Here is a 144179-nt window from a genome sequence, read left to right on the forward strand (position 1 = left end):
AGTGAAGGGCAGAAAAGTTGTGTTGGTGAAGAGAGAGGGGGACGAAGTGGTGCCATATAGCTACTAGCAACCAGCTTGGCATGCTTCTGAGGCGCATGAAAGAGGTAAACACACTCAAAGGTGCAGGGTCCGCACTGTCTCCTGCCTGGAGCCTTCACGTCACTGGAGCACCTCCTGTCCATGTTGATTGTGAGGGGGGTGATGGAGAGAGGCCTCCAAAGATCCCCCAAATGGGCAAGAACACTGCAGATGGTGGGGGAGAGAGGAACACAAGAGACGTTTGAGCTGAGAATACAAATGGGACTTGTCAATCATATGGAGATCTGAATATGTCAGTGAAAAAAGCAAATCAGCATGTTGGGTCAGGGTTGGGCCTGAATTGGGCCTGGGAAGGAAATGATTATCATTTACAGTCATGTACAGTATAACTTTATAGCTGCCATTACTGTTCTTCCTCTTGCAGATCCTGACTGCTCTTCACCTCACATGCTCCAGCTGGTAGGGTCCCTGTAGGAGGTATGCTCTTTTCTGCCCTCTCCTCTGAAAAAGGGACGCCTTTCCTAGGCGCGTGGGGCTGCCATGTGTGACACGTCTGCCCCCACCGACCACATCTCACTCATGTCTGTCACTGTCTGTCTGTCAATCAGCAGCCTTCACACACGGCAACCCGGCGGTCGGTCGCTGTCAAATATCAGATCTGGACGAGCTGCTGGAGCAGCAGTTGCTTACAGATAAGTCGGAATCACAACACAGTAATCACATTTCTTTTTAAACACATTTAGTCACGTAGGTTCTTTCCTGCTGTGAGGACAAAAGAGGATAGCTTTTTCTGTGAAGTTTATAGATACATGGGTGATTCCTGTTATCTATAAGAGTCTTACACTGCAAGAATTAGTTTTAATCACAGCTGGTGAATTTTGTTTGTTTTGATAAGAATTTAAATTTCCCACTGATTGCCTCAAACTAAATTGGAATTTAGAGGAAATTTGTAGTTAAATTTAGCAGCGGTGCTTGCACCACTCAAACAGAGAACACACTTTGAGGAGAGGCAGAGCACTTTTGTGGACACATCACCCCCCCACCCCCACTCAGTGTTTTAAGTCGCATCTGTATTCATGAGGTGTGTCTAATTTCAGCGGAATATCACAACATAGCCAGAGTTTCTGCCACAAATGAAATTTTACGCTCGTATTGAATTCTCAATTCCATCTAAGCAAACAGAGAATGCCTGATGCATGCCGTAAGTCCTCAGTCAGAGGCACGCCATGAGGGACAAAACAGGATTTTCCACATGGAAACCAAATGAGATTATTTTACTATCTAAATTATTCAGTGAACTCACAAAAAAAAAGTTGCTTAACCCTTGCAAGTATTTCTAAGATGACTTCTGAGCTATAACAGAGAGTTTTCTTGATCCTGTTCCTTATCTGTGACAGAGTGCATCACTGACAGTTTGAGACTGTCATGTGTGTATGATGTATATGACAGCCTGGACTTGGAGAGCTGTGCTGGGATGTTAGCCTGGGAATACCCAGAAGAACCTTTGGCATATTTGGGATTTGCTCTGCAAGTCCGTCTGGCCAAAAGGCCATTGAAGCCCATTTCCAATGTCCCTAAAATACGGGCACAGAAATACAATCGCTAATCAGGCATGGACGTGTATTTGGAATTGAGTAAACAACTGCATTTAAAATCTTTGTTTATGAGATTGCTACACTTCTGAAACGATTTGGTAAGAGTTAAATGCACCAATTTAAGTTTAATTTCACTGCTAGTTACGCCCTGGAAGTAGTAAGTCAATGAACCTTTTCCAGACCCACTCTCGATTACAATTGAGAAGGTCTGCTAACTAGGCTACTGGGATTTAGGAAGTCATAAAAAAAAATGTTGTTTCTCTAGATTTTTTGGATGAATTCTGAGGATGAAAAATGTAGCACAACCTCTTTTTTGTTTTTCCATTACATTCTGGTTCCCAATAAAATGTAATGTTCACTAAAACTCAAAATTCACTCAGTGTGTGCATTGTGATATGAAGTGATAACATACCATCAAGTCAACTCAGGCAGGCTCTGCATGCAGTGTCTAATGGGACATACTCCTCTTCTTTCTCCACCATCTTTCAGGCCAAGCCAACCTGGCTCCAAACCCTCCTGCTGGATGCTCCCAGGAACTTGAGATACAAGTGTGCCTCAGACAAAACAACAATACCCAGCCAGCCAAAGCAGTTCACACTGATATCAAACCCTCTTTGATGTGTAATGCATTACTGTGAAAAGGTTTTGTCTGAATGCAAGCTGCCACAAGGGCAATTTTTGTGGCTGATGTCTATCATATTAGAATAGCGATTGAATGCTTTTGTTGTAAGTTTTATCATAGGCTGTTAACTTAGTCCTATTAGCGAAGCCATAAAAAGTTCTCTACATGACTAAAAAATGCAAAAGAGCAAAGACCTGTTTTAGTCAGCCTCTTGGCCAGTAGCCTCTTCCTTAAATAACATCCTTGTGTTTTTATATATTATGATAATAATACAATAACATATTAAATAGGAAACTGAGGTTAGTAAAACTATTATGCTTTGTGTTTACTTCTATATTACTTCAATAAACCAAGAATGTCTATTCAGAGAGAGAGAGAAATGGAGTGAAAGAAATGGAGATGTGTGCAACACTGGATGAATGTATGCCACTGGAACCTGTAGCCAACTGTGCAAAAGGCAAAATTACAAAGAAGATGAAACAGCGATAACATTATTCATGAGTGAATTTCCCTCATTGCTCCAGTTCCCCGAAGCCTCACCCTCTAAATAAATTTGAGAGATAAGATCTTAATCTTCTCACAGCTGGTTTGTCATTTAGGCTTCTAACAACAACACAGAGGGGAGAATGCAGAGAAGTGCTTGGAATCTCACTCAAATTCTTTTCACCTTCAAGTTGAGTGTGCCACCTACTGGTTATTTACAGGACCAGCCACTATCAGCCATGGAGTCGTGACATCACGCGGAGGGACATTATACTGGTGCAATTCTGGGAGGTTTAATTAAATGTTTGTTGCATTTTATGGTATTTTAAAGAGGGTGGAGGCTAAAATTGATGAACCTGAGGGGAATCAATTCTCAATTAAGCACTGACTCAACTCTAGGAGTCACTGAAATACAAAAGCCTCAAGACATCAATAGCAGGAGATTAATTAAAGGAGGAGATGTAAGATTATTTATCTTGAGCAGAGGGTAATGATGTCCTTTTTGGATCAATTGTAAATACAGAGGACAAGAGCAATACAACAATACCATTCAACAAGGTCTTCCTAATGCTCTTCTCCAGCAGCGGCCATGACCCTGATGTCTTAATCACAATTGACCACAAGATGGTGAGATTGCCAAGAAGATATCACATGGTCAGCAGATTTGGAGTACCCACTGATAAGGTCCAGTCTCTGTGCTGACTAAGTGAAGTTGGTGAGGCTGGGTCGTGATGGTTTATAATTGACACAGACATGCAGATTATTCAAACTGATTACACAAACAGCAGTTTGGCTGAGTTTACAGTAATGAAGACGTTAGTCATTCATCAACAACAAAAAAGCAAATGTCAACACAATTTTCAGAAGATTAATTCAAATATTTGAATTGCACCAATATGTTTAGGTATTAAATGTGTATAAAAATGGCCATATTTCATCACATATTTTTGCATACACACTACCATTTAGAAGTCTAAATAATTTAGGTGTTAGGATTAAGCTTGACCAGCAGATGGCGCAATCTGTGCTTTGCTCTTGTAAAGATGTTCAAACTTCAGTGTGCCTCCCACAGATCTGTCTCAGACCTAGTCTGCCATACACTTACCCAGACCAGATTTAACATATGCAGCTTTTCACAATGTATATGTATATATTAAAAATATTTGTAGCCTAGACCTTTAACAACAGGGTCACAAAGTAAGCCAAGCAAGGCCTCATTGTGCAGTAAAGTGAAACACACCATGCATTTGAAATATGATGTGGTGAAGTAAGAATGAAATAGAATAGAAAACCAAGGGAAAGAAAGGAAAGGAAATAAGATACTACGTAACATACATAACATTGAGAACACTGTATGGCCTAATAACCTCTTCATCTACCTCTTCATCTAGGAAGAATGGATATTTCTGTAACAGATTAAACAGTCAAGGAAAAACCCCTTACTGTCTGGCAGCTCGTTCCATGTGCAATTCAATTTCTATGAGAGCCATTTTGTTAAATGGATCCTCTGCCAACAACTGAATTAAGATCAAAAGGCAAACTGGATTAAAGGAAAATACATTCAGACTCAGCAGCCCTCTAGACAACACAAGTGCAAGGTATGATCTTCAAGAGCGTTTGTCCATCCTGTGGTAGTACGTGTTCAATCACTGGAAGAGTATAACAATTGCTAATGAAAGACATTTGACTTCTTTGCTATTGCAATGTTAAACCCATTTTGCAAGTGGTCATAAGAAGTGTGAAACGGAATGGAATTTATTGATCTGTAATGGATTTGTAGCATGGGCACAAAACCCAGAGGTTTTATTTTATCCATCAATTCAGTTTAGAGTGTTAACAGTTCTATCTGTGATATGCATTAACCATACAAATGGGTCTTGTGCAAAATGAGAACATGCATCTTTGTGTCACGTGTCTCTTGGAACTCTGCTGTGCGACTGGATCAGTATATTAAGTAGATTCATCATCCTGGTCAATTTGTGCTTGTCCTGTGACCACATATGCACACACACGGATGAACCTCTGGCTATTCCTGCTGGCCAGGTTCCGTTGTCCATCTCGCACCCTTACAGCAGGCCAAGCATATTCACCATTTTTCAGAGAGGGACAAATCAATATGTCAATATGTCAAGGATCCGAGCAAAAAAAAAGCAACAACAACTGGAATAGTAATATCTAAGCTCAGCAACAGGCCACAGTGAGGGGGCTCACAACAGCATATCTCCATAAAATGTCCTGTTTTTTGTTACAAAACACAATAATTTATATGTGTTTGAAATGCATTTAAAATTATTTCTTTAATAATCTGCGGAAGGTTATGTCTGTTTTGCTCCTTGGGAGAAGATTTGTTTCTTGGTGTTTTAAGCCCCCAACGTTGTCTTTAAGGCAGCGCTGCCTGGAATGCGCGTTAGGCATGGGTTAAGGTTAGGATTAGGGTTAGGGTTAGGATTAGGATTAGGTGCCTTTAAGTCAACGGTGGCAGCGCTGCCTGGAAGACGACGTTGGAGGCTTAAAACACCATCGAGCAGAAGATATCCCCTGCAACAGTTCAGTAAAATGTGATTGTGATTGTGATGTGTAGTAAAACTAAAAACCATTGTGCTAGTCCTTCTAAAACGGCACCCATTTAAAATAACTTGATGTAGGGATTCCCCTTTGTGTCCATTTTGAATGGCAGATTCTACGAGAATACTTTGATTTGTTGGTGGAAGTAATACACATGAATGAGCACATATTTTTGAAAGAAAAAATGGGTTTTTGCTAAGAGTCAACCCCCAAAAATACACAAAGCTTTAACATAACAGCTGTAGTCACATACTATAATCTCAGAGTGTGTCCATACTGGCTTGAATGCATGTAAATGCTTCTTCTACACACACGTCATGTCATGTGGAGAGTGTCATGGAAAATGGACATCCTTGGAAAATGACCCAGTTGAAATTTACAAAAATAGACACAGCGTCACTGTAACATGATATTTTGGGAGCCTTTTCAAGACCTTGATGAGCTGAGGAGAGGCAATCAGAGCACCTGTGCACTCAACTCCCCTAGCAGCTCCAGCTCTTGACTCACCATGCCCCCATCAGCCCCACCATGCCCCCATCAACCCCACGGCCTCAGCCGTCCTTCTTAGGCTATTCATATCTGATGTTATCCATTCATGATTTGTCTTCACAGGTCCAATCCTGGGCATCCGTGGCCTACTGGTTAGGGAGTCGGACATGTGACCAAATGTGGATGCTCTCTCTGTAGACCACAAAACATCAATCAACGGCAAAACCTCAGATCTACAGTATAGATCAGCAATACATTTCTACAGCACTGTTGCCATAGCAGCCACAAGATAATAGCAGAGTGAAGTGTGAGTGAGTATGGTCTTATATCACATGAATGCACACAAACAAGGGATCACCCAATGAGGGTCACATGAGGAGGATGCGCCGTGTCTGAGCCACTCTCTGCCCATGTTGCCTGGGGAACGCCACCGTGAAGAGGGACCTATGGATAAAGAAGGGTGAGGACAGTGCTCACCCTTGGGGGGAGGGAAGACAATCTGCCCATCTTATCTATTCCCTTGTTTGCACTGTATTCCCCAACAGTGTTGTAAACTCAATAAAATTGCAGAGCTGTACTCAAAGCTGCCATATTGTGCAGGCACCACAAACGTTTTAAGTTCACTCAACTAGTTTCCCAGTTATTGATTAATTTGACAAGATTAGCTCTTAGTATATGAGTAGAACTGACCCCCAAAATCATTTCTTTCAATAGTGGATTGAAATTACGTCTGACGTAATAAAGACGTGCAACTTCATTGGTTAGGTTCATACCAACATGGCAAATAACCTAATAACATACACAAACCAACATAAACCAATAAAAAAATCGGAAATCCCATGGTGAATTAACTAGTCTACGATCGATTGTGGCAGTTGTAAATTGATACACTTTGACATTGTAGGCCTAAGACTAATTGTTTGCAAGGACTGCTGCGCACCCGGATGTAGGCAGGCAAGCTGCAAACAATCAGTGAGATGATCCATCAATCATCATCAGACTGCAAGCCTTATAGCCTCTATCAAACAAAGGTAAGAACGCGCCATATTTATTTGTGTACCGTCTTCCAGCGGGCAGACCTCAGCTAAAGTGTAGGCTATGTAAGAGAGACCTTTTGCGGGCTAGCTGCATGTTTTAGCGAGTTAACTAAAGTTTGTTGTCTGAGCTGTCATCCAGCCAGCCAGCCTGTTGTTGCGCTACTTTAGTGGAAACTGGACAGACAAACAGTATGGTTTAGCATTACCAAAGATCCTTTTATCAACCGTTTCTGGTGTGGCCTACTTTGGCCGCGCAGGTTAGACACCAAAGCAACGTTTCATAAGTGGGAAATCAAACATATGACACGCACAAACAGGCAGCGCACTTTTAAAATTTTTATTGATAGCCTACCTAGCTGCCATAAGCTAAATGGTTCGCATTAGCGGCTAGATGTAATGCAAAGTAACACTGCAGGGTAATTCTTCAACTATGATACTTTTCTTGTCCTTGGAAGAAATAAGAAAAATTAAAAAATATTTAGGCTACTTTTGTTTTTGGTGGTGGAAATGACATGGTGACGTGGTGGAAATGGCATTGCCCTAAAAACACAGTTTATTTGCTTCATAGTAGGCCTACTAAAGAATCTAGTAGAAAAAAACATCAGAATTACATAACATATGGCAGGGACACATTTTTTTTGTTTGTTTTAAATCTTAATGCTTTTAAATCTTAAATTTGTCTATGTATGTCATGTCATCTCCACCACACTTTGTCATTTCCATCACAACACATATGTTAAGTTAAACATGTTAAAATAATACAACATTTCTGGAAAATTAATAAATTGAATATTTTGGCTGATATGTGTAATATTTAATAAAATACATGTTATTTTTGCTTGAAAACGTTTTGTTGTGTTTTGGAAACATGTGATTGGGCAGTCGTGGCCTACTGGTTAGGGCTTCGGATTTGTAACTGGAGGGTTGCTGGTTCGAACCCCGACCAGTAGGAACGGCTGAAGTGCCCTTGAGCAAGGCACCTAACCCCTCACTGCTCCCCGAGCGTGGCTGTAGCAGGCAGCTCACTGCATTGGGATTAGTGTGTGCTTCACCTCACTGTGTGTTCACTGTGTGCTGAGTGTGTTTCACTAATTCACGGATTGGGATAAATGCAGAGACCAAATTTCCCTCACTGGATCAAAAGAGTATATATACCTACTTATACTGGAAATGACAAAATAAAATGTCAAAAATATATATTATTCAAGTGAAATCTTTACAGCCACTATTAGGGCAAGTTTCTAGAAAGAGTAGATAATTAAACCATGCAAAAAGATTTTTACTGAAAGATGTTACATCTGTCTATTTACTGATTGCTTAGTAAAGAGATGGAGACAGCTGGTGTTCCACTATGCTCATAATGAGCAGAGAGCTGGTGTCGGATGCCTGTGGGAATACATCTAACTGGTGGCTCTCTAAATGGGATTCTCAGAGCACGCCTTTGACTGTACTGCAACAACTAACCTGATGGATTAACAGACAGGACAACTTGATCATTCCTCAGTCGACAGAGAAGCGAGCGAGGTTATTGATATGTATGGTGATGTGATTTGGCTCGAGCTAATTGTGCAGCGAGTCAATGAGACTGTGGCAGCCAGGACAATTAGAGGATGAGAGAGGATAATGGCTCAGACATGGACAAGTCAGGAAAATCTTTTCGATTACAGAACATTTTCACAGAACTACCCGTCCACACAGTACTGGTGGTAGTAATGTAAACACTGTTTCAGATATGCAACACACATGATTCCATTGTCTACCTACTCTAATGTGCACATAAGAATTTGTGTGCACATGTGTATGTGTGTGCTGCTTCTACACAGCTTGATTAGCAGCAGAGCATATTGATTTTCCCATATTTTGGTGTGATTCTTATATTGCTTTGGAGTAATGCATTTGGTGGGTTATGTTATGTGTGTGTGTGTGTGTGTGTGTGTGTGTGAGTATACACACCCGTGTCAATCCATAACAATTTGGCACTGGAAAGAACAACAGAGGATCAGGCTGGCAGAAATGGCCCTGGCACACAGTCCGCATGAGTGAGCTGAATTGATTGAATCTGTTTGGACCACACATATCAACCTGTGGGTCTGCAATCCCCCACACACACACACACACACACACACCCCCCTCCTCTGAACTGCTCCTTTGAGGAGACGGACCATCATCTTCAGTAATTGCCTTCCAAGGACACCATCTCTCTCAGCTCTCCTGTTTCCCAGGCTGTGCTTGTTGAGGCCTCTCCTTGGCAACAGCCTCAAAAGGCTGCCTTACATAATCAGAAACATAAACAGCAAGATGTTTTAACTTTGAAACACAACCATATTACACTGCCATGGAAGGAAATGGGGACTCTCAAGAATATAATATTGACCTCACCTCCCAATAATATTAATAATGTTCATAATGTTCTCATTCAAATATGGACCCAACTTGTCTATCCATTCCCCCCATACCCTGGCCCTAATTCATCCACATCAATATTTCATGACGTACACAAAGCACATACATATAATTTTTTTAATCATGAACATTAAGGACTGGTTTCACATACATGGACATACAAGAACATTTTAATCTGTTGTGTGCCTTCCAGCAATTGTGACCACACATCTTCGACGCTCGCAAATGTGCACCATTGTCAGCATTGTAAAATGCAAATATAGACTGCACCACAGATAGACAGGTCATCTGCTGGAAACATTAGGCCTAGTTTTTGGTAAAAGTTTTCTCCATGGATTCCTGGTCAGAACCCCTATTGGAACATATTAAAACTTGGGGCATGTTGAATTTTGTCCAAAAATACATTATGGCCGCTGTATTCCAGAATGGCACATTTTAACACACTTTTTCCTATGCTATGGAGATATTTCCAGTAAAAACAGTGTCATTTTAGCAAAAAACTGCCCTTTTCTATCAAATACATATTTACAGAGGTTAATTGATGATTTTAAAACCCTAAGTATTTTTCTAACAATTTTGAATCATTAAAAAAAATCATAATTTTGTCAGATATTTGTCAAATATCAGAAATAATCAAATTTCCTTCAAACATAAGCCTCTTACAGGTTAAATACAGTTCAAATAAATTGGGTACCTTAAATTAAACATTAACAATGGCATTTAGACATTTTCCCAAAAACTCAATATAAATTCAATAATATCCCCAAAATGGTGAATTTTTGGGTCTACACTTTTGGCTAAGCTAGAGGTTTTTTTCTATTAATGTTATGTTCTATTATTTTTTCTATTAATGTTAATTGATATAAGAAACAAGATGGGTCCATAAAGGTGATGGAATTACAAAAAATACTATTTTATCACTCGGTTAGATATATTGTTACTATTACTATATGAATGATAGTAATACTTAGAGCTGCTGAGAGAAAATTACGTAAATCCAGAGATGGAAATGGTCTTAGCTACCAGTCTTTGCTATCATCTTTTTCATTCACTGTTACACTTGCAAAAAAGACATTCTATCAGAGCAAGATTGAGAGCGCAACTGACAGTAGAAAACTTTTTCCACTTTCAAGTCTCTTCTCAACCACTGCCATCAGCTACTTCACTGTCAGCAGATGACTTTGCAACATTTTCACAGAAAGTTGCTTCACCTTCCTGTTGTGTTCATTTTATGTTTACTAGTTTTGTGTTCCCGGTCAAAAATGACAGCTGCATTATAACTTGTTATAAATACACAGGAACACACATATTATTATCTAATGTTGTGATAGACCTTTGTATCAACTTGTGTTCTATTGGATATAACCAGTTTTAAACTTCCATTTGGTATTTATGGCCTGCAGGCCTCACTGACCTGAGCTCATGCAAGTAAGAAAGGGGAAGATTCCATTGGGGAAAGGTTCCAATGGGGGCTGGCATAGAAGCAAAGAGGGGGAGTGAGGGTGTGTTTGTGTGTGTGTTTTAATGCACAGAAGTGTATACAGTCCATCTGATCAATAAGTATGTGCCTGGACTCAATTTTATACACTGACCATTTTTTTCACCCATTAATTTCTAATGGGTAGTCATTTTTGACCGAAAATACACATGGGTGTTCTATAAAACAGTTAAACAAGTTAAATAAAACACTCAAATTGTTGTACAAAACACCGGCTCTCTGCTCATCCGACACCAGCTCTCTGCTCATTATGAGCATAGTGGAACACCAGCTGTCTCCATCTCTTTACTAAGTAATCAGTAAATAGACAGATGTAACATCTTTCAGTAAAAATCTTTTTGCATGGTTTAATTATCTACTCTTTCTAGAAACTTGCCCTAATAGTGGCTGTAAAGATTTCACTTGAATAATATATATTTTTGACATTTTATTCCAAAAGTCTAACTGTCATTTCCAGTATAAGTAGGTATATATACTCTTTTGATCCCGTGAGGGAAATTTGGTCTCTGCATTTATCCGTGAATTAGTGAAACACACTCAGTACACGGTGAACACACAGTGAGGTGAAGCACACACTAATCCCAATGCAGTGAGCTGCCTGCTACAGCCACGCTCGGGGAGCAGTGAGGGGTTAGGTGCCTTGCTCAAGGGCACTTCAGCCGTTCCTACTGGTCGGGGTTCGAACCAGCAACCCTCTGGTTACAAATCCGAAGCCCTAACCAGTAGGCCACGACTGCCCAATCACATGTTTCCAAAACACAACAAAACGTTTTCAAGCAAAAATAACATGTATTTTATTAAATATTACACATATCAGCCAAAATATTCAATTTATTAATTTTCCAGAAATGTATGTTGTATTATTTTTACATGTTTAACTTCCAATGGGGGCTGGCATAGAAGCAAAGAGGAGGAGTGAGGGTGTGTTTGTGTGTGTGTTTTAATGCACAGAAGTGTATACAGTCCATCTGATCAATAAGTATGTGCCTGGACTCAATTTTATACACTGACCATTTTTTTCACCCATTAATTTCTAAGGTGTAGTCATTTTTGACCGAAAATACACATGGGTGTTCTATAAAACAGTTAAACAAGTTAAATAAAACACTCAAATTGTTGTACAAAATATCAAAATTTGTTTTGTGTGTTCAGATGCCCTGTGTTAACAAAGCCAAGAAGCCTCATGGTAGTGAGAATAAGTTAACAATATTTTTTAGAGAGAAGAATTATCAATCGGTCATATTTGACTGGAAACACAACAGGATAAGTGCTCAGTTTGATGAGCCCATTAGGAGAGCTTTGCCTGTGAATTGTTGGACTCTTTCTCTCCTCGTCCAACAACATGCCCTTTGGATCCTGTCCTGTCTATCTATCCTGTCCCGTCACCTTCAAGTATCTGGGTCTCCACCTGGACAATAAACTGGACTGGTCAGCCAACACTGATGCACTCTACAAGAAAGGACAGAGCAGGCTGTACTTCCTGAGGAGGCTGCGGTCCTTCAATGTGTGCAGCAAGCTCCTCAGGATGTTCTATCAGTCTGTTGTGGCCAGCGCCCTCTTCTATGCAGTGGTATGCTGGGGAGGAAGCACAAAGAAGAAGGATGCGACTTGACAGGCTGGTAAGGAAGGCTGGCTCTGTAGTGGGAGCTGAACTGGAGTGCATCACTTCAATATCTGACAAAAGGACCCTAAACAAACTGATCAACATCTTGGACAATGAATGTCATCCGCTCTACAGCACTATCAAAAACCAAAAGAGCTTGTTCAGCTGGAGACTTCGCACACTGCCATGCACAACTGAAAGGCTGAGGAAGTCATTTGTTCCTAGGGCCATTGAACTGTTCAATGCCTCACTAAAGTGAAGAGGAGAGATTCTGCTTAGTCTGTCTGCCTCTCCATGTTTTGAGTACTGACTGCCCACTACTGCTTTACTACTGTTTTACTAATGTACACAGCCTAATGTTTTCACTACTGTTTTACTGCTACACTGTTTTTCATGCTATATTAGCACACATGATCAATGGCTGCGGTCAGGCTTCTGCTACAATACTGAATGAATGAATGGCTATAACCCTATTACCTCAACCTGCACTGAAATAGTTTTTTTATTTTACTTTGTCTACATTATACTTTACAATCCTATTTGTCCATATTATTTATGCTGGTCTCTAGACCTTACTCTTGCACTGTTGCACTGTTAGACTAATGTTGGACTACTTTTTGCACCTTCACCATGACACTCACTCTCTTGAGCACCTTGCCATGCACACATAACTAAGGACTATGGGTGGACTACTGTTTGCACCTTCACCATGACACTCACTCCCTTTAGCACCTTACCAGTCCCGGCCCTGTCACTACAAGCGTCTTATGCTTGATCACCCTCAAGTACATTGGACTTTCTTATTTAATTTATATAGTGTATTTAGTATTTAGTTTTGTTAGTTTTCTTATCTTTCTTATCTTCTACTGTCTTTATTGTACAGTGGAGTTTAGTTATATGTTTACTTATGTTTACCATTTCTGCTGTAAGTGCATGTTGTGTGTGATGTCTGTATGCTACTGAGACCCTTGAATTTCCCCTTGGGGATCAATAAAGTATCTATCTATCTATCTATTGATCTATCGATCGATTGATCGATCGTCTGTCACACCTGCTGTTCTGCCAGCAGTCATGCATGTGTTTAATAGTTCCTTATTCTTTTAAACAGGCAAGGGTTATGTCTTTGCTAAAAAAGTACACTTCATATTGATTCAACTGATGAAGAACTACAGACCTGTCTCCCTTCTTCCTTTCTTGTTGGCTTTGGAGGAAGTGTTCTTCAAGCAAGTCTATGACTTCCTGTATCAGAACAAACTGCTAGACCGTATATGCAGTCTGGTTTCAAGTGTGGTCATTCTACTGAAATTGCTCTGTCTGTGACTGAAGCATTGAGAGTAGCTAATGTAACCTATTTACATTTACTGTTACTGTTTAACCTGCGTGGTTCAGCCCTGCACACGCCCGGACTCAAACCCGTAAACAGCAGCACCTCATCAGGAGTCTGCTCAGTCATAATTCTACTAGACTTACCTGCAGCCTTTAATACTGTAAACCATGACATTCTCCTTTCTACACTGTCTGAACTGGGAATTTCTGGGAAAGATCTTGGTTTGAATCCTACCTTAAAAGGCGTTCTTTCAGTGTGTCTTGTATCAAAGTATCATGACCTCACCACACATTTGATGATTTCTGATATTTGACAAATATCTGACAAAATTATAATTTTTTAATGATTTAAAATTGTTAGAAAATATTTGATAGAAAAGAACAGTTTTTTGCTAAAATGACACTGTTTTTACCGGAAACGTCCCCATAGCATAGCAAAAAGTGTGTAAAAATGTGCCATTTTGGAATACAGCGGCCATATTGGATTTTTGGACAAAATTCAACATGCCCCAAGTTTTAATCTGTTCCAATAGGGGTTCTGACCAGGAATCCATGGAGAAAACATTGACCAAAACTAGGCCTAATGTTTCCAGCAGATGACCTGTCTAATATGCTACAGTACCAAAGACCGCAAGGCCAGTAAAGGTTGCACTTCAGTCTCCAAGTTGCATTCACCACTGGCAGGCTAGTAGTGGAAGTGAGTCATGGAGAGAAACAAATCAGACTGACAAGGTCTAAGGGAACATGCATTTGGTTTTCTACATCATTAGGTGGGTTTCTACATCATTGGGTGGGTTTCTACATCATTGTTTTCAGATGTTTCTGATTCGCTGTCCACTTAATCATATAACGCAAAGCCAGAGTTTTCAAATGAAAACGGGACTGACAGCGTTTTCAAATCGTTTTGTTTCAGAAACTCAAAAATGCTCAAGTAGTGTTGATAGGAGGCAAAAACTTAACAAAGGTGTTTCAGATTTGAATGAAAATGGAATGGTGTGGATGTCACAGAGGTTTATTCCATGCACAGGAATCTGTCCATCATTTTTTTTCCCACTCCTTTCACTCCTCCCTCTCTCTTTTAGCTTATTTGATTCTGTCACATCTGCCTACAGTCTTTCTGCCGTTGACTCCACTAATGATCACAGTGGGAATCACTAACAATGGATAGAGTCAGTGGAGAGAAATGTAGAATACTGTATCAAGGCAGGATCTGCACAAGTGGATCTGCTTCAACCCCCTCTGGTCTGCACCGTTAAACCGTTAAATATGTATGGTGCCACTGTTCTTTTTCCGCTCTATCATATGATTTATTGTATGCTGTATTTGTTTGTCACATGCCTTGTTTGCATCCTATTGTTAGGGCATCAGGGTCTGCTTGTTTATGTAGCATGGTTTTAATGCTTTGCAGTACTGTATGGGTGCCATAGTAAAAAACAGTAACTACATGTATGACATCCGTGAAAACCATGGCAACCGTAATCCACTTGGTCCTAGCAGGACTCCTCACCTCCCCCTGTTTAATAATGCATTTCAGAATCAGGCAGTAGGAGCGGGCTCTTTTCATTGTGTTGTGACCTGGAGTACATTTTAACAGTCACAGACAACATGGCATAACCAATGAATAAAAAAAAATATTCCTAATCAAATGAACAAGGGACATAATTGTCTTTTAACTCCAATTACTGCTAATGCAGACCTTTTGTCATAATAACTGCATTAGCTTGTTGAACCGCTAAAGTGGATAGGCCTAAGCTAAATACTGTACATAGAAATGAGTGAGTAAGTGACAGGGTATTGTAACCGCACTTTGAATGCAATTGATTTATATCCTGTTGAGTAAATGATTGGGTTGCAATTTAGAAAAATTTTATTAAGTATGATGTCTTTATGGACAGAAAAATACATTCAGTCCTGTTTGAAGTGATCAAATTGGAAGACCCAGTCATTAAAATCCTAATTCTATGTCTATACAAAACATCCCTTGTATAGTCCTAATCACGAGAGTCCACAAACATGAAAGTCACTTAATATTAGACTTGAATTGCATTGCAATGTATTGCCATATTCAAGAACAAATGAAGCAGAAATGTATAATGATAATCTTTTCTTGTCCACCTCATCGGACCATTGAACTATGTGGCATGTTGATGTAAACAGACTCTGTTTACCATGCATCAAACTAATTCATTCTCCTGAGGGGTATTCCAGAAAGGAGGTTTAACAAACACTGAGATAAAACTTAACCTCTGGGTTGCCTGAACCTGTGGCGACTAAACCCGAGCTGTCGGTTCCAAAACACCGGTTACCAGTTCAACCCTGTGTTAGATAACCTAGAGTTGTGCGCGGTCACGGCGAACTTATAAAGGCATCATCTAGCCTATTGAGAGTCGAAACCATGAGTTAAACCGGCGAAACGAAGAGCACCGTATTTTTCAGAGGCGGAGTAGTCGAGGCTTGCAAGGAGAGAACTGTAATGACAAAAAAAGAGCAATAGGCTACTAAAGCGTCTGCGTCCGAGACCTTGCTTGGCAGAGAATAGCCTAACTGACCGTGTAAATGCGTACGTTTAGGATAGCCTATTTAATGTCAAAAGCATAACATTAAATAATTCACTGGACATCACGTATTGTATTGACTGCTTTGAATGATGCTTTCTTAAACTAGCCTACCTTGTCACAGATTGAGTGGGCCATAGAATTCTTTGAGAATCACAAATGTAATTTTCTATTTTAACGCGGGTTCTGCAGCTGTGGGCCAAGTTAAACTTTTGCGCTCCATCATCGGAAGGGTGAATGTCGGAAGGCATGGGTAGTCTATTGGAATCATTTCGGTGCACATTTGGAAAATTGAATAAGTGATGCTGACCTGCAGTTGGTGAAACTACACTTGAATGATCCTCGTGGGTTTGTGTCCAGGAAAACGAATGAAGTTGCGCAGGAACTGCTTTAGCGCAAGGCAAACACGCACCGACCGACCCGATATGCTCTGCGTGTCCAACGCTACAAAAACTCCAGTCGGAGAGCGTGTGTAGCCTATTAAAAAAACATTTTATCCCAAATGCCATCAGCATTCTTAACCAAACTTAGTGACAACATATGCATACCCGGCTTACAGCTATATTTAAACTTATTTATTAGTTGTCTATAGGCTAGGCCCTATGTTTAGATTGATTACCCTTTTTTGTACTGTACTTGTTTTAATTATATCTTCAATGTGTCTGAGATGTTGTTTGTCCATCTGTCTGGTGAGCCAAACACAAATGTCTATGGTGTAGGCTAGCTAGCCTACATTAAAGATTTATTTTATTCTATTCTAATCCACCATGCGTAATGTACACTGTAAAATCTAACACTTGTGTAAACTTGCATTAACCTTGTTTACTTTACTTTCAGCAACAAATGTGTGCATCTTAATGATTAGAGTAAAGTAACAGTTACTTCCATGTTGAAAAAAGCATGTTACTTCATAATAAGACTGAGGTCAACTTGTCTGAGACAAGTAACCTCAACAGTGAAAACATTTCTACCATTAGGAGGCGCTCTTGCGCGTATTTCTGCAGGGAAGAAGAAGTGGGAGCATGCAAGGAAGACGTTAACGTTACTGTGCTGGAGTGATTTGAATTTTCGCCCTCTCAGTTTGCTCTTCCGAAGAATCGTTGTTGAAAGCATTCAGAAGATAAAAAAATAAACATCAGACCTTTTCCTTTCGGAAGACTTTTTGGTAAGCTGTAAGGATATACATGTTGGTGAACTGTTTTTATTTTGCCCAGGCATGTTTTTGGTTCCAAGGAGCTAACGTTAGATAGATGGCCCCCCTTCCCCCCACCACACCACAGATGTTTTGCATTAACAGTTGGATAAATTAATGTGTAACTTTAACTACTAGTAAATTACTGTCCAATTCAAAGTTGGCAGCTAATTTAGAATTTTAAAGCAGGAGGTAGTGAATACAGAATCAAAGTTAAGGTTAGCTGCGAATTTAGAAGGTGATGGTAGTGTAAGCATGCAGTGGAAATGTACGCATTGCATTTTTTCGGCAGACAAAAGAGGTCAGTTATTTAAGCATTATCGTCTAAGACATGGCGGGTTTATTCGGCAACAACCAATACCTTGTCTTCATATGGATTGTTTATGCACTTTTCAGTCATATGGGGAGCCCTGCACTGAAGCAGATTTTTTCACACATGTGCATTGTCATTTGAAATTAACATTCCATGCCCAGATGAAGGGTGGGCTGTGTGATTTTCATACTAGTGTGTATTCAACATTTAAAGGAGAAGTTCTGTATGATATTGACCTAAAGTGTGTTGAAACATGATACCTTGAACTTTTGTCTCATAGCTCATCTCGGCTTGTCCCCTGCACTCCGAAATCTGGAGCTATTAGCCGATGCTACCAACAGGTTTCCGATGGGGGTGCCTCGGGCATCGGCCTAGCCATGCAAGTAAATCATTGGTTTACACCATTTACGGACAGTGGTAAGTTTCCATGGATGTAATACAATGCTGAAAATTGCTTGTATGTTTCTAAATCTTTTGTATCATTTCATGCTGATGACATCCTCAAGAGATCAACACAAAGCTTGGATTACTTGCAGCAGCATTACCGTTAATTCATTTTATATTTCAGCAAGGTACAGTTTGGACGCTAATAACTTATCAGTCATATATTTAACTGTTGTCTTTGTGTTTCTATTTGTTTTACAGGTTACTGATGGTGAGGACGTGTGGGCACAAGTCTCCTTTGGGCTGCTGACGGTCATTGATGATGACACACCGGTTGATCCAACTCTTATCCACCTGGAGCCAGTGTCTACAGCCATCATCATTGAGGGGAGGCGGGTAATGGATGGTCTCAAAAGTTTGCCTGAGGCACTCTGCATCTTGTTTGGGTTAGAACAAGCTACCACCAAAATGGCAAAGTCTTAAAAATCTTCTGCTGAGATGTTTTCTATTTTTTGAGCTTATATGGTTCTAAACTAAAAGGAGAATTCTGGTGTGATATTGACTTAAAGTGTGTTGAAACATGATGCCGAGTGTGAACGTATGTCTCATAGCTCATTTCGGCTTGTACCCTGCACTCCGAAATCTGGCGCTAGCTAGCCGATGCTACCAACAGCTTTTTCAATGGGGGTGCCTCGGCATCGGTCTAGCCATGCAAATAAATCACAGTTTTACACCATTTACGAGGCTCAAAATATCACAACACTTCATTGGTAAACTCAATTCTGTGGAAATGCATGGATTCCAGTTGCTGCTACTGGAAGCAACTGGAATCCATGCATTTCCACGGAATTATTTTTGGAATCTGATCCCTTATCATACCTGTTCATTTGTACTCGTCGCTCGACTTATCGTGACTAAATTCAAGATGGCTGCGAACGGTAAACTTTCTTAAGGTACTGTCTGTATAAATCGTCTTGTAAATAAACTACCAGTGCTTTTTCCAAGTTCTCAATGTCTCGTTTTAAATGTCAGGGCCCTCAGAAGTCTACCAATGAAGTGTGGAGATATTTTGAGCTTCGTAAATGCTGTGAAACAGTGATTTATTTGCATGGCTAGGCCGATGCCGAGGCAACCCCATTGAAAAAGCTGTTGGTAGCATCGGCAAACTAGTGCCAGATTTCGGAGTGCAGGGGACAAACGAGATGAGCTATGAGACATACGTTCACATTCTGCATCATGTTTCAACACACTTTAGGTCAATATCATACCGGAATTCCCCTTTAAGTCTGTGGTGGTAAGTCATTTAGAATTTGGCCCTATAAATTTGTGGCCCGATTAAGTTTTAAGAGAAGTTTAAAGGGATATTCCACCATTTGAGGAATTACACTCATTTTCCACCTCCCCTTGAGTTAAACAATTGATTTTTACCTTTCTCCAGTTCATCCAGGCATTCTCCGAGTCTGGCGATACTAGTTTTAGCTCCATCCTAGCATAGATCATTGAATCTGACTAGACCATTAGCTCATCACGTTTAAAAGTGACTAAGATTTCCAGGAATTTTCCTATTTAAAACTTGTCTCCTTTCAAGTTAGAAAGTGTAATAAGACCAACGGAAAATTAAACGTGGCGATTTTCTAGGCTGATTTGACATGGAACTATACTCTCATTCCAGCGTAATAATCAAGGAACACCATGGGCACAGCAGCACAATGATATCATGAAGCACCTGAAAATAGTCCCTGTAGGCTAACTTCCAGCAACAAAGTTGAGCTGCAGCAGACGAATCGGTTAGTGACTGGATTATTACGCCTGAATTAGAGTATAGTTCCATGTCAAATCAGCCTAGAAAATCTCTACATTTGATTTTCCATTGGTCTTATTACACTTTCTTACTTGAAAGGAGACAAGTTTTAAATAGGAAAATTACCGGGAATCTTAGTCACTTTTAAACGTGATGCTAGCAGCCGAGATGCTAATGGACTAATTTGATTCAATGATCTATGCTAGGCTGGAGCTAAAAGTGGTATCGCCAGTCTCAGAGAACGGCTGGATGAACTGGAGAAAGGTAAAAATCAATTGTTTAACTCAAGGAGAGGTGGAAAATGAGTGTAATTCTCCAAATGGTGGAATATCCCTTTAATTTATTTTTCATGTATTGTGTTAATTTACGTTAGACTACTGTGTTAATTTTTATTTGGTACAGGCTACTGAGATACTTAAAGTGTGTATATTTTAGTTTCAGGCCTTTTAAAAAAGATTTTTATAAAATGTTCAAGGAGAAAAAAGGAAGATGTAGGTTGTTGCTATAGCTAAATTGTGCCATTTAAGACATTTTAAGATGTTTTTTTTTTTTTTAAAACAACACAATTTTGTTGTTTTTACCAGAATAATAAATAATTCAAAGCCGTATTTGTACCTGATGCAGTTGTAAATGTCATTATTTTAGAATAGAGCCTATTTTTATTCAAACTTGTGTATATGAGTAATATTTACTTGCTAAATTGAAGGCAATCGGTTTCCATGGTTTCACCAAGTAAGATTAACTTGCTGTTCAAGTAACTGTTACTACATATTCCAGATATGAGGAATTGGTTGATTAGTTACCTCAACTTCAGAACATGAGTTTTATGAATGAAAACTAAAGTACACTTCACTTGCAATACCTAGGTAGGTTAAAGAGGAATTTGCTGTAGTGTTAATACACTACACTAAGGAATTGCTTGTAAGCTCAGTTTTAGAATCCTAGTCCACTTTAGTCTGATTTTTCAAGGCAATCGGTTTCCATGGTTTTTTTAAGTAAGGTTTACTTATTGGATTTTACAGTGTAGGGATGGAGAATGCTTTTCAAGTAGCCTATATTTAGGATTCAGCTGAAAAACTCTAGAGCTCTTGAAAAACTCGTTTGGAAAAGAATGGATAGGCTATCGTGTGATGTCGTGGTCTTATCGCCCTCTCACGGTGAATTGCACGGATGAATATTACATGATTTTGTGCTTCTTTGTCAATCGGACCTGAATGAAACGCCATTGTGTGACAAGTGTAAAAATAGCGGCCTGATTGAACATGCACTGAAATAACCGAACATAATTGAACATAACCTGAACAAAACCTACCCCCTACCAGGTTAAGTTCAGAGCCTATGTTACCATAGTTACTTACATAGCCTGATCATTTTTGAGCTTTCTGGAACTGAAATCCCAGGTTTACCGTTTACTCTGGGTTTACATACCCAGTTCAGTTCAGAGCCTATGTTACCATAGTTACTTACATAGCCTGATCATATTTGAGGATTTTGGAACTGAAATCCCAGGTTTACCGCTAACTCTGGGTTAACATACCCAGTTAAGCCAGTAAACCTGCTTTCTGGAATACCCTATTATACAATATGTCATGTTTTTGTGTTTATGGTAATTATTATTATTCTGTTAAATTCTAGTCTATTGCTAATATTGATATGTCATGTTTTTGTGTTTATGGTAATTATTATTATTCTGTTAAATTTTAGTCTATTGCTAATATTGATATTTTTGTTTAGGCTATATGATTTTACTTTACACTGTTAATTTTAATGTAAATGCAATGTTTATTGATGTCATTGTAAGTGGCTTTGGACAAACATAAGTGAGCATTGACATTTGACCTTTCTCATCATTTATAGTATCTATCTATCTATCTAAATGAAGACCCATTACTTTGAATTTATAGACTTGGATTTTGGCAGAAATGCAGGATAGCTATGTTAACAATGGTCATAATTGGCATGCACAAATTCTGAATTCATCACCTTCATTAGGCTATGCAGTCGGAGATCACACGGGGGCCATATTTCGGTCATTTGGTAGAAGACATGAGTCAGGTAAAGCATCCAGTCTGTCCAAATAACTCCCACTTCAGCAACATCCACAACTGCACACATGCATACTCTCATTTGTCATTCAATATCTTCCTATGACATAATTTTCACTGTTTCGTTGTTCAACCTCATCCTTTAACAGCAAAGCAACAACGTTTTCCCCCATATGGAGAGTGACAGATGGTACCATTTCATGTTTGTATTCATTTGCATTACTGTAACTTCCGCTTTGTATCTCTATTGCTAGGGGAGAGCCTGGACAATTGAAACACGGGACGAATGAAACAATCCAGTTTTCTCCGAGTGTAATGATGATAGACCGATGTCCTTTGGTCAAAACATAGAGCATGTTAACCTCCTTCTATCAGCCAAATATCTTCCTGCTATGTCATTTTATCACGGAGTTACTGGCGATAAACGAGTTTTGATGCGCAGAAGTAAACTTCGCGGTTACATTTTTTCGATTATCAATGAGTGTTTTTCATGTAAAGGTTTGACTTAATGCTTATTCAGTAGACCATTTAATGTTCTCCACAATCCCAGACTTTCATATCGCATGCTTGTTTACATGGAAATCAAAACAAGCTAAAGTGACATATGTCTGTGTCGGGACAATTGAATATTTAAACAATCATTTGTGGAGGTAAGACATAGAAAAACAGTTTTAGGAAGATGCAAATACATTTGGGCCCACCAGGTAGGGGGTTGAGTTTTCCTATGTTATCCTATGGAGACTGACGGCCGGTGGGTCGTTAAGCCTACTTATTTGGATGTGCATTGGCCTAACCCACGTAAAAACCTAGTGAAACGACATTTTCAACAATTTAAACATGATATAAATGGGAAAGCTTACCGTTCTAGCTATAAACATGGCAGAATCATCCACAGGGCATGATATTTCAAAAACCGCTTCATACACGCTTCATGATGGCAATGAGTTGTTAACAGACATGCACAAAGACGTATAGCCCTGCAACAATCTATCTAAAATAAAACCTTTTGGGAGTACCATTCATGATATGTAGTAAAATTTCGAAGTTGTTGGACGTTTATATGGCTTAAACTGTATGTTTCATTCCCCTTATGTTGTTTCAACTGTCCCGACCAGGAGGGACGAATGAAACATTATGCACGTCCCACTTTTGTTGTAATAATTCCTGAACGGTTTTGTTCAAAGCTGAAAATGCATCTGTATTTGACAGAGGACAGATGTAGGTTACTAGTGACCAAATATTAGCTTTCAGTGTGGTACGATCGCTTTGTAAACGTTTAATTAAAAAGTGTTTCAACTGTCCCGGCTCTCCCCTTTAACATTTGAGCGGATAATTTTACTTTTTCTCTATTTTGCATAAGGCCTCCATAAGTCCACAAGGCGAAATGGACTGTGACGCAGCTTCTTCACAGCCAATTTCAGCTGGCTCATATCGGCAAGAACCCCCCCCCCAAAAAAAAAAAAAAAAAAAAACAATAGCACCCTGACTGTTGACAACAATTCTGACAACAGCTCTTGAGTGATGACGATAAATTACTCAAGAACAGGCCAAGACTGACAGAAACAGGCCAAGACTGACAAATGGCCACATCATCTATTGTCATAAAGGCACAGTAAATAGTCACTGCGTCTGAATAATTTTAATGGGGAAATATTCATTTTAGTCTTTACAAGGACCACAGAAGCCAAACGATCTACTCTGACGACAGTAACCTCATTCAAATGGATTGCCATAGTAAACACACTGGTACCACTTTCACTTAATTAATAGAAATTTTAGCCCAACATCATAATTTATTGATAAGCTTGCAGTGTATGTGCATGGTGGAAGTTTAGAGCTTTGTTTAATAATAGCTACTTAGACGAGCATACCCTATGCACTCTGCACACATAATCCTTAAAAGATTCCCAAGGGACTAAACGGTTATATTTCAATGCAGTGACCATGTGAAATTAGGCTACATCTCTGATCTCTAGGATCTGAATCTAGGATCTCATTTATATTCCAGCTAAACAGACGTTCAAGCTATCAATAGCTCCTTTTCAATGTCACATACATAATTCAATTTCTGTTTTGACACCAGCTGTGACATTTGCCAAAAGTTTCGTAGAGTGTCTCAGGACAAATTCAGCAATCCTCTAACCAAATCTGAAAGGTCAGGCCTTATTGATCACTGCGTCTGACAATGTCTGCTCCCCTCCCAAGGCACCAAACGCCAAGCGTTACCAAATGTTGGAATCATGCTTAGCATTCCTGTTGCTCAGATCACAGTGGTCACACCCTGTAGCATGGGCTTCAATATGTCTCTGTGAAATAGGATGTATTGTCACTGTCATTGCGCAAACATTACCATCAATTGAAATGAGAAGAGTTCATTGTCTTGTATTGTGCAAACCGTCTGACAGAACATACATTATGTGGATAGGCTTTCCAGTCCTCACTTGGCTTCAAATGTTTAAAACAATTGTGCCTTAGGCCTTGCATTTTTGTGCTTTGGACCTAGTGGACTGATGAGAACCGGTCTTCATTGAAACAGTCAAATGATTGTGCCAAAATTTATGGTCGTGTGGCAGTGATTTTAACACTTTTTTGATTTCTAGTTCCAAAAACTGATAAGGTTGTATAAGTCACAATGTCGTGCCACAGCAAATTGATACTGTCACGATACTTTGCACAATAACAATAATATCACAACACATCAACTCTGCAATACTCGATACATTGCAAAAGATGAATATATGATACGTCACAATATCTGTGTAAATAAAGATGGAATTATGTATTTATTAATTGGATTTCACCACAGATTTGAAACTGTGTACAAAGTGAATTTTAGCTTAGTGCCTCTTAAAAATCTACAGATATATATTATTTTTAATGAGCAAAATATTTATTTCTGAAGAAATAAACAGATTTTAAAGCATATTTCAGTGTTTCTAGACACATTCTAGACACAGTGTTTGTGCTTAGGTTTATGCATGAATTTGATATTAGCAAAGAAAAATGTATCGATATTTGTTGGTAGCGTATAGATATTGCAAAAAAGTTATAGAATATACAGCCCTGCTGTGTCCTTATTTTGTCCCACCCCATTCTATCTACTTCAACTAGCCATGTCATGCTGTCCAATTTTTCAGTTTCATGTAATATCTTTAAACAGTAGTCTACTGTTAGCCTATAATCTTTTTGTTTCCACTGAAAAAGTTAAGTTGTATTAGGCTACATCTACATTAGGTGATACCTGAAAGATTGTAGGAGACAGTCAGAGACAATGATTTGTTTTTTGTTTCTTGTGAAAAGTAAATGGAGAGTCGAGCAAGGTGTAGGCAGGTCTTCAACCCATCCTGAGGAGAACTCTTCTCTTGAATCTTCATTCGCAGGGGTAAGGTTGGTATCTCTCTGAGGCTTCGAGGTTCGATGGAATATTGAAGAGGAGGAGAGCAACCAGGAGATCGAATATAAGTAGCCTACAAATTCCCTGAACAGTCTGCGCGATCTCCAGCACGAAGTGCGTCACGCACACGCACTCAAATGGTTTATTCAACTATGGATCAATTCTGACATATCGCACCAGATTGGAAGTCCACGGTTTAGGGGCGAAGAGTAATCAACCACGACGGGGAAGAATGTGAAGCGAATGAATTTTTGGTGAACATCTTTGTTTCAACTCGCTGGTGTAGAACCTGCGAGGATGTGGAGACGCTTCAAACACACCTGTTTGACAGTCACCACATAATGGCTTGTCGGAGTGGCTGCTGCTGCAGCTTCGGTCCACTGAATGAAGACAATGCGAGATTCCTTCTGTTGGCAGTGTTAATAGTTATTTATCTTTTGTGCGGCGCCGCTGTCTTTTCAGCCCTGGAGCATCCGAAAGAGAAACTGGCGAAGGAACGGTGGGTGCAACGGTTTGAGCACTTCAGCCAAAAGTACAACCTAAGTAAGAAGGAGCTGGGCAACTTTTTGAGGAACTATGAAGAGGCAAATGTTGCAGGTATCCGGGTGGACACCACGCGACCGCGGTGGGATTTCACCGGTGCATTCTACTTCGTCTGCACGGTGGTGTCAACCATAGGTAAGAATGGGTCATTTATTTATTTTTTTGTCTTGTGTTCACAGTCATGACTTGGTCTTGCACTTGGAAATTAAATCTTTAAGAGTGATTTTTGGTTTCTTATCCCAATTTATTGGGCATAGTGTTGATGGTGTTTTTGCATCCGATTGCCATAATACGATTCGATTGTCCTGGCCCTTTTTATTTTAGATAAATAATTCACCTTTAGTGGCGCACTGATTTTTATTCAGTGATGCCAATAGTGGAACATCAGTCTGCAATTAGCTTCTGACATCCCCTCCCCCCCATAGCCGTAGCCAATGACTAGATCATTTAAGCAGCAATTATCAAGAGAAATATTATATCCTTCCAGTTGGTCTTCAAAAAGATTCAATAGAACGAGTTGAAGTGTTGTTTAGTGGTGAACACTGCCGATGATTTGCTTTTATTTTCACTCACAACAATAAGTGTAACCATGTAACAAAATAATGAGATGGTGATGATGGTGAAATGTATAGAAACTAAATGGAAATAATAAGGTATGTCATCCCCATAATTAAGCCTAAACTTAGATATAATTGCAGGATGCAGCCATTGATTTGGAAATGGTGATGTTGCTTGGTCTTAAACACTTAGATCTTCAATAGTCATGTCCCTCAATCAAGGGGTTATTATTAAAGTATGTGAATTACAGTCATCTCATTCACAGACACATCTCCACTCCTTCAACATACTACTCATTTGTATGCATAGCGTGAGATCAAGAATCCCCTCTCACCAAGACATAGGCTTTGAATTTATTACATCACAGGGAAAACAAACTGGCCAGAGATTACGGATTAGAGATTAATAAGAGAATTTCATGCAAGCATCCAGTGTGATGTAAACCACCAAGTCCCCCAGCTATCCTGATACATTTTTGAGGTGGTCGTGACACATGCACCCACAGTGATCCTGTATACAATGCATTCAGACATCAGAGCACACTGGTCATGCATCCGAAGCACTTAGCATCCATTAGCTCAAACTCCGTCTCAGGCCCAGGACATGGTAGAATACACAGGACCACCTCTCTGCGGAGAGATCACACACACACACACACACACACATATATATACACGCACACACTTACACACCCTGTTTAGGTGCTGAGGTGCAGAGCTAAAATAAAATAGCTTGTACAGTGCTGTGTATGGCCAGTGGATAGTGGAGGTAGAGAGAGACAGACAGTCAAAGATCTGGGTGTCGCCACCAATGGCAACCCGGCTCCCGTGGTGCGTTTGAAGCACCCACCTGAAGTAGGAGGGGTTTTACACGGGGGGGGGGGGGGTGGAAGTGGTTCACATGTGGCTCACATGTGGCTCATTAAGGGGCAATTAAGAATTGGACTCTAATGAGCCCCGGAGCCTTATCTCCCAGAGTGAAGCACCAAGCCAGAGCAGCTGGAAGGGGATTGCCCAATATAAACTCACGGCAGGGCATGGCTGCGTGAATGTGTGGGTGGACGGTGGAGGTCTTCGGGGCTGTGCATGCTGCTCTGCATGAATCAGTGAGTGGATATTGCTCTTTTTAGGTGTCATGGCATGGCTCATGACATGAATTACAAGGGAATTTGTATATTATGAACAAATGTGGCATTGAATGTATATAATGTGATGTGTTAAAAAATCATGTGAGGTATAAGTTTAAGTATAGTATATATACATATATAGTATATATTTTTTGATCCCGTGAGGGAATTTTGGTCTCTGCATTTAACCCAATCGGTGAATTAGTGAAACACAAACAGCACACAGTGAACACACAGTGAGGTGAAGCACTAATCCCGGCGCAGTGAGCTGCCTGCTACAACAGCGGCGCTCGGGGAGCAGTGAGGGGTTAGATGCCTTGCTCAAGGGCACTTCAGCCGCGGCTCACTGGCCCACCCTCCGGTTACAAGTCCAGAGTGCTAACCAGTGGACCACAGCTGCCCCTGCACCAGGAGCTGTATGTTCATATTTATGACCATCTGTACACATTTTTTAGAGGTTTAATATTCCTTTTATCAATGGTATCAGCCAAAAAGTATCCGGCATTGTAGATTATTCTGAAATAATTGTTTTAAAAACCGTTATTTCTTTTGCTGTCACAGGGTTTGGGATGACAACCCCTGCCACCATAGGAGGAAAGGTGTTCCTTATCTTCTACGGGCTCATAGGCTGCGCAGCCACCATTTTGTTCTTCAACCTCTTCCTGGAGCGCGTCATCACCGTGATTGCCTTTGTCCTGAAACTCTGCCACGAACACCGCCACCGCCGTAAAGCCGTTCTTCCCCAAATCGGCCGGCCGCCCCATGGCTTCGCCCACGGCCACAGCCGCACAGGGCTGGACGGCTCGGCTGGGTGGAAGCCCTCGGTGTACTGCGTGATGTTGATCCTGGGCGCGGCGGCCATCTTGGTGTCCTGTTGCGCCTCGGCCATGTACTCGTCGGTCGAGGGCTGGGGCTACCTGGACGCCGTCTACTTCTGCTTCGTGGCGTTCAGCACCATCGGCTTCGGCGACATGGTGAGCGGTCAGCGCGAGGCCTACGAGTCGCAGGGCGCCTACCGCCTGGGCAACTTCCTCTGCATCCTCACCGGCGTCTGCTGCATCTACTCACTCTTCAACGTCATCTCCATCGTCATCAAGCAGGTGCTCAACTGGCTGCTGTGGAGGCTGAAGGCGCTGTGCAGCCCGGCCGCGTGCCAAGGGACAGCGGCCGTCATGAGGGGCGCGCACCACTCGCGCCGGAACGCTGTGGGCCCAGGGCGCAGTGGCCCACGTCACCGCGACCCCTCCGTCGACACTGATGGCGCCAATGAGAGCGAGACGGACGGGCGGCGCATGTCCGGCGAGATGATCTCCATGAGGGACTTTCTGGCTGCCAACAAGGTCAACCTGGCCATCATGCAGAAGCAGCTGTCCGAGATGGCCAATGGGCATCCCCGGCAGACGGGCTCCGGCTCGCGACACAACGGCTTCTCTGGAGGGGTCGGGGCACTCGGCATCATGAACAACCGTCTGGCAGAGACCAGTGTGGACCGGTAAACAGGAATATATCTGACAGTTGTTTGACGTGACCTATTTGGGTTGATGTGCTATCCCGAGAGAGAGCGAATCCTCACTTGTGTCTAGTGATTTCTTCCACCCCTCACAACACAGAAAGGAGAAATGCGTTGCAGAAATGTGCGACTCCCAAAGCATTCCCTGCAGCCTCCCTGTGGCTCACACACAAAGCAGAACTTGTTTGCTTTAATGAAGCCTCGGGTGAGAGCAACAAAGAAAACACCTTTGAGAAAGAGATAAATCTGTCTCCAGACATGGCTTCTTTTTCATGTGTGTTCTTTTTCAACATTACAGCTCCATCACAGAGGTGCCATTCTCATTATACCATTATATGTTCACATCCTGCAGAAAGACATCCTCTTCAGACAATTGCTTTTTCTTTTTCTAGAATCCAAAAGGGTAGACTTCCAATGTGTACAAAGGACGAACAGCTCTGAAATACCACCTGAGGGGAAAAAAGTGGGATTTAACAAGCCAGAGGCACTTTGAAATTGTGCAGCACAAGCAAGGCACTTTTAAGAGTATGAGTCGAGGTTTGGTGTCAGTGTTATAACGGTCAGTGCTTCGCATCGGCTTCTATTTGTAGTACAGACACAAAGATGTAGATACGATACGTCCCTGCGTAGTTGCTAACTCCAACCCCAGGTACGGCCCATATGCTACTCACATCTGGCCCAGATTCTGCCATCAGGGGCTTTTTGACCTTCTCCCAGGTGTTTCAGTCTCTCTGTCTACAACCAGGCAGCTCCAAACGATCAGCTCCGTGAAAGGATGCCAAGTGGAGAACCGAGAGCTGACTACTCTGTAATAGAAGCTGTGAGGATACCTCTGTCTGAGCCAGGTACAGTTTGGCACGTGGCCCCATTCTTTCCCCAAGGCACAATGTCACAAGAGCCGTGACGATCATGTCTTCCCAACCTCGTCACACACTACCATTCACACGTTACTGTTATGATGATTGCACAATGAGTGTTGCACATGAATAGGCGAAGAGATTGCTGATATATTTTTGTACAAATCAGTATGCTCTACTAAGGATTTTAAATCACAGTATATTCTGCCACAAGCCGGGTTTTCTTTTCAGTCTATAAGGTATTGTTAACACAGTTCATTGTACATTGCTTTTAGTTGACCTTCAATCTCCCTGGAACAATAAATAATTCAAAATAGTTAAGGTATAACACTATATTATGTGAGGATTCCTTCATAACATTGATGAAAGGCAGTCAACATGTATGAAGCAGTAACTACAAGAGTTATTGGTTTATTCATGTTATAATTATGCATTGAATTATGTTACTTGGGAACCTTTTGTAAATCATAATGTATGAGTGAACTGAAAGAAAACAGGTTTGGCACTTTACTTCATAAATAATGTTTAAGATAATGTTTTGCTGTTAAGTGAATGCATTAGTGTTACTTACATCTCAATGTAAAGTGTTTTAACATTGTGTCAATAAAACAAATAAACATTGAATGAAACATTCTTTCATTGTTTTGTTCATTTTAATCGCATATTTATGATTATATTTTTAGATCATGCATTCAATCTTGTTTTAAGCTCCCACTTAAATGAGTAAAATGGTACATTTTATTGTCAAAAATAAAATAAATTGTACTGTCACAGATAAAATCTTGGCTTATACTGCCCTACAAAGCCAAAGTGCAGTATCTACGAAAATTCCAAACTGAAAAAAACAGCATTGTTGTTTGTCTTTCACACTGTATTTTAGCAGATACTGTAAAATAAAAATCCCTACATCTTCAGGAAATGTTTCGGGCAGAAGTGTTTCTCCACATTTAAAATATCTTCAGTCTCTGTTGGTAACAAAGGAATTGGATACAACAGGAGAAAAATACTTGAACCAGAATGATATTTTTGCAAGCCTAGAAATGTGTTTTTGTTTTGACAGGGAAAGCTATGTGTTGCATCTAAAACAATCTCATAAATAGTACTGCAGGTATTTATATCATGCTAATTGTTCAACAGTAACATTGACGAAAACAATACATAATCAACCTCATTAGTGCTTTGTGTTGCAAAGTTGTCATGGTAACAGCAACACTTTTACAGTGGCCTAGGCACACATGAAACCAGCTGGCACAGAGAAACAAGGCATCAGAGTTGTTGTAGGCCTAATAGAGTGGTAGGGTGAGCTCTGGAAGATGAAGACTTAGGGACTTGTCTGTGTCAGGGCTGCCACAATTAATGAATTAATCGTTAGTTGTCAACTATGAAATGAATTCATTCATTTTGGAAATTGGTTAATTACTTTGGGTAATTTTTATGGAAATTTGTTGAATTTGCTGGTTGCTGCTTCTTAAACTTTAATATTTTCTGCTTTAGGCCTACTTACTCCTGTGACAGTGAACTATTTACATTTGGCGTGTGGACAACAGAAGGCATTTGAGGGCAAAATCTTGCTCTCAACATTTTTTCACCATTTTTTGACATTTTATAGGTTGAACAACTATTGATAACAAACAATTGATTAATCAAGAAAATAATCAAGAGATTAATCAACTATGATGAAAACTGTTTGATTTGATTGGCAGCAGTAAGGAGCAGTGGTGAGGGTTTTTACAGAGTCACGACTCTTTTATCCCCATTATATTACTGAGTGCACTTGTGGAGATCTGCACTCCATTTGGGGGGTATTTGGCTCTATAGGCATTTCTTAGTAAAAGTTGGAAACAGGACTTATCATAATTAGCATGTTCTGAATCCAACTAGCCCTGTTCCCAAGCCGAATCTTGAGTTTTTGACCATCTAATTAGCATAAACACAATGGCTGCCAAAATGGTGATTTGGGGCACTTTCTTCAGACTGGCATCATTATACCATGTAAATACATTAATATTGTTCATGTGTGCATCTCAGAAATGTCCTGGTGGCAATAAATAAAAAGTCAAGGTTGTGAAAGAAATTAAAATGCAAAAAAAATACCATAGATTATGTTTACGCTCCTCTTTGGCAAAGAGTCTGGGCCCACTTCCCCGATAAGGACGGAGACACGCTCTTAAGAGGGTTTTCTACGATTCATCTTACGATCGTTTGTTTGGTTTTTCCGACTGTTTCCCGAACATGCTCGTAGCATGTGAGAAGTACTGTTAAGACGCTCTTAGCCGGTAACGAGTACTCTGGAGCACTCGTAGATCTACGAGTGTTTTCACGATGCTCTTAAGCTACGATGGTTTCGGAAACAGTCGGCAAATCTTAAGACGTTCGTAAGAGGGACTTTACGACGCTCTTAGGCTTAAGACGCTTTCGGGGAAGTGGGCCCTGGCCTGGCTTCATTGACTAACGTCTTCTTCCTGCTGGGTGGACACTTGTTTAAAAGAGTCATTGGAGTTCCTTTTAACCAATCACAAACAACCGTTAACTAACAGTCTAGCATCATATCCTTTATTCCAAATGGGAAAGATGGCCAGCAGTCACACATTTCATTAGATTAGATTAGATTCAACTTCATTGTCATTGTGCAGAGTACAAGTACAGAGACAACAAAATGCAGTTTGACTCTAACCAGAAGTGCAAAAAAGCAGAAAGGTGCAAGGTAGAGGTCTGCAGTCCAGCGGTAGACCCTGACGCAAAAGAGTGCGGCGCGGGACAACATTTGAAAGCTCTTTGCGGGAGCGGGCGGGATGAGAGAGGTGCGTTCGCGGGTGTGGGACAAACCGATGATTCACTGCACTCCCTCAAATTAAATATGTGCGTAAAATTAAATATGGAAATGATTAAAGTAGTGTTCATAACTATAGTTCAGCTGGATGTGCTGTTAGGCAGCATTAAAAAACGGGGTTTAACTGACGGATAGCAGGCCTATAGCCTATTGTCGTTTACGTGGGTTCAATTTGTTCCTGCTGCTCATTGTCAAAACTCAAAAATCGAAAGCATGACAGAGGAAGAGGGCACCAGACTAGGCCTACTTCAGTTGTTAGCCTACATTCAGAACCAAGAAACTGACATCTGGAGTCTTTCTGGCTCTGTAGTGGGAGCTGAACTGGAGTGCATCACTTCAATATCTGACAAAAGGACCCTAAACAAACTGATCAACATCTTGGACAATGAATGTCATCCGCTCTACAGCACTATCAAAAACCAAAAGAGCTTGATCACCTGGAGACTTCGCACACTGCCATGCACAACTGAAAGGCTGAGGAAGTCATTTGTTCCTAGGGCCATTGAACTGTTCAATGCCTCACTAAAGGGAAGAGGAGAGAGAGATTTCTCTGCTTAGTCTGTCTGCCTCTCCACCCTCTCCATGTCCATGTTTTTTGAGTACTGACTGCCCACTACTGCTTACTACTGTTTTACTACTGTTTTACTATTGTACACAGCCTAATGTTTTCACTACTGTTTTACTGCTACACTGTTTTTCATGCTATATTAGCACACATGATCAATGATCAATGGCTGCGGTCAGGCTTCTGATACAATACTGAATGAATGAATGGCTATAACCCTATTACCTCAACCTGTTCTTGCACTGAAATAGTTTTTTTATTTCACCTTGTCTACATTACACTTTACTCTCCTATTTGTCTATATTATTTATGCTGGTCTCTAGACCTTACTCCTGCACTGTTGGACTAATGTTGGACTACTTTTTGCACCTTCACCATGACACTCACTCTCTTTAGCACCTCACCAGTCCCGGCCCTGTCACTACAAACGTCTTATGCTTGATCACCCTCAAGCACATTGGACTTTCTTAATTTAACTTATATAGTGTATTTAGTATTTAGTTTTGTTAGTTTTCTTATCTGTCTTATCTTCTACTGTCTTATTGTACAGTGGAGTTTAGTTAAATGTTTATACTTATACTTATGTTTACCATTTCTGCTGTAAGTGCATGTTGTGTGTTATGTCTGTATGCTACTGAGACCCTTGAATTTCCCCTTGAGGATCAATAAAGTATCTATCTATCTATCTATCTTTCTCAGGTGTGTGTGCTCCTTTCGTGAGACAGAAAGAAAAACTGAATAGGCTGTCCCTCCTGCATGCGGGCTTTAGCGGGCGGGAGCGGGACATCATGTTACAGATGCGGGCAGGAGCGGGACAAAAAATGACACATTCATGCGGGAGCAGGACAGAATATTGTGGGAGCTGGACTGAAAAATCAGTCCCGCGCAGACCTCTAGTGCAAGGTGATGTCGAATAAGGGGTGTGAGGAATGCGTTGGGGAGTTTCACCACCCTCTGCACTGTTTTCCGGTCAGATGCAGAGCAGTTGCCATACAATACTGTGACACAGTTGGTGAGGATGCTCTCAATGGTGCAGCGGTAGAAGTTCACCAGGATCTGAGGAGACAGGTGGACCTTCTTTAGTCTACTCAGGAAGAAGAGACGCTGGTGAGCCTTCTTGATCAGGGAAGAAGTGTTGAGGGTCTAAGCGAGGTCCTCAGAGATTCAAACACCCAGTAACTTGAAGCTGGTGACATGCTCCACCTCAGTCCTGTTGATGAGGATGGGAGTGTGTGTGCGCTAGCTTTTGACTTCCTGAAGTCCATGATGAGCTCTTTGGTCCTCATGGTGTTGAGAGCCAGGTTGTTGTCTGTGCACCGCAATGTTAGGTGCTGGACCTCCTCCCTACAGGCTGTCTCATCATTGTTGCTGATGAGACCAATCAACGTAGTGTCATCTGCAAACTTGACAATGGTGTTAGGTACATACATGTACAGGTATGCAGTCGTGGGTGAAGAGTGAGTAAAGAAGGGCTCAGCACACGTTGGTGTTCAAGAGTTGAAGAGGTGAGGTCTGTTGGTTAGGAAGTCCAGAATCCAGTTACAGAAGGAGGTATTGATAGTTCACTGAGTTTGGTGATCAGTTTGGAGAGCATAATGGTGGTGAATGCTGAACTAAAGTCAATGGACAGCATTCTCACATAGATGTTGTAATTGTCAAGGAAGGCGGAGTGAAGTGCCGTAGAGATGGCATCCTCCGTGCTCCTGTTCTGACAGTAGGAGAATTGGTAGGGGTGGGTAAGCAGGTCTTGAGGTGGGCCAGGACCAGCCTCTTGAAGCACTATTATATAGCTATTCATCTAGCTATTAAAGGAACACGCCACCCAATGTCAGTAGTAATATATGTTCTTACCTTAACTTTCACGAGTTGAGTCATACCTCTCCCGCACGGGTATCGCACTGAAACGCTCTGGTGCGCGACAAATGTGTAGCTTGTTGCTATGCTAGCTGGGCTCAGACGAAAATATAGAGGGAGGAAGATAGCAGTAATCAAAAACATCCTTGTTTTCCTACTTAAATACAGTTGCACGAAAGTAGTTGATAAAAATGTGTAAGGTCACACAACATGAAACGCGGGCGATTTTCCAAGCCGGTAATAAACAGGAGAACTACAATGTGTGGCTAATAGCACGCGGGAGTACTTCACCTAGCTTAGTAATATTAATTAACACCTAATTGTAGATCCTATCCACCATGAAATCACTATAATACTTCTGCTTGTTATCACAACCCTTCACACTACTCGTGCAACTGTATTTAAGTAGAGAAAACAAGGATGTTTTTGATTACTGCTATCTTCCTCCCTCTATGGCTACGTCTGAGCCCGCTAGCATAGCAACATGCTAACACATTCGCGCCGCGCACCAGAGCGTTTGAGTGCACGTACCGACATTGGGAGGCGTGTTCCTTTAATTCACAGAACATTCAATCATTTTACTAACACAACGGTTATGAAGAAATATGTGTAACATTTTACGGGAAAGGGACATGAATTATCATGAATTAATTCATTATTTATGCATTACTTCATTCCTTTTTATCTTATGAATCAGGAATAGACATGAGTCATTATTACATTACATTACATTTGGCTGACGCATTTTTAGCCAAAGTGACTTACACATGTCAATTATATTACAAGAGATTACATTGTCCCCAGAGCAACTTGGGGTTAAGTGCCTTGCTCAAGGGCACAACTAAGCCAGGAATTGAACCGACAACTTTCAGGCTACTGCACGCTAGCCCAGTTCCTTAACCGCTACACTACCACCTCCCCGTAATCATTATGATTTCTTAAGCATGATCATCATGATTACATGAATGTAAGGTTAATTGCTCATGCGTTCATCATTTCTGTGTCACAGAATTTGAGCAGTGATGATCACACTTTTGGCAAAAAAAGAAATAGTCATGATCATGCTTAATAAATCATAATTCATGATTTCAATGATGTGCCCCACTGTACCTAATGCTTTAGGTGATGCGTTATTCATATGTTATTCGAAATGAGTATATGTAACTGACTCATGCCGAGACTACATACATTACCAACCTAATTCACTTCCAATACCACAGTGTAGAGGACGAATTTAGCTCATAGATAACTAACTGTGGAACTTCAGTATAACCAAAGATCCTTGATTGCTCCGCTTTAACCCTCTCTGGTATAACATAGCCAATTATCTCATCTTAATAGTAGGGAATACGTTTGTATTTCAAGTAATAGAATTAAGGTATGACTTATGTTTGTGGATGTTATAACAAGTAAAGTGAAGCTTGCCAAACCCACAGGCAGCTTGATTGTGACTTTGATTGTGACACTCCTGTTAGTAAACTGGAAAGAGCTAAAAATATAAATGTAATGGTTGTCGTACTTACCGAGCCCAGGAGGTATCATTGCAAGATTTTTTTGTGTATCGAGAGAATGTGCATTCATTTTAGTGAATTGTGCACTCATTTTACTAAATTGTGTGCATGTTTAATAGTGCGCTCATTTTTACTAAATTGTGGTCTCATTTTACTAGATTGGGCACACAATTTAGTATTGTGTGCTCATTTTACTAAATCGTGTGCACATTTTAGTAATTAGTGCACTCATTTTACTAAATTGTGGTCTCATTTTACTAGATTGTGTGCACAATTTAGTGTGCTCATATTACTAAATCGTGTGCACATTTTAGTAAATAGTGCACTCATTTTACTAAATTGTGGTCTCATTTTACTAGATTGTGTGCACATTTTAGTGTGCTCATTTTACTAAATCGTGTGCACGTTTTAGTAAATAGTGCGCTCATTTTACTAAATTGTGGCCTCATTTTACTAGATTGTGTGCACGTTTTAGTTAATAGTGCGCTCATTTTACGAGATTGTGATCTCAATTTAGTAAATTTTACATTTTACTCAATTGTGCGCATGCTTTACTATATTGTGCACAGTTTTACTAAACTGTGCCACGCCCTCTGTTTGCTGGTTGGCTGGTGGCTCTTGGTAGATTTTCTACACAAGAAATCCAAAGAGAGCTCATCTGTGCCAGTCTCAGTAGTGAAGCAAAACAAAACTGAGGTCTTGAAAAGCATCATGAATTGCTGAAGAATGTGGGCATTGGTGAACTCACAGAGGAAACAAATCTTCAGAAACATTTGTCTGTAGAATTTACAATGTGCACAGAACAGACTTGGTGATACATTTGGTCATATAGTAGAATGATGGAACTTCTAATGAGACAAAATTCAGACCATGTGGATTAGTGTGTACAATTTAGGATTATAAATTAACAATTTTAAACTTTACATTACATCACTACACATCTTTCTTGACCCTCAAAAAACGTAAGTCAATTGCCAAATATGCCTGCTCAGTTATAAAGTCTTTTCAGGTAATTAGCATAGGCATAAAACTAGATTTTCTTTTCTTTTTTCCACAGAATGTAGGTCTACCTCTAGATTTCTGAGATGCACACATGCAAAAATAGTATTATTTCACATGGTATAATGACGTCCGCCCAAAGAAAGTGCCCAAAATCGCCATTTTGACAACCATTTTGTTCTTATTAGATGGTCAAAAACTCAAAATTCAATGGCAACAGGGCTAGTTGGATTCAGCACACCTTAATTATGTAAAAAAGTCCTGTTCCCAAGTAAGTAGTACTAATAATGCCTTTAGGATGCACATATCTCAAAAATAGCACTTGTCTAATTTGAACGCTTTGTTTGTCTAGTACTACTACCCGTAGTTTGACGTAGATCTTGAGAGACGAGCAGCTATGGTAAGTGAGCAAGCATTTTCTTTGTGGGCGAAGTTTTCACGTTAAAAACGAAGCATAATTAAATTGTTGTGGTGTCTAATTCAAGATCACACGACTGGACTCCAGTCCTATTCTGAAGGGTTTTAGACACATACAGATTTCTTTATTTGATCCAATAATTCAGTGAAGCAAACGACTCCCGATTATGGGATCTATATTAACGTTAGGTAGCTAGCATAATAACGAACACTAATTTACATCAGGGACCATAACAACAGCTGTTTGAAACAGCCTACCCGAAAAGCGTTGTGTTGGATCAATCTGTTAGTATATGTTTGCTTTTTAATTTAGAGGTTTACCAGTCCTGACATGTTATTTTGTTGTTAGCATAGCAGTAGAACTAGCTGTTAGCCAACATCTTGTTGTTTAGCTGAAGTCGTAGCTGGCCTTAAGTTATATCACACAGACTGTTCTGCTTACAATCTATCTATGTTATATCAGATGACTTAATGTTAGTGTTATAGTACAGACACTTATTCGATTACTTGTTGGGCACTTACTTTCTTAGTAGAAAAATAAACGTGAAACATGATTTTACCTTACTAGCTAGCACAATGTCATAGTAGTGACTCAGGTTAGTAACGTTAGGCCTAGATCATGTCATTTATGTCGACTGGGTTCTCGTACCACTGGGTAAGGGACTGGACTTGAGGTGAATCCATAGCAGGTGTGTAAAGGTAACCTAGATCAGGGAAAGAGCTTGGGATCTGCATTGTTGAGCGCCAACAACAACCGTTTTGTTTGTCGATTCAAAAGCTTCACGCCAGAACAAAAAAACGGTACTGTTATCGTTAGTCGTTTGTTTGGTTAACTGTTTATTGCGGTACTTTGCGGCTCACTAACTTGTTTTTTTTTTCTACAGGGACAAAACCAAAGTGGAGGTCATGGTCCTGGAGGTGGAAAGAAGGACGATAAGGTAATCACAGCAGTTTTTTTTTTACCTTAAACAAGGCTGCACGATTCAGGGAAAATATGTTGCAATTTTTCTGACAGATATTGAGATTTGGTTTGTTATAATTTTTGAAAGGCAAGCTTCAGTTCAATGTTCCAAATGGTGCTTTAAGTTGGGCCACCTTTTAGAAGTTAACATGTGCTTCATTGTCACACAAGGAGGATGAATATAAAAGTAATAGATGTGACCAGATTAACTATTGGGATAGATTTGTGAGCTGCACGATTCATTTAAGCCTTTGCTATTAGCTAATTGTATTAGTTCAAATAGGATTTAGATTAAAAATCAATTAATTGTGCAGCCCTAATTCCAGCCCACACAATTTCAACATAACCTGAGAAAAAGACTTATGACATCTATGTTGTATTGTGTTCCTGTGACAGGATAAGAAGAAGAAATATGAGCCTCCCATTCCTTCCAGAGTAGGGAAGAGGAAGAAGAAGTCCAAGGGGCCTGATGCTGCTAGCAAGCTACCTCTGGGTAAGACATCTCACTGGAGGATATTCAGCCGAGCACAGTTCTATAAACACGACCCTGGAAAATATCGGACTCTCCGGTAAACACGACCCTTGTAAATGACCATTTGTTTTCTGTGTGGCCTCCCCAGTTACGCCACACACCCAGTGCAGGCTGAAGCTTCTGAAGCAGGAGCGGATTAAAGACTACCTGCTGATGGAGGAGGAATTCATCAGGAACCAGGAGCAGATGAAGCCTCTTGAGGAGAAGCAAGAGGTACATGCCATCCCAAAATTAGCTTATTGATAATTAATTGACTTTCTTTCTTCTAAAATGGGCTATTAAGTTTTCTGAGCTACTATGTTTTCGCAAGGTTTGATTCTGCTTTCTAATTTTGTAGGCTATGATGAGATGTGAGATCATATCATGCGGAGATATGTATATGTTAGGAATAAACTGTACTGTACTGATTTAATCAGGAAACAGGAGTGGTGTTTTAGCCAAGCTTTGTTTTTGGTGTAAGGAGAAACCCAGTCTTGGTGTTGTCAGCCCACAATGCAGTAGATTTAGCTGTCTACAGATGTGAACGCTTGTCAAAATTGCACCCACAGAACTATTCCTATTGTCTCTTGTCAATAAAGCCTCATTATAGCAGCTCCATCAAAACCTTTTCTCACCCCAGTCATGTGTCTTTCCCATAGGAGGAAAGGTCAAAGGTCGATGACCTGAGGGGAACCCCCATGTCAGTGGGGAATCTGGAGGAGATCATCGACGACAATCACGCCATCGTGTCCACCTCGGTGGGCTCGGAGCACTATGTCAGCATCCTGTCTTTCGTGGACAAGGACCTTCTAGAGCCTGGCTGCTCCGTGCTCCTCAACCACAAGGTGTGAACTTCTAGCGCTATTAGAGTTGGTCAGTGAACCTGGCAAGGTGTGAACTTTTAGCGCTATTAGAGTCAGTGAACCTGGCAAGAGGTTGTTTGTGTTTGAGTCCAACTGTGACCAAATGCTTGCATTTTGCGACCATTTTTTGAGACCTAGCGAGTGTTTTTTACAACTACTCACGCATGTGCGATCTGAACATTTTCCCCATTTTGAAAAAAACGAGGGAGTCAGTCTGTCAGTGTAGGCCAATGTGTCCCGGGGTGATTAGTCCAGCTTTTCTCAACTGGAGTGCCTATAGCGCTTATCTGCCGCTGGCTTTCAGGTGCCACCACCGCTATGTTTATTTCAGTCTTGCACGGCAGACAGCAAAAATATAAACCTTGAAACCTAAAAAGTCTTGCGTGAGGCTCTCCGTTTAATCTTACGTAACGCATGCAAGTGGCAAAGAGTAAACAAACGTCAAACGTCTCAGTGGATTCATTTAATTTGAATAGTGTTTTCTTCGCATGGATTTTTGTAAATGTTATCGAGAAATATGTTAGCCTTTTCTGCTTCAGCTCCAGACCATAGTTGCATCATTAGGCTGTTGGATCCTCCTGCAGAAGTTATCGGACAGGAACTTCACTGGTTAACCCATTTTACTTTAGCTGCAGGTTGTGAGCAACAGGCAAACACAAGATGCAGTTTCAGTCCAAGAAGTTGTAGCTGTAATAATGTGTCAATGACCAACGAAGCATAAGTGTACTTTTATTTACTTTAGTCACCAGATTAGGCAAATGACTGCAATTAAAATGGAACTTAATTATACTTAAGACGTATAATAATTTATATATTTATATATATTAAGTCACATTTTGTGTGAAACTAGGCATGAAACGGCTGAAGGAGTTTACACGGCTTACATATTGCATATATCATTTAAAGTTAATTGTAATTTCTGTATTTATTACCAAAGCATTTATAAGCAATACAGTTGAGATGGGGGAAAATGTGAATAATTGCGTTGCAGATCGATCTGTTTTTGCTCCTAAAATGTTCAGTCAGGGGCTGCTGTGCTCCTAGTTAACTAAGTCAGTCTGGGGCCCGGTTGTCATTGAGTAATCGTGGGTGTGCTGACCTGATGAGGTGTTTGTGTTCTGTTGGCCTACAGGTTCATGCTGTAATTGGGGTGTTGATGGATGACACTGATCCACTGGTCACTGTGATGAAAGTGGAAAAGGCTCCTCAAGAGACGTATGCTGACATTGGAGGACTGGACGGTCAGATTCAGGAGATTAAGGTGAGTGTTTGAATATGAGTGTCTGTCTGTCTGTTCTGTCATGGTCATCAGTAAAATAAGCAATCAATAATCAGCTGTAATCTGTGTTATGTAGTTTTCTCCATACTCCATACATGTTATTGCCCTCTCTTAAAAGTTTGGGAACTGATGTGTGGGTCCACCTGTCCACAGGAATCAGTGGAGCTGCCTCTTACACACCCGGAGTACTATGAGGAGATGGGGATTAAACCTCCCAAAGGTGTCATTCTCTACGGGGCACCAGGAACAGGTTGGTTAGGCTTTAATCTTTTACCTTACTTCAAGGTTCCCACGGGTCATGGAATTTCTGGAATATCAAGGAATTTTGGAAAGTTTATTCCAGACATGGAAAGTCAGGTTTTTTTTTTCATTTTGGGGGCAAAGTCATGAAATATCACAGAATTTTGTAGTAGCAGTTTAAATTTTCCAAAAAAGAATACATTAATATAAACATTACAAACTAATATATTTCCACACAGAATTGGTGTATGTCTGATTATTAGCTTTTCTGCTTGCTTGATTAGTAAAAAGTTAAAGATTCTTGAACAATATGCGGCATTCATTATATAGTAGGTCATGGATATTCAGGTTTTTTGTCAGGGAAAAGACATGGAATTTTACATTTGATCCCTGTTACTTTACCTTACAACAGTGGTGTGTTTTTAATATCAGGATTTACAGCAACGTTGTCTTTGCCCATTGTTTTCAATAAATTGTATTGTAATCAAGGCCCTTAAAGAATAGTTTAAATTCAATGTTACAGTGACCGTTAACCTGACTTGGCCTGCACTCATCTCAAATTGAGCTAAGAGAATTAGGAATTAGAAAAAATTATATGTGCTGACTTTGGTCAGTGGGTTGATGGTCATTTGGCCAGTATTCCCAGTCCACAGCATCACATGTTAACCTTCCTCTGTGGGTTAAAGGTAAGACTCTTCTGGCCAAGGCTGTGGCCAACCAGACGTCGGCTACGTTCCTGCGCGTGGTGGGCTCTGAGCTCATCCAGAAGTATCTGGGCGACGGGCCCAAGTTGGTGCGAGAGCTCTTCAGGGTGGCGGAGGAACACGCCCCATCAATCGTCTTCATTGATGAGATTGATGCCATCGGCACCAAGAGGTTAGTAAACATTATCAAAAATTCTATATGTGTGGGCAGAGGTAGACGTTGATGTTTGGAGATTTCACCGTGCATACATTTTAAAATGTTTCTGCTTTTAGAGCTGTTACTCTGAAAGATCTCACATGTTAGAGTGATTACGTTAAAGGAGAATTCCGGTGTGATATTGACCTAAAGTGTATTGAAACATGATACCGAGTGTGAACGTATGTCTCATAGCCCATTTCGGCTTGTCCCCTGCACTCCAAAATCTGGCGCTAGTTAGCCGATGCTACCAACAGCTTTTTCAATAGTGGTGCTTCGGCATAATAAATCACTGTTTTACACCCATTTACGAGGCTCAATGTATCTCCACACTTCATTGGTAGACTTCCGAGGGCCCTGACATTTAAAACGAGACATTGAGAACTTTGAAAAAGCACTGGTAGTTTACTTACAAGACGATTTGTACAGACAGTACCTTCACAAAGTTTAGCATTTGCAGCCATCTTGAATTTAGTCACGATAAGTCGAGCAACGAGTAAGAATGAACAGGTATGATAAGGGATCAGATTCCAAAAATAATTCAGTGGAAATGCATGGATTCCAGTTGCTGCTACTGGAAGAAACTGGAACTGGAGCCTCGTAAATGGGTGTAAAACAGTGATTTATTTGCATGGCTAGCCCGATGCCGAAGCACCACTATTGAAAAAGCTGTTGGTAGCATCGGCTAACTAGCGCCAGATTTTGGAGTGCAGGGGACAAGCCGAGATGGGCTATGAGACATACGTTCACACTCGGTATCATGTTTCAATGCACTTTAGGTCAATATCACACCGGAATTCTCCTTTAAATTGCATAAGCCAACACTGCACTTTTTGAGCACTGCAGTTTAAGTCATGCTCCCCATCAATGGAGCTCTGTCCCTCCTTCAGCCAGATCACTGGTCTGAACTTATGCATTGTGTTCACTGGACATGAATTATTGATTAAAAATGAAAGTAAATGTTATAAAATATGTTTCAAATACTGAATAAATGAATACTTTTTTTCTGTTTCATAGTTTTCCTTTCTGCTGCACTGATTACTAACTGTGTTTTGCACACACCTGTTGTGTTGTGCGATGTCCTCTGAAGATATGACTCCAACTCTGGAGGTGAGAGGGAGATCCAGAGGACCATGCTGGAGCTCCTCAACCAGCTGGATGGATTTGATTCCAGAGGAGACGTCAAGGTTATCATGGCCACCAACAGGATCGAGACCCTGGACCCCGCCCTCATCAGACCAGGTCAGGACCAGAGGCAGAGCACTGCTCCCCAGATCAAAATACCTATACCCTACCTGACTACCTACCTACCAGTGTTGCGCGGTCTGCCCGAAATGAAGCGGTCGCCCGCAGATGACCGCGGTCACCCGCGGCTATGAGTCATAAACTAAATATTTTAATGATATTCGGGTCATTTGCGGACGGGTCAGTTAAAATTAATTAAATATATATTTTCTACAAATAGGCCTACTTAAAATATCACGAAAAGGCTAGCATCAATACAGTAAAGAAGCTGAAGACGAGAGTTAAAATAATAAAGACAATAAAGAAATATTGGGAAAAGTTCTTAAAGAAGATGACAGTAAGTTATGGTCTATGTAGGCCTACTTCTTGCGAAGCCATTTAAAAGTTTGACAGCCAAAATGGGCAGCCTGCAGGAATAAATGTTATGGCACAGACTACACAGCCAAATCTACCAGTATGTATAGGTTCGCGCATGCATAAAAGTTACAGTTCGTTGTGTTTGTGACTTTAAACAGTGGATGTGCTTTAGTAAAGCTTTGTGCTTCATTCAGCATTATAAACTAGTTCTTACGCTAACGTTTTGACCAGCAATGTATCTCTCTTGCCTACCTTGCCTCACCATTTCTGTTTTCGAAAGAAACATGTATGTCCATGGCCTTCAAATCTTATCCTAGTATTCTAATCCTTGGTGGTTGCGTGCGTGCTTGCGCTCTTATTCTCATTCTCTCTCCTGCGCAAACATTATGTCCTGCATGCCTAAATAAATTAGTTTGTTTTACGGAAATGGCCTACTGTCACACTGCATGCAGGCTATAACCAAAAGCACACATTTTGTAAACTAGATGTACCGCATAGCGGTACAAAATATGACCGCCGCTCAGTCCTGTACATCCGTTCCGCGAAAATAAATCACACTTCAATTTGTCTCCATATTTTACTCCATGCCCCACTCTTGAAACTTTTGTGTATGCTTGTTTGGCATGCCTGAGTGTGTGTGTGCGGCTGCACAGAAAGTAGCCTACTGGTGCTGAAAAGGTGAATAGATTGTAGAATAGCCAAAGAAGATGTAGCATTGTTATAAAATCTCTAAACAATCACAAGTAGGGCAGTTCATCACAGTTCATCCATTGCAACTGGATTGATGAAAGGTCACTTACACCTGTAGGCTACATTGTATTTGGGAAAAGCAAAAGGTATCAGCATAATTTTATTTATTTATTTATTTATTTATTTATAAACAAAAACATCTCTGTCAGTTCCATGCCGTTTTCAACAGCTATCAAAAACTAAGGTCATTTTTGGATGGATGGATTTTTTGTGAATGTTTCTTCTTCTACATAAGATTTTAGTCATCTTTAGTTCATGTAATATAAGTATTGTAATTATTCATAAGTATTGTCAATGCACAAATTAAGTAACAGTAGTCTGAAACGTTATTGTTAATGCACAAATTAAGTAACAGTAGTCTGAAACGAAATGCTGTTTTACATCTAACCACTGGTGCAATGAACTGACATGTCCAAATGGGCCTTGATGAAATGCGTCGCTACTGTTCATTCACATTTTAACAGGCCAAAGTTGAAGAGCTGTTGTCCGTTATTGTTCGTGCAAATATAGGCTGATTCATGTTCCCTTGCATTGTGTAACTGAGGTCCATGGCTAGTCTGGCTTTCACCAGACCAAGCTCAATCTTTTAAGAAATCAAAAAATAAATAGCGGGCAGATCAGGCTGGGTTCACCCAGCCTAGTCCATAGGCACCCATTATTGTTTAATTTTCCGATTGAGATATCCACACTCTGGCTATTCTAAATGCAAAAATGCATCAGGGAGTTATGACAAAACTGTAACTAACAAACTAGATCCTAATAGAAAGCTGTTAGCTTCCCTAAGCTACAGGTAGGCTTATAAGGTAGGCCTATTTACAACATAAATTGTCAATAGGCTATGCTTGCAACACAAATAAAATCTCCTTTGGAAACCAATGGCTTACACCTTACAGTATCAAGCGGACTTAAACTGCCATATCGTGGTAAAGTTGTAATAAAATTCACGCAGCTCCATGAGTCAAGGAAAGCGTGAATGAAGTAGCCACTTCTAAATGGGACCCACTACACAGTAGCTTAAGGTGTGTTGCTAAAGCAGCCATAATGAAATGAAGGTGTCATTGTTTGGATACTTTCACACACACGTGCTTTTTAATTTCACAGACTACAACTACCAAGCTGGAATCAAAGCACATCGATTCCCCTCTCACACCCTGCACGCACTTAAAACTAAATAAACAGGCGTCTCAGTCTCACATGTATAGGCAAAACTGTATCAGACCGGTGTAACGTTGGTAAATCTTCCATTGCACAGAATGATTTTTTGTAGCACGTGCAACAAATGACAGTCGAAGATACAATTACAGTGCTGCTATCAATTTGCTTGGTATAACCGCATTTATAGTTTTCTACAAATGCAATCAATTAAATTGGCCTCCATCACTCAACCAACGCTAACGGTAACATTACCTAGGTCCTTATTGATATTATAAGATTAACGCATTCTGCAGTAAAACCAAGCATGTCCGATAAACATCCTCAGATTTATTTCGGCTTCAAGAAGAAATGGGAATTACATTTCATGTGAACATCCTATCCTTATTAGATGTTCTCTGTGGTAAACTACAGTCCTTGTAGGAAGCGTCCATTGTTTTTCCAACCCACTTTTAACTTCCAACAAAATTACGTCTCACTGCAACGATGTGGCATCTAGTGGACAAACGACTACTTATCGCCAATACTGGAAATGCAGCCATGATGATGAATATTTATTTTGGCTTTCTTTTAATCCTACTAAATTTGTAATTATGTATCGGCCGTTCTAATACCGATAGTATGTGGGTGCCTGTGTGTGCATGTGTATATGTGTGCACCGCCATCTACATGCCAATGAGTGTACAGTCACTAAATGTACACATAACCTAATTTTTTTTAGACCCCCCCATGGATGAAATTCTACGAAACTTGGCATACCCCCAGAGAATGCCGGGTCAATCCCTATATGATAATAAGCGGGTCGGATTGCGGGTCGGGTATCATTTTGTCCTAATTATTATTCGCGGTCCGAGTTGCGGTCAGGTTGATTAAAAGTAGTAGTGGTAGTAGAAGTCATGGTAGTAGTAGTGATATGGCATGTACAGAACAGAAGATAATAAGATAATAAATATTCACAGCAAGGATAAAAATGTCTTTTTGAAAATCTATTTCATAGCTGAAGAAATTGTGCAAAATCAATGTATAAGCCGCAACTAATAGTTGGGAAATTACAGTATGTTTCATCGCTACATACATTATTGTTGCAATGCATCAGTGATGCCTATAACCTATGTATATCTCAGCACCTATATGGGACAGTTTTTCCATACATGGATTAAAGTGTTAAAAGCTAACCTCCACAACCTTGTTAACTCCTGTTAGGCAATATAACTCTGCCTCCTCTGGTTTGCAGAGATGCTCATCTAAGTTGAGGAGTCCCTTTTGGTGTGTTACGTCAGGTGTTTACTCAGGTGATCAACAGAGCAGTGATTTTCAGCAACTCTTACAGGAAGAAAACAAGTTGTAAACCCATTTTCTTATTGCACCTTTTGATTTGAGTTGAATAAGAGATGCCCGATTAGCACAAACTGAAAATGAGTCACCAATAGTGTGGCAAAAAGTTTACACTTCTAGAGTGAAGATATATATGCATTAAAAGCTGAACGTTTAAATGTCAAGATGGAATTTCTCGATGGGTGAAAGCATCGCTCAACAACGCAGGTTTGAGTGCAGCGCTAGCAGATGAAGAATCAGTGAAAAGCCCTCAAAGCGGCATATTATAAGGCTAGAATGCAAAACAATAGAGGCTCTAATTTGGCCATATTCACCTATTTTGCAGTCATGAATGAAATTCAGGGACCGAGACCGTTGAGATGTCATGACTCCGATACTGCTTCTACTGCACGTCGCTGCTTTATTTCAGCATATGCTGATTAACATGTAAATGAGAGTATTATGTTTCTGCTACACATGGAAACATCGTATTCTGAATATTACCATAACCAGAATATGGTTCTTAATCGGTATATGGTGTGCATGGAAACGTAGTCAGTGTCTCTCCGTGCTTGCGTGACTGACTGACTCACTCACTTCTCCCCACTGCGTGGCTATTTCCAGGACGGATTGATCGTAAGATCGAGTTCCCCCTGCCAGATGAGAAAACAAAGAGGCGCATCTTCCAAATCCACACCAGCAGGATGACTGTGGCCGACGATGTGACCTTAGATGACCTCATCTTGGCCAAAGATGACCTCTCTGGTGCTGACATTAAGGTAAGTTGGAAAAAGAACCATATTTATTTGTAGTGTTGCGTCACCCTTTTTAGCCTAGGGGTTAGGGGGACGTAGGCAAAATATATATATATATATATATATATATATATATATATATATATATATATATATATATATATATATTTACAAAATGGAACAACAACACAATCCACCAAAACTAGCTATTTAGATTGGAACTAATTTACCTAAAGACTAAAAGACAGAAATAACAGTAGAAACCAACCTCACTCCCTAACTAACCAAATACAGTAGAATACAGTAAAGGTTAAACAAAATGGCACTCAACCTCCCTACAAAGCTTCCAAAAAGTATATGGCTATTTAAAAAAACAGGTATGTACAAATATATTTACACTTAGAGATACACTGCACAAATGTGGTACAATCTAATTTTAAAAAAACTTACCACACAAGCACACACAACACAAAAAGGGTGAGCTTACAGCACACCACACAACTAACGGCATCAGCCACACAAGAAAGCAACAACTGTCTGGAGCAGGAGAGGGGAAGGTCTCTCACTCAGTACATTTAAGCACAGATAAGTCAAGCTATGGCTATAGCTCAACTAGGTCATTTTAATTGGACTACTGTCCTTGTCCCTGTATACAAGTATAGGAGGGGAATCGACTTATTGAATGAAGTATTTCCAACTCCACTATAATATGCCCCCTTTCAGCTTGTTAGGATCTGGCTCCATCCAGTTGACCCGTGTATCCTATCCACAGAACAAAACAATTGACAAACAATTGACATAACGTATTAGTACCGTCGAGTGGTCAATTGAACAAATTTACAGCTTTGTATATTTCATGTGTGCTGTATGCTTTACAAATGAGATGCATGTTATCCCTCATGGTTATGGTGTTATCTGAAGGCAGACGACTACTGTATGCTTCCTCTGTTACTTCCGGGTCAAAGCCTGCACAGAATGCCTAGGCTAGTGTGGGTTCAGGTGAACGTATACATGCAGGACCAATTTGACTCCCAACCATGTTATCTGGGTTTGATGATTTCAGTCAGACTATCATGCTGAACAGGTATTTTAAAAGTTCTGTTTTAGTTGGACTAACACAGAATTGCATATTTTTCTAACGTTATGCACACATACTGAGTGGGGAGGGCAGCCAGACATGTATCCATTGCCTCTTGTCTCTCTGTACACTACTAAATGGGCCAGTGTCCTTCTCCATGCAACATTAAGGGCCTGCTGACAGGAAGGAGCAGAGAGACACAGAGACAGAACATGGCACATGATAGCAAGAGGCACAGTACAACTCACAGGCAATGCATCCGAAAATGTCAACTTAATACCCATTAAGAAAAAAACACAACTAAATGAATAGGTCTTAGGACGTAACAGTAGTAGCTACAGGTTAAGTTGTGTCCAAACTATTCAGGTTTCCTTTGAAGGGGTTGTCTAGGAGTGAGATTAGAATGTTTCTGCTGCCCCCTTGTGGCAGAGGTGTCACACAAAAGCTTGCAACGCATTCAAACTTTTTTTTTTTTTTTTTTTTAACAGAGACTAGGGTATATATATACATACTGTTATGAATATCTCTGATCTGTTAATTGGTGGATGATTTATTTTCAGCAGTGTCTCCATTTCAAATGGTGACTCTGTATGTAAACCTATCTTTTATTTCCTTCCCCCTTCCCCTCCTATCTCTCCTTCCCTTCTTCCTTTCTCTCTCTCCTTGTGTACCTCCTGTCCTCTCTCCTTTTCTCTCCGTTTGCCTCTTTCCTCTCCTCTCTTCTTTATTTCTCTCCTTCCTCTCTCCTCTGCCCCCCCTCAGGCCATCTGTACTGAGGCCGGGCTCATGGCCCTTCGGGAGCGCAGGATGAAGGTCACCAACGAGGACTTCAAGAAGTCCAAAGAGAATGTTCTGTACAAGAAGCAGGAGGGCACGCCAGAAGGACTTTACCTGTAACCACAGAGTTGGTTATTTTGCAGCCACCTGCACCCCTACATCCTGTCCACTGCTCCTGTGTGTATGAGCGCGCACGTGCATTGTTTCCACTGAATGAACCCATTTTGATATATTGTTTGCATGTAGTTTTTGGCCACCAGTTTTTTTGCCTCATTGTAATATATGGAAAATAAAATTCTTGAATATACAGTCATATTTGTTAGCTTTCTTTTTATTCCACCTTCTGTTATGCCAAAAACAGTTTGTACATTTGGTGACTTCCACTTTAAACAGTAATGTCTACCCTCAATTATTATCATGGTTTCCCAACATGATTTTTGAAGTGACTATGAAAGTGTGTGTGTTTAATTAACTCCAGCTATGGTCTTATACCTTCCCTTTGTAACGACGTAAGTGCATTATTAAACAAGCCATTCACTCCTGAAGCCATAGCTCATCACCACCCGGCTAATCACTCATAAAGTTGCTCTGGTCTTCTCTCTCTGACTCAGGCGCTCAAAATTGAATGTGAGGAGGTCGCTAATGCCACAGAGGTGTGTGGCATTTCTACAGAAAATAGGAATGCTTACATTGAGCATTTCCCCAATGCCTTTGTATTATTATAGACCAACGGCAAATACAAAAATATTCAAGGAGTGTGTTCACAAATTTTGCTCAGAAGTTCAGCCTGCGACTGGTGAAACGTTAACACACACATACTGTACACACACTTGCTGCAAGATGGTTATCCACAGCAACAAGACATAACATCACTTCCACTCCCAAATTAAACCTTGAAAGACAAATGTTTAAATTGTTTTTCCTTATATTCACAACAAGGAACTGAGTGAATTAAAAGTAACAGTAACAAAAACTGCTAACAGGAGCGATCTGGCCCCAGCTTTGCAGTTTGTGTTTCTCATTAAGAGAGTGCTACAAACATGCACTACTGAACACTGGCAGAGTAAATCCTGAAGTATATTTACAAGAGGATTGTCTCAATATGCACAAATAATACTTTATTTAACAACTTTGGCCCTCAAAAGTGCACTTAAATACATATTAGTAGTCAGGATACTCTAGGAGTGGGATGTTTGATGCTTATTGTTTTAATACCATAGGCCTACACAATGGATGGCTCCTACAAAGTAGATATGTGGTACCTCTCATCAAATTGTAATTGTAGCAAGTTCTAGAGCCTAGCTGGTCTGAATAGGTAAACCTCTACTCTGGCTTTATTTGGTGGCGCAGGCCCATTTTCTTAGTCGCATAAATACGCAGTAGAACACCTTGAGAGCACTCGCCTCAGTTTAGAAGGTGGCTCATTCCATGTTAAATCTGACCAAAATAGTTGCAGCACTGTCTCAGATTGTTTTCTTGTTTTCTTTGCCCTAAGATCTTGGAAGCCCTGTTTGGGCATTGGGGGTCCCTGACAAAGTTTGCTGCAAAATATGAAATTGTCTTATATGGCAAAAAATGCTACAGGATCAGTATTTGATCTGCTGATACGTTACATCAATACGTCAAAACACTTTACTGTTAATTAACCGCCAACAAAATGAATGTTATGTGAAGCAAACACTATGTGTTCAACACAATAGGCCTACATTTGACAAAGAAACAACAATCCTTAAAAAAAAATCCTACATACTGTCAAAGTTTGCTAACATGACTATTGTGGTATTAGCACTCTATGTTTTTAAAATACATATAGCATAAGCATCTAACAGAAAAAAAGGCTATACAGCTACATGATTAACTTAAGTTTTATGTGTTGCGATTATGAGGGGGTCCTTGGAGAATTTTCCACTCCATGAGGGGTCCCCGGCCCACAAAAGTTTGAGAAACCCTGGTTTACACAGTCCAGATGTGTGATCTAACTTATAGCAGTCACCTATTCACTTTTTATTGCAGCCATGTAATGTTTAAAAAAGGAAATGCATCCTTGATTGGTGTAATGCATATTTAATATCATTATTTAGACACACACAATTACATTCATTGCAATTTAGCAATAAGCCACGAAAAGCCGTAGTTTACACTGATTTTGGAACAGCTAAGGGGCATTGTGAAGCACGATGTGCAAGCGGAAGTATAACACAGAGAATAATGCAGTAAAAGCTTGGGGAAGCTTTTGGGAAAGGGATTTGAACATTATGAGTATTGTTTAAATTAATAGTGCAAATTGACCACTTTATATATTAAACATCCATAGTGCAAATGTAGGTGAATGGTATGTATGACAGGTTAAATGAGGACAGATGAAAGAGGAGTTTAGAGTCCTGATAGCTATATCGTAAAGGGTGTTTATGAAGCGTTTGCTGTCGTAACCTGTGGCGCCTCCCTGAAAGAAGGTGCTGAAAGAGGTCCTGAGCAGGAAGTGAGGAGTTGGAGATGATCTTCTTTGCTCACTTTCGAGTCTGGTAAGTTGTTACACAATTTGAATAAAATTATTTACCAAGTACCATAACCAAAAAATATTTATTTCATATAGTTAACTTATGATAGGATAGGAGGATCATCCGACCATTTCTTTAATTCCAAATAGAGACAAATCAACAACAACTTACTACAGATTGTTTGTCACCGTTTTGGAGTCATTGGTGCTGTTACTATGTCCCATCGGCTTCCATTGTGTTTCAATTATCACAATAATAAAACATACTACAACTATCAGAGCTACTGCACTAATTAAACCACCAATCCAACGTGTTCTGCTGCCATTGCTGGATGATGGTGGTGGTAGAGGGTGATACTCAGCTCCTAGATCTATTAGCCGATTTGTTACTCTTTTCAGTTCTTCATCATTATGCAAGCACCTCAGGAGCCCCTGGGTTTCGTGGAACAGGATGTCAACAATAACAACATCTGGGAGGCTTACGGATCTACTACTGTCTGGCACAACATAGTCTACGTTAAAGGTGTGGTGACAAATCACAAGAATCACAGGTTTGCCCCCTATAAAATGAAACAAAGACAAGATTACAGATATATGGTAAATGCAATTTGTAATAAAATACTATATACTTATACTTACTTACTTAAAATGTAAACAAATCATATTTAACCCTTTCAATGCATTAGTGACATTTTTCTATAAATGTCTATCACACTGCTCTGCACATAAAAATAAATAATGCTACAAGTATACCCAGAGTGTCAACAAGTGGCAAAAGAGCATTAGGCATTCCTGGGTGAACAGTGCCAATGACAGGAACACAATTCTGTCAATGTACCATCAAAATGAGTTTGAATATTTTAAGTTAAAAAGTAAAAAGTTTATTTTCTAAAGATAATGAAATTCAAGAGGCGTGTTCACTTAGATAGCTTGGTAACACTTTCTATGAAGGTTGTATTTATAACGCCCTATGAATGCATTCATAATGTTTTATAAGGTGTCTATAAAGCATTGTAATGCTCATTATTACCATCTACTGTAGGTATTCACAAGTCGTCATAACCAACTTCATGATGCATTATGACAGCTAATTATGAATGATTATAATTTTAATCTGAATAATGCATTATAAATATGACAAGATCTGCCTACTCACTTGTCAGTTTTATGATGCATCATAACTACTTTGCTTTGCCTTCTACTGTAGTCCTATATATATCTATAACTATAAGTATATTTAATAAAGTTATAATAATTTATACATCTCCCTATAGCACACAATTATAAACAGCTATGCAATATCATAAGTGTTATTTGTCAGCTCTAAGTAAAGTGACAAGAATATGACCATATTATTATGACCGCTGCGCAGCGAAGCGGCGGTCATATAGGTTTAGTCAGATTTTTTTTCTTTTTCTTTTTCGCATGCCCAAATTTCCGTCAATGATGTATTACATCATTACAATATACAATATTTTGTATGTTGATCTCAAGGGGCCATGTCAACCCATTCCATAACCACTCATTTCATGTATAGCGCCACCTAGTTAAACACAAAAAAAGTAAAATGAGGTGTTGTAATTGAAGGTATCTGTGACCTAACATAGTCAAAACTGCACGAAATTGGAATTGTAGGATCATTATGACACCCTCTGTATGCAAGCCAAGTTTTGTGGAATTCCGTTCATGGGGGGCCACACAATAAATTAATTTATGTTACTATACACCAACTGGCCTGTAGGTGGCTGGAGACAGTTTTCTGTGAATATCTCGAGAACCGTAGGGCCTAGGAGGTCCACCTTTTTTATGTATGTTGGTCTTAAGGGGGCATGTCAACCCATGGGGGGCCTTACAATAAAATAATTTATGTGTACATTTAGTGACGTACACCAACAAGGATTCCCGGGACACTGAAAGACTGGGGTACACAAAACTTGGTGGGCATGTACCCCCACATGGATAGCATGGAACCATCATTCTTCGTTTTGATCTGTAGCCCCCTCCCCCGCTGGACTGGACTCCCTGAAAGGAGGGTAGGGCAGACACAGTTCTCTGTGAATATCTTGAGAACTGTAGGGCCTAGGATGACCAATTTTTTCCGTATGTTTGCCTCCAGGGGTCATGTTAACCCATTCCATGTGCACACATGTGCATAAACAGATACACACGCACACACATACATTTACAGTAATCATAATGTATGACACATACTCACACAGTAGACATATGTACGCATGCATGCACATGCACAAACACACATACATGAGCAAACACACAAGCACGCACATACACACACACACACACACCCACACACATAAACATAAATTTGTACACGCACACATGCACACAATTCAAGAATTTTTCCCGTCATCTACTCCCTGAATTTTTGGTCATTGATACCCGGGACACCGAACCACCGAGGTACATGAAATTTGGTGGGTATGTAGCCCCACTAGACTTTTACGGAAAAATTTCATTTCGTCCCCGGGGACCAACAATGTATCCTACAGGTGTAAGTGACCTTTCATCAATCCAGTTGCAATGGATGAACTGTGATGAACTGGCCTACTTGTGATTGTTTAGAGATTTTAAAGGTTTTATAACAATGCTACATCTTCTTTGGCTATTCTACAATCTATTCACCTTTTCAGCACCAGTAGGCTACTTTCTGTGCAGCCTTTGCACACACTCAGGCATGCCAAACAAGCATACACAAAAGTTTCAAGAGTGGGGGATGGAGTAAAATATGGAGACAAATTGAAGTGTGATTTATTTTCGCGGAACGGATGTACAGGACTGAGCGGCGGTCATATTTTGTACCGCTATGCGGTACATCTAGTTCTACAATGAAATGAGAGTCAAAAGGAATGCATTTAGTTCACTTTGTTTTCATTTGTCATTCCTTTTGTCTTTACTGTCCAGGCCCTCATTTCATTGTGCCTCATATTTGTTTATAATAACCTTATATCTATTTATAACAACACCTAATTTGCTCTATTTTACCTAAAGCTGACAAATAACACCTATGACATTAACATAGTGATTTATAATATTGTGCATATGGGGTAAAGATGCTAGATTCGATACTTAGTTCATTGCACCCTTTAATTACTCAGTGAACTTATATCTGTTAATAATAGGGTCATATTCTTGTCACTTTACTTAGAGCTGACAAATAACACTTATGATATTGCATAGCTGTTTATAATTGTGTGCTATAGGGAGATGTCTAAATTATTATAACTTTATTACATATACTTATAGTTATAGATATATATAGGACTACAGTAAAAGTCAAAACTCTTTATGCATCACTATACGCATTTAGCAAAGCAAAGTAGTTATGATGCATCATAAAACTGACAAGTGAGTAGGCAGATCTTGACATATCATATTTATAATGCATTATTCAGATTAAAATTATAATCATTCATAATTAGCTGTCATAATGCATCATGAAATTGGTTATGACGACTTGTGAATACATATAGATGGTAATAATGAGCATTACAATGCTTTATAGACACCTTATAAAACATTATGAATGCATTCATAGGGCGTTATAAATACAACCTTCATAGAAAGTGTTACCGATAGGTTAATAGAGGTTTAGTCCATGATTCTGGAGAAAGGTTAATGATAGCCAATTTGAGGGCAACAGCCAGTCAAATGACAACAATTCCTTCCAGTCTCTTGGAGGAATATAGCCTTGATTGGCTACAATGGCGCAATAAGTCAGAGTAGGCTATATGTAGACCCAAGACAGTGAACACCCGACTTTTATATCATAATTTGATTAATTACACATTTTGATGATTAATGAACAATTATCCCAGGTAAAAAAGTAGTATACTTTAGTGTGTTAGAAATATGGTTAAAGTACATGAAGTATAAAGCAAGTATGCTTACTCTTTTTGTACTTTATGTAAAGTATGTTTAATGTGTACTTTTAGAAAGTATACTTCAAAGTAGATGTTATTAAGTTCAACTTCAGTGTACAAAAAATTAAATATACTTATTGTGCAAGTGTTTTTGTAATGTACTTTTTAAAAGTGTACTTTGTTGTTAGTGTATTTTAAATGGTAAAGAAGTTTATTTAGTTTTAGTGTATTAAATTGCTAATACGAGTTGTAATATAGTGTACTTATGGAAAGTATATTTTTTTGGTAGGCCTAATACATTGTTTGTATAGTTTCTTAGTCATAGTATTAAGTTCAACTTCAGTGTACTAAAATTAAATATACTTATTGTGCAATATTCAAAGTGTTTTTGTAATGTACTTTTTAAAAGTGTACTTTGTTGTTAGTGTATTTTAAATGGTAAAGAAGTTTATTTAGTTTTAGTGTATTAAATTGCTAATACTTAGAGTTGTAATATAGTGTACTTATGGAAAGTATATTTTTTTGGTAGGCCTAATACATATTTGTATAGTTTCATAGTCATCTCATAGTCATCTCATCTTTATTGAAATACTAATGTGTGTAGCTTTTAGGCCTGATATGTCAGCCGCATGGATGGCAATGTGCAATAACCTAGCCTAGACACACTGATCTATCAGTTTTGGTCATCAAATAATATTTTTTCTTTTGTTGATTTTGTGTCTTTGTGATGTAGTAGAGGTTGTGAGAGGATGAATGTGGCATTTTATTAAATTTATAGGCAATACAGTTAAATGTATAGGCACTGGCAGTCCAGTTGACCAATAACATGGCTGTTTGAATTTGAAATGGAGTGGGCGATCTGTGCAGCTTTCGAGCAAAACGTGGTGTGAGCAAACATTAACGTTATTTTATACAGTCTATGCTTGTAACTTTATTTGCAAGACAGATGGACTGTAGAAACCAGAAAATGCATACGTTTACGGTTCGTATAAGGTTACAGGTTTGTCCAAATTAAAGATACCATAAATTCTAGTCATGCCAGAGACGTTGGACCTACAGAGCCAGAAGGACTCATCATATTGGATAACAAGGGCTGAAGCCAGTTGGATCTAAAGTGCCAAGTTATTCGTTATCAGGTGAGTCCCAAAGCATATTGCTAAATGATTCTGATGTAGCTTACTCTTTATGACCTTCGGTAGTCTTTGGAAAAGTTAAATTAATGGCTTAGCAATCTTTCAAGAGTTTGTTTTTATCTTTGCTAGTACAAGCTAGCAATGATCACGTTAGCTAATTTAGCTAACGTTAACGTCATAAACGTCGAACAGATCCCATCAAGAAGAAAACTACATTAGCCTGCTTTGTGTTTGTGGGATTATTGACAAGCGTTGGCTAGCACTAACTTTAGACAAACTATGATGGAAGAAATTGTGTTCTTTATTAAGCAACGTTTGCCTAAAGTTCACCAATGTTCTTTAATATTATGTGTGGTGTCGGCTAAGCAAAGATTGTTAAGGCGGAGCAAGATACTTCGTCGTAGTTCATGTCTATGGGCGCGAAATGGGGATCGAATCCTGTCTGCATAAAGAGGCGCACGATGACGTATTGACGGCCGCATTACGTTGCAACCGCTGAACAGCAGCTGCATAAATAACCGGCACACCTGATATAAGGTTGATTTTCTCCAGACTGGAATGCTCAAAAATGCTAAAAATGTACCTGAAATGTTCAGAAGGGTTTGAGGATCATGAAAACGCGTCCAAATTCACATTCCTAACTCTATAGAACCAAGACCTTAGCATATGTGGTGAAATTCTGAGCTATGCCCATAGACTTCAATGGAGCAGTAGCTGCCTCTGCTCTGCATAAAGGGGGATTTTGACCCCCCCTCGTGCGATCCGGGTTCCCGGAAATGGCTTCTGATGAAACATCTTGCTCCGCCTTAACAATCTTTGGGCTAAGTTAACTCACAGAAAGGAGGATGGTGCTAGGCTAGTCACACTTCACACTCATTAGGCATGCTAATGACATTGTAGCTGTTTTTTTCTTTAATCGTGGAGACATCTTTTAAAATGAGTCTACAGGACAAATTACATGCATTTTATGAAGTAAAACGTTTTTTTTCCCACCATTGATATTAGAGGGGGAATTAAACCTGTTGTTCTACTAAGTTAGTGCTATGAAGCTTAGGCTACATAATTGATATTATGATTTGGTTTATGCGATAGATTTAGATTTTTTTAATTATTTGTGTTTGACAGAGCATTCAAGTTCATTTCATGGTAGTGTTTGTAATTTACCTAGTTTTAATCTGTAGCCTAACTATGTTTTTACAGGTGTTCCTGGACAGTTTTGAAACCGAGATGTCTGAACGCCTCAAATAATCAGCAGTAAAGGTAAATATTCTTCATCCAGGACCTTGTCCCATTACTCTTAAAGCATAACTCAAGCCAAAATGCAACCTAGGGTCTTTTTTGTGAATGTACCTGAGTCAAACTTTCGTTTGAAAGCATAATTAAGTCAGAAGCCACCATTAAGCTTGACTATTGTCGCTTCTGGGTCAAATGCCATTTTGAATGGGAGTCGAGGGGCAGAACTATTTTGATACATGATGATTTTGATTCATGCATCAAAATAGTAGGCTAGTGCCCCTACGACTCCCATTTAAAATGCCATTTGACCCGAAAACAATAATACAGTTGTATTGGAAACAAAGGAATCTAAGGTAATCAAATGCAGAAAACAGGGTGGTTGCACTCATATCGGTGCCAAGGTGCACAACGCTTTAAGGAAAGACTACCTGGCCAGGTCTACCCATACCAGGATGGCAAACAGATGGTGTCAATACCAATTTGACCCATAAAAAGTAAATGTCAAATAGGTACAGATAATCTGTATTAATCTCATCATTGCCAATGGATTTCTGTGTAAAATATTGTTTATCTTGTAAAATGTTGTCCATCTTCTTTCTGTTCACAGACAACAGAGACAAATTCTCTAATACCAAGGTCAATGCATTTGACTGCTGTCCAGCCCCGGGTTGCCACCGAAAACGTTATGCATCTTGGACTGGAAGATGGTGTACTAGTAAGGAAGTTAGCTACCACAGCTTTTGCCACCACATCTCAGTGTTGGGAGGGAAGTTCACTCACTGCACAACTCTACCAGCTGTACCTTTCCTCCTCAGCCATGATCCGTAACCACCATGGTTTTCTTTCTGGGCCAGAAGACTTTGCAAACAAATAAGCAATAAATGATCATGCATTACAAATTTAGCCATGTTTGTTGGCTTGTAGGCTGGGTGTCCAGTAAACAATGTCAAGCTTAGAGGACAAATTCTCTCACCTAGGAGGGTAAACAACTTTTGTTTTTCATGAAATCTGCATTTTCAATTGATGGTCTACCAATGAGGCTGTAGAGTATTGCGACACAATAGTGGCAAAAACCAATTGTGCGATGAAACATGCATTCGGGTGTATTATATTATATATTATTTCACACACGTAGATATTAAATGTGTGCGCGCAAATTCTCTCTGCGCGTGCGCACTCAGAGGAAACTGCTCCCCAAACATGGAAGAAAATGCTGTGAGCGAGGAGGAATCTGACCAGCGCTCCAAACAGTGAAATAATATAATACGCCCAAATGCATGTTTTATCGCATTACCACATCCAACTTGAAAAGACATGCTCAAGAGATCCATAACTTTCAGAAAAATGTTTTACTTTTGTTATGGATGAATATTATGTTTTGTTTTCATTCATGTCAATAAAATGTTTTTCTCATAATCAAAGTGTAATTTGTCAGGTAACAGAATAGGTAGGAGAGTACTAATAGTACAATTTTAAATCACACTAATATTATACTTAAATTGCATGCCTTTATAATGCTTAAAGTATTTTAAGACTATACTTTTATTAACACAACTGCAAACTTTCAAGGCACTTATTGTAGTCAGGAAGTACATTTGAAGTTAATTTAAAATATTACAGAAGCATGCCTAATGAATAGAAAGGATGATAAGAGTGTATTCAAAATACACTACAACACTATTATTAGTTATACTGTAATGCCTTTTAAGTACATTTCCAATACACTTGGGATGTTACAAAATTGTACTGCGACTGTGTTTCGAATGCTCATAAAATCTTTTTTTGTATAATGTACTTAAGAACACTTAAAGTTTGAAAAAAGTTGTTCCATTTTAGCACACTAATTACACTCAAAGTATAGTCAAGTTGGTATTAAGTTGAACTTAATACATAATTCAATACACTTAATTACACTTGGATTTGACGAAAAAAGTACAAACTGTACTTAGTACACTTTCAAAAAGTATACTTTTAATAGTTTTCTTTTTTACCTGGGTATTTGTTACATAATTCTTTTTTACACTGCTCTTAGTCGCCTTCGTTCAAGGTTCTGTTAAACTGCACACAGCACAAGATTTAGGCCTACCTGGGATCTCCTTGACAGCAGCTTCAACATCAGTTCCAACTCGAGAGGTGATTGTACAGAATGCAAGAATGGTATCAGAGGCACTATGATTGGACTCTTGCCGGACATGGACCCGATTAGCTATACGTTCTTTAAACTCCTCATGACAATCCAGATGTTGTCCAGTGGTGTGCATGTAAACATTCACCATCGTTAACTGTGAAATCAAAGTCAATTAATTTACAACAGGTACAAAATGAACCAACACATAATCCACATTACAATTACAATTGTGGAACAATTATATAATGTTCTGAAGCAATTCCACTGCAGACCAGATTAAGATCTTCCAGAGATACAGTTTAGCCTATCTGAAAATACTTAGGTAGCCTACTGACTGATCAGCCATGAAAGGTCTGTTATTCTACACTTTATGTATAATTCTGGAAATTCTTTGTGGTCATAACATTAGCAGGCTATAGGCTACAAGGAAGAGGCACGGACCAGTTTTGCTGCGCCGCCTTCGCAAGGTGCACGAACGCGTTGACCATTGGAAATAAATAGGGCTATGTGCGGCGTGGTGTTTGTCGCGATAATAAATCAATGGACACGAGCCATAAGTTAGTCACTGCATGACCTGGATAAATTAAGTCAGGGTAGTAAAACTCTTAGGCTAATATAACCTTATGGATAGCTTCATTCACCTAGCAAAACAAAGGCACAATGTCTCTTTTTTAGGAGGATTAACTATGTCCCATAATCGGAGTTTAGTATATGGACTGCATCTTAGGCTAAACGTTAATATCAGTAGGCCTATAGGATGGGGTGCACTATGTTAAGGCTCAAGCTGTTCAGTTTGTTCCCCCTTCACATGATGCTTTTCCCAATTAGGCTACATAATTGCTCATAATTCATAATGGCTATTGTAGGCTACTTGGAACACGCACATCTGTGTTGAGCAATGCGAGCTTTGGTGGAATCCTGTGCATGTAAATTGGCACGCACCACTTGTCCTGTTCCCTCCGCACAGACTTGTTTATTGAAAGTCCGTCATAATAGCAACGAGCTAAGCTATGTGCAAGCACTCTGGCTCTTATAGGGAATGGGATACTATCGTTGGTTTAGGCTACTACATATTACCCCAAAACACAACCATGACCTATTAACAAACTTAATTAACTTACAAATAAATTATATTTAACCTAGCGCGCAGCCTATTAAGATACCGCTGCCAAAGTAGCAAAATACAGCCACACCCATGCACGTATGCCTACTTTATTCGTTTAGATCGCTAAAATTGGGACCAAATAGGGCCCACAATTCATATTTAAAGTGATTATGTACTTGTATTCTATTTGTAACCTTTTAAAATCCGAAATAACAAGCCTACCTGGTTGAACAATCCCTTTGTCGCGTGGGTGAAACTTACTGCTACGTGTCAGAGTTGCTGTATTTGTGCAAGATACTTTCACTTTTGATGTGAACAACTGTAGGCCTAGTGTAGGTAGCCTAACATTACAGTTAGAGCTCCTTTTGCGGCCCCGCAATACGTTTTGCGTTCCCGCACAATAGTAGGCTACTTTTGACTTTATAAAGGAATGCAAAATCATAGGGATTATAGGGGGGGAACTCAGGTCATTTTTTTTTTTTTTTTGCTTTATTAAAGACATAACACACATATACAAATGAAGATAATACAAAAGTGAAACAGTACGGTTACAATTATACAAAATTAAATTACAAGTTGCACAAAACAAAGACAACAATTAACTAGATGTAGGCCTACCGCAGAGCGGTACAAAATATGACCGCCGCCCAGTTCAGCACATTTTTCCCACAAAAATAAATCACTCTGAAAGGCCTATATGATTCTAACTGTGTCACTATATTGCATTCTCCACACTCAATTCTCACTGGTATCTGCTAGACAACAAGGCCGTAGTCATGATGTCAACATTGGGGGGGACCAAATCTGTGGTGGGATCTGAGAGACCCCCAAACAGAATTTCAATACATTTCCTACAGTACCATGCAAAATTTTAATTAAAAATCACAACAGTCAATTAGGGTATTCCAAACTTTTGACAGACATAGGCATGGCATGGATGGATGGATTATGAACCCCTGGGCACAGATGTCCCCCCCGTCCTCCAGATAGACGGGTCCTGAGGCATTCTCCCAGGAAGATTTTTTATTTTTTTAAAAATGACCCTTTAAATTATGACTTCTGGTAAGTTTTGTGAAAAGAGAAGGGTGGAGAAGGCCCAGTAAGCCCATTCAGTAATCCATCCCTGGACCTGTATTATGACTCCATTTGTCTTAAAAATGTATACTTTTAAAGGAATTACAAACTAGAGTATCTTTGTTCAACTATTGTTCTATATTACACAGAATGTGGTTCTTTGACTTACTTACACTTTTTTTTAACTAAGGCTTAGACTCATAGGTTTGGACCTATAGCCTAATAAGATTTTGTCTTTTAATTGAGATTTTATTATGCTGGCGGCTAATCAGACAATTTTAACGTAGTTTGAAAGGGACAGGATTCAGGAATAGGCTACTAAGACAGGCCCCTCTTCTGTCTGACTCACCTCATGTTACCCCCTGCATGGCTTCTGACAGAAATGATGTTTTGTGCCAACATGTAGAAACACTAGGCCTGCTACAGCCTTTAAAGCAACACCAAAGAGTTTTTTGTACCTTAAAATAATGTTTCCAAAATCGTTTCAGTGGTTCATCAACTTGTAACAGGGTGAACGGCACTTCTGCATTCGCTTCACAGCCCTCTATCGGCTATAACCGCACTATCTAAGTTTGCCAGATCGGGTAGCGGATCTGTAGTTTGATGGAATGAGACATAAGAAACTACAAATTTGACTTGCATCTGATGTCGCAATACATCGTACTTTCATAAATCGCACAACATATTCTACCTTGTCTATGGACATCGTTATTTGCAAAGCCGGTGCTGGATAAACAAATAGCGTGCGTGCTCCAGAGGGAAAGTTCTTTGGTGTTGCTTTAATTGATGAATGGAGGTGCAAATTCCTTTCTTTGGTGATTCACATTAACTTTAGGCTATAACCACCAGTGCATTGTAAAAGTTTTTTCCAACTTGTGTGCCGTCGCCACATTTAATTCCAATGTTTTGCCTGCATGGATGCGCGACTGAGTGCGCATCTAAATAATATGCAAGATGCAACAACCATTTCTAAGAGGCCTATAAACGGCAATTTCTGGCATTACTAGCATGTGAATGCATTATTTATGTTGAAAGACATGTGAAAGAGGAAAGAGGAGGGGACATTTTGGTCATATTTGAATATTGGGGGGGACACGTCCCCCTCAATGTCTATGGTGACTATGGCCCTGCTAGACAACAAGTACCGAAACATGATTAGTTCATAGATTTCACATGTAAAATTCATTTTATACAACCCCACCCCCATCTTGCCTGTTCATAATTCTGAGAAATTGCATGTGTGCGTGTACATGTTTATGTTTGTGTGTGTGTGTGTGTGCTTGTGTGTGTGCCTGCGTATGTGCCTGTGTTTGTGCATGTGCATGCATGCGTACATATGTCTACTGTGTGAGTATGTGTGATACGTATGATTACTGTGAATGTATGTGTGTGTATCTGTTTATGCACATGTGTGCATATGGAATGGTTTTACATACGCAAAAAATTGGTCATCCTAGGCCCTACGGTTCTCAAGACATTCACAGAAAACTGTGTCTGCCCTACCCTCCTTTCGGGGGGTCCATTCTAGCGGGGGGGCTACAGATCAAAACGAAAACAGGAGGTTCCATGCTATCCATGTGGGGTTACATGCCCACCAAGTTTCGTGTACCCCGGTCTTACAGTGTCCCGGGAATCCTTGACGGAAATTTGGACATGCGAAAAAAAAAAAAAAAAAAGATGACTTTTAAGTATAGCTGTAACAAGCCCTAGGGATAGCCTTTGTTACCAACTTATATTGTTTGAAAGATAGAGGGAAACAATGTTGAGCCATGAATTGTTCATAAGACAGTACATCCCCTTTGCCATCTAACAAGTCCACAATACGATTGATACCCTTTTCATACCAGTTTTGAAAAAAGATTTGTTATTGCTGATGATCTTACACTTATTCCAAAGAAAGGCATAATGTGGGGAGAAATTGTGCAGGTAGCAGATTTTCCAAGATAGCAGTGGTTGTTGGTGAAATTTGGACAACTTAATTGGAAGTTTGGGTATCGAGCAATTACATTGTAGCAGGAAATGTATACCACCAACCATGCTAAAGACATTATGCGGAATAAAGTTCCAAATAGAGAGAGGACTACACAAAAGCCTCTTAATCCAGTTCACTTTAAAGGAATAATTCAGATCAATAAAGTTCACTGCCTCAAGTCCACCCTCTCCTTTACAGTTAGTGATTATCCCTTTTTTGAGTTTAGCTGTTCTGTTCTTCCAAATGAAATTAAAGAATAACTTATTTATCTCTTTACAAACAAAATCATTAACAAAAAGACAGAGAGAGGGATAAACAAAACGTGATAACCCTTCAGCTTTGGACAGGGAACTCAGGTCATCTCATTCATCGATTCATTTGGCTGACACGTTTATCCATGGTGCTCAAAAAATTAAATCCCACCTCAATAAGAATATATTCCTATGTCCATTTGGGGATCTGTAAATAATAACTACGTAAATATAAATGTAAATCGGTGAAGGGGGGATTTATTTTTTGAGCTTCTATTGCGTTCCATAACAATACATTTTGCTTTCTCTCACAAAGTATTGGGAACACTATTGTGAGGGATCACAAATCTATGAGGGAACGCAAAAGGGCTCTAAAAATACATTTTCACCTCGAAATTTTTTTTTCCAGCATGGCCCTTCGTGGCCTCTGTATGACTTTGCCCTTTTAAAAAATAATTTGCTCCTTTCCTTTCAGAAACAAACTTACTGTAGGCTTACATGAAGTCACATGACTTCATGACTTTAGGCCTACTCACCTGTTTGTTAGCCTGGTTAGCTTTGACACTTTACATTGCCAGCTCATGAGTTGCACAGCACCAATACCGTGGGTTTAGGTAATTTCTCTATTTGTCCATACTCAAGTTCAAGTTCAAGTAGTTTTATAGTCATGTACTTATAAAATGAATTATAAGTAATGAAATTCTGAAGCTCAAGAGCCAACTAAACTTAAAAAGAATAAATTAAAAGCAGTAATTAAGAAGTCAAGTCAAGTCAAGTTTATTTATATAGCGCATTTCATACACAGAGGTCATTCAATGTGCTTTACATAAACAAAACCAAACAATAATAACAAATAAAAAGCATAGAAAGGCAATATAGTCAAAGAATAGTTAAAAGGTAAAGATCATAATGAAAAGAAAACATAAAACACAAGGTAAAATAATTTTAAAATAAAGGATAATTAGTAAGCAAAAAACAAAGGCAAAAGTAGTAAAAAAAGTAATAAAAGATAAAGTAGATGGTGGTGATGAAAAGATAATGAAATAGTGTGTATGTGTGTGTGGGGGAGGGGGGGGGTTATGTTGTGTGTCTGGGTTGGGGTTCTATGAGGTTGATTAGCTATGGGGGAGAGAATAACAGTTCAGCATCCTGGTGGCTTGTGGATAGAAACTGTCTCTGTATCTGCTGGTACAAGTCTGCATACTCTTGTACCTTCTACCAGATGGTAGGGTGAAGACACTGTGGCTGGGATGACTGGGGCCCTTCTGTCCTAAGCCCTCCTTCTAATTCATTTTGTTAAGGAATGTAAGGAGGATGGAGGAATCAAGGAGTGGCAAGAAATAAGGTGTTCCGCTCACTATTTTGTTTTTTGTAGAGACGGGTGCGCACATCCAAAATATGTTGTAACAGGTGCCAGACAAAACGTGTCAGAGAGAGAAGGAGATGATCTGTACACTGTATATGGGTTCCAAGAAATACTTTATTTATTCTTAAAAGGCAATATTTTGATCTCAACACTTCATCAGGCCTTTTAAGAATAAATAAAGTATCTCAGTGTGCAGACCATGTCCCGCTCACTCACACATCACTTTTAAGAGATCATCAATTACTGATAACGTGGCGCTGCATCTCCTCTTACGGCTCGTGTCCATTATCGCGTCAAAGCCCACCGCGCCGCACATAGCCCATTGATTTCCTATGGAGAGCGGCAAGGCGTGGTTTATGCTTCCGCAATGCACCTTGGGAAGGCGGTGCGGCCATTCGAACAGAGGCGGCGCGTCAAGAAGTTGGGCTCTGCCAGAGCCCGTTTATGGAGAGCCGGGTCACTCCCTATTAACTCCATTGTACCTGCAATATGTTGCAGTTCCGCTAGGGGCTATCACGAATAAGTGCAAAAACAATGGGGGTCTATGGAGCTAGACGGCTAAATTTGTCTCTTCCACCTGGTTGTCGTTGAAAAATCGAAGATTTGATTTTGGTGTCTGCAAGCTCAATATGGATTATAGGTCAAAAGTTGAATGAACGGGTACTTACCGGTACGTCCTTATGATTTCTTACAGGTTGGGTCGTTGTTGCCCACAACACACTAGCTTTCTGCTGATGAATGACGTCATTGATGCATTTGAAAGGCTTTTTAGAACAAATAAGTGACTCAAAAAATATAATACTCAGCGGTGTGTATTTTCTCTGCCCCCTCTTTCGAATGCAACATTCAAATTTCTGGGCAAAAAATGATATCCCGAGAAAACAAGTGGATTTTGAAGTACAGCTCCATAGACCTCCATTCATTCTACACTTATTCGTGAGCGCCCTCACATGGAACCAGAACAGGAACTGCAACCAGTTCAGAAACCGAAAGTTTCCCGAGAGTGGCGGTTATTTAGACATTCTCTGGCTCTGATCTTTACTGTCTATGGCTCTGATGAACTTTACGCAAATGAGAGCGGTTGGCCAATGAAAGTACATCTTTGGTAAACAAGTTCTCTCCTTTGATCTAGTCTTCCGGTTCGGAACAATAGCCTGCCAGAAATATTTGTTCCGCCTGATAATCGTGTTGGTTTCATGAAAATATATTAAAGGAGAATTCCGGTGTGATATTGACCTAAAGTGTATCGAAACATGATACCGAGTGTGAACGTATGTCTCATAGCCCAAATCTGTTGTCCCCTGCACATCCAAAATAGTGGTGCTTAGTTAGGGCCAGCCATGCTAATAACATTTTTTCAATAGTGGTGCTTGCCGCATCGGGTTAGCCATGCAAATAATAATTCAGTGGAAATGCATGGATTCCAGTTGCTGCTACTGGAAGAAACTGGAATCCATGCATTTCCACTGAATTATTTTTGGAATCTGATCCCTTATCATACCTGTTCATTCTTACCGTTGCTTCGACTTTATCGTGACTAAATTCAAGATGGCTGCAAACGTTAAACTTCGTGAAGATACTGTCTGTATAAATCGTCTTGTAAGTAAACTACCAGTGCTTTTTCAAAGTTCTCAATGTCTCGTTTTAAATGTCAGGGCCCTAGGAAGTCTACCAATGAAGTGTGGAGATACATTGAGCCTCGTAAATGGGTGTAAAACAGTGATTTATTTGCATGGCTAGCCCGATGCGAGGCACCACTACTGAAAAAAGTTGTTGGTAGCATCGCTAACTAGCCAGATTTTGGAGTGCAGGGGACAAGTCGAGATGGGCTATGAGACATACGTTCACACTCGGTATCATGTTTCAATACACTTTAGGTCAATATCACACCGGAATTCTCCTTTAAGCTATATAGTGGCGAAGCCATTAAGTTTAGAAGAAGCCCTATCAAAAAAGACCTTGTTGGCAACTACCAGGCCTGTTATGCTAGACTAAACAGACAATTTGTTAATTAGATAAAATAAAATGTTACACCATACACTTTAACCTATACACCACAAGCGGGCGAGAGGGCTAATATTGACTTAAAATATAATTTGAACATGGACACGCCGTATTCCATCCAACATTGATGATGCAATTTTTGACCACAGACACAGCACTACCAGGCCTGTTATGCTAGACTAAACATATTTGACAAAATTCTCAACACATGAGGTCATGAATTCTTGAATTTATTTATCTTATATACAGTACGATGCATAAACAAAACAGGCATCAACTTTTTTTTAAAAGTTGGCATGGGAGTTCATGATAATTACAGCATATAAAATATTTCTTGTTATTATTTTCTTTTTTTATAAAAAATATTTTCTTTCTTTCTTATCTAGGCAATTATTGTCACTAATAAAGCACTACAAACTTGTTTTAAACCGAAAGTTGACAGACATGGAACTTTTCACATTGGCAGTTTGGGCCAATGATTGCTCCAACTAAGAAAAGTGCACTGGAATGCCTGTCGCCCGTGGACGTCATGAGAAGTAAAACTTCAAGGAATAGGCTATAAACTTTGCTTCTTTGGTTGTTTTAGACACTGCAATTTGTTTTTCATATTCTGCCGTAAAATTATGTTGTTATTATCTGTTAGCATGAAGATATATAGTATATAGTATTAAAGTATATATACTGTTTTGATCCCGTGAGGAAAATTTGGTCTCTGCATTTATCCCAATCCGTGAATTAGTGAAACACACTCACAGTGAAGTGAAGCACACACTAATCCTGGCGCAGTGAGCTGCCTGCAACAACAGCGGCGCTCGGGGAGCAGTGAGGGGTTAGGTGCCTCGCTCAAGGGCACTTCAGCCGTGCCTACTGGTCGGGGTTCGAACCGGCAACCCTCCGGTCACAAGTCCGATATATATATATATAACCGGTATACACGGTAAAAATATACCCAGATATCTTATAGCGAAATGCAGCCCTTTACATATACTGTACGGCTCCACAGCAGACAAAAATAAAGCGAGTATCAGCCTTAGCGCGGCGGTCGTCCATGTTTTCTGTTAACATTACACTTCAATTGCTTGGAACGCTTTGAAGTAGGAGCTAGTATACTTCAGGTAGGATAAGTCCCACGTCCCATTGCTTTGGATGGGCACTGGAACGCAGCATCATTCCAACTGAAAACACTTCCACGTAGGATGCACCTCTGCCTCATCACATATTGGCCATTTCTCCTCGCCTCCTCTGGTATAATTAGACAAATGAGACATCCTCAAGGCGTTGAGCTTTGAACGATTTCCATGGCACAAGCTAAAGGACCGAGGACAGAGGAGAGAGGACATGCAAATAGCGAACCCTTAACGTGTCCAGACATGTTCATAACTTTTAAGTATCCTCTGGAAACACTTCTGTTGGTGTTGTCTGAATTTTCTTTGTATTTTCTAAATGCTGCACATGTGTTGTCAAATCGATGAAGATGTTTCCTTAAGTTGCTTGTCTATTTGCATTTGTTTTGTCGATTTGCATGTGTTTTCTTAATATGCAGCCCATTTTTCCCTGTCAGCCACAGTACTAAACACTGAAATAAAATAACATTGCATGCATCTTGAACAAAAATGCTGAGGAAACCTTGTCAGCTTCTGATTTAAATATTAATAGGCTACCACCACTGGCATTGTCAACTGTTTTAATCTCATACAACTTGGCATCAATGAAGGTAAAACAAGTCTTACATTCAAGTAATTCAAGCAAATAATTCCATTCAAGCAATCCTTATCTCGTAGAGAAGGAGAACATTTTTTGAAATTGCGGTACAATCACCTTTTTTATATTGTCTTTGTAATAAAATAAGGCAATGACACTAAAAACACCAATGAGCTTAAACCATGGCGTAACCCATGGCTTGACTGAGAACCAGGCACCTTTGCAACGCTATCTTCATCTTGATGAGGAGGATAGTCATACTTTCTGAGGAAACGTAAAGTATCTTCTAAAGCTGTGTCAAGAAGTTGGCCTCTCATCAGTCCTTGGGACTCGTGAAAAAGGCAATTCACTGTGATCATGTCATGCCTGTTTACAAATCTTCTTGTGTCTGGCACGATGAAATCTTGATCAAACGTGTGATGGAGCACCACTAGGACAGTAGGCTTACCTCCTGTGAAAGAAATGAGATGAAGACAACAACTTCAGAGATGCTGAGGTGATGATCCACTGTATTGATCATCTCTGCACATTTACTGTAGGCAAAAAAAAATATGTACACTACCATTCAAAAGCGTGGGGTCACTTAGAAATGTCCTTATTTTTGAAAGAAAAGCACTGTTTTTTTTCAATGAAGATAACATTAAATTAATCAGAAATACAGTCTAGACATAGCCTGGGAAAAACCCAGACGTACTTCCGGCAAATTTGAGATTCGCTCTGAAAGTCCGTCTAGCCAAGAACCCATTCTAGCCCATTTCCAATTTTCCTAGATCTAAGCACCAATCAGAACCCTTGAGGTGGGCTTTACACGATGACGATAGCGCACCCTGTTGAAGAAGCCGGGTTTTAAAAAAAAAAAAAAAAACACATCAACGATGGCTGCTGCTGCTTGTTTGAAGCTGCTATCATGGTGGTTTAAGACAGGGAGTTAGAGGTTTCTTAAATGCTTCCTTATGTTTAAATATGCAACATTGTACAAACATGTAAGGGGTAGGCTACCTATGTGATATCTGCAAAAGTATAGGCTACTGAAAACGGTTTGATATTCTGTTCATTTATAGGCCTACATTAGCTGGACACGTAGCCGACAGAAAACACATAGGCTACTATGCGAGCATAACTCGAATGCTACAAATCAGTGTTTGCCTTGAAACAATTCCGGCATAATTGCTTTGAACGTTTCAGTATCTCATCCCCCATTCCTGCTTTATATGTCCCGGTCAGTCAGAAAAGACGAATGAAACAAAATGCTCGTTTGAACGTGAACGGTTTTGTTCAGAGCTGAAAATGCAATTTTCAAATGTTTGACAGAGGGCAGATGTAAATTGCTAGTGACAAAATATTAGCTTTCAGTGTGGCACGATGTCTTTGTAAATTAGCCTACATTTAATTAAAAAGTGGTTAATTCTTCCTGCTTCTCCCTACAACCAGACAGTGTTGCAAATTGTGTGTTTCCGTCACTCTGTTTCTTTCGTTGCTCTGATTGGTTTTTCAGCATCCGTTTGGGAACGCCCTTTGGAAATGGGCTGTGAACGAACCTTCCCCAGACCCACTCTCAGTTACAACTGAGAAGGATCTGATTTCTTGGAGGGTGATCCAGCACGAGTGTAGAAAGGACTCCGAACCATCACTGGCTTTGAAAGAAAGTCCCCTCCTATGATGAATGTGAGTAAAAGCCCTCCCTGATGAACTTGCTTTTTATGCTCGCTTTGACATGAAAAACACAGACTATCTTGCACTAGCTGCAGCATGTGAAGCAAATGAGGATGCACCTTTCTGTGTCTCTGAGGTCGATGTGAGCAATGCCTTTAGGAGGGTTAATTGTAGAAAAGCTGCTGGACCGGATGGAATTTCCAACAGGGTTTTGAAATCCTAGCTGCTCAGTTAGCTCCTGTGTTCACTTATATCTTTAACACATCATTGGCTCAAGAGACAGTTCCTACTTGCCTCAAGCAGTCTGTTATTGTTCCAGTACCGAAAACAAAAGTCCATCATGTCTGAATGACTACCGCCAGTAGCCCTGACGTCTACAGTGATGAAGTGTTTTGAGAAGCTTGTGAAAAACATTATCTGCTCATCCCTCCCTGCCTCCTTCTTCGACCCCCTCCAATTTGCTTACAGAGCCAACAGGTCTACAGAGGATGCCATCTCAAACCTCATGCACACCACCTTAACTCACCTGGAGGAGGGGAATGGGAATTATGTGAGGATGCTGTTCATTGACTTTAGTTCAGCATTCAACACGATAGTACCTCTCACCTTGGTCACAAAGATGAAGGCCTTAGGACTGAACACCACCCTGTGTCACTGGATATTTGACTTCCTCACCAACCGCTCACAAGTGGTTAGAGTGGGGGTCTGACATCTGACTCATTAACCATCAGCACTGGTGCTCCCCAAGGCTGTGTTTTGAGTCCACTGCTGTACAACATCTACACACATGACTGCAAAGCCAACAGTAGTCATACCTCCATAATCAAGTTTGCAGATGACACAGTGATCTTGGGCCTGATTAGTAACAACAATGAACAGCTCTACTTGAATCAGGTTGATGAGGTGGCACAGTGGTGTCAATCTAACAGCTTGACACTGAATATCAATAAAACCAAGGAAATGGTAGTGGATTACAGAAGGCAGCAGCAGAACTACAGTTACACCCCACTAATGATCAGCGGGCAACCTGTAGAGAGAGTCACAAGTTTTAAATACCTTGGTGTCCACATTACTGAAGACTTAACATGGACTGTTAACACTCAATATGTTCTGAAGAAGTCCAGACAACGACTACTTCCTTCGTCAGCTAAGGGAATTCAAAGTTTCTACATCCATCATGAAGGCATTCTACACTTCAGCGGTTGAGAGTGTTCTAACTGGTAGCATCATCACCTGGTATGGGAACTCCACAGTTAGAGATTGTAGTACTCTGCAGAGAGTAGTGCGCTCAGCTGAACGTACTATAAGAACTCAGAAGAGTACTCCTAAGAGCCCAAAAGATTCTGAAGGACTCTTCTCATCCTAACAATAGATTATTCCTACCGCTGAAATCAAGAAGACGCCTATGTAGTCACAAAGCCAGAACTGAGAGACTCAGGAGAAGTTTTTATCCCCAGGCCATCCGAACTCTGAACTCACACTATACTGACTTTGCACACATTCACTCCTCAGCACTCTCAAACATTTCCCAACTCTGAACTCACACTATACTGACTTTGCACTCATTCACTCCTCAGCACTCATGACCCCCACACACACCCTACAAGACTTTTAGCACTTTTACATCCCTCTCCCCTTTGCTACAGACCTTTTATTTATTTTCTTATTTCATCACACGTCAAAACACACATACACACACACACACACACACACACACATATCTGACTTTCTCCAACTTTTGCACATCTCCATAGAACTTTTTATTTATTATTTTTGATTTCTCCTCCATCTACCCATGTCCTTGATTGCCTAGCCTTTCTGCCCCCACCCTCATGGTATATATGTCTCTCAGGCTTGTGAGGGGGGCTTTTATGGTCCGCTCCGCAGAGCGCACCACTTTCTGCAGGACCTCCCTGTCTTGTGCTGTGCAGTTACCGTACCAGGCAGTGATGCAGCCTGTGAGAATGCTCTCCACCGCTGAGGAGTAGAAGGTCTTCAAGATGGAGGGAGAGACCTTGAACTTCCTCAGTCGGCGGAGAAAGTACAATCGCTGCCTGGACTTCCCTGTCAGGTGTTGAGTGTGCAGTGACCAGGAGAGGTCCTCAGTAAGATGTACCCCCAGGTACTTAAAACTAGGAACCTTCTCCACAGGCTCCCCACTGATGCTAACTGGGATGTATTTGTTGCTGGACACCTTCCTGAAGTCCACCACCATTTCCTTAGTCTTCCTGATGTTCCTCCTTCAGGTAGGCCTGTTCGTTGTTATTTGAAATGCGACCCAGCACCACGGTGTCATCTGCAAACTTGATGATGGTGTTTGAACTGTTGGTGGCTGTACAGTCATGTGTATAGATGTTATACAGCAGCGGGCTTAAGACATACCCCTGGGGAGAGCCTATATTGACGGTCAGCTTCCCTGAAGTAACTCCTCCCCCCACTCTGACCACTTGGGGGCGATCAGTGAGGAAACTGAGCACCCAGTTGCACAACTGGGTATTGAACCCCAGCGCCCACATCTTGTCAATCAGGCGGAGGGGTACTATGGTATTGAATGCTGAGCTGTAATCTATAAACAGCATCCTCACATAGTTTCCCCTCTCCTTGTCCAGGTGAGCCAGTGTGGTGTGCAGAAGACTTGTAAATAGCATCGTCCCTGCTTCTGCTAGCTCTATAGGCAAACTGTAAGGGGTCAAACGAAATAGGCAGGGTTTGGCAGATATACTTTTTCACTAGTCTCTCACAACACTTCATCACTGCTGATGTGAGGGCCACAGGGCGGTAGTCATTCAGGTCTATAGGATTGCTATTTTTGGGCACGGGGACTATAATAGACTGTTTAAAGCAAGATGGGACGATAGCATGGGCCAGAGACATGTTAAAGATTACTGTATAATCTGTAAGAGACTTTAAAGATTACATGTTAAAGATTACTGATTACTGTATATGGGGCTAACTGGTTGGCACAGGATTTTAGGACCCTACCGGGAATCTGATCGGGCCCTGCTGCCTTTTTCCCATTTACCCCCCTGAACACTCCCCTCACGTCACTCTCACTGATAGTGAAAGGGGGTGCCCCAGTTACACTAGTCCTTACAGTTCCGGCTGCCATTTGATTGGCAAGGTCAAAGCGTGCATAGAAAGTGTTTAACTCATCAGCTAGTGAGGGATCAGAGCTAATGGGGCTAGACTTGGTTTTATAGCCAGTCATGACCCGAAGGCCTTTCCACACACTGGCCGAATCACCAGCATGAAAGTCAGCTTCCACTCTGTCCCTATAGCAGATCTTTGCAGCTTTCACAGTCTTCCTTAGTCCATAAACTGCTTCTCTAAAGCCTGTCATGTCACCTGATATGATTCCAGCATTGTATGAGGCAGTGCGTGCTGCAAGTGCTGCCCTCAGAGTTTTATCCATCCATGGTTTCTGGTTTGGGTAAACTCTAATTTTGACATGTTGTATGATGTCATTAATCAGGAAATGAATGTAGCTCCCCACCACTTCCGCAAATTCACTGATGTCATCTGAGGACACTCGAAACATCTCCCAATCCGCGTTCTCTAGCGCATCTTGGAGCAACGTTTCCGAATGGTCAGACCAACGTTGGACGTCTTTCGTCACCGGCGCTTCCTGCAAGATCTTCTGTTTGTATTTTGGTACAAGAAAAACCGCAACGTGGCTTGACTTGTCAAAAGCGGGCATGGGAATAGCTTTATAGCAGTCTCTAAACGGAGTATAGCAGTGATCTAAAATGTTTTCGCCCCTCGTCGGGAAGTAAATGTGCTGTTTGAATTTTGGCAGTCCGCGACAAAGTTTGGCCCTATTGAAGTCACCAAGAACGATAAGAGCAGCCCCTGGTTGACGCTGCTGTTGTTTATTTATCACCACCTGTAGCTCAGATATGGCTATATGGGTGCTGACATTTGGGGGAATATATACCGCTGTCATAATAACTGCGGTGAAATCACGGGGCAAGAAATGTGGGCGGCATACGATGGACAAGTGTTCCTGGTGAGGAGTACAGGCCCTGGAGAGGACAGTGATGTTCCTCGGCTCACACCACCTGTTATTGGTCATGAAGCAAACTTTCTCGCCCTTGGATTTCCCGGACTCCTCCGTTCTGTCCATGCGGACAATAGAGAAGTGTTCGGCAGGCGTGATTGAGTGGTCTGGTATGGAGGGTGACAGCCAGGTTTCAGTGAAGCACTATACATTACAATCCCTGATGTCCCGTTGGAAGGCGATCCTAGCTCTAAAGTCATCCAGTTTGTTCACTAGCGACTGGACATTAGCAAGCAGGATACTGGGCAAAGGTGGTCGGTTTGCCTTGCTTCTCAATCTGTTTCGGATACCTGCCCGTCTACCCCGATGTTTCCTGGCTCAAATCTTCGGTTTGTTTGCCTCGTGCGTCCCGTCAGTAGGCTGTAGAATCTTCGCTGGGAACGCCGGCTTGTTCTCAGAAGACGTGTCGACATAAGGTAGGCTAAACTGATTTCTAATCCCTAAGAGCATCTGGCGATCATATGTGATCAGACTAAAAATTGATCCGTAAAACTTATCAGGAAAGTAAGAAGAGTAGGTATAAGACAAAATCTAAGCAGAGCGACCCTGACGGCGTCTAGACACAGCTGCGCCATCTTTGCGTGTTTTCTAATCTAATTCTAATACTAGTCACAACATGTAAATAGAACAATGTTGTCACTTTTGAGGGATAGGCTAGTTGCCCACCTCAATAGACCTCTGAAGTTCGCCGACAAAAAGGAACCAAAGCTGCCATCTTTGCCCATATAAGGAGAGCTGGGTGTTAATTGAAGCTAACTATATGTCAAGTTGCATTGTAAGTTAGCTCAGTATCCACTTGAAGTCTGAAGACAAAACTGTGTAAAGCGAAACGTCTACATTTCCGATTTCAAAGGTCTGAGCTATGCTAAACTATGCTAATGGTGGGTGCTTCAGACAGAGACGTGAAGGGCATGTATCATCTTATTTAACTCTGGGGGAGATGTAGCCTATAAATCTAGACGCACCCTAGCGGCGGCAAATTAATTTGCTCAGCCTGTACGTCTAGTCTAGGATTTCTATTGGCTGACGCCGTGGACGTCATCCAATCACAGCGCTCTATTTTGTTAGAGAGTCTTAAGGCGGGCTTAACAGGATGACGACAGTCCTGCGACGGTAAACAACAAGGAAGGTGGCTATGGCGAACGAAGAGCGGTTGTTTGAATCGGCGTTGGCGTCAACTTTGGAGGAGTTGGACTTGTGCTTTTCTTTGAAAGTTGAGCAACACAATGCACTTAAGTCATTCCTTTCGAAGAAGGATGTATTTGCCGTTTCGCTCTGGCCACTTCATCCTGCTCTTTGTTCTGATTGGTCGTAGCGCTGGCCTATTGCATGCCTAGGCAGTTTGAAAGACAATTCTATGCCCGCCCCTTGGATTAAGCGAGGTGAATGGGTCGATTCCAGACTATACATTTCAATGATATAGGATGGCCCGCCAGGCTAGGGGAGATGGTGAATAAGCTAATTTCCCAAAATGTTGGCGTGTTCCTAATGGAATATCTACATAGGTGTACAGAGGCCCATTTCCAGCAACCATCACTTGTGTTAGCTAATTTTGTTAAAAGGCTAATTGATGATTAGAAAACCCTTGTGCAATTAGATAGGCAAAAGAAGTGTTATAGACAGACAAATCTAAGTTTGAGGTGTTTGGATCACACAGAAAAACATTTGTGCGATGCAGAACAAATGAAAAGATGCTGGAGGAGTGCCTGACACCATCTGTCAAGCATGGTGGAGGTAATGTGATGGTCTGGGGCTGCTTTGGTGCTGGTAAAGTGGGATATTTGTAGGTAAAAGGGATTCTGAATAAGGAAGGCTATCACTCCATTTTGCAACGCCATGCCATACCCTGTGGACAGCACTTGATTGGAGCTAATTTCCTCCTACAACAGGACAATGACCCAAAACACACCTCCAAACTATGCAAGAACTATTTAAGGAAGAAGCAGTCAGCTGGTATTCTGTCTGTAATGGAGTGGCCAGCGCAGTCACCAGATCTCAACCCTACTGAGCTGTTGTGGGAGCAGCTTGACCGTATGGTACGCAAGAAGCGCCCATCAAGCCAATCCAACTTGTGGGAGGTGATTCATGAAGCATAGGGTGAAATTGTTCAGACTGACATCTAGAATGCCAAAGGTCTGCCAGGCTGCAATTGCTGCAAATGGAGAATTCTTTGACGAAAAGTTGGCGAAAGTTTGAAGGACCAAAATTATTATTTAAAATAAAATTCATTATAAAAAAAAAAATAATAAATAAAATGAATTATTATAAAATTCAATTCACTATCAACCATGTCAATCTCTTCAATATATTTTCTATTAACTTTGCTACTCATTTGATGAATAAAAGTGTGAGTTTTCATGGAAAACATGAAATTGTCTAGGTGACCACAAACTTTTGAACGGTAGTGTACATTGAAATAATAATATCATGCATGTACTACTGCCTAAACTGTGTAAAGGATCATTTATTTTTTCAATTAGCTACCTACCAGGAATTTTCCCAAGTGCAGCCTCGATGTCAGTCCCAACTCGTGAGACAATCGGACAGTAGGCAAGGATGACATCACAGTCCGAGTTGGTTGTTCCAGTCCAAGATCGGAGCTTCAGTCTGAGACATGTCCTGAAGTCTTTTTCACAATTCAGTGTGTTTCCAATGGTGACCTCATGTACTTTCACCATCCTTGATCCTACAAAAACAAGTTATACTTTGTGGACCTATGTCAACAAACAATTAATCATTAATCCTTAGGTACTGGTCTGGTTGGTCAGTGCCATCTGAGGGGAATAAGTCTCATGGGGATTTTTGGCAAGGTAGGCCTACTGTATACCACCCTAGAGTTAGAAAAAAGTGATAGCATTGCATAGTAGCTTTTTGTGTGTTATCACCCTGTTTATGTCTATACTACGCTTATGCAGGGATATATTTACAGGTGAATATGATACAAATCTTAACTTATAGATATCCCCACAAAACTTCCACAGCTGATTATTTACATAATGTCAATATATTTTTTGTATTGGATGTTTTCTGAAATATTATTTATAGTGGAACAGTAATATTATGTATGGTGGAACAGACCACCGTGGAGTCCATTATCCCGCTTATTCCACTGTTGCCACTTGCGTTGTGTTCATTTCCTGTTAAAATTTAAACGTTTTAATCGCTAAAACTTGTCTTGTTTGTAGAACTACTTTCTTCCAACACATATCAAGTAATTTCTCAACTTGCAGGACAAACTGCCGTTACTAGTTCTAAATAGATGGTTGCTACGGCCAAAGGCCAGTCGTTAGTTCTATCTCTCCCGTTGTCAAGCGGGCATATCCCAAGATTCTGATGAACTTTAGATTGGAAACATCGCTATTTTACTTAGCCTGCTGTCATCCATCTAGCTAAAAGCCACCTCCGTCATATGCTACAATGTTGCCATGTTCTGAACGTCTGCATTTTACAGCTTAGATGCAACGTGACAGTTCATTTAAACTTCACAACGAGTTCGGCGAATTAATATACAAGTGTGATACGGCCCACAAAATGGATCTTCTTCATAGGCGTGCAAATAACATGGGCCTACGGTTAATGGTCGTTCTAAATTACGTAGGACAATGGGAAATTCAACCAAGCAGTGGAATAATTACATTTATTATGCACTTACGAGGTTTAACCCGCTTCGCGTCGGGGCCGTTTTACAACCTCGACCGTGCATTAACTTCTGTGAACAGACCACCGTGTCGTCCATTATCCCTTACATAATATTCAAGTACAGAAATCCTAACATTGGATAAAGTCAGGTTCCAAAGTATTATTTTTGTTTTTCATTTTGGTGACATATTGTGACATGTTATTCCTGAATACTGTATTTTTCAGAATGTCTTTAATACATTTGCTGAAAACCCATGCGTATTCCATAACTTGTATTTACTTTCCGTAATATAGGCCTAGGTTACAAATCATAATGAACAATTCTTTCACACAAACTCGCTTCACAGACCTACCACAGACCTACCACACACCACTTGGAGGGTCAAACAATCGGAGTTTTGGTTGATTTGACCGTCAGTTAACTTCGAAACAGGTAGCCTATTTTACTTTGGATAGACAATAGCAATACATCATAGGAGTGATTAACGTCAAAAAATCTAGACTGGAGAAACTCAATATTTGACACCTCCACCTGCTTAGTGTTCTGAAGACGTCAAATAGTCCGCTATAGTTACCAAATTCATTGCCAAAGAGCCAGAAGGAAAGACGCATGGATGGCTATAAAAGCTGTGCTTTAATTATACAATAAACACGACAAAATACAATTATAACCCTTGACCCAGCTCCTTAGGCCTACTATGTGATCTCAATGGCAATGCAGCGTTTGTTTGCACCTCCAAAACATGGCATACCATGGTTACCTCGCAAAAACGCCCACAAATACCCGTATGTTTGCGTGAAAGAATATGCCTACTTGGCATTAGGGTATGAATTCATTAACAGTTCAAAGCTATACGGTGACTACAGGTGTGGGTTGCATGAGAGTGCTTTAGAGGTAGGCCTATCACTCGACCATAGCGTGTAGGCCAACATGTAAAACATTTGCCTTTGGCACGTGCTTTTCACATGCTTTTCAATATGTCACATTGAAATATCAAGACGAACGAAGTCCTATTGTTTTCTTTCATTTAACATGACATCACTGCCCTGACTAACTGGTCTGGAATAGGCTATTCTGCTCAAACGATAAAGCATTTTCAAATATAAATGGTTCACGTCACCAAAAGTGTTCTCGATAGCAGAAACAGATAACAGGGCACTAAAGGCTACCTTAAGCTAACATTTAATACAAAACTACCTTACCTTTGTTGTGAGCTCTCGCAAAAAGGGACACAAAAACAAACAGATAGGGCTACCTTTTGTTCACTAAACAACAATTCCGAGACAAACCCGTCCCCCTGACTTTCACTTTCATTTCACATGAGGTGGTGCGGCAGATAATAACTCGACAATAGAATTATTAGGTTTACAAAATCGTATAAGACATATCCTGCACCTACAAATTACGCATAGCCTATATAAGTTATAAACAGTTGACACAATGTTTCATTGTAGACTGGTTTAACTCGAAATGACTGTGATTGTTACGTATGCAGTTTTGCAAAATAGACAGTAGAGGCACCATTTCACATTGTGGGTGTAGAAGCAAAGTTTTACATTGCGGACACGGTAGGATATGAAGTTAATTCTTACAAATATCTGATCATTTGTAGCCTGCACAGATGACATAACACATATATTAAACAATAAAAATAAACCTGTACAGGTTTACGTGCATTGCAACATGCTGTAAAATGCATTCATTAATTTGCACAGCGCGCCAATCACTGGCAACTGTTTGCACGCCTGGAACCGCGACAGTGATTCGCAAACGTGTTCAGGTGAAATGATGCAAGATAAGTTAAGGGGCGATACCACAGAAACGCTGGGCCAATATTTTTGGTGTAGGAGGCCTGTGTTTTGGAGGAAGTAATTGGTGCATTCTACAATATTCTTATTTTTATGGATTGAGCTTTTAAGCAAGCACCATTGCCTGGCGCAATGCAGGTCTACTATAGCCAATAATGGCTGCCAGCACATTCTGTATAATATTGCAGGTCCGCAATAACCAATCGGAAGCTTCGTAACATCTCCGTCTCGCAAATTCTCTAGCGTCGACAAGGAAAGTGCTTTATAATCCTGAGGTATCCTTCCGCCACAGCAAACTAGTCCTCTATATTTGGCTGTGAAATCACTTGAGGGTTTCACATAGTTGAGAGCGCATCATGTGAAGTCTAGTCGAACCCATACAAGAGCCTAAAAACTGGAGACAACGTAATTAAGGCGAGATATAACCCATGCTTGACTGACTCATAGGCCTATGTGCCTAATCCTGAGTAGTTAAACATATTGCCATTTTGAAGGGATGTTATGATAATATCCATACCTTTTACTTTGTTGGTACAGATAGCCTATATTAATGAATTGTCTATGAATTATAACAGGGGAGAAATTAGGCTGTTGTGGCACTAGGACTAGGTTATGGAATAAAACAACCGTTTTCAAATAGGCTACAGAAGCAGACTGAAGGCCTATCATATTTGGATTAACTCCCAACAGTTTAGGGATAGAGATCCTTAATGTTGAATGAAGTTGGTATTTACATATCTAACATGAGAACCCTCAGGAACCTCAACCACCAAATGTGTAATTAGTATCTTAGTAGAATGTATTAGGCCTTAGGAAAGATTAATGAAATACCGAACAAATATGCATAATAAAGAAAAGTGGGGTAGCCTATGCCTTATCGATTTATCTGTGGCGCACGTTTGAAAATTGCAGGATATCTGCGCTTTAAAGGATGACAGCACTTGCTGCAAAGACTCATGGCAGAGATGGCCAATTTCATCAGCTGACGTATCACTGCCCTGCTTTATTAGTTGAGAAGGAGGAGGCGAGATCCATTTCTGCAGAGGGGCAGTGAGGAAGTGAGATAGCTGGGCCTGTTTGGCGGAGGAATACACATCTCGAGCTGCTGTCCATCGAAAACGCGTATAGTCAGCCTGAGCCTACACACCTACATTTTAACTTGAGGACCTGTATCCCGGGGACGCTCCTCGCATAGTCTAGTTTTCGTGCATTATCTCAGCTTGACTCCTTAAAACATGGTATGTATTCTATTTACATTTTTTTCTCTCATTTTGGCTACAGCCTTGTTTTCATATTCAGAGCTTAAAAGTGTCTATGCAATGTTGCACTGTATGAAGACATTTGTTTTTACAGAGACAGTCTTGTTTTAATAGCGTTTAGGGAATGCGGATGTGCCTGCACTGCTATACAGATTGTGAATACAGCCTACATACAATACACATTCTAATGTAGGAGACTCGCGCTCCTCCAGCGATGCAGCAGTCAAAATGGAGCGGGAATCCGCGACAACTGCGCAATTCTAATGGCACGGGCTATTCGGCTTCCGTTAGATAATATCGGGTTGCCGTGATGCAGCCGGAGGAGATTGAGGTAGCTTTATTCCTACGATGGTCTGACAACTTCAGGGATAAACAGACGATGAAAGTGTATTAAATTGATGGATCTAAAAACACGGGTGAGGGGGAGGGGAAGCGCGGCAGTGGTGTCCAGCCCAGTAGTAGGTTGTTTGACATGGGTTGGAAATCAGGGCTAACGCCTCCATTCATTCTTTGACACATGCTTAAACAAGCCCTCGCCATCCCAAATCCACGGAAATACTTGTTTTGTGCGAAGCAAAGAACGTGGTTAAATGATAGCCAACTGTAGGCTACTGCACTGTAGGCTACGACTATGCCATGACCGCTTTCGGTGAACTATCACAGTGCGTTTCGCTTTACAACATTGCCAGAAAACACGAAAATGAATTATGTTATTTTTATAAAATGGATAGGTCATTGAATAAGGTAGACTACTTATCGATTATTTGCGATGGAAATAGAGCTAGAGCTTATTGCGCATGAGGGACTCTGCTGGTAATACATTGGGTGCATGTTCATTTGGTTGTCTTTTGCATGTTTTCAATGTATGCAAATTAAGGGGTGATGTCTCAATTGCACCAGTTAAAAGTACTGACATCAGTTCATTGGAGGTTGCCTTTTATGTAGGGCAAGTCATTATGTGTACTTAAAATTAACGCCCTAGCGATGTGGCCTCCATTAACAACAAAATGTGTTATTGCATTATTCTCCATGAAATCAGATTTTCCAACGTGTGCAGTCTCAAAATGACAGCATTTAGTTTGTAATGGCTGGGAATATTTTGAAATCTGGTGAAGAGAATTTCTCATTGGGCCAGCAGAACCCCTAAAATAAATGCTGAGGTAATTTATAACCTGATATAAAAAAAGATATTCGCTTGACCCCATTTTCAATAGATAGGCTACTTCTGGCCTGTTGCAACCAAAATCTGATTCAGTGTTAGTTTTGGTACTGACATTCTGTGTTTTGACTGGCTGTACTGACAGTAGACACAAAACAGACAGCTTTTATCATTGTGATACAGGTAACGTTACACCACAAAGCTCTCGGGCCCTCTCCCCTACCTGTTACGATGTTGCATTTGCTGATGTGTGTTTATTAACTGTAGTGACACCTGACTCTGGTTGCATTATTTATTTACTTGCTTGGGTCCTGTCCTGGGTAACACAAACAGCCATCCATTCCTACTGTCTGGTTTATGCTCATGACAGGACATCATATAACCCAACCCTAGATTTGGATTTGGATGCCCAAACTTGAGCTTTATTGAAAACACATTTTATTAAAGATCTTGCACTGTTGGAGTGAAGTTGCATGTGTTCCCTTTTTTATCTCTTAGGATGTCCTCCAAAGTTGGTGTTTTGCATATCTGTGTTTGGAACTGTACTCTAAACTCCCTACGGGTGTGTTCTGGTCTTCAGCGCTCATGCGCCTCGCTCTCTTTAAACACCCTCCCCCCATACCCTTTCTTACAGTCCCCTCCACTGTAGTACAACACTACACCAGGTACAGTGCGAACTGACGCGGTTACCCATGGCTGTGTGCCGAGGTGGTGGGGGTTTGGCCCTTGCCAGAAGGGTTTTCTGAGCAGCTGGCCTTTTTTGTGCTGGCACAGTGCCACCTCCACCCCAATCACACCCTCACCCTCTGACTGCCCTTGCCCCACCCTCCCACCTCCCCTCCCCTCTCCTCTCTTCCAGCTCCTCTGTTCTGGGCCACGAGGAGTCCGTTGCAGGGCTTGCCTGGACAAAGTGTGTGGGCGCACGGAGTGAAGTCAGCCGCTCTGTGCCGTCGAGCAGGAAGGGCACTCCCACGCTCCGTGCGAAGCTTCCCATGCCTCAGTGACGCCATTCTGAGCGAAGCTGGCCAGGAGACTGGGCAAGCGGGCAGGCAGGCCAGCACAGGTTGGGCCTGGCACTGCAGCCTGGGTAGTGTTGCTTCAGTCCAGGTTGGATGATGCCTATGACTTGGGCATCGTTGTGTTGGCCTGGCCAGTCACTAAGTCAAGGCCAGAGGATGGAAAAAACAACCAAAACGTGCGTTGTCTGGTCATGTCAGTGGGCCCCTGTACCATCACAGAGTCCGAGCCACTCCCTTCCTGAGTGCTAAGGGAAAGAAATCATTATGAGATGGAGAAAGGCTGTTACTACACCCATTAGGTCTATTAGGTCATTTGCTCCATTCTCATCCAACTGCCATTAGACTCTACCCTACTCTATGAATTCTGTGGTGAAATTGGACACATTTTATCCTGGATTTCCTCTTATTTAGACTAGCACACCATTGGTTGGTTGGTTGTAAAACGCTCTTTGCTGGCGACATTTAGTTGCACTCCTGGTTGAAACATTTTGCTGAGCTGTCAATGACACGGCTAAACTGACAGCGTCAGCAGTGTTGATCTCAGTCACTAAACTGACAAGGGAAGGCCTTTGTGGAAGTACAAAAGCACTCTAGTTTTACACTTTGCAGTTCTGAAATTCAGTATTATTGGGACTAATATAACAGCCTTTTGTGATGGCATAGCAGATGTACAGTGGTATCTGTTGGCAAGGTCTTGTTCCTAAGAAGCTGCATCACAGAGTCCTACATAACTTTGGGTGCCTTTGTTTACGTAAAAAAAATAATAAAATACTGGAGAATAGTGTAATCGTGTGCAGTGCACGTAATCATACTTAAATGTGCCACAAGCACAAAGCCACAAAGACTTTTGGCCTTAACATTTTTGTGGTACTAGCTGCTTTTCCTTCATTCTCTCTAGGCTGGTCAACTAAGTAATATTTCTTAGGCCCTAACTGACTGCCTTACCTTTATCCTCTCTAGGCTGATCAACTAACGGAAGAGCAAATTGCAGGTAAGACAAACCATTGCATATTATTTTGCCATGTGCCTTAACCAGGGGTCTCCCAATGTAGTGAGGTTTATTTTGCAATCAGTGTTATTTTTTAATGTGACTAAAGGTCACATGGAATTCAGACTTGGTGTGGAAGGGCCTTTAGAATGTGGAATATTTCTTTTTGTTTGGGTGTCCCAAACGTAATGAGTTTTAGCCAGATTTCTTACATAATGACATGATTTGTGCCAGTGGTAAATTCATACTTGTGCTGTGTTTCATAAACCCCTCCGTGATTAATTATGGACGGCACTGGTGTCTGGGGTAAAAGCGCTTGACTTCAAACACATTGCCTTTTTGGTCTTTGTAATTCCATCTTGGAGTATGTGTAAGGCTCAAAGGGAGAGAAAATAATAAAGTAGTGAAAAATAAAGAGAATTTGAGCAGGATTTCGAAAAGGCCCAGATAATAAATTTGGCGTACTTTACATCAAATGTTTGGTTTCGTAAAAAGAAGTGTCATTAGTATGATTACTACTGCAACTATTAATATTAATATTACTGCTATGATTATTACACCGATTACCATGGGGCTGTGATAACACTTTCATGGTCAGCTCAGAGTAACTGTTGCCTATCTTCTCTCTCTCCTCTCATCCCAGAGTTCAAGGAGGCTTTCTCCTTATTCGACAAGGACGGCGATGGCACCATCACAACCAAAGAGCTGGGCACAGTCATGAGGTCACTCGGTCAGAACCCCACAGAAGCCGAGCTGCAGGACATGATCAACGAGGTCGACGCTGACGGTTAGCTCAGACTCATATTTGGTGATTAGAGTCCAATTGTGCCCATGGTGCCAGCAAAGCCGTGAGTTATTCAACTAGTGGTCAGTGTTGAAAGTAGTGAATGATGCACACCGTTGTTGGCAAGGAGTTGGCTCTGCCAACACATTATTGGGCTTGATACCTAACACACATGCTGATGGGAATGTACATTATACTTTAATGTGCTTCAGCTAAAATCAGTTTCTAAATGAGTAAATGCAAATGAAAGTATCATTAATACAGATAGAAAAAAACATGGCCATATCTCCATGGATGTGGGTCTGTGGTTTATTACTGATGACTGAAAATGGCCTTTGTGCTGAGAGACTGCTGGCCAAATCCCTTTAGATTTGATTGTCATGAGAAACATAACTAGAATCATGGCCAAAAATGGAAGCAAGAGTCGTCAAACTTCTAAAAGTCTGTAGTTGCTACATAATGACCTGTCAGATCTATTTGACATTTCCAGATTTGTGACGTGGAGGGGAAACATTTTGACATAGAGGATTTGCCATTTTTCTGACATAGATAGCTGTCAAAAGTGAGTGACGTGCGGGCAGTGAGCTCACACTAAGTTTTACACTCTGGCCTGTCCGTGGAAGGAACTTTTTTTGGGGTCCCACAAAATTGCTACATATGGAACACCCCCACTTTAAAATGAAGGCCACCTCAACTGGACCACACAAAAAAAAAAATCCCCGTGGTTCCACACCATCTCTTCCACTGACGCAATCTAGGCCAGACGGCAATAAACCTAGTAATGGAAAATAAAAGTGATTACATAATGCACTCTGAACATCCAGTACCCACATCCACTCGTTTGAAGCGAGCCGTCGTGCCGTGGAGAAGAGCTGATTTAGAGCGCTGACATTGGAAATGGCCTGGAAATGACTCAGGCTTATTTAATCACTTGCTTGACAACAGTATGCCGCTCTGGGGAAGATTCCCGTTGCCAAGCTTTAGAAATATAGAATATGAGCCGTTTATTTCGTTGCCCAACATCAGTCCACCTCCTTATACATCAAAAGTTATATGGGTGTGATATACTGTATGGGATACAATGTATGTTTATATATATATAGGTGTATAGAAACACATTGATTAACTCTCAATAAATCATCAAGACATGATTCTCTTTTATTGTGGCTTTTATTTTTAAATGGCGCTCATTTCAGGTGGCTTGCTCCCCTACTTTCCGCTACAGGGCTTGAGATCATAACCTCTAGCCGACCGGTCTCCATTAGCACCCACCCCTCCATGATAGCCTTAGCCCCTGTGCCACAGTAAGAACTCATCTTTGTGTATGGAGGATAATCCTAGTCCAGTAGCCCTCCACCCAGAGTTTAAAGCTCTAAAGCTGCCCTTTGACCCACTCTCAATATCTCGGTAGTTCGCTTGGCTCGGCTAATGCAGCCGCTCTCCCATGCTAGCAGCGGCCCTAATCTACCCGTTCACCGACCTGTCCGCCAACCCCTCCCCTGCTGGGTACAGTGGCTCTGCTTAATATCCATTCTCTCTCTGCGCTGAGCCTATCCAGACGTGTCATTCAGCAGGCTCGTCCGGGAGATTGTGATCCCTCGGTAATCTGGACCCACGGTCACATGGCTATTGATCCCTCACCCCGACCCTCCTGTGAATCCCTTGCTCCAAGCCCTTTCCTCTGTGTGTGCGCGTTACCGCATGCTTTTAGACGTCACTTTGAATGCAGGGGAAAGCCCTGTCCAGTTAACTCATTCTGTGATTTACTGTGAGTTTGCATAATGGGCCGTGGATGTTCCCCTAAGCACCTGGGGCTTTCCCTGTGGTTGGGGAGGGGATGAGTGCAGTGGACAAATAGAGCTTCTGCACTTGCGCACACACACACACACACACACACACACACACACACACACACACACACACACACACACACACACATTCACTGGAACGCTGCCATCAGTTATGTTTTTTTATGTACAAGTGTAAATCCCTTGTTTGTGTGTGCCTCTGCTATCTGGATTGGACTGTGTTGTTCTTTTCATTTCATTTGGCTGACCTTTTCCATTCTGCCTTCCTTCTCTCAGGAAACGGAACCATCGATTTCCCAGAGTTCCTGACCATGATGGCCAGGAAAATGAAGGACACAGACAGCGAGGAGGAGATCCGTGAGGCCTTCCGGGTATTTGACAAGGTACGGCCCCCTCCTTCCTGAAAGTTTTTTAGTCCATGATCAATACAAGTTTTGGAACAATTTGAAACATTTGACCCAGTTCTTTATAAATGAAGAATGATTGAATCATTAGCCGTTATGACTCATTATGAGTGATCTCAAAATCATGTCAAGTCATGATCAAATCAGTTTTGTCTCAATAGTTTCAGTCTGTTGTGAATGAGTAATGAATCGCAGGAACAAAGACAGACTCAATCATCAGCATTAAACTGTCTGTGTTAGATTAACACGGATCATATATTAATGACTCTGTCTGTGTTGGATTAACACAAATTATATCTTAATGACTCTTTTTTTCTTGACGCCAGGACGGCAACGGCTACATCAGCGCCGCTGAGCTCCGCCACGTCATGACCAACCTGGGCGAGAAGCTGACGGACGAGGAAGTGGACGAGATGATCAGAGAAGCGGACATCGACGGTGATGGCCAGGTCAACTATGAAGGTAAGGCACAGGCACCAAGCGACATCCCTGGCCTCGCATCCCACTGACATTACAATACACGATACACACACTGATGATGGGAGTGGTGGTGCTGGTGGCACCATCTGAAGCCGTACAGCAGGCTCTAGAGCATGAAGCTGAAGCGTGAGAATCTCCTCCTGGGGTGGACAGAGCGATGGCCTCTCAGCTCGTCTTGCTGATGTCCTGTGGCACACTCCCTCCATGTCTGGGCTTGGGATGGCCTTGGGGTTTTTTTTCCCCCCTCCCCTCTTCTCTGTGCTGTGAAATATTTATTCTCTAACACTACGGGATTGTGCCCTGCGTCATCTTGGGTCTTTGACTGAAATCAGACTGAACGCCCTCTTGGAAAGCAGACACTGGGCTACGCACACATGCTACACTTTTGTTGTATATTGTTTAAAAATGAATAAAAGTGTTTAACAATTTAGGAGGTGGCAGAACTGCCTAGTGATGCAGTGTGTAATTACATAATTAATTTCTCTGCTCTTCTCTCTCTCTCTCTCTGTCCTCTGTCTCAACAGAATTTGTACAGATGATGACTGCAAAGTGAAGCCTGCCCATCCCTTCCTGCCCTCTTAGAAGAAAAAAAATCAAATGTTTTACTTACCTCTTGGAAAAAAATGTTCATTTATTCATAATGTTTCTGTATAGAAAATAATTGAATGTTGAAATAAAAATATCCTTCTGTCCACACAGAAAAATAAGTTTAAAAAAACATCTGCATGAAGTGCTTAGTGATCCTGTCCCCAAAGAAATCAGTTTAGCATCAGTAATAATAAACAAGAAAATAAAGTACTACTATGTATCTACCTTCAAAACTGAAGAGAAACAGCATCTGGTGAACTTCTTAAGTTCCATTTGCTCTTGGTAAAGTTTGGGCTGGCCATCTTACTTCTCTCTGTTTTCTGTTCTACATGCATGCAGCTTGAGCATGGAGCCTGGTCTCCAGCCAGAGCGTGCTGATTCCACTGAATTGTTGTATCGTTGGTTTGGTACAGTTTTTTGTATATTGAGAGGAACCCTAAGATGAAGAGGAAAAATAATATGAAAAGAAAGCTCTTAATTTTCGCAGTGGACAGTGGAATGGGACTTTTATTGTATGGTGGGATTGAAAAAAAAATAATAAAAAGTGACAAAAAAAACAAACAAAAATGATACAAAAAATAAACATTTTAAATGTTTGGCATGTTTTATTTTTAATTTAGTTTTTTTTTTTTTTTTTTGCTCCTGCTCCTTTTATTTTAAATTCTGTTATTTTCCCTGTCTTCCCGACTCCTTACTTTCTTTGTGTTCTTTTTGGACGGCCATGTTTTTGTGCCTCTTGCTTTGGGCAGTAGTGGTGTTGGCATTGGTGGTGGTGGTTGGTTGGAGGGGGTTGATGGAATATCTATGGGGTGTGGGTTAAGGTTGCCACTCGCCACTACCTCCCTGTCCTCTGTGTTGACTTCATGCCACAGGGCCAGAGGGTTGGGGGATGGAAGGCTGGACAGGCAAGAGAGGGGGCAGGGCAGGTGGACGGGTGTCTGGACGAGGGACAGAGATCTTGTTTACTGTATCTGCAGTTTGTTCTGTGGGTGTGTTCAGCACAAGAGGTGTCCTCCACTGTTCATTCTTTGTTTCAGTTTACATTCATTCCAAGTTGTACATGCTAGTCTTTGTTTTATTTAATTTTGTTTTGTTTATTTTATTTTCAAATAAAAAAGACCATGAACTTGAAAAAAAAAAACTGTTGTCATGTGGTTCATCTTAAAGAGCCTTTAACAGCATCAGCATGTTAGTGCAAGCATGACATGAGCATATTTATGTGGGTCTTATGCTAAAGGTCATATGTATTTAAACATGAGTGGTATTTGAGGGACTGAGTCGTCAAATTATATAAGCCACACCAGATGCATCTGAAAGATTCATGACTAATTTACAAAAAAATAGTAATCTGCTACTGAGACACTGATGTCCTCTCTGCTCAGCACAGGTTTTCTTTCCTGTAGCTAGTAGTTATCTTAGCGGTAGCATACTCTCCATTTACAGTTCACCCTTGGCCTTAGGCAAGAGGGTGCTGCCCTGAGTATGGTAGATAACCAAACATGGCAGTGTGAGATATTTTAGAAGGCTTGAAGTCTACCACATTCAGTTCAGTTTTATATATAAATATAGTGCCAGAACGTTTTAAATGTGCTTTACAGAGCTGAGAGTACCCCCGTGGTAGACTCAAGAACAGATTCCTTAAAAACCATCAACTGAAAATGCAATGTAGTGGCCAAAGAGCCAGCTCAAGTGTCCTCCCATTAATAATGATATGTTAACTTAATGTCCTTTCAAACCAATCAAGCAAATCTCACAGGCCCTTTACAGTCTTAAAGGATCAGAGGCATTAAAAATAAATGGGCTAAGGTTAATAGCCAGACCACACCGTGCTCTGGAAGCACTTCCCTCATAAAAGCTGCCACACAGAGGTTCATAGATGTTAGGAGAGTGGCACTACTGTCTGTTCTACATGAAAATGAGAGATCCTCAGCTTTAGTGGTGTTCGCATACTAATACAGGAGTGTGAGTAGCTGGAGTATATGAGTAATGTAGGCCTTATTATTTGAAGTTGTATTATTTAAAGCTGTCACGTATACAAATCAGATTCTTATTGGATGTTTTGTTTGTGTCTTTCCAAATGGAGAAATATTGAGCAGGGGGTTGAAGGTATAAGCATGATACTCAAAACCCACAAAGCTGACCCATAACAAGCCAGCTTCAACCAGCCAATCAACACCCCCTGTGCTCACTCACACACTGACATCTGAGCTTGCCCTAGGGTTAAATTAAGCACATCAATATTTCATACGAAAATGAAGTCGAGAGACCAATTCAGTCAAGTAACAGGAGAGGGGTATACCTTCCCCCATCCTCATACATGCGCGCGCGCACACACACACACACACACACACACACACACACACACACACACACACCACCTCCCCAACCAGGTGTCACACTGAGGGAGTGCAGAAAGTGTATCACATATCCCAACCGCAGTGACACACACACACACACACACACCAAGTGCATACCCAGAATATGGACGACTAACACAACCTGCATACAATTTTGGCAAGCCCTCCCATATGCCAGGCTGACACACATGCCACTGTGTCCCAATAGGGTTGAGATAACTGTCTGGCAGAGGTGGGATATCTGGCTTCAGAAAGTAAAAAGCCAAACCACATGTTTGTTACCACCATTGACAATACCAGCTGATTCTAGCAAAATCATTTCTTGACAGGTATATGAGCTGATGGGTGGTATGCTGGGCTAGCATGCAGTAGCCAGGCAAGTTGTAGGTTCAAGTCCCAGCAGCCCCCATTGTGCCCTTGAGCTAGGCACTTAACCCTGAGTTGCTGTGGAGAGACAGAACCTTGTAACAATTTACATAATAAGTCGCTTTGAATAAGAGTATCAGCCCAATGAATAAGTCTAGTGAAATATGTAGGAAGACATTTTTATCTTTAAGATATATATATATATATATATATGTGTGTGTGTGTGTAAGAGCCTTCTCATGTGTTCTGTGTACTCTGAGCATGTAATGTTTCATCCTTTCGTGTGTTCAAGCCATACAGAGAAGTGTAGGGGGATAGACAGCTGAATAATGTTTGGCATTAATAACATTCTTTGTCAGGGTGACTGGGCCTCAGAGTTGGTTTGTTAGGATGGAAGAGGCCCTGACCTGGCACTGCCATCTCAACCAGGAGGTTGACGCCTCATCGTAAGTTAAGGTCAAAGGCTTGTGTTCAGTGTTTAGAAAAGTGGTGATGTGGCCGAATATTTGTCATGTCACAAGGGAAGATGTAATGCTCTGTCAAGTCCTATAAGAAGTGTGCCTTTCCTTTGTATCGTCAGACTGCGTCTGTTAGCAACAGAACGTAGGTTTCCGGTATCATGAATAAAGCTCTCTGGGATTTCTGACCCGACCACCGACTGGCTGAGACTTTGTTTGACTGATTCCTAAAACCTAGATCCAACAAATAACCTGTGTTAAGTGCACAGGCACAACCAAAATATGGTGGGACCTGTACTTTACAAAGCTGGGGTTGCCCACATCAGTAGATCTCAAGCCGTTTGGTTGCAGTGGCTGGGGAAAGTGTGTCACATCATCACACATTACACACCCGGCTTCTAGAGCAGTGTGTGAACAGCAGAGCGGAGCATCTGTGCCGCGCTTCAGCGTCGCCCAGGGCCGCATGCGGCGCCCCATGTCAGTGGAGATGATGGATTTCAGCGGGTTGAGGAACTGACAGCTGTCTTTAATAAACAGCCGCTCTCCTGGCTGAGTCGAACCAGGAGGAGAAACCCGAGAACCCCTGAACCCCCCACCACACCCCGGCCCTCACACACACACACACACACAACCCCCTGTAGGCCACACCCGACGCCGCACAGTCCGTCTCGAGGGTTGAGGAATCTCTGGCATGGAGGGGTGGGGGTGGAGTTCAGTGGCATGACTACGATAAGGGATAAGGGGGATGAGAGGAGGAGGAGGAGGAGGAGGGGGCCAGCGTGATGGAGCAAGAGACCCAGACACAGTTGCCAGCCACCAACACCTCCATCTCCACTCCCTCACCTCCAGGACTGGATCCTCTTCATGTGCACTGCACTGAGCTCTGTACTGGTGCTGAGGAGGAGAGGCAGCAAGGCAGTAGAGGGCAAGCCAACTTGCAGGAGCCAGGAAGGACAGGACGGTGTGTGTGAAATGAGACATGGCAGTGGCAGCCTTTGCCTGGTGGACTAAACAGCAACAGCAGCAACACACACAACGTCTCTTCTCTTGGTCCCAGCCCATAATAGTCTCTGAATTTTTGATAACATAATGAACGCAGGATGTGTGATGCATGTTCAGGAATGCAAATTGTTGTTTTATTCCTGCTCTCTCCCTCTGTTTCACTCTCTTTCTCTCTCTCCCTCTCTCCCAATTTGTCCCTGTTTTCCCCGACCCCTTCACACTACAATCTGGGATCTCGCCCCTGCTTCAGAGGCAATTCCCTACAATGAAAACAAAAGTCATTCTGTGTCAAATCAATCAATTATACATTGTGCCCAGAGTGGTCTGCCCATCATGGGCACTGGACAGCCCCCTAACCCCAAAATCTCTTCTGCCAACACCCCCCTGGCTGGACCGGTCTCCCCTGCCAGCTCAGAGGTCTGTCCATCATGCCGCTGGCAGCACCATCCATCAGTGGTGCTGGCTGGCCTCTCGGGTGCCACCACTAGTGACTGGCATGGGCCTGCCCGCTAAAGGGGGTTGGATACGGCTGAGAGACTAGTCTGGGCAGAACTGGTGCAACTACAGAGTGCAAAGCCTCTGCTATCTCTTTAAACAACACACATATCCAGAGATGCATTCACACGCACAAGATCTTTATCACTCAAGTCAGTTTGAGAGAATGAGTCATGAGAATGAATCACTCTTTTTGTCACTTTTTATTATCACTTTTAAAAAAAAAAAAAACTCTCCCTGCTCTCCCTTCAACACTGTTGAACACAAAGGTGTGTTAAAAATGAGTACAAGCTGTGACTTGACAAGAGAAACAGGCAACCCTGGGTCCTGAGCTCACTACAAATGCCACCATCACCAACTGACATGATAGATTGCTCGTCTACACTGGGCATCAAGTTCCAAATAGTCCAAACTCCAAACTCCCCCAAACTTGCACCCACAGAGTGACACACAACTTCATCCATTAGTTCATTCATTCGGTCGGTCATTCATTCATTCACTCTGTGACTGTGGAGAGCAATGGCACAGAGCTGACCGCTGCAGCTGTGAGCGTGTGCGTCTCTGAGATTCCAGCAGGGTGACAGCAGGACAGCTGCTGTGAGGGCAGGACATGACATCAGACTCCCCATTTGGCCCCTCGCTGCTGAGCTCAGCACAAGGCTGGCGCAGAGTGCTCGTCTCAGACAGACAGCCGTCTTCCTAGTTGGTAGGCCATGGAGGTGGTGGTGGTTGGGGTGTACGTGGGTGTGTGTGTGTGTGTGTGTGTGTGTGTGTGTGGGTGGGTGGGGTGGGGGGATCCCACTTTCCTCTCCCCTGTTCCCTCAACAGTCATGGGCCCATAGCACAGTCTGTGTGGATCTTCCTGAAGTTACTGTTGTAAGTTACTGTTGTTTCCCTTGGAAACAAATATGGACCTGTAACCTGGGCGTATTAAGGTATTCTGTCAGAATACACTAGACACACTCTAGCTGCTGTCTCTCCAATAGACATTTTGTATGAGGTGTTTTGGTGAAATCAAAATTATGATTTTCACAGTGATCCCAGGTTTAACACGTAATGAAGATAATAAGCAATAATTTTACAGAAAAGCAACTTTTACAGAAAAGCATAATGCATATAGTAGCTTTTGTACTGGAATGGAAGGTATTTTAAATACCAACCAATGAAAAAAACAACTTATGAGCTCCTATGTATTGTTGATTGGCTGAAATAGTATATTGCACATTTGTGTCACTTTACTTGTTTCTAGCTAAGAGCTGGAACTGTGCAAGGTGCTTTTGACAGGACCTTTGGAACTGAATTAAAATGGCTGACTTTACCTTTAAGGGAAATTTCCACAACTCTCCCAATCAGCAGAAAGCATCAGGCAGTACTCAAGGCTAGCCTGTGTGATGGCCAGTAACTCCCCCTAACCCTTCCCACACCGTAACCAATTTTCCAGACTTTGGATCTGTTTTTCCCCCTATCATCCCTTTGAGTGATAAGGACTTGGGGCAGAGGGAGAATTTGATGTGTTTGGAGAGAGAGCGTGCTCGGTCTCGTTTTGATTACATCCCTGACAGGAATGATTTGCTTTGTTAGATGTGCTCCAGTTAGCCCTGGCAAGCACGGTGTTAAATGCAGGGTGCGCCTGTTGAACAACTCTGTGTGGAAAACTGTCATTGTGTAACAGTGGAGCTGAATTACTCAGTGTTTCTCTACTGTGCTACAGTGCAGTGGCATCAGGAGGAGGCATGTGGGAACCTTTGAAGGCTGTTTATCTATGCAGAGAGTGATGAGCCACTTTCTGTATGTGTGTGTGTGTGAGAGAGAGAGAGAGAGTTTATGTCTACATGTATGCAAGCATGAGTGTGTTAGCCTGGGTTAGCCTGATTCTGTGAGCTCTGCAGATCCGTTAATATCAAAGCGATGTCCAAAACCATCCAACAACTTACATGGAAGTGAAGAAAGGGTCCCAGCCCCATGTCAGCTAGGCTATGAGTGTGATTTCTGTGAACATATGAATGAGTGTATGAGTGTGTGTGTGTGTGTGTGTGTGTGTGTTTTTAAGCACATGTGAATTAATGTGTGGCCTTGTTTTGTAGTGTTAGAAAATGCACAGATGCAGAAAGATGCACTTCAGCGGTGGGGCTTAAAAAGCCGGGAGACAGGCTGTTATGTAACACTCTGCTGACAGGAGCCGCTGCAGTGTGTGTGTGTGTGTATGTGTAGCCATGTGTTGTGCAACAACTCTGCTCACACAGAGCAGAATGTGAATGAGTGTGTACAGTATATACACTGTATATGTCTGTGAGTGTGTAGTTTAGAGAAAGAAGAAGCCAAGGTATAGGTGGAGTGACCTATAGAAGACAGAAATGAGGGTGTGTTTGTGTGTATTTCTATGTTTTCATCACACACACACAAACGCACACACATTGTGATTAGTAGCCATGAGTAGATTGTAGTATATTTTGTGCTCTGAAGGCTACAGGCATCTTCTTCCTGACCTCTATACGGTGAGTGATGTCTCATTATTGAGCCGACACAAGAGAAGAAGTTATGGATTATTAAGACCAGAGACAGAGAGAGAGAAAGATATATAGAGGGAGTGAGGGGGGAGTGGGAAGAAAGAATTACGCCCGCGCTGGTGGATCAGATAGGCTGTTAATTATTGATGGTCACACTGGAATCCGTAGCTCCATTATGGTGGCGTCAGCAGAACGGTTTGTTCACTTGGTCCTTATCAGACAAGTACAATAGCCGTATTCAGGGTGGCAGTCTTCTTCATGTAAAGGTCAGGGATTGGATGGGCAGATAAGAACTGTGGCGCTTTCTCTTTCAATGGGGCAAATGTAGCGTTTTCATTTATGTGGGAAGGAAACCTGTCCATCAAAGGCCAGAGTATCATGGTGGGAGAGGTTCTGACCATGGTCCTGAGATTTGAGAGAGAGAGAGAGAGAGAGAGAGAGAGATGGAGAGATTTGCACCAAAGAGGAGAGCGCATTCCTCAGCATTAGCTTGGGGTATCCCAATGTTGTGGTGAGCAATCTCCCTGCAGTGTCACAGTATGTGTGTGTGTGTGTGTGTGTGTGTTGTTAGGGTGCAGATGCATTCGTGTGAAAATGAGCAGGCACATGTGCTTGCGTGGGTGTGAGTTCACAGTTGCATGCATATTTGTCTTCATGTGTCTTTGTGTGTGTGGTGCGAGTGTGCGAGTGTGTGTGTGTGTGTACTAGAGGATAACATCATTCTGTGGTACAGTTGGCACAAAGCTGGGGAAACACTGAGAGGCAGCCTGCGGTAAGATAGGAGCTCTACACAGGAGAGGGGGAGGGGCACGGACGAGCACGGGAAGGAGGGATGGAGGAGGAGGAGGGTATGAGGAAGAAGGGACACGAGAACAGGAGCAGAAGAGGCAGGGATGCAAAGAGGAGCCCGCGAGATGCCATGGCACTCGTTAGATGAGCTTTCCGGAGCCTTCCGTACTGGTGAGACCGGAGCCTGGTGTCTCCTTTCAATTCCAGGAAATTCTTCCTCCTTGTGTCTCTCCCCACAGTGGCTATCTCAATCCAAACATCTTTATCTGCCTTAGCAGTCACTCTTATTTCACTTCAAATACTGCATAGCTTGTAGCTTTTCAATGACAAACTCCTTCAAACATTCATAAGTAACTATGAATGTAAACATAAAGATAAATATGAATACAAATCTAAACTTCCACTTCATAATAACTTCATACCAGCTCTGTGTCCACTGAGCATGATTGACATATACTATGTTTTACAGCCAGATGTATGTGTGTATGTATGATAAATGTATTGTACACACACACGCACACGCACACGCACACGCACACGCACACGCACACGCACACGCACACGCACACGCACACGCACACGCACACGCACACGCACACGCACACGCACACGCACACGCACACGCACACGCACACGCACACGCACACGCACACGCACACGCACACGCACACGCACACGCACACGCACACGCACACGCACACGCACACGCACACGCACACGCACACGCACACGCACACGCACACGCACACGCACACGCACACGCACACGCACACGCACACGCACACGCACACGCACACGCACACGCACACGCACACGCACACGCACACGCACACGCACACGCACACGCACACGCACACGCACGAAGACGCACACGCACACGCACACGCACACGCACACGCACACGCACACGCACACGCACACGCACACGCACACGCACACGCACACGCACACGCACACGCACACGCACACGCACACGCACACGCACACGCACACGCACACACACGCGCACACGCACACGCGACACGCACACGCGCACACACACACACACACACACAACAACCCCCTTGAGACGACCCACTTCATTACAAGGGACATCCCTTTATACTTTGTCATACAAGCCTGACTCTGCGTTTTATTGTCCGACATCACTCATTAAGATTTTTTTATTTAATAAGTCTCGCCCTGTTTACAGCTGCTGTCATATTAAGGAATTCCCTCGTTAGTTTTCTCCCTCGCTATTTACCTATGGGAGTACACCCATCTATCTGCCATTCCTTTGAAATATTACCTTGTGTAAGGTGCCAGCAGACACTCAGGCGTCTAATACAATATTCGGAAGAGATGCTGGGGTGTAGTGGAAGGCGAGTGAGGAAAAAAAAGCACAGACAACTTCTCATAACCGACTCTCAAAATGGTGTCTGCCGGTGCCGAATGCATCCATAAAACAAGTCAGAGTGTTCGAAAAAGTAGGCAATGAAATGCTGTTCTCTTTTGGAGATGTATACCTACGCTTGGTTTAAAGTATTTGAACAATCCAATACTTCCTTAAGACTTAAAATGAAGATGAAGTATTTTGAGAGTCAATAAGAGAGACACAGACACATGAGCAAGTCATTTTCTGTGATGGACTAGACAGAAGGTCAGTACCTCTATCATTAATTAGACTTGACCACTGACTGTCCTTTTTTCACAAAACTTTCATGGCTTATTAACCATTTGTGCTAAGACTGCATCTCAATGTCTCCTGAACTTCACAAACAATGTAACATTGTTTTAAGTCACTTCGAAGGAACATATGCCAACAAATAGATTAAGTTTAGTTACAGAACAGAAATGCCTTGTCTGTTCTGTAACTAAACTTGAACTAAACTGAAGTGTATAATCACCGTCAAGGTTAAACACAAGGTTAAACGCCATCAGGTTAAACAAAGTCACTGTAACACTCCATCATACATTTTTAAAAAGGCAGTTGTCACAGTTCATGGTGCAAGAGCATGACATAGATCCACCCTTCACCTACAAACCCGAAGTCCTCGCCCAAAAATAGGTGTTGCAGGCCAGGAAGTCTCCACAGTAAGGTGAGGTGAAATCCCCTTGCTGTTTCTCAGTGACGTGGCAGGCAGAGGTGGGTGGCGGACCTGGTAGCAGTGGTTGACCATTTCCTGAGCACACCAAATGAGCTGAGATGAATGGCCACAATGGAAACTAGTCCTTTGCATTGGAACCTTCCTCTTGTTGTATGAATGACATTAATAAGATAGACAGTAGACACTGATATACTGGTTCAAGCTTAAGCATTCTGTCTGAATGTCCTGTAGTCTATTTGAAGGCATTAATGATGAAAATAAAAAAGGAGTATGACATTATCTATTTGAGTAAGATGATAACAAAGAAAAACTTCCCCTGTAGTTTGGTCCACATCCTACTACCACTCCCACACACTTGCAGCAGACTTTAAATGGTCTGTCACTCTTGCTTCTCTGCCAGCTCTCTCAGCTATCTATCTCTCCCACTCAATCTATTCATCTATCTGTCTATCTAACCATCCATCCATCTTTTGACTTCTCTCCTTATTTTATCACCACCAAATTCCACCAGCACTAGAGAGGAGAGTGCATGGGGATGGGAGGGGAGGAGAAGAGAGGAGAGGAGATGGGATGGGAGGAGAGGAGGAGAAGGGGATGGGGAGGGCCCTGGCTTATAGTGGCTGTGGATAACAGCAGCAGCAGCAGCAGCAGCAGCAGCGTCAGCATCCAGCCCGGGCCGGGGATAAACCTCAGGGTGGTGCAGCCGAGAGAAACTGCTGAGCAGGGAACCTCCTGCCAGGGATTTCCTCTTCCTGATGGAGTCCCCCCTCCCCCTCCCCCTCCTCATCCTCATCTCTCTCTCTCTCTCTCCTCTCCCTCCATCCTCCAACCCTTCCTCTCTTCTCTGCCTCCTCTCCCTCATCCACCCCCCCTCCCCTCCCCCTCTCTTTGTCTTCCTTTTTTTCCCCCTCCATCTTTCTTTCTGTCTTTTTTCCCCACTGTTCACTAATCTCTCTCCGGCTTTTTGCACAGCCAATACCTTCAGTCAGCTGGACCTTGGTCAGGAGGGCGGAGGGGGGCAATGCAGTGGCAATAAAATGCTAATGAGGACATAATGCAGCAATGGCAGCAGCAGCAGCAGCAGTCCCGGTGGGTAGAGGAGCCGCAGTGGAGACAGCAGGGCCAGAAGGCACGGATGGGGCAGCGCCACCGGAGGAGCTGGCCGATGATGATGACGACGATGATGGTGGCGGTGACGGTACCGCCGCATGCGTGACTTTGTCAGAGTAATAAACCTGCAAGGGAGAGAGAGAAAGAGAAAGAGCGAACTGAACCGGGAGGGAGAGAGGGCCATTTATTCTCTGATATGGCATTAATGGACACGGCCGATATTAGATCCAATTAATCTTCCCGTGAGTTGTGCTGACTCTACGGGAGGGGAGGTGAAGAGGACAGGGATAGCAGGAGCCGTGTCCTTGGGGGTCCCTGCTGAACTTGTGCCACCATCAAACTGTCGCCTACTACTACCGTGCCGTTGCATCTCACACAGCATTTCATGATGTTGGGGGGGGGTGTATGTATGGGGAGGTGTTGGGTGTCACTCTTGATGGACTTTTAGCACTGTGTGTGTATTTTCCCCATCTTTGTACAGCTTTGGCAGGTGGTGACAGTAACTGCAGATCTTGGAGTGCAAGCGTGACATGCTGACTCCAGTGCTTTGATGTGAGCTGTGCTGACACGGTTTCTGCAGGGGTAGAGAGGAGAGGAGAGACAAAGAGATTCCAGGTAACACACACACACACACACACACACACAGAGAGAAAGAGAGAGAGATGCAGTTTATATCTCTATCCACTCCTAACACAGAAGTGCTTATCTCTATCCTTTCATACCACAGAAGTGCTTAAGAGACAAATTAAGACACAACCGAGCCAAAAGGTCAGAAGCCTTTGCAGACCTCATTTGGTCACCAGAAAGCCGGTCAGAAAGATGATAACAAAAGTGTAATTGATGTCTTTGTTCAGCATTTTATCGACAGAAAATAGAAACGTCACCCAAACACCCATCAAGCATTACCTTTTCTGTACAATCTATCAACAGGTCTGTGTTTTCCCACAACACTGAATAAACAGCCATAGCATCGTGGGAAATTGTAGTGTCGGTTTCAGTGAATATGATCAAAAAAATCTTGCCAACTGCAGCTTTAATGACTTTCGTCCAGTTGCACTCACCCCCATCATCATGAAGTGCTAAGAGAGGCTGCTCAAGACCTGCTTACCCTCACTGGACCCCTTCCAATTTGCCTACCATCAGAACAGGAGCACGGAGGATGCCATCTCTACGGCACTTCACTCCACCTTATCCCACCTTGACAATAACAACATCTATGTGAGAATGCTGTCCATTGACTTTAGTTCAGCATTCACCACCATTATGCTCTCCAAACTGATCACCAAACTCAGTGAACTGGGCATCAATACCTCCTTCTGTAACTGGATTCTGGACTTCCTAATTGACAGACCTCAGCCTGTTAGGTTTAGGTTAGATAATCACACCTCCTCAACCATCACCCTGAACACTGGTGTACAACAGGAATGTGTGCTGACCCCTCTCCTCTACTCCCTCTTCACCTACAACTGCAAACCTGTTCATGGCTCTAACTGCTCTGCCTCCGAGGGTGGTGGAAACTGCTCAACGCATCACTGGTTCCTCACTCCCCTCCATCGAGGCCATACAGGGCAAGCTTGCGCAAGGCGTGCAGCATCATCAAAGACTGTTCTCAGCCCAACCACAGACTGTTCACCCCACTCTCCTCCGGAAGGCGTTGCAGGTCTCTCTGCACCTGAACCAGCAGGTTCAGAGGAAGCTTCTTCACCCTACTTAAGTCTAGCTCTGCATCCCGGTGACAACCAACAAACTAAGCCATGACCATCTCCATGACCATGGCAACCTTGACAGGGACAAACATTTTGCGGACTTTTTTTGCCTCTCAACACTGCTTTTCGTTGTCTTTATACTTGTACTCTGCAATGACAATAAAGTTTAATCTAATCTAATCATACCAGTCATCACCAATTTCACTACCGTTCTTCCTGGTCACCCCACAGAAGTGATAAAATATCTAAGTCAAGGATACACTTAAGCAACAAGCCCCGAGAGGACGTAGGTTACACTGATTTTAGAACAGCTAAGGGGCATTGTGAGGCACGACGTGCAAGCGGAAACCCCCCTTAGCTGTTCTAAAATCAGTGTAACCCACGGACGTGCTTTTCTAAAACCGTAACTACATATATCTGGCAAGACTTCATAAAATAAAGGCACAGCAACAAGAAATGTAACGATGTATTCAGCTATAAAAAGATGATAAGTGGGGGTAGAGGCTCATAACCTGTACATTCTAACTGAGAGACTGAGATTGTTGTTGAAGATGAGAGCTGTATGCGTGGGGCTCAAACTCAGAGTCCCCAGACTAAAGATCAGCCAGAGAGCCAGAGCCCTGGGGCTGCTGCTGCGACTGCTGCTGGACTCACTGTCCAGCTGGACCTCTCGGCTGAGCTCACCCGACTCAGAGACTCGTTGGAGAGGCTCGAAAGTGTGGTGGTGGAGCTGAGGGTGGAGTTAAGCGTCACAAACAATGAACTCCAGCACAGCAGAGGCCAAGTGGTCAAAATGGAGGCGGACATGACCACTATCAAGACTGAAATGATTAACCTGATCAAAGAAAATGCAGAACAAAAGGATGAGCTAACAGCCATGAAGACTGCGGTGGAGAATCTGCATGAAGAGAACACAGCGCTGAGGGCTGAACTGATTAGCCTGATTAGGGAGGGGGCAGCACAAGGGGCAGAGTTGACTGTGCTGAGCACCAGAATCAACACCAGTGAGAGTGACGTGGAAAACCTGAAACAAGAGACTGGAGCTCAAGGGGACAGACTGACAGTCGTCAAAGACCATCTCACAGCCACGGAGACCAAGCTGGAGGATCTGAAGAACCAGATGGAAGCAACGCCCAAGGTGGCCTTCTCAGCAGGACTGGAGCTTGATGGAACCTTAGAGGCTGTGGGTAATGACACGAACTTGGTCTTTAATAACACATTGACCAATATTGGGCAGGCCTACAGCAACATTTCAGGTGTCTTCAAAGCTTCAGTGAAGGGAGTCTATTACTTTAGATTCACAGTGAGAGATCATCTAGATGATTCACGCCAAATGACCATAAGAATGTGTAAGAATGGAATGCAAGTCATGTATTTGTATGAACGTGGCACAGATGGCCATGCAACTTATCTCTCCAGTGGTGTGACTCTGCTGCTGGAGGTAGGAGATGAAGTTAATATGAAACTCCCTGCGGGCTACAGACTCCATGATAACAATAATCACAACACCTTCACTGGCTTCCTCCTCTTTCTTCTATGAGGGGGGCACAGTGACTGCCATCATAGGGAGGTGAACTTCAACATGATGTAAGTTTGTGCTTCATAAAGCTGAATAATGAAAAAAAAATAAAGCACTCTGAAATGACAAAGCTCTATGTTGTATGTTATTCAGAAGTGTGACAAGATTGGATTTTGTCATAAAAGGCAAACATACCCTGGAAAACATAGACATGTCCTGATGTGCCGGAATGCATGTATAAAGTTCCCCTTCGAAAACAATGACATGACCATAGCTGATATAAAGGCTAACTGAACAACTGAAGCACAAAGAAACACGGAGAATGTTGAGAAAACCATACACACACACACACACCTCACTTTCACTCTCTATCTCTCTCCTACCCACCCTTTGTATCCACTGATTCATCTTGAACAGATTTAGGACATCTCTCAGCTGACTCTAAGTTGACCCCCTCCTCACCACACTAAAGAGTATGAGCTCATCAAATGTCCGACAGACGTAGACTCACGTATCGGCCTCTTAAAAAAGAAGGTGGTTGAACGGGAAATGGTAAACTAATGAACACGCACACATATCATATACACAGGTCACAACGTGAAGACAAGCATCAGAGGGTGGAAACAACATGAGAAAGAGAGAGGAAGAGAGAGAGAGAGAGAGACAAGGAAAAAGAGAAATCATTGGCTGCAGTGCAGTAGTGTAGTCTCAATGAGTGAGAGAGAGGAATACAGATTTAGTGTTCCTCTCACTAATTACCTCTCCATCTAACGATGGCTAATCATCATCAGGCTACTACAAACCAGGGAGGGGAGCATTTTAATGAAGGAGCCCCTGCCTGCCAGTTTCTACGATCTGCAATCTAACCAGCCTGCAGGATGTGGAAGGAAAGCCCCAGAAGTATGATGATGCATGTGAAAGTACTGACAGTGCTGCTGCTCCATGCACACCTACGATGTGCTCGCAAATAGAACAATACTGTATACATTCTATTCTGGTGTACACTTTTTGTGTAAACCTTGTTCTTCATTAGACATTTAATTGTTGATGGATGTTGTGAAATACCTGGTAAAACAACCTCTCCAAAGTATCCAAAGGAAAGTTAAACAGGGACTTTTAGAATGGATTTTTCCCTCCGAATTTTTAATCTCTATAATGTGGTTTTAGAATTGTGCATAGCTCTAGTCAATGAATATTGACTGTAGGCACTATGGTCATTCCATCAGACATGATAAGCACATATTGGATGTATGGACATACCCAGGAGGCACATTTTTCAAGCCTGGATGCTTTTCCAAGGCAGTCCATCCAGGGGGCAATGTTCTGGTCCTTTCCGCAGACCTCCGTGCTTCTCTCTCAGGACCTCCCCGTGCAGCACTGCTGTCTCTAGAACAAGGCCCACCACGCCACATGAATAAAAGAGGGAGCCTTTCTCTCTCTTTCAAACAGGCCTGTAGCACTCAGGAGGCCAGACTGTAACTTGTCACCACCGGACCGTCTCCCGTTTCTACTCCAGAGTGCTCGTCAGATTCCGCCCACCCTCCCTTCCTTCCTTCACCCCTCCACGCCATCCTCACAGCCACGCGAATTTACAGATGACAAATGGTTGAGTGAGGCCGGACTAGTCTGGGGGTAATAATCGAAGAAGCCTGTTTGCTAATGAGACACTGGATCTCTTCCCCCCACCAGACGTTAACCACAATTTTGTGTGTGTGTGTGTGTGTGTGTGTGTGTGTGTGTGTGTGTTATATTAGGGGGTTGCAATGTGACTCAGTCTTGTCAATAATGGAGCGAGGGCATTTCGGTGGAGAGCCAGTCGACTCACAATGTAGACAGTGAAGCAGGTCAGTCTGGACGCCGGGCCGTGCGGGTCACTGGAGTGGAACTGAACACATCGGAAACAGAAACAAAAACAGAGGCGAGTGTTGAATGTTCCTCTCCGGTTGCCTTTCCATTTGAATATTTGAAGGAAATGAACAGTAACAGCAGCCCTTGCAGACATTAGTCACCACTCCCCAAGTTGTCGTGCATGGACCAGGCTGAACTCATAATCCGAGTCTGAAACACTCTATAGCAAACATCAGTATTAGCAGCTCTATCGGAACGTCGCCTATTACCGACCGTCCCGTATTTCCGACCTCTTACGTGTATGTGTCCCTTAATATTAATTTCTATACAAACCAAGATGCCGGATTTCTAAAGAAATGCAAGCACCCACACCATAAGTGTATCTAAATTAGCTATGTACCAAAAATTTAATTTTACCGTGACTCGAAGAGCTGTAAACAGTGTTGTAAGGCTGCATGTACAAATCCGCTTGGAGCTCCAGTGGAATTTTGATTTGCAACGAGAATTCTCGGTCTAACCGTTGATGTGCCGTGAGAAAGGTCGGAAATAGGCGACCCACCAGGTCAGCACTAACCTCCGAGCGTGGTAAATAAAATCGGATATTCAGGCAGTAAAAGCCCCGGTAAGAACCAAACCAGATTTTGTTCAAATCTACACACCTATGGCTACTGATAAATGTAAGGTTAATTTATCAAATGTTATTTTGAAGTAGTAAAAAACATCGTTGTTTAAGAATTTTCAAACGAAAGGGCCAGTTATTTGGTGCTTTTACGATATGTGTTTTTGCATGCACCAGGTTTATATGGCATAAAGGCTTTTTGTGTTATGGAACCATAGACTGTATATGGAACACCCAGCCTTGCTCAACAACATCCATGGTTAAAGGATGTTCTACTCAAAGATGTTTGGTTCTCAATGGGGCCAGTTCCATTTGTAGCTTGCCCCCATTAGCTCAACACCGGTTAACAATGAATCTCGCCCCATGGCACGATCACAAAGCAGGAACATCTCCTCGCTTGGCTCATACATGGATCATGGTGGCCTGTCTGCCATTCACATATGCTTCAGGCGTTCCACACATCTGCGGCCACATTGGTGGTCTTTAAGAGTGTTCTCTCTCTCTCTCCCTTTCTCTCCCTTTCTCTCTCTCTCTCTCTCTCTGTCTTTCTCTTTCCCTGTGAGCACTGCAGTATGCATGCTGTGGGCTCTTTGACTCCCCCAGGGAATGGATAATGCTCAATCAGTCTGGCGAAAGGATAACTGAACGAAAAGGAAACATTCTCTCTCTCTCTCTCTTTCTGTGTTATATAAGAGCCCGATTGAGGCACACACAGGGAAGTACGAGTGGCGCTTGAGGGGCAGAGTGGGCTTTGAAAGTTAGAGGGCTTTTAAGAGAGTCCATACGAGTGTGTGGTGTAAGTGCCCGTGTGTGTGTGTGTGTGTGTGTGTGTGTGTGTGTGTGTGTGTGTGTGTGTGTGTGTGTGCATGCACATCACTGTGTGTGTGCATATGTGCTTATGTATTCATGTAAGTACTCATGTTTGTGTGTGTGCATTCACAAATGGCTGAGTGTACGTGTGTACTTGTGCTGGATGTCAACAAAGCTGGGACTACTGCCCAGCACAAGTGCAGGACATGCATGAGTGCGGATAGTCAGAGGCACTGAACATTTGGTAGGGACAGAGTATGACTCACAGTAGATCATAATCTGTGTGGAGCAAGAGCGAGAGAGAAAGAGAGAGATATAGAAAGAGAGAGATAGATAAAGAGAGAGAGAAAGAAAGTGTGTGTGTGCGTGCATTTTGTTTTGAATAGCTGTGACAGGGCATGTCCGGCAAGTTCTCAAATCTGGATTAAGGATTTGCCCACACGACGGACCAGCAGCATCAGGACCAGGGAGCATCAAGATCACAGAGAAACACTGAGTCCCACGCACGCTGCTTTTCTACCGCTCTACAGAGTAAAGGCAGTGGTCTCCCTTTAAAGACTGCATTGAGTGTGTGCCTTACCTTACATGACCTGAGGGATGGTCCTCATTCACAGTCACACATATCCTACGACTCCTCACCCAGTCCCTGGCCTTTGACACAATCCGCTCTCAAACACTCACACACACACACACCACACTGATGCACACACATATGCATACACTCACAGACATACCAACACACTCACACACACACACACACACACACACACACACACACACACACACACACACACACACACACACACACACACACACACACACACACACACACACTCAGAAAGAGAGGAGTTTCCCCTCATGGCTTCACAGGAGCCCCTGCAGCAGCAATGGTACATCACAAGGCTTTTAGAAGAGACAAGAAAAGCTGCTGAATATTCATGCAACGTGGTGACAAAATGAGGGAGGATTCTCTTAAGACACAGCATAGACGACTCTCTCTCTCTCTCTCTCTCTCTCTCTCTTTCTCTCTCTATCTCTCCATGATAAAACCCACAAGCTCACTTTTTCAGGTCACTCAGGCAAGTCTCAACAATGAGAGAAGTGGGACTCGGTTTCACCGCCACAAGCACACTGGCCCACCGACTCAGTGATGGGTAAGCTTCAATTATACATACCGAACCCCGTGTGCTTAATCCAAAACATGAACAGAAGGATGGATTGCAAAAGCATCATAAACATCACTTAAGGAGATTACCCGTCCAGGGGAATTGCATAAAGTCATGTGAAGGAAAGGAAGCCTGCATGAGTCAAAAAGCCAGACAGGCCCGCACAGTGTGTTTACCTGGGCTGATTCCTGAGTTCCTCAGGTTCCTCAGTTCCTGAGTGTCATCAGATTCAATTAGATTTCACTGATTCAGCTCTTTACTGATTCCACTCTATCATCCCACCAGACCCCCCACTTCCAGCAACCTCTGAGTTGGGGCTGGCGCCCGACATTTCCCAACAAAGGACACAAAAACAGGACAAATGATATACAACTGTACCTAAGATGTTTCAGAAGATATTGATTAAGTGAAAATGAACTAATCAGGTTACTACAGATTTGGGAGACAATGTCCAGAAGAGTAAGAGAGCAGTCTAAACAAACAAAGCAAGAACAGTCTCCCAGCACTATCAAGGCATTTAGCATAATCTAGCAAAACATCAACACAGAAATCAGTAGCAGTACAGGGAACAGGGTAGAACAGGGAAATATGTTCAGGTCTAAATAAATCCGCTGAGATATGAACTGAAGGATAAATATGCCTTTGCTGATGCTGCTGATCCTTGACATTACTGTAAGTAGCAATTGCTCCACATGAACAGAGGATGGGGTGGGGCAGAGAGAGGAGAAAGAGACAGCAAGAGAAAGTGATTACAAATTATTGTAAGAGAGAAATCACAGAGAGAGAGAGAGGATAGATAGATAGTAAAGAGAAAAGGGGAAGGGAGAGTACGCAGAGAACAGGGAAAGGGATGGAGAGATGGTATGAAAACAGAGAGTGAGACAGAGACAAGAAAAACAGCTGGGAAAATATGTAGAGGGAAGGAGATAGAAAAAGAAGAGAAAATGTAAATAGGGACATAATGTTTGAGAGAGAGAGAGAGAGAGTGGGACAGACAAGTGGAGAATGCTGAGGCATCATTGACTTTAAGCCACTTATCACGCCTCCGACGGCAGCACTGTCCCCTTATGGCAGCACCCTAAGATGCCTTTCCAACACACACACGCACGCACGCACGCACACACACACACACACACACACACACACACACACACACACACACACACACACACTTAACTCCAGTCTCATATGCAGCAGAGGAAATAAAGAATTACTCTTTAGAAAGGGCTTATTCAGGGCGTAGATGGGGGTTAGAGTCAAACTGTTTTTTCTTCCGGATCTTTCTGGAAGATTCCGCTCAACTAAAGGAGGAGGATGGGGATGAGTGGAGCGGGGGGGGGGCTTCATTCTCTCCCCCTCTCTTTATCTGTTTTTTTCCCTTGTCTCTCCATTTCCCTTTCTGTCTCTTTTTCCCCATTCCGTCTTTTCCCCTCTCTATGTCACTCTTTCTTTCACTTCTCTTCTTCTCTCTCTCTCTTTCACTCCACAGGGAGATGCAGACCGCTGCTCTCCTTCACTGACCATCTTAAAGTCGTCCACTCATGAATGATTCAGTCGGGCCGCGTGTCATTCGAGAAAGTGCCGATGTTACATCGGCACGGCGATGTGAAACATTTAACACCTCCTCGCCAGGGCCCTGTGCCGCAGGGGGGAGAAGGGGGGTGTGAGTAACCCCACCTTGAACGAGGGTGGTGGGGTGCAGATAAAGTGGCAGGGTGACATCACCCCTCAGGCAAATCGATGTCCACAATGAACTGAATCTGCCTTCATTGAGCAGGTCGGACACAGGGAAGAAAAAAAGTCTTCCTCTCTCAAAGGCCAAGTCAAGCGGATGGTCATGCTCTGTCTCTGTCTCTGTCTCTCTCTCTCTCTCTCTCTCCTCCATTATGAGAAGTAGTGCGGCGGTGGCAGGGTGAGACCGTATGGATAAGTGGAGCCCGCCGTGGGTGGATAATTAACCATCTGCACCGGCAAGATACGGCTCTAGAGGTGGGAAGCACCTGAGCAATGCCATCAGGCTCGAGAGAACAGCACTTTAACACACGCACACCCCATAATTGGTCTAATGATGCAGACCTGTAATGGGCAGTGTGAATACTTGATATACTTTTATTTAAAGGCTTGACTTAGGACTTAAGGGAAACTCCTGTATAACAACAACCTAGGGTCTATTTGTGGATGATTAAGAGTGTACATTTCCATTTGGGACCAAAGCGACATCAATTAGTGCAGTTTTGATAAGACCAGAATATGCATTTACAAATGAATAGCATATAGCCTTAGTGTGGCCCTGCCCACTTAGATCTTCAGGGAGATCTAGTCTGGAACACCATAGATCAAAATGTCAGATGAAACCGAAACTTATTGTGATAAACAGTAGCAGCAACACCTGCAAACGTCGGAAAGTTGCAGAAATTTATTTACAGAAAAGGTAGACCCACATACATTGTTTCCTGACTGTTAATGCTGTTTATTGTCAGTTTGTAAAGCTTAGGCGAAGTAGGAAGTAACGTTAGGAATCTCTTGACCAATGATTTCAAAATTAGTGCCCACCTCAGTGCAAGTGTCAGAAACGTTTCCCAATCGAGAGTCACCAGACTCTATTGACTTTGTGAATGAGTTTGGATTTTTCCAGGCTAATATAGCCTAGCGTTTGAGAGCAACTTCACTAATAAAATGAATGCTCATTATCATCCACTAGGTTGCTATCCATGTTAAATCTAGGTGGCAAAAAATGATTTTTTTGCAGGGGGAATCCCCTATATAGCGTAATTCCAGTCTGGAAGAAAAAAGAAGGGAAAAAACAGGAAAATATGAAAGGTAGAAAAACCTCCACCTCTCTCTGAGAACTCTGCAGTCAGCACACTGGTTCAGGGCATGTTGGGACTGCATCCAAAAAACCCTCTCTCTGCTTTCCCCCCTCCTCCTCCACACAGTCCTGAGCAAAGCGCCAACTCTGCAGGCATGCTCACCATCACCTCGTTAGAGGAAAACCTATTTAACATCAGACACTCTCACTCGGCATGGGCCTGGCCTGACAGCCTGTCTACCTGCCTGCCAGCCTGGACCGTCCTCTCAGGTTTCTGTCAGTTGCAAATTTCAATATATTTCCATATCACAATCTCAAACAACAATGTAACATTTACAGGGACAGGACCTTTTGCCACGCTGAACTCTTAATCTGAGCAGAGCTCTGAAGGTGAAGTCTATGAAATGATGCTGCGGGCTGGTGTTATATTACATTCTGTCCTCAGCAGCACACAGAATACCCCCAGCAACCAGAAGAATATCTATTCATATTAGGATACAGATAGTCTACACTCCTCCTCTTTCTTTTTAATGTTTCACAAGCAGCTGTTAATAACCATCTGTTAATAAGCCATAACCCTGAACTATCAGTTGAGCTGCCAACTCTTCTGTTCCAGTGAACTATTCAGTCTTCACCTCTCATCAGCTTTGTAGCCTACCTATCACTTTACTGCCACCCTGCCTCTAAATCTATTAGTATTCCTCAGTCACCACCACAGTATCAACAGATAGTTTGACACAAAATGGGCTCTCAATATACAGCTGGGCCTCCTTTAGTTCTGAAGGTTTAGGTAGGCTACATTGTCATTTCTTAGACAAAACTACTAAATGACTGTGGAATATCTGCAGCATCACTGGGGGTGCCCATACAGAATGTGTGTCGATGGAATCTCCCCATACACCTTTACTGCCACCTAGTGGCTGGATTACAACACTACAGTCTAAGTCTCCGTCTCCCACTTTCCCTTCGTCATCGTGAGGTTCTTCTGACGGCGGCAGTTGCGGGTTCCCGGGAGACTGAACTGTAATCGATCGTGGTCAGAGTTAATCCACTGAGTGGCTCACTGGCAGAGAGGGCCCCAGGGGAGAAAGACGCTAAACAGCGCAGCACATTTTTTGGTGTCATTCCGGTCATAGTGTAAAAACCTCAGCATTATTATAAAAGAGACAATAATCAATCCAGCTTACCGCAAACATATATTTTGAGAGAGAGAGAGAGAGAATGAATCTTCATTCATTTAGACTACTGCCAGAAATCTTTCATTCCATTCTTTATTAAGTCAATAAAGACTCCAGTGGAAAATTAAAGTGACAGAAAAAAATGCATGGTAGTAAGTATATATCCATATAACATCTATCTGGTTCAACTTCTTCCTCTTTCAAATGGGTTGGACATCAATATACACTTCAATCAAAAAAGGTGCAAGGTCATGGCAAGAAGCAGTTCAAGAAGAAGTTTACTGCTACATATTTGTACAGGAGGTAAGAGTTCGGACAAGCCAGTGCAGAATCACTTAAAAACAAACCAAACAAATTCTATATGGCAGCAATTAAAGCAGTTTACTGCAAGACTCGGCAACTCTGTGACGCGTGCTGCAGGCATATTTTCAATCCGAGCACCTCTGTGAGCATGCAAAACAACACATCTGGATTTCATATCAGACACAATCTCATGATCTGATTGGAGAGTGCAAATATAAAAAGGAAAAAAGACAAGTTCATCCTAAGGACTATTAACATTTGTCGCGTGCACTGTTTAGATGCACAGCTGCCTTCCAGGACTCTAATTTGTGTGACATTCAGTATGACTAATCCAGCATTACTGCTCACAGAGTATCCAGGGGAGAGACTGTGCAACTGTGAGTGATGTAAGTCAAGTTTATATGTATTAAATCAAAATCATTAAATAAAAATAAAAAAAATCTTTACTCTGCCTATTTGTATATTGAGGTTGTGCCATCTAAATACTGATATCATATTTTCATAGTGTGTAATAATGGCACCAACAACAATTTCAACACATAAGCAGGGAAACATACATTTTCAAAGACTTGAAATAAGTCAAGTCTGCATTGTACAACTATCTGTCTCAGCATAAAATTAGTGCTAGTGGCAAGCAACAACAAGTATCTGCAGAATCAATTACTGCCGACATGTCCATTTCATAAACGACTTTATAGAAGTGGCCACTCATTATGCACTAATACTCTTCTCAGCAAGGCTTCAACTGAGGGATCCTTCAGGACGAGAGCCTTACCTTATCCAAGGCACACTCACAGACACCCAAAACCCAATACATTCTCTCTTCCACAGTTTCTTGCTTTCCCCTCCCCTTCAAACCCCGTTTTTCTTATAGCAGCACATCATTCTTCTCAACATTAGAGTGTAAAAATATGGCCTTATCATGACAATTCATATACATACATCCATATGTACAAAGAGGCTACTAAGCCGTAGCGTACTTCCACACTTCCTTGCATTTGAATGGCAAACTTAAGAGTGAAAGGGGGGGCGCATGGAGGACAAGGCCAAAAGCCAGGTTGCAATGGCAACAGAGAACACAAGGCGCAAGTAGATGGAACTCGGCCACCACTAAGAGTGCTTGATGGTGTATTTGCCTTTCTGCAGCTGCGAGATGTAGAGCTTCGACTTGCTGCCATCCAGTCGTTTGAACCAGACCTCATCATGGTTGATAGTGGTGATGATGGCACTGGCAAAGAAAGGAAGAAAAGAGAAGAAAGATCTGAAGCTGCTCGTGTCTAAAGATATCAATATGATCAATGAATGCGTTAAGCATGCATACACAAGTGAAAGTCGTCGGTCATCCTACCTGGTAGGATACTCATCCTTCCTATTGATGCAGATGCCCTGCCCTCTGGAATACCACTTGTTGTCATAGAACAGACGTCCATCCTCTGAGCGAGCAACACGGTGATGCTTCTCAGGCTTTGAGGGAACTAGACCATATGGTCGTTGGATAGAATATGTAAGAGTCTTAATACATCACTACTGTAAGGTGAATGTAAAAACAGCACTCACTGATGCACTCATTCTTACTTCACTCTACTTGTACTGCACCGTTTTTAAATTGTCCTAAAATTGTTGAGAGAATTGCTTTAAAACTTAACTGTTACCATGTTGTTAGTCCCTTTGGTTAAAAATGCGTCAGCCAAAAGAAATATAATGTAATGTAATGTAATGAATGTACGAGGACAGCACATTTACTGATGACAGACATATTAAGTTCTTACCATCCACTTTCATTCTGTGTGGTCCCATTGAAGCCATTGCCTGCACCACAAAGGCATGACACAACTTGAACTAGCAAATAACAAACAAACTACAGTATATCCTTATACAGAATAGGTCAAACTAATTTCATAGCTAGAGTCCAAATGATGACATAACAATACCTTTCTTATTGCCGTCCAGTCTTCGAGTATATCCAAGTCTTGCAACATGTAAACAATATATGGCCGTAAGAATGTTAAGGAAAAAGATTTGTGGAACAGACTAAATGTAAAAACAATACAACACACTGAGATAAATGAAGGTCACCTGTTCAGACACAAAGACTATGCATTTCTGGGGATTTAATTTAGCCTCCATACAAGACTGAGACCAACTTCACAAAAGATAAGCAACAGAGAAGGATATCTGATACAACAACAGGCTTCTTCTTCTTGCCAGGGGTGAAAGAATCTTTCTTCTTATTCTTTTTGGACTGCAAACCATCATTCCATAATTCTGACAACGACAACAACAGCAACAACAACAAAATATACTTAATCTTCCTTGGATTTGATTTCCAGTATAAAGAGCATACACACATATTTTGTACCTGAGGTAATATCTATACTGTGCCGATCTTCCTCTAGGCGTCTTATCTTCTCCTCCAGCTCACTCTGAACTGTATCAAACAGCAGTAGCTTCTCGCTCTGTGAAATATGCACAACACATACATTTTGAATGTTATAAGCTAGAGATACACATCCATCTCTATGCACTTTGTTGTTGAGGTCTGAGGAAGAGGCGACCTCATGAATATTTGACCTCTGACCCCTGGCTTGTGCATCTCACCTCCCAGTGTTGACTGGCAGCCTGCATCTCACAGTCATACTTGTTCCTCACAGACTCTAAGCACAGCTCACGATAAATGCCTGAAATAAACAACAACAAAAAACGTATTACAATCAAGTGTGAAACTTATTATTAAACTCAGATTCGTTACGACCACAAACTTGCATTCTTCAATGATAATCACTGTTGTAACAACATATAGAACTTTGCTCATTGTATTACCACTGTGTAAACAGCCATACCACTGGAGTAGTAGGGACCGCCATGTGAAACCTACCTGCTACTTTGGTTCTGATCTGCATATTCTCTTGAAGGGTGGCAAGGGGTTCTAAGTACTCCGGAGCATTGCCAGCAATGACTTCCTGCAGCTTGATGTCAACTTGACTCAGTCTCTCTTTGTATAATCTGACGATATATAATTTCACAGATGAAGAACTTGGACTGATGATGTGTCATATACACAATGCATGGTCAAAAACCAAGGTAAGCATAGGTCGGCAAGTATCACTAGAGATACTGAGAAATGTCGATGGTGTTCCCCTGAGGTGGAAGGCAGAGGTAGGCCTGCTTACTGATCTTTGAGGTCCGTGAACTGCTTCTCAAGATTTGTCATTTCGTCAAGACATTCCAGCCTTCTCCTCTCACAATCTTCATCGTCCATTTCTGCACATAAAACCATATTTCAATGTTGTGCATGGAAATAACACTTGTAGCCAGTTAGCTGGCTAATTTACATAGGATGGTTAAAAGATAACTACGCTAAAACCCATACCAGTGGAATAGTCTTACGAATTGGCCATTTTCCATTGTATGTACGACAACCGGACGGGGTTTAACGTTACTCAATATGACTTTACCCTTAAAAAAACAAAACATTTACTCTCTGTGTTAGCTACAAGCTAACTACAGTTTGTCTGATTACCTGAAGTGTCTCCATCTTCAGAAACAGATGAGCTTACAGTATCTTCCTCGTCAGAACTGCTAGCGTCTTGCTCCGGATAATCCACCTCCATGTCCTCGTGGTTGTTTTCTTTCTTTTCACGGGAGTGGACTGGCATGTTGAAGAGTTTCTCCTACCATCTAACAGAACTAAATTAAGGCTGACGGGTACCCGGTGGTGGTTGTTATAAAAAGATAAACAACGAGAGCGAAGCTCCAGGAAACACGTTCAAAACACGGATATGTCTTGACCAATCATTCGCGTCTTTGGAAGAAAGACGTCCTGGTGTCCAATCATTAAACCGGTTTGGTTCGACGCTGGGATACCTGGGAGTTGAAGTTGTAATTTTAAAGTTGAAGTGAAGACGGAAGACAGGCTAGTTAAAAAAATCCACCAGGGGGACCTGTGTGCTTAATGTGTGTATGTGCGTGCGCGCGCGTTTGTGTGTGTGTGCGTGTGTGTGTGTGTGTGTGTGTGTGTGCGTGGAGACAAAAAGAAAATTATGCAAATGTTATTGCATAACACAAAAGTGCACAACAAAGGAGGTCAGTTTGCAGACAGGACCAACACCTCTGTGATATGAATGTGCTCCATTATAGATTTCAGCTTTGTCACTAAGACTTTCAAACAACTTGGGGTTTCCTTACCCAGAATCACGCCTACACTTCGGAGAAACACAAGATAAAGATCAGCAGAAAATGTATAGGCTTAAGATGAGTGGAATCAGAAACATAGGCCTACTTATTTCCCTGATTGCTTTTTCCCCTTGATGGGTGTGCAGGTAAAGGGAAAATGGAACACTGAGTAGAAAATAAAATTGTAAACAAAAAGCTTCTTACATAGAACAAGAATAAAGCTCAATCTGATTTCCACACTGAATGTAGGCCTATAGCCTAATTTTTAATATTACACAATTATCATGCCATTATAACCATTGCTGGTCCTTTGATTTGAAAATCTGGAATCAACATAAAGTGACTCACAGCATCCGAGTTCCACATTCATCAACCACTGGAAAACCTCATTATGCTACTGCAATGTCACAGTGCCCTATGGCACAGAACAATACTAAGGTGTGACTTCAGTCACACTTCTTGTACCCTCTGACTCACGCACACACACACACGCACGCACGCACAAACGCACACACACACACACACACTGTTTGGGTAGTGTTGCCAAAGCCAGTTTTACAGATAACACAGTAGAATCACAAAATAAAGAAAATAGATATACAGCAATGCAGGTAAACATGTGTGTGTGTGTGTGTGGTGTGTGTGCGTGTGTGTGTGTGTGCTTAGGCACGTGAGTACATATATTTGTGCACTGGAGCATGTGTCTGTTAACACAGAGACAGGTCTTTTTTTTTTTTTTTGTTCTATACCATGTCCCCCATGTTGTAACATTTTAAGACATGTTGTGCTGCCAGGGCAGCAGAGGGCCCTTCTCCAAGAAGTATCACCATGTTATTATTGACTTCAATGTCTATAACATTTGGTATGACTTTTTGGATATAGTGAAAATGGGCTGTCTTAAAGTGTCATATTTTTGGCAGTGAAGAAGAAAGTGCTCCTCTGCCTGGCAGTGACCACTATTCTTTGTTCTTTTGGCGGCCAGGTTTTTCTGTGTCTGCCTGTTTCTACTGCTAGGTTGTGGTCACTGAGCCTGTACTGGGTCCGGATTGTATCTCGGTCTCTCTCTCTCTCTCTCTCTCTCTCTCTCTCTCTCTCTCTCTCTCTCTCTCTCACTCACACACACTCACTCACACGCACACAGATCTAAAGTCCCAGAATCACTCTATATCAAATCCCTGGCATTGAGACGAATCTGGTACAAATCTGCTCTTCTTATTATAGCACTGTGAGGTAAGAGAGAGTGAGTAGGAGCCAGTGGTAAAACACAGATGTCTAGACTACAAGGTGGGCTGTGAATGCCATCAAAGACACTAATGTTTAAAAGACGCATGCACACACGCCTCTCCCACATAAACTCATTCTTGTACTGTTTTTACAACAGAAGCCCATTCAGGTCTTTTTCAAAAGAAAAAATGGACAGTAGAAAGAAAGACATAGTGGAAGAAAGAGACTAATAGACTAGAGAAGGTCATCCCAAATCAGGTCATGAAGGCAATGCAGGAAATAAAATGTCAGAAGACAGCAGGCAGGCCTTTAAATGTTAACTCGGAAAATCATGCACACTTTCACTCTCAATAATTCTGCATGAAGACCTTGTGTGTCAGATAAAGAACTTCAGGTGAACACTGGTGGTGAAACATGTGATGGAGGACTGGGCACACACAGACAAACACTGTGCTGTACTGGGGTTGGGCATGTATGGACCAGTATAGCCTTCACTGTGTGTTTATTGAGTCAACACAATTTCCTAACAAAAGCAGCACCTGCAACATTAGTAAATCAACAAGAACGGACAACCTGTGCTTTGAAAGCAGGTATCACAATGAGACCCTTTGTATTTTCATGTTGCTTCTTTAAATTGGGAGGGTTATGGGACATCAGGCAAAGAAACCCCAGAGTAAAAACAGTACTTCAGTATTTCAAGCATGATGCTATCATGACACTCAATGTTTAGCTGAAGTGACGAGAGTTAGTAAGTCATAGTATCAAGTGCCAGCATGCTGCTTAACAGTATCTGTCATAGTGTCACGACTGCCGTCTGTGCCGTGATACAGTTGCTATTTTGTTCTTCCCCCGCCCCTAGCAGCGCAAGTAAACACCCTTCAGGGGTTTTGGAAGTGCAAATGTCAGGGTATGGTAGGCAGCTTGTGATGTAAAAGTAAAGCTTCCAAATCCATTTCCCTTCAGCAAACAGTTGCTAAGATACCTTTCAGTTACAGTAGCCTATACTTTCTATTGAATTTCCCTAAACCTTTATGACCACATTCAGGAACATGAAACTGATGCATGTGGGACCTATTGCCTACATAGGGCCTACACATTTTTACAAGATGCTGCTGGTGATTTTTTTTATCCAAGAAAGCCCCCTGGTGTGGGACACTCCACAGGGATTACGTCTAGCATGTTTGTCTGGTCAGATGACTAGTGGATAAAGTTAATTCTGGCACCACAAAAGTTAGATAATGTTGCAGCCTGTGGTTTTTCAATGCAATACAATTTTAAGATAAGATGTCATGGGGACCATGTTCTGAGTTGTAGCCTGTCACTAATAGTAAAATAACATATCCCTGCATTCTGTAGGCTACATGGCAAATTTCCAGTAATTTGGGACATTCCAGTTTTCCAATTTTCCAGTAAAATCTAGGCTTACATGTAGTGGAGATTTAACTCAAACAGATGCATCATTGAGTAATGCCATTCACGTCAATGGGCTGAACACCACTCATTTCACCTGGAAATACGATGGGTCTGTGATTCTATGTTACCCGCACTTTCATTCATAGTCTATAGTTTTCATTCATACCAAGTCTGTGACTTTGCCGCACAGAAGCAGGCATATTATAGAAGTAGGCCTAATAGGAAACTACGGGTTTTTCAGTCTTACTATGAAGAGTCATTTATGGGGAATTTTCCCACAAAAGCCCGTTCTATGAGTTTCCCTATGCGGAAATCCCCATCAGTCTCCTCCCATGCTGGGTAGGCCTACATTAATATGGTGCACCTCCCCGTCGGCTCACAGACTGCAGAGCTCTTGAGTTGACAGCAGACAGTAGTCGCAATGGATATCTACAGAATAGACAACAGCAACCCAATGGATTATGATCTGGATGAAATGGACTCAAAACATAGGAAAATGTTCCCGTGCCAAGATGAGCGCGTCGACAGTGGATTGGACTCATTTAAATCGGGCGAATACGCACTTCTTCAGGAGGAATTTCAGAATTTAAAAATGGCTGAAACAAGAACAGAATTTTCTTGTGAACCCTGGAAACAGCAAATAACAGAAGACGGTGACACGTAAGTTATTAAAACTCTTTTAAAAGTAGACTAATTAATAAATAGTTACTGCTCTGCATACAAACACTTGCAAGTGGACGAATGCATGCGTAAGGTATTGCAATAATCAACATAACCATTTCAATAGAGCTCTGCAAAGTAATGCATAAGCTTTAATTTTCTTTGTTTAAATTGTAATATGCCAAAGTATAACCTGCAAGAATGGTGGTAAACAAATGATAGTAAGACCACACAGAATTTGGCACGGTGTCAATCTCTGGTGGCGCTAGAGAGACAATCCACTCATACAGGAAAGTCCCTGGCGCTCAGCCAGGAACTGATAAAGCATCAGTCGTGTCAAGCCACAACTGGTGGAAATAACCAGAAAAAGTCCATTCTTGCGAAATGCTTCAATGCTCATGCGTACTCTTTGTTACACCACTTCCTTTGTAAAAGTATTTTTGAAACGCGGGACTTTAACGAACGCCTCTGCTTCTCAACAGGTTCCTCCACCTCGCCATTATTCACGAAGCAGAAGACCAAGCCATTCAAATTATCAAACAATGTCACAAGGACCCATTCCTGAACACACAGAACAGCCAAAGACAGGTACTTAATGAACACTTGATGAAGCCATAATAAACAAATTGCAAAAAAAATAAAAAATAAAATAAAATCGTGTAAGATTTTAGAAACAGTTAGAAATAACAATGGGATCCAATGCCAAAAAATCTAACTTATTTTTTCCCCCTCAGACACCCCTTCATCTGGCTGTGATAACAGAACAACATAAGCTGGTTGAGTGTCTCTTGAAAGCTGGCTGTGATTCACGGTTAGTAGACCACAGTGGAAATACAGCTCTACACATAGCCTGCAAGAAGGGATCCATGACTTCTTTCAGCCTTCTCACACAAGTGCCACCTGCTATCCACTTGCGCTCCATCCTCAACTTCCCAAACTATAATGGTAAGCAGCTTTCTGCACCTGTACACCATTTCATTGTCTTCATCCACCTTTAACATGTCATCAGAAGTGTGTTCACTTTCTGGTCTTCAGTTTCTTGTCCTTGAACGTGAAACTGTTCAGAGGAAATGATCTGATTATGATATCCGTAATATTTTTAACAGGACACAACTGCCTCCACCTGGCCTCAATCCACGGGTTCCTCTCAATGGTTGAAGTCCTCATTCAGTTAGGAGCAGATATTAACTCCAAAGTAAGTGAAGTGATAATATCTTTTTTCTTTAGTGTCCTCCAAACAGATCTGACATCCTTAAACACTGGTTTAGATTAAAGGACTAACCAACTTTTGTTTCCTTACAGGAACAGTGCAGTGGCCGAACGGCGCTTCATCTCGCTGTGGACCTCCAGAACCTCTCGCTTGTGCATCAGCTGATTGTTCTGGGAGCCGATGTCAACAGCCTGACATACGGGGGATTCACACCATACCACCTGACGTATGGCCGACAAAATGGCGAGATCCGACAGCAGCTGTACGACAGGACGGCACAGGACCTCAGAGAACTGCCAAACGAATCTGAGAATGAAGAGTCTGAGGATGAAGTAAGTTCTTGTGCCCTTTTAGTTCTGTTCCTGTGCTAACAGAAGATCAATCACTTCTTCTTACACTATAGAACCAACTTTAGATAGATAGATAGATACTTTATTGATCCCCAGGGGAAATTCAAGGTCTCAGTAGCATACAGACAACACACACACATTCACTAACAGCAGAAAAAGTAATTAAAAGTATGTAATATAAAAACACAACTTTGTTGGGTGTCAGTAGTTTATACAGATCTAGTGATCCATGTGATCCTGTGAAGAGGATCATTTCTATTCACCAAATGCCCAGTTCTAATCTAGCGACTTACCTGTTTCCACAGATGTACGATGACATTCTTTTTGGAGGAAAGTTGTCTCCAACTCACTGAGGATTTCATCGGTAACTCAGCTTGGCTTTCCACAAACTTCCATAGGACCAAGACCGCACAGACCAAGACCAAAATGAAGCTTCCTAACTGACCCAAGTGTCTGGGAGAAAAAGTGCACAAGGCCTCAAGAACCTCAAATCTACACTCCGCAGAACTATGTTAACTGTGTAAATATCTGGGAATAGCTGTTAAATATTGTAAATACAGAGAGCACTATTTTTTTACCTGTACATATCAATTTATGTAACACTATTGTAAACTATAATTTTGTACTATATGTATATGGTGATAAATTAAACAAGACAAGTGCATACAATTTAAATTATGATCATTTGTGGATTTTTGTTAAAGAGAAAGACTACAAAAAAACGTTCAACTGTATGTGAAAACAAAAGTTAACAACATGCAACCCCCAAATCACAAATGTGTTTACTGCCAGGTTTCAACTTATTTAAATTCATCTTGGTTATGTGAAATACAAAAGGGGAGACAAAGACCATTTACAACAAACAAAACGTAAATATATTCATAAATATAAATCATATTTGCATAACGCACAAAGGTGTTTCTTTTGTAGTAAATTGTCTTGCTGTACCCCTTATCTCTCACTCAGGATGCAAGACCCTTCATCCTGTGTCTGAGCAATGACGTGTAAGCAGAAACTCATGTCCTTGCTGGCAGACATGACTAATCACTATTTTATTCCTTTGAACGCAGCACTCCCTCAGTGTGTGGAGATAGGCTCATCAGCTGACTCATCTAAAATTCCCCTATGGCTAAATAATTATTTTAAGAATTTCCCGAAATACGCAAGGACATCTTGGACACACATGCTTGTGTTTGCAGAGGAGAATACAACACGTGACACTGTAACATGACAGAAACATACCTTTCTCAACAAAAACCAGGAGTACTGTTAGTTGTAGTGTAGGTTGATTCACAGACAACAGGGACATTTTTACTGAGGGGGAGGGGGGGGGGAGTGGATTGTACCAGACCCCTGTGTCGATACAAATATTTAGCCTACGTCTTTCCTCAGTCCCACAGTCTCAGTAGAGAGTTATCTTGCGCAAATTCCAAGGGAAACTCCTGAGGGTACAGATATGGGTCATCTCGTGTTTATATTAGACTGGAATTTTAAATTTCCTTAAGAGGGGAAACTCCAAAGTGCTGCTTAGTTCTCCTCTGTGCATGGCGGTTGACAGTTTCGTAAACTAGAATGGCACCGAAGCACACAGAAAAACAGAACTATGTGATCTGGACGGACGTCATCAGTCAGCCCTCTTCAGTCATTCAGTGCATTTTGTAAATGATGGCGTAGAACTTCAGAGGCCTCACGAGTGCACAATGCATAATGTACCTCTTATTTTGCATAATATTGTTTTGATACCAAATTCAAGTCATTCAGAGACTCAAGAGTGTCTTCAGATGTAAAACCTCCGGTCGCACTGTGACGCAAATGAACACAGATACCACCACAAGTGTCATGCGTCTATTGTAATACTCTCAGCATATTCATAACTGAGAATTTCCCAGCTTGTTAAATTTGTATGAGCCTAACCCTAAATGGGAACTTAAGAGGTCGTCTGCCAACGAGCCCACCATTTCTACAGAAGAGGACAAGCAGACAGCAGTGTTGTGTCACTGTAAGGCACGCTATAGGGTTTAGTCAACATTTTGTGCTGTCTCATTAACTTTGGGGAAATTGGGCTTATGCGTGTAAATCTCTGTGATACAGATAAAGCATGTGAATATAGCCGTTGAGTAAAATGTTGCTTAACTTTTCATAAGAAATGCAATTTAATTGTGGGACACGGCAAAACAACTATAAAATTAAAATGAAAAAAAAAAAAAAAAAAAAAAAAAAACTTTTTTTTTCTCAAAAATGTCTTTAATGGAACGGGGTAAATATACATGAAACAAGGCTTGCACCACTCTGTAACTGGGTCCGACTGGTCTCTCTCTAAATGCCTCCTGCCTCTCTTCAGTCCCTTTCGGACAGGGAAACCAAGTGGGTATCGACTTCTGACTCGGACAGGATCCTAGCCAAAAAAAAAGAGAGAATATGACCTGATGTACCTTGAACGTCAACAATCAGATGCCACCAATCCTTATATGTAAAATGGTTATTAGGGCCTAATTTAAATTATGGCCAAAGTGTAGTCTAAATCTAATTTAATAACAAGCAAAATCTGTTTGCTAATTTAATAAGTGTCAAAGATCCTAAGCGCCAATATCTTATAGACTAAAACAGTGTAAAAATGCCTTCAGTCCACTTCATGATCTAAATTACGAGTCAACCCCACAGGTCCAGAACCCCAAGCCTGTCCAAAAGAGCCAATATAATGTGGTATGAGTGAACATGAGATATGGACTGGTAAGCATATGTCTGTGTCCATTTACCTGAACTTTGGGTCCGCAGTGGTGATAACTCCTATTTCCAACTCAGAGGGTTTAAAATCAATTGAAAGCACCGTTGACAAACAGGTGATTGCCGTCTGTTATCAAGGTAGAGACAGGTAGAGGGGGAGAAAGACCATCATTAGAAAACCTTGTGTAAGAGAATAAGGGGTAGAAGATCCACATTTTCCAGACTTCTAAACTGTACTTCTTTCACTTAATCCTCCAGGATTGGTAATGCAGTATTTGCAATTCAAATCATAGCATGTTAAATTGGATGTACCGCAGAGCGGTACAAAATATGACCGCCGCCCAGTCCAGCACATTTTTTCCACAAAAAGAAATCACGCTGAAAGGCCTATATGATTCTAACTGTCTCACTAAATTGCATTATCCACACTCAATTCTCACTGGTATCTGCCTGCTAGACAACAAGTACCAAAACATGATTAGTTCATAGATTTCACATGTAAAATTCATTTTATACAACCCCACCTCCATCTTGCCTGTTCATAATTCTGAGAAATTCTTGATTGTTTGTGTTATGTTTATGTTATGTGTGTGGGTGTGTGTGTGTGTGTGTGCCTGCGTATGCAAGCGTACATATGTCTACTGTGTGAGTATGTGTCATACGTATGATTACTGTGAATGTATGTGTGTGTGTGTGTGTGTGTGTATCTGTTTGTGCACATGTGTGCACATGAAATGGGTTAACATGACCCCTGGAGGCAAACATAATGGAAAAAAATGGTCATCCTAGGCCCTACAGTTCTCAAGATATTCACAGAGAACTGTGTCTGTCCTACCCTCCTTTCGGGGGGTCCAGTCCAGCGGGGGGGCTACAGATCAAAATGAAAAATGACATGGTACATGCCCACCAAGTTTTGTGTACCCCGGTCTTTCAGTATCCCGGGAATCCTTGTTGGTGTACGTCACTAAATGTACACATAAATTATTTTATTGTAAGGCCCCCCATGAACGAAAGTACACGAAAATGCATGGCATGCATTCGGAGGGTGTCATAATGATCCTACACTTTTAATTTCGTGCAGTTTTGACCTTGTCAGCCAGAGATATTGTGATGAAAACACCTCATTTTTTTGCTTTTAATTTTCTAACTAGGTGGCTTTTACATGAAATAAGTGGTAATGGGATGGGTTGACATGCCCCTTAAGACCAACATACATAAAAAGGTGGACCTCCTAGGCCCCACGGTTCTCGAGATAATGTCTCTGGCCACCTACAGGCCAGTTGGTGTATAGTAACATAAATTAATTTATTGTGTGGCCCCCATGAACGAATTCCACAAAACTTGGCATGCATACAGAGGGTGTCATAATGATCCTACACTTCCAATTTCGTGCAGTTTTGACTATGTTAGGTCACAGATACCTTCAATTACAACACCTCATTTTTACTTTTTGTGTTTAACTAGGTGGCGCTTATACATGAAATGAGTGGTTATGGAATGGGCTGACATGGCCCCTTGAGATCAACATACAAAAAAAAAAAAATGGTCCTCCTAAACCCTATGGTTCTCAAGATATTCACAGAAAACTGTGTCTGTCCCTACCCTCCTTTTCGGGGTCCAGTCCAGCGGGGGGCTACAGATCAAAATGAAAAATGGTTCCATGGTACATGCCCACCAAGTTTTGTGTACCCCGGTCTTTCAGTATCCCGGGAATCATTGTTGGTGTATGCGTCACTAAATGTACACATAAATTATTTTATTGTAAGGCCCCCATGAGCGAAAAGTACGAAAATGCATGGCATGCATTCGGAGGGTGTCATAATGATCCTACACTTTTAATTTAGGTGCAGTTTTTTGACCTTGTCAGCCAGAGATATTGTGATGAAAACACCTCATTTTTTGCTTTTTAATTTTTCTAACTAGGTGGCGCTTTACATGAAATAAGTGGTAATGGGATGGGTTGACATGCCCCCTTAAGACCAACATACATAAAAAGGTGGACCTCCTAGGCCCTACGGTTCTCGAGATAATGTCTCTGGCCACCTACAGGCCAGTTGGTGTATAGTAACATAAATTAATTTATTGTGTGGCCCCCATGAGCGCAATTCCACAAAACTTGGCATGCATACAGAGGGTGTCATAATGATCCTACACTTCCAATTTTAGGTGCAGTTTGACTATGTTAGGTCACAGATACCTTCAATTACAACACCTCATTTTACTTTTGTGTTTAACTAGGTGGCGCTATACATGAAATGAGTGGTTATGGAATGGGTTGACATGGCCCCTTGAGATCAACATACAAAAAAAAAAATGGTCCTCCTAAACCCTATGGTTTTCGAGATATTCACAGAAAACTGTGTCTGCCCTACCCTCCTTTCGGGGGGTCCAGTCCAGCGGGGTGGCTACAGATCAAAACGAAAAACGATGGTTCCATGCTATCCATGTGGGGTTACATGCCCACCAAGTTTAAATGTACCCGGCCTTTCAGTGTCCCGGGAATCATTGGCGGAAATTTGGGCATCTTGAAAAGAGAAAAAAAAAATGTCTTGGGCGGTCATAATAAATATTAATGCTTCAGCACACACCTCCACAGTTTGCTCAAAGGTCCAGTCTAGTTTCTTCTTCACTTTCTTCTCCAGGAAGCTGGTGGCTTCTGTTTGCTTGACCCCTGCTGCTGTGGCCTTGAACCCACAGTAATAGCCGGCTGGGTCACATTTGTACACTTGTGGACCCAACTCTTCGTCTACACCAATCACAATCATGCCTGAAGAAAAGGATTGCATGATGAACATTATAGAAAATGCTGGATTCTTCTACACAACATTCAACAACTCTTTGAATGGGGACTTTTTTTATAAGTCACATACAACTCAGTTGCAGAGTGGCAAGTGGCAGATTCAGGCCTTATACGCATCCACACACTCGCTAGAGTAGAAGTAAAGAGAATTAATGAGTATTCCCCTCACTTTCATTTAACCATCTCTAGATTCCATTTCCAACCATTCAAATGTACATAAGCACTTTAAATGGGCATGGATGTGCTTTCAACTGTGTGTTTGAAATCTCAAGTGTGTGAGACATAGGGCGCGAGTTCGGCGGTGATATAGGTAGCGGGAAGCTACTTCAAGGCGGAGACTCCGAAATGAGCGAGACCTCTCTGGTGAAGTGAAATGGAGTAAAGCAATCCCATGCAACCAGTGTTAAATTCTGATCTATCTATCTATCTTTTTTTTAAATTAACTCGGCCTGACTCAGCCCACTTTGTGCATCTGACTTCACTCTGTCCAAATACACTGTCAAACTCGCACCCTTAGGGCGCGATCTTAACAATCTGAAACACAAGTATCAAACACAAAGCGCAAGTAGCTTTGGGGGCGGATCTTGGGAACTGTTGCTATTTTACCGGCGGGATAAATGACTGTTGCGCCCAGGGGGTCCACTCGGACTCGACTTACGTTCCCGAGCAATTTTTTCTTCTTCTTGTTACATGGCAAGCAAGGTATGTGCATTATCGCCACCGTCTGAACTGGAGGACGACTCTCTTTTTACAGAATGTCCAATAAAAATCGACGTTGGTCCATGCGTCACTTCCAGCTTTGGAACTTGGAGCCGACTGGCGCTGGATCCGAGCCATTCTCTGCCCCAGTGTTCAATATGGCGTTGACTATGAATTGGCCGGATTTACTAGCCTAGCCTCCGGACTTAACCACACTCTCCAGTTATATATACAGTAATACCTCCATGGTTGCGCTAGGCGCAAATCTAAAATGGGGTGGTCTGAAGTAGCTACATTACTCATGGGCGTGGTTTGGGCGTAACGTGCATAGCGCTTGTTGCATAGCGGATTGCTATTTTGATGGCAGATTTGCCAGGCGCAGCCAGGAGCAGTTCACAGCGCTATAGACTGTTCAGTTGGGATTCAGTCCAATGTTTTGGGATCACTCTCACTGAATCACGAGGTTATGAATGCATGGTGATATTTTTGCAATGTAATCTAAGGGCGTTTTCACACCTGGCTCTTTGAATCGGAACGTGGAGCGTTTCCCCTCAAAAGATCGGTTCGATTGGGTATATGTGAAGCAGCAACCGCACTCTCTTTTGGAAAAAACAGAAAACGCCTGCTCTTTTCTCTGAACTGCCCCCGTGGGCGCAATTGCATTCCCTAATTTACCGACTTGTGCCTGTGGAGGGAAAATTCCAATATGAGCTGAATGCAAAATAGTAAAGACAAAAGCGCCAGTATACAAACTCAAATTGCGCTTGAGTGCACTATAGGGCCCCTAGAGTCTAAGGCTACGTTTACACCATCAGTGAAATGTGACCCAATTCCTGGAAGATCCTGAAGGCGAGAGACTTGTGAAGAGAGGCAATCGTCTTGTTTTGGCAGCCTGAGTTCGGAACAGGTAGGCAGGATTAATGGCTCTCGATGAACAATAACGTTGGTCATCAAGTAACTGCGGCTTTCAAGAAATTGTTAATACTCAGGTCAGGATGACATTGTTCATATATTTCTTTTTAATTAAAAGTTCAAATTCATGTTGGGAGTGGTTTATGTCTTAGTGTTGGTTAGAGTATAGCCTATTTGAGAAATGGTTATTTCAATAGGAGGAAAAGGTTGACAACATAGCTCAGGGGTGGGCAAACTGCGGCCCGGATCCGGCCCGCCAAGCACTTTCATCCGGCCCGCCGAGCATTTCATTTGGTTATCAGGCTGCTCGCTATTTTTTTTCCTGCGATAGTTGGTTAGCTTTACTGCAAACTGCTTTTCACTCTCCTTAGAGAACATTTACAATGTCAATGTCAAAACATCATGTTAAATAGAGATAACATCATGTTAAACTAAGTTAACTCTTAGTTATCTCCTTTGCAGCAGATCTAACGTGAACATTATGTGATCCATTTAATTTGGAACGCGTCTGCACTCACGAGAGGGAGAGAGAGCCGCAGGTTCTGGCTTGTCATTGTTGATAAGTGATATGTCCTTCTTATAAAAAACTTTTAAAAGGAAATCATGAAGGCAACAGTAGTTCCCACTACTGACCATTTAAAAACTGTGAGAGGGCCCAGCCGTAGGTATAGCACTAGCCATAGCGGAGCAGGCAGAAGATCATTGAGAAATTAACGTGAATTAAAGCGACTGTCTTAAAGCAACAGTGCACAATTTATACATTTGTTAAACAGGATAAAATTAGCAGTATTTTTCATACTAAATTATAGGCTATAAAAAATGTATTTTTTTTATGTATGTGTGGAGTGGGGTGGGGTGGGTTGTTGTGCGGCCCGCCGGGCTATTTTCAAAACACAATGTGGCCCTTGAGCCAAAAAGATTGCCTGATTGTTTTAATTTTAGAATCCTTATTAATGCCAAAAAGTTATATTAATGAGTCCCTCAGTGTGTTTTTAGGCTAACTTTAGTTCCTGAGGGAGTGGCCATGCATGGCAGTGAATTCTGGGAGTTGTTGGTTTTCATCCACATGAGCCAAAAATACAAGCCATGAAAACATTGGTTTTCATCCACATGTACAAAAATACACGCTTTTTCTCGGTCAAGAAGGAACTGACTTCAAAAATGATTTCACATTTCTACTACATAAATGACCCAATATGAATACACATTCATCTTGCCAGTGGTTAAATGCTCCTTTAAGTGGCAGAATTCCAATGTGCAGCAATTGTTTCAATTGTTATATAAATTAGTGAACCATGTAAACACAGATGTCTGATATCAAATGTAAATGTAAACAGTCAGTCCAAAAAAAACTGGATATAGGCAGAAAATCAGAACTGTACATCAAGCACTGCCAGTGTAAACGCAGCCTAAGAGATGCAGCTTATGTTTACATACAAGGCCCTTAATCTGGAATGTATATCCCTAGCTGCAGAAAAGACATACAGCCGGTAAGGTGTATTGTTATTGTTTTTTTTACTGCCAGTCGCCAAAGAGAGATAATTAATTTTGGATATTGTGATGACTCACTACATGGTCCTATACAGACACATGTAAAGGCATGCAATTTCATGACATTCAAGCAAAGATTCTTCTACATCAACCATTTCTGATTCAAGATTGATTGTGTCTCTTGTCTACAAAGACATGCAGACAGGCCTATGCCTGTTACCATGACCTAAAGAAGTTAAGTTTTAGAATTAGCTACATTTAACATCTTACCAAAAACACAATATGCACAAAGGCCTACACATGGTGCTTTATTGCTCTTTCCACTTGTATATTTAAATTGCTAGCATTAAACTTCTAAACTAAGCTCATGTTCAGACATGACTGATGCGTGTTGAATTCACATACCCTACCAGAAGTCTCCCAGCTGTTTTCACCCCAAATTTCTCTTCATCGTACGATGACCGAAGGCTAGGCCTACTCAATGAAATTTTAGCTTTACTGGCAACTTGGCTATAAATAGAATGTGTTACTTCTCCACCCGATTGGTATGACACACAATTTCTGAACAGCAATCAAAAATTCTGATTGGGGATGCTTTCTCTGGTGGTTCTATTTGGATAGTACATTTTGCAAAGGCATTCTTTTTTTTTTTTATCAGAACGTGTTATCTTCTCAATTCATCAATTTTGCTCAAGGGTGATCAAAGATGGATGTAAATATAAAAATCGCAATTTTAATCGCAATTTTTGAGTCAGTTGGCAAGCAAACATATTTTTAAGGATGGCCTTACCACCACAAATATTAGAGCAGAGATAGCTCTGAATACTTACAGCAGCCCAGTGGCCTCATTTCAGCATTCTGAGTGTAAACCTGAGAGATGTCTGCAATCCTTTTGCAGAGCATGTCCACTGGAATCTCATAACCGTACTTGTACATCCAGTTGGCCGCCTCGTATCTGGCCCTCTGGACTTGAGATCTGCTGTCAGCTAGAAGAGCAACACAGAAATATTAGCATTTACTGTGAATATTTTGATCCTTCAGATGTACAAGTGAGGTGGTTTGTCAGGAGTTTTGTTTCATGCAAGACTGGTATGAGGTGCTATACAGCACGTGCACAATCTGATTTACCGGTCATCCCTGACATAACACAGCCAATGTTCTCTGTGATTCTGAAGAGGTGAGTAACAGTGGCCGCATCCAGCAGCTTGTCCTGTTAAAGCCACAACAGAGAAGACTCAACATGTCAGACTGTTTTTGGGTTCAGCTAAACAGCTGATGACACAGGTTGCAGGTTTCTGACATGCCGACTTACCGGTACTTTTTTCTGTGTGACCACCACTGCACAGTCTTTCCCTCTGACTGCCACTGATGTGAGTCCACCCTGATTAATAGCCTTGAAAGCATATTCTGAGGACATGGGAAAATAATACTGTTAATTCTTTAAGTCCAGCTTAAGGCTATAATACATGTTTACATTATAATCAGTAGCAGAATTGTACAAAAACAAATGTATTTAAAAACAACTAATGGAAATTGTGTGATAGAATGCCATTCATACACAATGAAAACACTGATCATAGAACCCAGTCCATGGTTAGCTATTATGAATAATGTTAAATAACGGCGCTAACTTATTTTACCTTCATGTGATCATATTAACCTATAACTGCATGATGTACGTAGCACAGGGGTAAATGCTAAGGGTAATATTGTTTTCATGCACTGAGTAGAATGAAGATGTCGCTAAACGACACAAACGTTATCGTTATTGAATAGTTGCTCCCTGACTAGGCTATTAGCGGCGGCTAGCACTAAGATAGCTATTAGCCACCTAGTTCCTTGACCGTTATCTTCATTTGTATTAACAATCGTATTTAATAAGTTGAATGAATAAACCAGGCGCTTTGTATAACTTTACCTAGATAACTACAGTTAACACAAGACACTGACTCTGTGAGAAATAACTTAACTAGTCATAACTACTGATGTGACTAGCTAAGCTGCCATGACAAGGCAGATAGCCGGTAGTCTACAGAAAACACTTCATGATCAAAGCGATGGCAGTCTTACCAACTTGGTAGAGTCTTCCCTCTGGTGAAAAGATAGTGATATGCCGATCAAACCCCGCACTTGACCCCCGAGACATTTTCTTTGAAAAAGCAAGAGCACAACAATGAAGACACTTTGGAATAAAATTGAAGCTGCAACATGCAGGTCGATTCCGGAAGTAATTTACTAGTTACAGTTTGTACTACCGGGGTCAATCGCCACAGTGTATTGTTACCATGGGTACCAAGGATTGTACACGTAAAGAAAAGCTTTGGTGACTCGATCTTGTAAAGTATTTTCCTGGAGTGCCCGGTTTATCCACTTAACTTAGTAAATACGATGTCCACAATAACCTGTCCTGGAAGTGACATCAACACAGAGGTATTCACAGGCCTACTTCATTTTAAGTGTAGGCCTATGTGATTAACAGAAGCCAAGGCCTCTTATCCTACGTCCTAGGGCAGTATTAGCCTACGGAGCTGCATTGCATTTTACAATTGTTTGTAACTTAAATCAATACAATGCACGCTCACTAAATCGTGTGCTCATATTACTAAACTCCTCAGATTTTATTAGTGACTACTTACAGACCTCCAAAACATTCAGCTAAAGTCTTGAAGTTGAAGAGCTAGGTAAACTGCTGGACATGGGGGCCCATCACTGCCTATGTAGGGACCCAGGATCTTGTGCTACGCCCCTGATCACTGAGTCTCAATGTTTCAACTGTTAAAGACCGGGCCTTATCCGATCATTTCTGCATGTTCTTTGATTTGTTTCCCCACACACTCAGAACAGATCCATGATGATAAAAAAGGAGAATCATAAATTATCAGACAGTGCTTCCTTTGAGCAAGCACTTTCACAGACGTCAAGTCTACTGTCAGACTCAGTAGAAGACTTATTGGATCATTTTAATTAAAAAATGCCAAATATTAGGGATGACAGTGCTCCTTTACAATTCAAGAAGGTTAAGGACAAACAGAAAGCACCATGGAAAGAAAAATCCATTAAGAAGGTCACCGATAGTAAAAGCCACGCCCTCTTAGTTATTGTTGCTATGTCTGTCAAACTCAGACCAGAGTTGACAAGAACTTCAGTGCTGCCAAAACTCTGCTTAAAAATTCAAACTTAACACCGCGTCCCAACTCCCAACAGGACCCGGGCAAGCTTGTCGAACTATTTCGGTCTATATGGATTTTAACGCTAATGTTCGCTTGCATCGCGTCCGGTTAGGACAAGGTGTTAGACGTGAAGCGAGTGTGATTCACTGATATTATATTAGCTGTGCTAGATAGACTTGCATAGCCTGACGAGCCAGACCCATATCAAGATGTAGGGTCTGGGGACTCACCATTCCCAGTGCTCAGTCCGAGGGGCGGGATAAACGGTTGTCTTTCAAATTCCCTCTGACTGCACGCAATAGGATAGCGCTACAACTCATGAGTCCCATGCGTTTTCCCACCAGCAGAGCTTAGTTGGCTAGTTGTTCAAATTTGTTGCCAACTTAAAAAAAGCTTAACTCGTGCCACGCTGTTCGCCAACAGCAACATCCATCTTCTTTGTTTTCAAGTAGCAGGGAATTCACGCCGAACCGTCGCAACTCTGCCATCATTATGTTAAGCCCGCCTACCGACTCTATTCACGATGTGATTGGCCTGATCGAAGTATAATTTTTCAGCTCGCAAGCCAACGGAGAGTTGCTAGACTTCCCTGGCCGCTAGGGTGCGTCTAGATTTCTAGGCTAAGACTTGTAACAAGGACATTGGGTCATGTCATGTACGGTAATGCAAATAAACGGAAACATAGCATACATTGCAGATCCTCTTCAGCTTTATTCATTTATGGTTTATTTCCTTGAATTTCCCCTTGAGGATCAATAAAGTATCTATCTATCTATCTATCTATCTACACAGCCCCATTGGCTCATCTGTGTTCAATGGTCAATTCTGACCGATCGCAAAAGCCACGTAGGCTACCGTTAGTTATTGTTGCTCTGTTCGTCAAACTCAGACCAGAGTTGACTAGAACTTCAATGGTAGCTTTAAGACTGTCTGTTAAAGTTACAGCCCAGGAGGCTCTTTTGGAGAGCCACGGGCCTGATTTCATTTAGAATCCGTCGAAAGACTCCAGTATGACATGGAGCCACATCTATAAAAATTAGGGCTGTCAAAATAACGGATTCATTTTGATTAATTAATTTGAGAAAAAATAACTGATTAAAAAAATAGCGCAGATTAATCGATTCCGTATGACCTTTGACCCTGAGCCATTGTCAGTAACTATTAGACTGTAAAATGAAGGAGAGAAAAGAAAATGTGCTGCCTAGATCATTGATTGGAACATTTACTTAAAAAAAAAATGGCCTGATGGTGTTGATAAAAATAAAGTGTTGATTAAAATAATGTCTTCTGCAATGTCTGCAGCAAGTAATTTGCATATCACCGGAGTTCGTCAACTCTAAAGTTGCACATCAATGCAAAGAAATAGTGTTCTTCTCGAAGCACTTTTGAATTTATTTTCTCAGCATATTAGGTCATATCATAGATTATTATAGCCATTATTTGAACAGTGAAAATAATAATAAAATAATTTTTGAACTTTAATGTCACTAATGCTGATTATTCAATGATTCATTTTAATTTAAATATTTAAAATACTTTCACAGCAAAAATTATATATGCAATTAATTTAGATTAATTAATCACAGAGTATGTAATTAATTCGATTACATTTTTTAATCAATTGACAGCCCTACAAATTCATGTCTAGCTTTGTTGGCAGGCAAACTTGTCCAGGAGGTGAGTGTGATTCACTGATATTAACATGATCTGTGCTATAGGGATGACACATACAGACATACACATGATGTATGTAATGTGTCTGTATGTGTCATCCCTACGTCTGTAACCATGTATGTGCCATCCTGTGCTTGTGACCATGTAGGATGAAAAGCGGTATGGAAAATGTGAAAAAGCATTTCCATAAGGGGACAATAAACTAACTAACTAACTAACTAACTAACTAACTAACTAGAAAGACTTGTATGTTACAAGGACATCATGTCACATAAGGAACATGGTACTAGGGGGCCGCCCAAACTTATTCTGTCGAAGGCGGAGTGAGCACGCCCAGCACGGCAAAGCCAGACGTGACAGCAAATAAACAGAAATATAGCCTACATTGCAGATCCTCTTCAGATTTATTAAATTATAGATAGATTGATAGATTGCGTGCACAATAGTGTATTGTGCGCTCGTTTTAGTAAACAGCCTAGTGCACTAAATTAGCTACAAATAAATACCTTGCAATTTACAGCAGGCTGCAAACCACGATATTTTGATATTGTGTAAAGTCACATAGCTTATACTTCAAATTAAGTAGGCCTGGGAATACCACTGTGTCCAATGTAATTTCCAGAAGGCTCAACAGTGGACCTATCTTGTGCAGTCCCACACCCAACACTCATGATGAGTTTGAAGTTATCATCCATTAATAGACCAGTTGTTTCTCATCTTTCCTTTAAAGAGTGATTCATGACATCCTTGTCTACAATGTTTGTCATTAACCATTTAGCCTAATTTGGTGGGGATTTCCCAGTTACGTCGATCCCCTGTTGGACAGACATTATGTAGTTATCCACATTGAGTTGTGTCATGCATTCATCACAATGCATTCCGAGCCATTGTTTGCCTTTTGCCTTTCCGCACCCTTTGAAGGATGACACAGGATTTTGACACAAGTGCGCACAAGAAGTTTGATTTAAATCATAGCAGATAGGCTTAGCATTTTGAACATTTTGTTTGTGTCATGACCACGTTAAACTCAGCTGACTGATACAGAGAATTTTCCTGTCAAATATCTTACAAAAATCCAGTTTGTAAAGACAAAGGTTAAGATGAGTCACACTGAGCCTTATATGAGAAAATTAAAGCAACACAATGTAATAAATGGTATTTGTACCTCTTGTCAACACTTTTTAAAGTACTACTGGGTACCCATTTAGTGTTGAAAACTGATGAAGGCTCGTACAACTGCATGGTACAACACCATTACATAATGCAATGACAGACATTCTGGTTGTGTCAGCCATTCTACGTAAGTCAGTGTATCATCGAAATGAGATGCTGTAATTTTAAGGTAAAATAACTACATGGTATCACTTTAAATAATCAACTTAAACTTCAAAACGTATTATTATTATTATTATTATTATTATTATTATTTTGATGTTGACCTTTGGCATTTAGCATGAGCAGAGGTCTCAATTTTCCATGTGCCTTTCTAGTTATTGATTGTTTTCCAAATTGCTTTTGACAAAAGCTGTTGCTAAATACAAAAACCTTTTTATGGATTAATAGAGATTATTTTCTTTATAGCTTTCACTTTATCAGAAATCAAGAGAATTCATTTGTATATGCATGCAGAGTCCTCCATACAGGAGTGCCTAACGTAAGGCCAAAAAAGAAAAAAAAAGAACACAATCACCACACTCTACCCACAAGGGTTCAGATCCTGTGTCCCACCCCCTCATTAAGTACAGATATGTCTCCTTCTCTCTTTATGCGTGTGACCAGCCCCCTCAGCGTTTCTCAGGGACCCCCTTCCACCTTGTGACTTGTGGAGGCGGGGAAACCATGGCACCACAGAAATGTCACCGAATGACCACAGTTTTCCACAGTAGTAAGTACAGTACACAAAGTGCTCGAAGCACACATTTACTGCAATGCTTAAAAACATTCAGAATGTTCTTGTGAGACATTCTAATTTCTTTATTTGGCTGAACAGCTTCAATCATTTGTAATGATGCCACGGTTACAGAGAAGATCATCACAGTTAAATTGGAATAAAATTGAAAATAGCATATCATAAATAAACATCTACAATAATTACATTTTAATAAATAAATCAAGCTAAACAGTCAAGCTTTTTATGTAAAGCCCTGAAATTGCAATAAATATATTGGTCATTGTTGATCAGTGTCAGAAATAGATGCCCTACAGATTTCTAGATCTTTATTCATATTCTATTTATTATCTCTAAAGGGAATTGGCATGTTTCAGTTGATACAACAGGGCCTGTTGAGGAGCATGCAAGCAGGAACTGTGTCGGTCGGCTAGCCTTACCTGTTTTTCAGAAATTCCCAGAATCTGGAAAATAAGTTCCTGTCCTGCACTCTTAAATTCCTGCAGACAGTTTCTGTCTTAAACTGATAGTGAAGGCAACGTTGACTTTTGATTTAGTTCCTGAGCGTCCGTGTTTTGTGTGTGATTATTAATGAGGGGAACTTTTGCAGATCAGGTCAAGTCACCTTGGGGGGGGGGGGCAGGCCAGCATTCACAGCTACCAGTACATCTTTCAGAAGCAGGATACGCCAGCTGTGCTTTATTTTTTTTTGCATAATGAATCGTTGGTATGCTGTTGCTCAAAGTCATAAATGCAGTGATTATTGTTTGTGTAACCTTCTCTACAATGTATTGCATTTTTTCTTTGGTTTGACGTTTTGTTTTCCAACCAAGAATCTTCTAAGTATTTCAGTGACTGTGACACTTCTTAGTGACTGTGACACTTCTTAGTCAAAAAGTCTTCAGACCCTTTCAAGCTCTCTACACTGTACACTTTCAGACTTATCTTCAAATGGGTTTAATACATTTTTAATCCATCTTCACACAATACTCCACAACAGGAAAGTAAAAACAGGTTTTAGTGATTTAGTACATTTCTTAAAAATGAGGTAGGCCTATACTGAAATAACCAATTTATGTATTTTCATATCTGATAATCATATTACCATCATTGCCCTTGGACTTTTCTCAGCCGGTTAACTTAGATGCAACCAACTGGACTAAGTTAAGATGAATTTTCTTTTTAAAATGTTTTATTAATTCTTTATTTTATTATTTGTTAATTTTTGTTTGTTGTCTGTCTTGGTGTCACGGGTCTCTAAAAGCAGGATCAGCATGTGATAAGTTACTTCCATGAAGACAGCTAGATTCCACATTTGGGGGTCAGCCCTGTCAATCAAAGAAAGAAAAAGAGTGAATTAATCACTGCTATTTACAGAACTTTACATCAAGACTTTCACAAACTTTCAGTGAATGATGTTCATTAAAATGACAAACATTAAAAATCCCCCAGGAGACAAAATATTAGCGCAACAATCCTTCAAGCTCGACCAGTTTGGATGGGAAGCATCGGTGCGATCCTCTGTGGGGTTCAGTTCTGAGCTCTGGCTTTTATTTGTTCTGATGGTCTGGGAGTCACACAGGTGCTTTAGGGTAAACTGCAGTCATGTGCCTTTAAGGGAAGGATGGCTTCTGTCTGACCATTCTACCATAAAGGCCTGATCTGAACTCTGGATCTCATTCATAATGACCTTTGGGTTCTGTCTGACCATGGCCCATTGTCCGCAATTGCTCAGTATGGTCAGGTGGCCAGATCTAGGAGGACTGCTGACACATTTTTGTCCAGCAAGTCTGTGGGAGACCAGCATACATCAACTGTGAGGCCTATAGACTGGTGTGTGCCTTTCCAAATTAAAGGATGTGTGTGGGATATTGTGATTATTTTCATCAATGAACAAAAAAAGTCAGTAGCAGTAACAACCTGTTTTTGCTTTGTCATTGTTTATTTGTGGATATTTTTAGATGAGTTTGAAAGGTGGCAAAATATGACAAAAAAAATGCAAATGGTCAGTAAACTTTCCCAGTACACCACATGCATTTGGAAAGTATGCATTTGATAAGAGCTACATTAAACACAAGACCTGTATGATGTGCATACGGTGTTAAGAAAGCTGTTGGCCAAAAAACAGCATATCAGACAGCATCTCACACATGTGCATAAAAGGATGATGATTTTTTTTTTTTTTGGCGCCCACCACATTGTGGTACTGAGTTCCCCTGATGCGTAAAGGTGTACGTTTTTGAACATTCTAAGTTCCGCAACAATTGAAGGTTCTAAAATTCTATGTTGAATTCAATGAACCTAGATATTCTTTAGAACGTTCATTTCCCAACATTCCCGTCACACCGGTGTGACGGTACTCCTTTAAGGGTTAACGCTGTGCTTCATAGAGCTGCTCTGGAGGCGTGTTTCACTGCGTCTCTTTTTCCTGCCTCTGCTTCAGCTCAGTGCCACATGTACACCGTGTCAGTTAGGTATAACACCATCTGTACAGCAGGAAGCTGTGGTCAATGATATTGAGTGGGAAGAGATCTTGAGTCAATTGTCCCAACCCCAAGGTGGAGCAGGTGTGTGTATGTGTGTCTTGGTCAGAAGTCAACCATTCATCTGCAGGTCATCAAAGGCCAGTCACTTCATTCTGACACATATACCTACAGTATACAGTCACACCGAATTGTTTTTTTAATGACCCTTCAATGACCCTTCGTTTAAACCATCACCAGAAAGATGTAAACTTCAATGTGACTTATATGAGCTTGATGAATAGCAGGATGTAGAAGATAAAAAAAAAAAACTATGTGGTACTTGCTGTGTTATGCCACAGGAAAAAAAAGGGAAAACCCATCAGTCCTCTTCCGCTTTCCTTTCGAAGGGTGTGAACTGTGAAGTGTAGTATAAGCTAAAAAAAAAAATTTTCAGTAAACATTACACAGACTCTGAGCAATCGATACATTAATGATGTAGTCATGTGTACTTGGATGTGTGCTCATCTTGTGCTGTGTTAGTAGTGGAAGTTTTAACAGACGTACAGGCACACAGCTCATAGATGAGCTCATACTGCTTAGAGGCATTTGATGTGAAATGGCACAACTCTAAACATGCATTTGCAGCCTTCAAAGACTTTAGTTCACCCATCACATGCCGTCTCAGATGTACAGATAAAAACGTTATTTAATATTTCTTGTGGGTCATGCATTTTTTGAGCACACTTTGATATTTGTCGATTTGATTGAATCCCTCTCTGGTACTTGGTTGAAGTATGCTATACATGAAATGGACTTTGGTTTGCTACAGGGCGCTAAGAAATTAAAATACTGTCACCCCTTTTTTTCTGGAAAGACCTCTCTGTATGGTGAACACGACACCAAACTGCAGATACAGTATACCATGAATGTTTTATGTTACGAATACATGCATTTATGGATGTGAAAAACGATAGGAATTTCCATGAGTACACACATGGCATGGCATGAACTTCCAACTGGTCTTTTGCACAGGCTGGCTTGAACTCCTTGTTTGTTTTCATAACAAGTCTGCAGCTGCGTCTGGGGGTTCCCGAGTAGACAACATCATCTTTGTCGCTCAAAGATAATGGGGCAGTCGTCATCCCTGTGTGACCTAGCCTATAATCTTCCTGAATTTCCCAAACAAAGTTGTATGGCATTGCGAGCTACTTCACACAATGACAACCCCAAATGACTTGGTGCTCCATACAGACTCGTTCATGGTACTGCACAGGTACTATTACAGGTGGTTTTACCGTCTCAACCCGAAAGCAGTATTAAAATAAAACAAACAAAACAAATACTTAAGTAATCAAAGAATCTCAATTAGCAGCACAATCTGGCCAGTACAGTGGAATACACAGACACACTGTCAGACACCAAACAGGACGAGGACCACAAAAGCGTCACGTTAGAATGTTTATTTAAGGGTTGGGGGTTACGGGGGTTTCAGGGGTTCCAAGAGTCTGCGTGTGTGTGTTCCCCCAATAGCCGAGCAGGAGCTGGATGATCCGGGAAGTCCTGGGGGAAACACACACACAACAGCAATTGAAACGAAGCAGCGGTACAGTCAAGGGCTAGGCTGTATTCGTAGAAGAGAGACGGAAGGCAGGTCAAGATTACCGGGGCTGGAGATCAAAGAAGTAGTCGAGCGGGGCTGGAAATCAAAGAAGTAGTCGAGCGGGTCTGGGTTCACAGGCAAAGAGTCAGAGTTGTTTTCCAAGACAGGCAGGTAACTGGTGCGGGTTTGCAGACGATCTGACAAGTGTGGACTGAAAAGCAAGGCTTTATATACCGGGCATGATGAGTGGTGAATGCAGTGCAGCTGGTAGGTAAACGAGGGTGAGGCAGAGCAGAGCAGGAACAGGTGGAGGTCATCAGACTTTAATCAGCGCGTGTTACCAGGCAGAGAGAGAGCTCATGACACACACACACACACACAGACACACACACACACGCACATACACACAGCAAAGGTTAATCCCACCAGTAGGATTTAGGGAAACTATGTTTTGTCATAACACATAATCTGCATTACAGTGCATTTTCAGTGAGTGTAAATTTTTCCCCTTAGCCAACAATATGCTGACCCAACACCTCATGTGAGTGTGAATTCACCAACTGTCCCCTGAAGGGGAAACTGTTTTGCTCATTGGCCACATTTGGTAAGATTGACACACGGAGCCAAAAATAAATGTGTGTTAAATGGTGGGTGCTCGGTTGGCTTGGTGGGAGCTTGACCGGGAAAGAACGGGGAATTTAGAGGGAGTAATTGCCTCCTACTGGTAAAGTAAAAACAAAGGTCACTCAATGGCACTGTGAGTAAAGAGGAAAGAATTGTTTCACTATGGGCTGTGCTCATATAGAACAGACCTGTTACCCAAGGCAGACTATAGGTTTTATTTTAACTGAAATAAAATGTCTGAAACATTCAGAGAGATAAAGCATTCCCCTTGTTTTATGCAACACACACTGCTGAGGATACAAAAAGTCTTGAAGATTTGAAGATAAATTTATTTTTGTCAAATAAAATAAAAAGTCAAACCAATGTTGCTCTTTTTAATTTTGTGGTTCTGTTTATAATTCCCCAAATGAATGCAATCTATAAGTCACTATCCACCTTAAAGGACCCAAATGTTTTGGTATCACTTTAGTATTTTCATGTTTAACTCATACCGGTATTCAAAACTGTTACAAAAGAAAGGACATATGGATGACAACAGATGTGGCTAGACAATGGATCTGTTGTACTTGGTACACGCGTGACCCATCCAATTTTAAGAAAAATGTTTTTTTAAATAAACCAGAGTGAGTTCACAAAGGGACTCTGGCTCAGTGCTTCGCCCTCGGAATTTCCCTCCTTGCCTCGTAGGCTCCTCCGGCACGATGACCAGCAGGCAGGACAGCACTTTATCCGCACTGAGCACCTGATGACTTGAGATACAAAAAGACGACAAGGGATTTTGTTTTTGCAGAGTCGGGCGTAAAGTGTTCTGAAACTGCTTGGGCCCCAAGGTTACAAGACTCCTAAACACGCGTGATGAGATAGACTGTTTGTCACGTTTCATTGTCTTTCTGTTAAACGAGCAGGAAGTTTGAACTTTTTCCCTCTGCAGCCTGATCGCAAATGTTTTATTTGATTAAGAGCAGAATCTGTAGGTCAGTCTAGGGTCAGTCTTTGTCAACTGAGTGTCAATGAATGAATGCACACATGCCAGATGGAGGGGGATTTTTAAAAAAAAACAAATTTGAGTTACACGTGAGAGACACTATGTCAAAGAGGCGTAAGGCATGCCAGACAACAAACTGCTCTCAGTGCCTCTGCAACCTTCCGGAATCAGACTTTCACGGTTCCCCTTTTCTGAAATCCCCTGAACTTTCCCCCTGGTCGGCGCTCCCTCTGTTTCTTAATGCGTATCCCAGGCTGTCAGCAGGCCAGGCCAGGCCAGACGCACTCAGCCTCGCGTGGGCCAGCTGTTTAGTGGAGCACAGCGCAGTGCACACACGACTTGTTTGCACTTGATCGCCTTCCCAGACCAAAGTCTTGGACGTGAGCGCTACTGTCCAGAGCCTGAAGCACAGTGCCAAGCAATTTGGTAGAGGGGTGGGGAGATAGAGAGAGAAAGAGAGAGAGAAAGAAAGAGAGGGAGAGGCACATCTGCAATCGCTTGAACTTTCAGGGGAATTCCTTGTGCTGCTTCTGTGTGCTTTTACAAGGTCAAAGTACAGTTGGGAGTCGGGAGGCATGGCTCTGCCTGAAATCCTTTTCCTTACTGTCTGACACGCAGCTGCACACAGCCGACTCTATTGAATTAAACGACATAACCAGGCGGAAGCATAATCACAACTCAGGGAATATTTACATAA

At 41.5% G+C, this 144179-nt stretch overlaps 6 protein-coding genes and 2 long non-coding RNA genes across 9 annotated transcripts; 4 read left to right on the plus strand and 4 right to left on the minus strand.

Moving 5' to 3' along the window:
* Positions 1-25385: 25385 nt before the first annotated feature.
* Positions 25386-30572, plus strand: LOC125299455 (potassium channel subfamily K member 13-like). The gene is made up of 2 exons (XM_048250733.1): positions 25386-26022; positions 28133-30572. Exons 1-2 carry the CDS (start codon positions 25686-25688, stop codon positions 29065-29067), a joined length of 1272 nt encoding a protein of 423 aa, XP_048106690.1. The 5' UTR covers positions 25386-25685; the 3' UTR covers positions 29068-30572.
* Positions 30573-38011: 7439 nt separating this feature from the next.
* On the plus strand, positions 38012-50609 carry LOC125299162 (26S proteasome regulatory subunit 4-like). Its single transcript, XM_048250314.1, has 11 exons — positions 38012-38097; positions 38999-39052; positions 39472-39568; positions 39696-39820; positions 40246-40431; positions 41582-41710; positions 41882-41978; positions 42655-42844; positions 43959-44110; positions 48311-48465; positions 50282-50609. Exons 1-11 carry the CDS (start codon positions 38095-38097, stop codon positions 50414-50416), a joined length of 1323 nt encoding a protein of 440 aa, XP_048106271.1. The 5' UTR covers positions 38012-38094; the 3' UTR covers positions 50417-50609.
* Positions 50610-52344: 1735 nt separating this feature from the next.
* On the minus strand, positions 52345-62603 carry LOC125299163. Of its 2 annotated transcripts, XR_007194329.1 has the most exons (4): positions 62499-62603; positions 61130-61325; positions 52966-53353; positions 52345-52815 (listed from the first exon to the last, which is right to left on the minus strand). It is a non-coding gene; the product is annotated as an uncharacterized LOC125299163 (long non-coding RNA). The 2 variants fall into 2 exon arrangements; XR_007194328.1 differs by having other exon boundaries at positions 52345-53353.
* An 8007-nt stretch (positions 62604-70610) lies between these two features.
* LOC125299058 lies at positions 70611-81449 on the minus strand. The gene is made up of 3 exons (XR_007194313.1): positions 81197-81449; positions 78843-79040; positions 70611-71095 (listed from the first exon to the last, which is right to left on the minus strand). It is a non-coding gene; the product is annotated as an uncharacterized LOC125299058 (long non-coding RNA).
* A 1376-nt stretch (positions 81450-82825) lies between these two features.
* Positions 82826-91432, plus strand: calm1b (calmodulin 1b). Its single transcript, XM_048250136.1, has 6 exons — positions 82826-83040; positions 86200-86230; positions 86871-87014; positions 89096-89202; positions 89550-89685; positions 90228-91432. Exons 1-6 carry the CDS (start codon positions 83038-83040, stop codon positions 90254-90256), a joined length of 450 nt encoding a protein of 149 aa, XP_048106093.1. The 5' UTR covers positions 82826-83037; the 3' UTR covers positions 90257-91432.
* A 23017-nt stretch (positions 91433-114449) lies between these two features.
* brms1lb (BRMS1 like transcriptional repressor b) lies at positions 114450-117236 on the minus strand. The gene is made up of 10 exons (XM_048250385.1): positions 116941-117236; positions 116591-116681; positions 116296-116423; positions 116019-116098; positions 115780-115876; positions 115596-115685; positions 115352-115416; positions 115190-115229; positions 114769-114895; positions 114450-114648 (listed from the first exon to the last, which is right to left on the minus strand). Exons 1-10 carry the CDS (start codon positions 117074-117076, stop codon positions 114531-114533), a joined length of 972 nt encoding a protein of 323 aa, XP_048106342.1. The 5' UTR covers positions 117077-117236; the 3' UTR covers positions 114450-114530.
* Positions 117237-120611: 3375 nt separating this feature from the next.
* On the plus strand, positions 120612-123125 carry nfkbiaa (nuclear factor of kappa light polypeptide gene enhancer in B-cells inhibitor, alpha a). The gene is made up of 6 exons (XM_048250392.1): positions 120612-120890; positions 121373-121478; positions 121625-121835; positions 121997-122085; positions 122193-122432; positions 122756-123125. Exons 1-6 carry the CDS (start codon positions 120652-120654, stop codon positions 122801-122803), a joined length of 933 nt encoding a protein of 310 aa, XP_048106349.1. The 5' UTR covers positions 120612-120651; the 3' UTR covers positions 122804-123125.
* A 1547-nt stretch (positions 123126-124672) lies between these two features.
* Positions 124673-133322, minus strand: psma6b (proteasome 20S subunit alpha 6b). Its single transcript, XM_048251229.1, has 7 exons — positions 133147-133322; positions 132389-132483; positions 132205-132286; positions 131907-132062; positions 127763-127941; positions 125207-125301; positions 124673-124845 (listed from the first exon to the last, which is right to left on the minus strand). The coding sequence occupies exons 1-7, from the start codon at positions 133220-133222 to the stop codon at positions 124788-124790; spliced, it is 741 nt and encodes a 246-aa protein (XP_048107186.1). The 5' UTR covers positions 133223-133322; the 3' UTR covers positions 124673-124787.
* Between the last annotated feature and the right edge of the window lie 10857 nt (positions 133323-144179).

Source organism: Alosa alosa, chromosome 8, assembly GCF_017589495.1.
Source record: "Alosa alosa isolate M-15738 ecotype Scorff River chromosome 8, AALO_Geno_1.1, whole genome shotgun sequence".
Lineage (NCBI taxonomy): Eukaryota > Metazoa > Chordata > Actinopteri > Clupeiformes > Clupeidae > Alosa > Alosa alosa.

What these genes read in the sequence shown, in the direction of transcription:
- brms1lb (XM_048250385.1), bottom strand. Translation starts at nt 117,076, where the DNA reads ATGCCAGTCCACTCCCGTGAAAAGAAAGAAAACAACCACGAGGACATG. An exon ending in TGAAGATGGAGACACTTCAG is followed by an intron (nt 116,682 to 116,940) that starts GTAATCAGACAA and finishes TTTTATGTGCAG; the next exon opens with AAATGGACGATGAAGATTGT. An exon ending in TTCACGGACCTCAAAGATCA is followed by an intron (nt 116,424 to 116,590) that starts GTAAGCAGGCCT and finishes ATATATCGTCAG; the next exon opens with ATTATACAAAGAGAGACTGA.
- psma6b (XM_048251229.1), bottom strand. Translation starts at nt 133,222, where the DNA reads ATGTCTCGGGGGTCAAGTGCGGGGTTTGATCGGCATATCACTATCTTT. An exon ending in TGTTATGTCAGGGATGACCG is followed by an intron (nt 132,063 to 132,204) that starts GTAAATCAGATT and finishes TTGCTCTTCTAG; the next exon opens with CTGACAGCAGATCTCAAGTC. An exon ending in AATGAGGCCACTGGGCTGCT is followed by an intron (nt 127,942 to 131,906) that starts GTAAGTATTCAG and finishes CCTTTTCTTCAG; the next exon opens with GCATGATTGTGATTGGTGTA.
- nfkbiaa (XM_048250392.1), top strand. Translation starts at nt 120,652, where the DNA reads ATGGATATCTACAGAATAGACAACAGCAACCCAATGGATTATGATCTG. An exon ending in ATAACAGAAGACGGTGACAC is followed by an intron (nt 120,891 to 121,372) that starts GTAAGTTATTAA and finishes GCTTCTCAACAG; the next exon opens with GTTCCTCCACCTCGCCATTA. An exon ending in GAGCAGATATTAACTCCAAA is followed by an intron (nt 122,086 to 122,192) that starts GTAAGTGAAGTG and finishes GTTTCCTTACAG; the next exon opens with GAACAGTGCAGTGGCCGAAC.
- calm1b (XM_048250136.1), top strand. An exon ending in AACGGAAGAGCAAATTGCAG is followed by an intron (nt 86,231 to 86,870) that starts GTAAGACAAACC and finishes CTCTCATCCCAG; the next exon opens with AGTTCAAGGAGGCTTTCTCC. An exon ending in CCTTCCGGGTATTTGACAAG is followed by an intron (nt 89,203 to 89,549) that starts GTACGGCCCCCT and finishes TCTTGACGCCAG; the next exon opens with GACGGCAACGGCTACATCAG.
- LOC125299162 (XM_048250314.1), top strand. An exon ending in GTGGAAAGAAGGACGATAAG is followed by an intron (nt 39,053 to 39,471) that starts GTAATCACAGCA and finishes TTCCTGTGACAG; the next exon opens with GATAAGAAGAAGAAATATGA. An exon ending in TGCTAGCAAGCTACCTCTGG is followed by an intron (nt 39,569 to 39,695) that starts GTAAGACATCTC and finishes TGGCCTCCCCAG; the next exon opens with TTACGCCACACACCCAGTGC.
- LOC125299455 (XM_048250733.1), top strand. Translation starts at nt 25,686, where the DNA reads ATGGCTTGTCGGAGTGGCTGCTGCTGCAGCTTCGGTCCACTGAATGAA. An exon ending in CACGGTGGTGTCAACCATAG is followed by an intron (nt 26,023 to 28,132) that starts GTAAGAATGGGT and finishes TTGCTGTCACAG; the next exon opens with GGTTTGGGATGACAACCCCT.